Source organism: Miniopterus schreibersii (genome assembly GCF_964146895.1).
Source record: "Miniopterus schreibersii genome assembly, chromosome: 2".
NCBI lineage: Eukaryota > Metazoa > Chordata > Mammalia > Chiroptera > Miniopteridae > Miniopterus > Miniopterus schreibersii.
In genome coordinates this window covers 176,195,862-176,328,389 of record NC_138102.1, presented here as the reverse complement: position 1 = coordinate 176,328,389, position 132,528 = coordinate 176,195,862, and the positions used below count along the sequence as shown (strand labels likewise).

The window sequence follows — 132,528 nt, the reverse complement described above, 5'->3', positions numbered from 1 at the left end:
CCAAGGGACCTGAATAGGCATTTCTCCAAAGAAAACATCTAAGTGGCCAATAAACATAGGAGAAGATGCTCAACATCACTAATCATTAGGAAAATGCAAATCAAACTCACAGTATCACCTCCCATCCATTAAGATTGCTATTATTAAAAAATCCAGAAAATAGTGTTAGTGAGAATGTGGAAAAAATGGATCCCTTGTGCACTGCTGATGCGAATGTAAAATGTTGCAGCCACTGTGGAAAACAGTATGACAGTCCCTCAAAAAATTAAACATAGAATTAATATATGATCCAGCAATTCCATTTCTGAGTACATACTGAAAAGAAACGAGAGCAGGAACGTGATGAGGTATTTGTACACTCATGCTTGTAGTAACATTATTCGCAGTAGCCAAAGTGGAAGCAGCCCAGTGTCCATGGGTGGCTGCTGGCTGAACACAGTGTGTATACTATGTTTGACCTATGTATCTTTGTAGATCATTAGGAAGCCCTATAGAGGACTGATGTTCTGACAAAAGCTATAACAGGGATGAGCCTTGAAGACATCATGTAAGTGAAATAAGCCAGTCAAGATCGTAAAAGTAGAATGGAGGTTGCCAGGGGCTTTGGGGAGAGGGGAGTTAGTGTTTAATGGGTACAGCGTTCCAGTTGGGGAAGATGAAGATATTCCGGAGCTTGGGTGCAGAACAATGTGAATGTACTTAATACCACTGGACTGAACACTTAAAAATGATTAAAACTGTAAATTTTATATTATGTATATTTTGTCACACAAAAGTAACAAAACAAAATGGAACTGAGGAAGCTGTAATAACCACACTATTATTAACCACAATTACTATTATCTTCCTGAAAGTGGATTCTGTTTATTTTCTTAACACTCTTTCCTTCTCAAATCTAAGCTGTCAATACATGAAAGCTTCACAGAAGACAAACCCAAAAATCACTAAGTGGAGAAACAAAACCCAGGCCAGTTATCAGAACTCTTCCTCTTTGTCTTCTCTTCCATCTTCTTCCTCAGGAAGGCAGGTCCCGTGTCTTTGCACCATTTTATTTCCAGGGCCTAGCATGGTTCCAGCTTACCAGAAGTTTTTTCAATGACTAAATGACAAAGGCTATTCCTAGGAAAAGCTTGTCTCTGTCTCTCCTAGAAATGCAGCTTGAGGCCTTTGACTTGGGTACATTAAGGCAGCAGGGCAATTAAGAAGCTCCCCTCTCCTAGGAGGGATCAGGTTTATTGAGATAGAGCCCATCAGGTGAAAGTCGACAGCTTTGGGGCAGAGGAGCCAGGCCTTGGTGAGAGATCAGCAAGGTTCTCATCCCTCTCTAGAAATGCTGAGTCTTTATTCGCTAACCAGAAAAACAGACAAGTGTCCTCTCTGAGATCCAAGTCACTTCCAAAGGGACTGATTTCATTTCCTTTGAGTTGCATAAGAGGCTTTCCTGGCACTTTGTTTTATTCATCGAACATTCCTTTGAAATGCTCTAATTCTGGGATACACAATACTCACTTCTTGGTAGAGCAAGATTTATGTCAGGGCTTGAGAGCTGGTATGTTAAAACCCTTGGGGACTGGAATGAAAGACCTGATTGCCTGTTTGGCTTATTTTCAGAGTATTTGGAACCACCATGGTTCTTTCTCATTTGGCAGACCATGCGACTTGTCTTTAGAGTGAGAGCAAAAAGGAAGAGGCACAACTTTGGTCTCTGACCTAATTGACCAGGGCAGCAGGTAGGCTGGTTGTTGCCTAACTTCATCCTTAAGAAGGTCTGTGCACAGTCACTGCAACTCTCACTACCATCCTGTGCACGCCAGGATTGCCAGTTGTATTAGTTAGCTTTTGCTGTGTAACAAATGACTCCAAAAATTGGTGGCTTAAAACAACAGCAATTTATTTAGCTCTTGAGACTCTGTCTGACTGGCTATTTCTCTTATCTGGGCCAGGTGGGATTTATGGCTGCTGGTTTCATGCATCTGTGGTCAGCGGCTAGACGGCATGGGGGCTGGCTGGTCTAGGATGGCCTCAGCTGAGTTGGCTCACCTCTGTTCTGTGTGGCCTCCCATCCTCCAACAAGCTGGCCCCAGTTTAGGCTTTTTCCTGTGGCAGGGACCTAAGGCCTTGAGAGAGTAGAAGGGCTTTTGAGGTCCAGGCTTGGAACTGGCCAGACATCACTTCCACTGCATTTTATTGGCCAAGCAAGTCATAAAAGCAGCCTAGATTCAAGGGGCGGGGTAACTGATTCAAGGAAAGACTGTGGGACTCACATTGCTCATCTGTAAACTGGACACAATAATGCAATAGCATGACTCTTCTAGACGTTGTCAGACAGAATAAAGCATGCTGCTCTCGCACTTCTCAGTTCATTCGTTCGCTCATTAATTTACCATTAGTGAGTGAGTCTTGGCAGTTCTGATCCGAGGGATAAAGGCCTACCAAAATGCCGAAGGAGAAATTGCTGCCCCAACAGTAAAAAAAAAAAAAAAAAAATCCCCTTTTAATTGAGCCCTTATATGCGACAGATACAAAGCTACTTTAATATAATCCTCACCAAATTGTATTTGTTAGGTATGAGGCCATCCTAGACCAGCCAGCCCCCAAGCCGTCCAGCAGTTGACCACAGATGCATGAACCCAGCAGCCATAAATCCCACAGAAACTGAGGCTCAGAGAAAGTTAGCAATTTGTCCAACGTCACACAGCTAGCAGTGGTGGGAGTGGGATTTGACCCAGAAAAGGCTTCGGAGCTTCCATCCTCAATTCCCACGGCCTCACCTATATAGGACTCCCTCTGTGCTTTCTTTCTTTCAACTTTGGCCGGGCTTGTTCCAGGGAGACGCGGCCCCTGCAAAGGGACTCCACAGCCAGATGGAGACCCGAAGCAGCAGGTGGGCCCATGGCCCGAGCAACACGGTGAGAGCTGCTGGGACATTTTAGGTAAAGGTAATGGGGGCCCAGACTGTGGATAAAGGCTGTGTCTTGCTGTGGCCGGACGCAGGCAGAGTGGGCTAACCATCGTCTCCTGCCTCAGCAGCAGATTCTTGCCTCTCTTCACCCACTGCCTGGGTGACTGTTCCAGTCCATTCTTTGTCAGCGAAGGGATCTAGTCCCTCAGCCAGAACCCACTCATCACCTGTCGTCTGCCCGATTAGGAGAAAGCCAGACAGTAACCTGAGAAGGCCAGAGGAGTGCAGGGCTGGAAGGGGACTGCTGGGTGGAAATACCCCAAGGACACATTAATTTCCCTAAATGTCCTCCTGGCATAATGAAGGTGCCCAGAATCCAATCAGCTGCCCTTTCAAAGAACATTGAGGCGGCTGCTCTTTTTGAAAGAGCAGGACGCCAAGCCAAAGCCAGGCTGGGGCTCTTTGTCCGGTCCTTTCTCTGGCTCTTCGTTTTCGCCCCCAGCACCCTTCTAAGCTGGGGGCTGAAAACACTACGTATTCCATTGTAAAAAGGGGACCTGGACCCTGCAACCAACTATGTGCAAAGATTTTACAAGTGGCTTTCACATACATGCCCTTTTAAAAAATTTTGTCAGTATCCCTATGATGAAGGGTACCATTATCCCCATTGCACAGATGGGGATACAGAGGCCCAGAGAGACTATATGATGGGAGGGGGTGGCAAGGGAGAGAGTAGGACCCTTAGATCAGTTTTCCAATCTGTAAAAAGGGAAGGGTTGGCAGGGGAGAAGTGTCAGGGGACTGGGTGAAAAAGGTGAAGGGATTGAGAAGGACTGATTGGTGGTTACCAAAGAGTCACAGGGATATAAAGTACAGCATAGGGAATATAGTCAGTAATTGTAATAACTATGTATGGGGCCAGGTGGGTAGAGGAAAATATGTCTAACCACTATGCTGTATACCTGAAACTAATACAAAATAATATTGAATGTAAACTACAATTGAAAAAAATTTTTTTTTTTTTAAAGGGAAGGATTGGCCACTTGCAGCCCTAATAGTCAATGAATTTCTGCCAAATTGCTTCTTGATAAACAGATTTGGCTGCTTGCCTTCTGCCTGTCCACACCTCCTAAATCTCCCCTGAATTTCTCCATCCCACCTCCACTTTGCCAAGTTCTTTTTCTTGGTATTTTGTGCCTTGGCTCGCCCTGAAGGGAACTAGACTTCTTTGGATTCTGTTTCCTGGCGTTTTAAGCGGGCAGAGATTCAGCCACTTGGTGGTGCTGTGGGAAGATATTTGCTCTCAAAAAGCCACCTGGAAGTTTCTCCCAGGAGAGCTTCAGGTTTAAAGGTAGGGACGCCAGAAATGGTGTTTCAGGGAGAAAGGGGTGTGGTTCAGACCTGTGCGTGTGTTTCCAGCATTTGCCCACATCCTGCTCATTTGGGCAGTCAGGGCTCTGAGTTCAGAGGTTTCAGGAATCCCGAGTGAGGTGCTCGTATTGGAGGGGCTGAGGAGAGACACCTGGCCCGGTGTCCCACTCATTCAAAGTCCTGGAAGTTTCTATCCTGCTGGGGGGAGAGTCCATCTCTCTCCTCCCCGTGTATAACACACAGTTTCTTTTTGGAGCCATTAGGTACACCTTTATCCTTCAGGGAGCTGACTTCCTGTGACTTTTAAAGAACAGCTGTTTGAGAGGTGGTGCTACTTGGATATAAGCTGTGGTGTAGCCAAAAAACCTGCATTTGAGTCTTGGCTCCCCACTTGTGAGCTGCAAGACCTTAGGTAAGGTACTCAGTCCCTTAGCACATCGAGTGAAATGTGGGGAACTTAAAAAAATATCTAATCCCAAGTAAGATTTCATTGAGAAGGAAAAGAGACCCCTTCGGGTGAAAGCGTTTTAGAAACTGTAGAGCATGATACTGATGGAGGGTGTGGGAAACTTCCTGAGGGCAGAGGACTGGCTTACATCTCTCTTTATCCATCCCCAGTCCTTGCCCAATAACTGCATCTCATAGATGCTCAAGTAACATTTGTTGGATGAATGAATGAATAGGTGGATGCAGAGATCATTAGGTGAAGGGCAGATTGAAAATGTGTCTGTTAAATGAAGCGTTTCCAAGGATAAGGCTGGAGAGGGAGCAGAAGCAGGCCCTAGAGAGGAATTTGGAACACGTTCCTCATCTGCCAGGAGGGCAGCTCGCTGTCCCTCACCAGCTGGCTGCCCGGGCAGCCTGGCTCCACTTGTGCCCAGCTGCCAGGCCCTGGGCCATTTAAGGCCCATGTGACTGCTCCAGAGCAGGTGGGCCAAGAGCTCCACCGTCAAGCACAGGCTGGTGACGCGCCTGGAATGCTCACTCTCTCGTGCCTGCTTTTGGAGCCTAAGTCCCTGGTGACAGTAAACATAGCGGATGCAGGGCCTGACACTGAGCTGTCCTGGGTTTTGGCAGGGCAGGGAGGAGGGACCTGTATCCCATGGTTAGAAATACAAATAAAAGCAGGACAGGGAAATATAGGCGATTATGTAGGAAATCTAGATCTTAAGACTAGTTTTCCCTGACCTAGTTTTTTTGTTTGGGACAGAATAACTAAGAGAATTGTATTTGCTTTATATGATTATCGACCTGATATTGTTTACATGTCATAGACCTGATAGATTAAATTTAATAATATTATCATTTAAACAGTGTCCATATTGTCCCCCATATATCCAGATTGTACACTTCCTTGGGGCTTCTGCTCAAATGCCACCTTATCATCAAGTCTTCTCCTTGCCGCCATCATCATTCCCTGCCTCCTTAACCCTGACTTGCACTTCCTACCAGCCCTTACTGTCACCTGACATTTAATATTTGTCCATGGAAAATTGTCTGCCTGTGCACCTAACGGAGGCAGGGACTGCGTTTTTTGTCCTTTCTGGATCCCCAGTACCTAGATTCATGATGGGCCCACGGTAAGCCCTTAGCTAATGTGGCTGAATGCACCCGCCCACCAGGTATCAAAATGTAGAGGGGAGCTCTTTACATCTCCCGCCCTGCCCAGAAGCCCCCACTGAACCTCAGTGCAACCCGAGGACCCTTCCATTGTAGCCAACCTGAGGTGTTTTCCCACCTGACCCTAGCACGTCCCTGCATGTGACACATTTACTCTCCGGGCTTTCTGGCGGCTGCTCCTTCCAGGGTGGCATGGTGTCATTTTCTGCCTCTGGAGCGCTTTCACTGTTGACAGGGAATTTCTCACATTTCAGCTTCTTTTCTGCATAACAGAACCTTCCAACGAATCCCCGCTGTTTCTTTCCCCTCTGGAAGAAGCTGTCTTATTTTTCAGTATAAAGTTCAGGACGGAGGAAACCAAGCGAGGGGAAGTGTTGCCAGTTGTCCTCTTGCCCCATGCTCTGCACACGTGCAGGGACAGGGGAGGGGAGTGAGGAATGTGCCAGGGGTGTGCAACCGAAATCTGCAAAGGTCAAAGCTGTCAGCACGGGAGGGTCATCGTGAGTCATCTCGCCTGATGACATCATTCCACAGGCAGGCAAAGGCACCTACCCGAGGTAGCATCGCTGGGCACAGCAGGGACTAGAAGCCCTGTCCTTGTCCCCAGACTACGGCGGCTACTGAAATTGGTGCTTTTCCCAAACAGGGGCCTTCTGCCCTCTTAATCACCAAGTAGATGAGAAAAACGGAAAGATCTCAGTCTGGGTTATTTCAGTTGAATCCTTGTAATATCTGCAGGTTCTATTAATAATTCTGTTTCCTGATGTCATCTGTCAACCCCCATGAAAAGGCCTTGCCTTGTATCCTTTTAAACACAAAATATAATAACCAGTGGGAAGGTGGCAAATATTAACAGCAACATTTATTGGGTTCTCATGCCCATCTCATGTTGTTTTTAGTATTTATTTATTTATTTTTGCATTAACTCCATTGGTCCTCAACAAAACCCCTTTGAGCTAGGTATTATTAATGTCCCCATTTTAAAGATGAGGAAACTGAGAAAAAAAAGAGGAAGCTGCCCGAGATTGTTGCAGCTTAAAAATGGCCGAGCCAGGATTTGAACTCAGTGATTTTGATTCTGGAATCTATGCTCTTAACTACCACCATTCTTGTTTCTCTAGCCACTTAGCAGAGGAAGAAGCATAGCTTTGTGTGTTGATTTGTGAGTAAATTTTAGTTTTTATTTTAGGTATCTATTTTGCATTCAAATAGCCTCGGTGCTTCCAAGAAGTTTGGTGGCCAGGGGTCAGTTGAATGCTGTAAACCGTGTTTAATACCCACAGACTGGAAGCTTCATGAAGATGAGACCATTCCTGTCTTGTCCCAGCACATCCTCAGCCCAGATACCTGACATGTAGTAAGAGAATAAGAAATATCGTTGACTGAGTAAATTTGTTTCTTACTGTTTTATGACCATTTGGTCTCTGATACACATAACTGAGGAAGAAATTAAAGGAAAAACTCTGGCTCCAAATAACCTGCTTTCTCCTTAAATAAGCAAGTAGAGAATATTAAAGTGGCTTTTGGTTTTAACTACTCAGATGGTTGTTATAATCTTCAATTTTGCTTTTTATATGTAAATATGACTTAGTATAAGCATTATATATTAGTGATGGCAGTACTTGCTGCTGTAACAAAAACACTAATTTCTGAGGCTTAACACAAGTTTCTTTCTTTCTCACTCATGTACCAGTCCAATGTCCTGAGCAGAGGGTGGCTTCATTTCTCAAGGTAAAGCAGGGAACCAGGCTTCTTTCATTTAGTGAGTCCACCAGTTACTGGGGTCTTGGAATCCTCTACCTCCAGTGAGGCAAAGTGGGGACGGCAAACCCAATTTTTGAACATCCTGACCTGGAAGTACTGACCATCATTTTTGGTCATATTTCATTTGAGAAAACTAATCATGTGGCCATGCTTAGATGCAAGGGAGGCTGGGAAATGTAGCCCCAGCTGAGCAGCTGTCCATCAGCTCCTGAATTTTTGGTGGGCAGCTAGCAATCTTCAGCCACAGTGAAGGATGAGCATCTTCTTAGGTTGCTCTTTAATGCAAGCTGCCTACCAGACAACATACTGAAATTAGAAATGTCGCAATCTTCGTTAGCTTTCCAAAACCTCATCTAGAAATTTGGAAGACTAGTGTCAGCAAAGCATAGGCATTCATTGATATGAGCTGGGATGTCAGGAGGCCTGGAATAGGGGTCTGAGCAAAACCTTAGAGTAGGAGGCTTGGGTTCAAGTCCTGATTCAGGCAGTTACTAGCTGTCTGATCACAAGCAACTTAATTTCTTTGAGGCTCAGTGTTCTGAACAGTCAGATGAGGATCATAACACCCAAATGGCAGTTTAATGATGATTAGAGGTAATACATATAAAAGTCCTGGAAGACAGTAGAGCAGATAAATGGTAAGTGGTATTATTATGTTTCCTGAACAAAGATTTCTCAAGAAAGCAAACATGCCTTCTTTCCTTTAAATTGCTTTGGAAATAGAAAGTGTAATAAAAAACAAGTAATGAACCTTATGTAAATATAAGTTGTAGGACCGTGTGGATGTCATGCTTCCAACTGCAGATGTTACAACAACTGTCCTGTGTCCAGAATGATGCCAGAAATCAGTCTAAACAAGCAGTATGATTAAACTGCTTGTAATTGTCTGAATTCTAGTAGGAGCCATGGAAGATGAAAAATAAGTATATCAATAGTCATGATTTACTGTGTATATATTATATCCCTTAATCCTCACATCAACCCCATGGGACATATTATTGTTAGCACCGCCAACATGGCCTATGTTATTACCATCACCATTCTGCAGAGACAACTGAGGCATAGAGAGGGTAAATAATTGCCCAAGATTGTCAGTTACTCGTGGTGGAACAGGGATTTGAACCCAGGCAGTCTGACTCCAGAATGTAAACTTCGTTTAAATCCAGGAGGGTGGGATCTTGTTGGAGGAAAAGCTTTATCTATGGAAAACACTTGAATACAATGCATGATAACATTGTGCTGAAGTGTGGTTCAAATTATAAATGCTATAGGAATTCAGTCTGGAGAGGAACTCCCAGTGCCTGGGCAGGACTGTGTGCCAGGCATTGTACTGGGTGTGTTTCCATCCTTCCATTTAAGGAGAGGCAGCACAGTGTCTGTGGAAGAGGAAGAGCACAGGGTTTGGGGCTGGACAGGTAGGATTTAAATTCAGGCTCTGCTATTTACAACCTGTGTAACCTCAGGCAAATTACTTAACTTTGCTGGTATGGTTTCCTTGATTGAAAACAGGGATTACAACAACCACAGTAAAGGGTTTACTGTCGTGAAATGGTACCAGCCTATGGTAGGTGCTATTCACTCAGCAAATACTGATGAAGTCCCAGGCACTTGGAGCAACACTATTAGCCAGAATAAGCTGGGTTATGCTGCTGTAACAAACAACCCCCTGAATCTCACTCACACTACTTTTCCAATGCAGTTTAGCTGGGAATGCTCTGCCATCTTTACAGAGACCCAGGATGCCTGCTGGAGGCTCTATCTCTGTACTTCCATGGTTGTCAAGATAGGCTTGCCAAGACTGTACTTAAAGAATTGTCAAGACATGGGGATTTGCCCATTGGATCTTAAAAGTTTCTACTTGAAAGCAATGCTCTCATTCCATTGCCCTAAGCAAGGCATGTGGCCACATCTAATTTCAAGAGTTGGGGTAGTGGATTCCTACCACATCCCCAGGAAGGGAAAGAACCAGAAAATATCTGGTGAACAATTTTAATTACCACCACAGACACAATATGTTTACCTGTAAAACAAGATTGGTCATCCATATTTTAAGAAGGGGAAACTGAAGCTCTGAGAGGTTAAGTCATTTGACCAAGGTCACACAGCCTATTCACTGCAGAGCCAGGCTCAACCCTTATGCTACTCACTCTGACTCTTTATTCTACATGCACAGTGTCTACAGACTTTGTATCAAAGCAGAAAACAGTTTTAGGATGGGGGCAGGGAGGCACTGCAAGTGTGGAGAACAGATTAGGAATGGAATAAACATGGCCTTTATGTTTGTATTATGCAATAATTACCGTGCTCCTGGCTAAGGCAGGAAGGGGCAAAGGGGCTCCTGTGAAGCTTCAGTGGAAAAGGGTGAGCAGATGGGAAAACCAAGCACTGGACTGTGGCAGAGGGGCAGGCACGGAGGATGGGTGACTGCCGTGTTTTAGGCCATAGCGAGGGCAGCAGGGAGGGGACCGCTGGAGAGGCCATGCCATTGCAGGAGTCCGGGGTAAGGTGATAGGGGCAGACAGGAGTGAGGACAGCAGGAGTGCAGAAGGGATGAACCTGAGACCTGCGAGGAAGGTCGCGGGGAGCCGGCGCGCGTGAAAAATGTAAAGAAGCGCCCGGATCCGCAGAGCGCACCAGGCATTCTCCGTACCTCGCTCCTCCTACCCCGGCTGGAAAACCGCACCAGTTAGAAAAAATTCCCCTCGGGCCTCCTTTTCTCTCGCCTTCTTCCTTATTTTTCCGTGACTCTTCAAGAGAAGGGGGAGGGGGCCGCTTCGCAGCAGTCGGAGGCCCCCCTGCCCGGCCCTCGGCGCGAGGGGTTCGGTCGCCGTCACCGTCTCCAGGTCCGGCCCTTCCAGCGAAAGGCTCGAGTCCCAAGGCCCAAGGGGCGCGGAGGCCTGAGCGGCCCAGCAGCCCGGGCCCTGCTCCCGCCGAGGCCCCGGCGGGCCCGCCTCCGTCCCAAGGCGGCCTCGGCGGGCAGCGCGGGCGCCCAGCTCCCTCCGGCCGCCAGCGCCCCTTCTCCTCCGCGTCCCCAACTCCCCTGCTCTCCCGGGCGGCTGCGGGGCCGAGGTCCTGGCCGGCGACGGAGCGGCAGGCGGTCGGCAGCGGGCCCCGGGTGCAGCCCCCGAGTCTCGGGGAGGGCGCGGGCCCGGGTCAAGGCGCTCCTTTTGGGGCGCTCTGGGTCGCGCGGGCGGCCATCCCCCCGGCCCGCGGGGCGGGAGGGGTGCGCATGCGGCGGGAGGGGGCGGTGAGTCACCGCCTGTAACCCAACACCCGCCTGCCTCCCCTCCCTCCCCGCCCTCCCCTCCCCCAGCCTCTCCCCCAGCTCCGGCTGGGCGGCCGCGGCGACACCTAAAAGAATGAAGGGGCGCCCGCGCCCGAGGCGCCCCCGGCCGGATCGCGAGCGGGCCCCGGCGGCCCCCGGCTCGGAGCGCTCCCGGGTGCCCGGGGCTCGGCGGGCAGCTGCAGCCGCCGCCCGGGCGCGAGCCAGGAGGGAGGCCGAGCGGCCGGAGCAGGAGGCGGCGGCGGAGGGCCCGCGGTAGCTGCGGCGGGCGAGCCCGGGGAGGGGGCGCCCGGGCTTGGAACCCCCGGTCCCCGTCCCGGCCGAGCGAGGACAAAGCCCCCGGCCGCTGCTGCGGCCTACACCGCGCGGCACAAAGGGCGAGTCGCGACACGCACCCATCCCCCTCCCAGCTCGGGGTGTCCCCGGGCCCCGGGTGGCGGCTGGGAGGTGGGGGAAGCCCCGGCCGCCCCGCCCCTCGGCCCCCCTCCCCCGGGACCCGAGGAGCGCGCCGCCCCGCCCCCGCCCCGTCTGCCCGTCCTCCGGGGGAGGGGTCGGGGGCCGCGGCGCCCACATAACACTCCCCCTCCTGCGCTCGGAGCCACCCCTCTCCCCTCCCTCCTGCGAACACCACCGCCTCTCCTGCCACCGCCGCCACCTCGCCCGCCGCTCCGCAGTTCGCCGCGGCCGGGGGGCGGTGCGCGGACCGTGCGCGCCGGGGCGCCAGATGTGCAGTCCCCGCCGCCGCCCGTGACCCAGCCGCAGCCCGAGCGGGGTCCCGCCGCCTCCCCAATGCTGCGGGGGCGACCTTGAGCGCACCCCGACTTCCCTCGGCGGGGTCCCTGACGCCCCGAGCGCTGTGCCGGGTCCTGCCCTTTCCATCCCACTCGCCCCGGGTTTGGACATGGAGGGGGCCGCTGCGCCCGCGGCCCGGGACCGCCCGGACTTGGGGCCGGGGGCGCCGGGCTCTCCCCCCGAGGCGGGGGCGGGGGCGACCGCAGCCCCCGCAGCGGCGGTCCCGGAGCCCAGAAAGCCGCACGGCGTGAAGCGGCATCACCACAAACACAACTTGAAGCACCGCTACGAGCTGCAGGAGACCCTGGGCAAAGGCACCTACGGCAAAGTCAAGAGGGCCACCGAGAGGTTCTCCGGCCGAGTGGTGAGTGGGGGAAGTACCTGGGGGGGCGGGCTGGACGCGCCTGGGGACCCAGGGCGCCGGGGGCGGGGGCGTCTTGGGTGCTGAGTCTCTGTCGTCCGAGAGGGGGCTTCCCGGGAACCCCCAGACAGCTCCACTCTCCCCCCAGCTCCCCGTGACTCAGGCGTGTTTCTCTCCCGAAACACTTGTTACATCCTGTCTGCGCATATTTTGGGGGGTTTTTATCCCAGCAGCAAAGTAGTGTTTATGATTTGCAAACACTTTGCAACGTTGGGACCGCCGGGGTCTCCCTCGCAGGCTCGCATTCAGACCATGCCCTGGGATGCCTTATTGCTCCAACTCCAAACCAGACCCCGTCCTCAGCTCAGAGCTGGCCCCCAAGTCCCGTGTCCTGCCCACGAACGCAGCCCCCTCCCTGTCACCTTGATGCTGCTGTCACTCCAAGGGAGGGCTGACTTCTGCCTGCCTTTCAGAGAGAAGGTTAGGGAGCAAAAGTAAAGGCTGCTGCAGGCATGAGGATTATGACAGTTTGGCCTGGCTTCTGGGAGGACTGAAATGCCCAGGGCATGAGTAGCCGCACAGAACAGATGCTGAGTCGCAGCCGGTTCAATTACGTTTCAGGTCCTGGCTGCAGGGCTCCTAAATTGCTTTAGGGGTCTGGACAAGCCGCCCCGCTCTTTGTGACAGCTGAAACCCTGCCTGGGTCCCAGCACCATTTGCACAGCCCCGGAGAGCCCCTTGAGTGCCCTGGGGTCTCTAGATTGTCACCAACTTGGTTCGTTGTCATTTTCCTTTCTGCAGAACAGGCCCCAGAAATCCACACTGCTTGTGGCTACCGGATTGGGTTCAAAGGGACTGACTGTTGCAGAAAGATTCTGTGTGGTGTGTGGCAGAAAATTAACAGGCTTCTTCGACTTGAAGCATATCAGATGGATGTTAATTGATTTAGCACCAAAATCAGGAACTCATTTTGGGACTTCTTGTGTGCACTTTTGGGGGTGTTTCGTGGCCCAGGGTTGGTTATAAACTTAACAAATGACCAGAGGGGAAAAAGCAAAATGAATTGTTGAATGAATTGGTAGGTTGATGTTGGTATTTTTTTGTTGCATATGTGCAGAAACTCTTCTGTGAAAAAAAGGGGGGTACCAATCAAAAAGTTTAGCCCCCCCCAATTCTCAAATATTTGGATACCTGGAAAACTCCCTGTGGTAGCTTCACTGTTTGGGTTGATACAACTTTCTCCTATAGCTTTTAAAAAAAAGTCTGTTGTAGGTTAATTGGAAATTTGAGACATTGTACATTATGTATTTTAAGCTGTGTCCAATTAAAAAATTCTATAGCAAGCAAAAGTAGTGGAGAATTCACTCTGGGCAGGTGCCATTTTTGAAGGCTGAAAAATGTAAAGTTGTAAAGATGTCCCTTGCGGAGCACACTCCCAGGTTTGTGGGAGACGAGGCCGGGAAACGTGCGCTTCATTCATGCTTTTCTTCTGAGGTGATACTCCCCAGGCTGGATGTTGAATAAGCAAAAACTAGGCTTAGCTTCTTGCTCGTGTTGTCTTAATAGCTGTTGAAGAATCGCGCTGGGAAGCTGGAAAGTGGAATAATGAAAAACAGACGCGGCTGGAGCTGCAGGTTGAGGATGGGAGCTTGCGACCGGCTGAGTAAGGGTGTGTCTGGGGGCATCAAGGAGGGGACACAGCAGCCTGAATTCTGGGGAGCTGCCGAAAATGGAACGCATGAGACCTTGTGTTGTGGCAGACACCTTTCTGAGCCTCACTGGAGCCTCCTGTCAGGCGTTCACGTCGCTGTCTGAGCCGCAGCGCGAGTGAAAGGGATTGCATCAGTAGAGGGGAGCCTGCCGGTCCCTTTCCGTGGGTGTCACCCTTTATTTCCAGAAACTCTGAACATTCCGGCGGGAATTAGTGGAATGTCCACTAGGGGGCGCCCTGAGAACGGAAGAGGCTCATGGCTCCGCGGCAAGACTTGAGTCCCGCTCTTATTGTCCAGCCCTAGTTCAGTTCCCCATTGTGCTATTTATTTCAGCTCAGTCTCTTGCTTTACTCAAAAACTAATGCAAAGATTTTGAATCTGGTAGCAGATCCAGACCCAGAAACTGGCAGTCTCCAAACTGCTTTCAACTGGATGGATAAGCTTACAATGTTAGCAGAGTCATCTGGTGAATACCTTGCATTAAATAGGTGGGAAAACTATTGGGTGAGGTTGGGTGAATGGAAGGCGTCCTTGGCCTTGAGTCCTCCCCCTGCTGAGCACACTGCTCACAGATGGTGTAAGAACTTAAGCGAGAAGCAGGAATTGTCAGGTGGAAAATTCCCTGTGCCTGGCTGAACAGAAAATAAAACAAACATACAAAAAAATTGGTCAGCAAGTTGTTCTTGCCATACAGTGCTTGGTGACTCAGAATCTGTCAAGAGCAGCAAGAAATTTTCATCTAAACTGGCAGTTTTCTTCTGGTTCCAAGGATGCACTTAACAGCCACAACTTGCTTTTAAGGTGCAATTGAGGAGAATTGACGAGCCTGTCTCAGTTCTGCCGTTTTGATCTTCAGGGAGAATTCCACAGTGATTTATTTTCATTTGTAGCCTCGCCTTCTAGAGCACTTCTCAAGAGGTGCAGTGGCTTTAAGCTTCTTTGCCAATGGGAGTGGCTGGAGCGGGTGCTGGGTGTCAGGCTGCATGAGATGCCCTCTGCAATCAGTACTCTTGAGGCAGAGAAGTGTTTTAAAACAAGAATGTTGTGGCTTTTAATTGCATGTCTGGAGGGCCTTCTGAATCAAACAAAACACCGCATAGCTATGATTCTATGATCAGTGAAAGGCAGCTCCAAAAAGAGCTGCAGAATCAGAAAGTTGGATCAGCTGGTCCAACCCTCCGCATGGTCCAGGCATCCTCCCCTCTTCAATCCCAAGTGTGGTCTTGTGGCTATTGCCTGTGCCTGTCCAGAAAACAGGGTCTCAAAGTGGCTTCTTCCAACAACAAGCCACTTAACAAGCCCAACAACAAGGCACTCTTGCAGAAGCGCTAAGAGCCCTGGCTTACATTCAAATCCTGACCCATCCCTTGCTAGCTTTGTGACCTTGTGCAAGAAATCTCAGCTTTCTCATCTGTAAAATGGGCAACTAATAATACCAGGTTCACAGGCTTGTTGTGAGAATTGAGTAAAATTATCTATAGAAAGCTTCAAAAGGGGAAATAAGCCAATTTTTGTTCCCTCTTCTAGTAGATTTATTTTTTCTCAGCTCACTTGGACTTTCATTTAGATTTTAAGGCCATCAGAAAGGCATGATGCTTTGGACAGTTAGCCTTGTATTGTTCAGAGAGAGGTAGAAGAAACAATCATCTTTCCATGTTAATTAGGGAATGCTAGGGAAGCGCTCCCACAGGAAGCCAAGGCAGTCGGATTCCAGTAGGCTCTGAATGTATTTCTAAAGCCTTGGATTTAGGCTTTATTTATTGCAGAACTCTTGTTTTGCTACAACTTGGAGCAGGGCTGTCGAGCGGGCGCCTGTGTCATAACATGGCATGCATTTTCTTTGAGCCAAACTCCCTGGACCTTGGGGCTGCACAAAATATTGACAAAAATACCAAAACCAAAAACAACATTTTGGGGAGAGGTGTCATGTGATCACCTCGCTGCCAAGAGCCAAATTCAACTTTCCCTGTGTACCAGGTTATCTCTGGTATGTGGTGTTATATAAGCAGGAGGAAAGGTCTGTGGGAGGGACCTGGCATGGGGGTGACAGGACTGGTGGGCAGAGTGTGCCCCCAGGTCCCAGAGCTTTAGCTTGAGTGACAGACCATCCTCACTTGGCAAAGCTACTGATTTGACCCAAAATGGGTGTTTTAAGCGTTGGCCCTGTTATTCATAGCCTGGTGGTAGAACGTTGCAGATCAGGGAGTGAGTTAGCAGGCTCGGCTGCTGAGCCTGGGCGTGTGTGGCTGTCATATGCATGGTGGCCGAGGTGCCACTTTGCAGCTAAGACCCAACCCAGTTTCAGGGAGCAAGGGACCTCGGCAAACATGTGGTCCAAACTTCACATCCTGGAGGTGGGAAAAGTAAGGCACAGAAGCGTTAGGTGACTTTTCTGAGGCTGCACAGCTCATAAGTGACCAAGCTGGGTCCAAGAAACCTGGGTCTTGGTTTGGTGTATTTCCATCATTCATTTAATAAATCTTTCCTAGAGCAAGACATGATCCTCATTCTTAAAGAGCTTATGATCTAGTAGCAAAGATGAAATGTACTTACAAATATTGAACTAATTCTGCTCAGTTCAACAAAGATTTATTACCATCTGCCATATGCTTCTCACCATGTTAAATGCTGGGATGTAGACAAAGGACTTACCGTCTGGAAGAGACAGAATTAAGCAGTTGCTAGGCAAGTGCTATATAGGACTTGATGGTTTCAGGTGATTTTCAAGTCAGAATGTAGTTCATTGAAGCTTAGCTCTTTCCATTGAGTTCGATCCTGCATAGGAACACCCCTTCCCCATTTTAGCCCTGCTGTTATTACTACCAGCTGATATCTGGGTGAGCTTGCGGTCTGTCTACTTCACAGACATTTTTTCTGATCCTCTCAACAATGCTAAGAGGTATGCACTCTGGTTAGACCCATTTAACAGATGGGGAAAGTGATGCTGTAGGAGGTTTAGTAACTTGCCGAGGGTCATACCGTTAGACAGTGTCCAACAGGTCTACCTGTTTTGGAACCCATTGCCGCTAGAGAAATGGAGAACATTCCTTATGTTGTCCAGCTGGGGACCTCTGGATCTGGGCATGGTGCTCCACTCATGGTGCCAGGAGATCAGCCATGGGATGATTCTTTTCCAGGGGGAGTGTTTCTCATTCTTGTTCAGCGGGGGACCTAGAGAAGGGACCATGGAACACTGTAGGATTAGGGATGACAAGTGCTGTTGAAGATGACCTTTGATTTGAGTTTCAGAAGACTGAAATATGGGGCATTTCAGCAAAGGGCAGATTCTAGGGGAGCTGGCCAGGCTGCTTGCAATGTGGGGGTTTGTGCTGGGACCCAGTGGGAGGCACGGTGGGTAAAATAGGATGAGGGTAATAATAACATATAACAACAACAGCTAATACTTCTTGGGTGGTTATAACATGCCAGGTACATATACACTGATTTAATCCCCCTAACAATTTTGTAATGGTCTCATTTTCCAGACAAAGAAACTGAGTCACAGAGAGGTTCCCTAGCCTGCCCAAGGTCACATGCAGCAGCAGAACCGGGGCTTGGACCCAGGTAGCGCTAATGCAGAGACCTTGACCATCTGCCCTCCTCTAGGGGGCTAGGCTGGGTTCTGATCCCTGGGGCCCTGAACCCATCATCTGGTGGGGTGGCTCGGAGCAGGGAGGCCGCCCCGGAGGTTTTTGCAAGAGTTGAGGTATGAGAAGATAAGCATCGGGCTGCACCCGGGGAGAGAGAGATGTTTGCTTCTGGCGAACTATCTGCTTGTTGAGCCACAAGTATATTTTAATGAATCAGTTCAGAGAGCTTGCCACCTGGACACACGCTGAGTGTTTTGTTGCTTAAGTAGCCTCAGATTCTAGAAACCCTTGGGGGCCTCGGGAGGGCAGCCCGTTCAATTCTTTGCTTGTAGACAGAAATGCATGCACACCACAGGCCAGGTCTTCGCGGGATCGTTTCGGCCCGGGAAGCAGCAGGAGATAAGGGTTGAGTCAGGTATCTTGTCTGTTGGGTTGTAAGCCCTGTCTTACTGCCTTGAACTTACTGTCAATGCCTCACATAGAGAGTGCCAAGCACATAATAGGTCCTCAACAAAGGCTTGTAGAATGGAACTGAAATGAATACGTTGAGCCAGGGGATATTTTAGGAGATGTAGAGGCTGTAGGTCATCGTCTCTGACCTCAAGGAGCTTTTTGATGTTTTGGGAAGAAAAGACAATGGCTAGAAATGAATGGCGGATTACGTGGCAAAGTCTGCAAAGCCAGGCAGACCCTCCCCTGCACAAATCCCTTTCTGTTACATGTGCTCATGCACTCGTTGAGAGAAAGAGAGAGACAGAGAGAGAGAGAGAGAGACATCTATCCAGGGCTTGTCAGCTTCCTGGCCATGGCTTCCTGTCCTCAGTGGCTCCGGAGTCAGACAGCATAAGTCTCATTTGTCTTTCCCACATGAAAGTCCTGGAGCATCTGTAAGTTATGATTTGTGAAGTATCTGCTTTAAAGCAGAATGCATTTATCATCGCGCTGGCCCAGACGACACTGTGCAGTACAGGAATGAGAAGATCCCAGGCCCCAGAAGAGGAGGGGCTGGGCCAGATGACCCACCCCGTGAGTGGTGTCTGGCTGTATTGATAAAATTCTCTGGAAACGGCCCAGGAGCAGCCAGATGTTGACTTCACGGCGAGCCTCTTTGGTAAACCTTCCACTGCATGCTGTACCGGGGCTGGGTAATTCCAGGTCTGCCCAGGAGAAGTGCAAACACATGTCCACACAGAAACTTGCACACAATTGTCCACAGCAGCAGCATTCACAAGAGCCTCAAAGTAGAAGCAATCCAGATATCCACCGGCTGATGAATGGGTCTGTGTGTGTTCATTTTATGTATATTATTTATGATCAATTCCATACTTTTATTTCTGGAATATTGTTCAGGAATAAATGAAACGAAGTACTGATACATGGATGAACTCGAAAGCATTATGCTAAGTGAAAGAAGCCAGTCACAAAAGATCATGTATAACGTATGGCTCTGTTTCTCTGAAATACCTGAAGTAGGCAAATCCATAGGGACAGAAAGTGGATTAGTGGTTGCCTAGGGCTGGGTGTGTTGGAAGTAAATGGGAGAGGCTGCTAATGGGCATGGGGTTTCTTTTTGGGAATTCAAGTGTTGTAAAGTTGGTTGGGATGATGATTGCACCACTCCGAATACACTAAAAGCTCTGACTTACATGTTTTAAATAGGTGAATTGATGATATGTGAGTTAGATCTCAATAAACCTATTATAAAAAACAACTGTAGCTCAGGGAGGTGGTTGGGAAGTGGGCATGGGGGTAGAAGCCCTTACGTATCAGGCCCCCAAGATTCCAACCTGCGGGTCCAGGGAACGTGCATGTGCATGTTGTGTGAGTGGAAAGCATTGTCCTGTGTAGTTGAGAGAGAGTGCCCTGCAACCAGATGCCCGGGTCCACATTCCTCCCACCCCTTGACAGTCGTGTGACCTTGGGCTAGTCCCCAATCTCCTTAAAACCTGCTTTTTATTTGGGGCTCATAGTAGTTCTTATTTTATGGAGTGTTGAGAGGATTCAAGTGCTATAGCCAGCTAAGCCTTTAGCCCTATGCCCGGCACATAGGAGGTGGTCAGTAAATGCAGTCAGGGCCACTGCTAGTCTAAAAGGTACATTTGCACAAATTAGAAAAAGCCTTTCTCTGGGTGGATGAATTTGAAAAAGCTCCCCCACTGGCCTGAAGCAGCCCCCGGACTGGTGGCTGGGTGAGAACAGTGTGGGCTGGAGGCCTGTCACTTGCCCCTCCAAGTGACTTTCATCGTTCTTATCAGCTGCTATGCATCACTACTCTGCCTGAAGAGTCCCCGCAAGGAAGACACAACATACTTTGGGGGCTGGCACACCATTTCCTGTCACTCTAGCAATAAACCCGACGCATTTAATGAGCATTTAAAGTGCCCAGGACTGGGGGAAATTTCAGAGACTATGACAAGCCCTGCCGTCAAGATACCGAGAAGTTAGTGGGGGTGTGTAATGAACACATCTGGAATAATCTGAGGACGATGCAAGGTAGTACATAAATGCGGGGGGAGGAAGAAGTCACGGCTGTGGGATCGGGCGGATTTGAGGTCCGAGTCCTCCCCGCCACTCGGCAGCCCAGTGATCTGGGCAGGCTGCCTGTTCCCTCCGAGCTCCTGCATTCTCCTCTAGAAAAATGCGGCTACCGAGTGGGATTGCCATGAGAAGTGGGGTTTGGAAGCGTCCAGACTAGAGCCAGCATTATTGTTTTGGTGAGAAGTGCGAGCATAGAGTACTCGGTGACCTTTTTATCTTAGAGCATGGCTCTTCCTGCTTAAAACCCTCTCATGGTTGCAAGGGGACTAAGCTCTGAATTTTCCGTGTCCCTTCGAGGCTTCTGCCTGGGTATCCGGACTCCCACTTCGTTATTCCTCTGCCTTGGACCTGGGTCTGTTCCCTTCAGAGCACGTAGACCGTGCGGGTTTGATGATTTGTGTGTATACACTCTGCCCTTGTCTCCCATTAGAAGGGAAACGGGGGCACTGTCTTACCACTGCAGCCTGGCATGTAGCCTGGTGCCAGGCATATAGTAGGTGCTCAGTAAGAATGAATGAATGAATGAATGAATGAGTGAATGAATGAATGAGTGGACAACTGCATGAAGAGTACTCCAGCAATCCTGAGACAGGGGAGTTCTGTGAAGGGGGAGGCAGTGGGGAAGGCCCTATGGGACCTTCCTCCTCTTTTCCTGGGTCACCCTCTTATCATGACCATGAGGACATCCATGGAGAGCCCAGCATTGCCAGGGGCCTCTTGATTGCACTGTGGGCCTGGAGAGGAAGAGGGACCGTGTTCCTAACCCTTGGAGGCTGCTTCCTAAAGCTCTGCATCCTTGGGCTGCTTTCATACTTCCCGGAGACTCCAGCCTCCCATCTGAGAAACCCTGGTAATCAGCTCTGCAGAGTAGGCAGGCTTTAGATGCAAAATGCGTTTGCAAGCTTTTCAAAACATTTTATCCCAGGGTTGTAAATCAAGTACTTAAAGAACTGTAAACTGGCTGGAGTGCAGAGGTAATGTATGTCTGGAAGAAACACCATCATGATTTGCTCTTTAAACTCAAGAAAAGAATCCCACTTGTTTACTTCCATTAGAGATATTGAGAAGCAGCATGAGATTTCCAGGGGGAAGGTGCTAAGAGGCCTCTGCATAGGTTCCCCTCCTTCCCTGGAAGGGGAGGGGACTGGTGGCAGTTCAAGTGGCTTGAGGTGAGCAACTTGAATCTATTTGGCCCAGGGGCAATTTCCCAGTAAAGAATGGGGGCTGCTTCTCCGTCTGAGTGTTTCCCAAAGGCCATTCCCTCCCCATTTCTTCCAGCTGACTCAAAAGCCACAATGGCATCTGATCTTGGCAGATAGAAGGATTCCTTGCCTGGCTGTTGTTATTTCACCTATGATTCACCCCAAGTGCCTAAGGACACTCAGGTCCCAGTCTTGTACAAGGTAGTGGAAGGGAAGTGGACCATCCAGTCTAGGAATCTACAAGGGTGCATGGAGGTGGCCTGGAACCAGGCTGCCTGGGTTTGAGGGACCCCCCTTCAAACCCCCTGTGTAGCGTTGAGACGGTGAGCTTGGCTCAGTTTCCTCATCTGTGAAATGGGAGTGGCTGTGACAACAGCGGAGCCTGGCTCCTAGGTTGTCTTACGGATTCAGGGAGGGTGCTGAGAACAGTGCCTGACCTGTAGCCAGGTCTCAAAACATGTGAACTGTTATTATTCGGGGTTGAGAGGAGGGCAAGCTCCCATTCTGCTGGGTTGCCTGGGAGGATCTTGTCTCATTCTTTAAAAACTTAGAATTTAGGGGGCTTTGCTTTTGGTCCCAATGAAGCCAGAGCCCCGTGGCTGCCTCTGCTCTCAGTTGTGCCTTTGGGTCTTCCTGGAGACACCGTGTCTCTCCCAGTGGCTTTGGCAGTGTGTGTGTGGGGACATTCAGCATCCAGTCAGCCTGGATCCTTCCTCCTGGTGACAGGTGGGTTGGAGGCAAGACTCAGGATGAAGAAAGACTTAGGAGGGGTCCTGTCCCTAAGGCAAGAGATGTTTTTGGCAGCGTCTGTTAAAAGGAAGAATTGACTCACTAACATGTTTATGTGTATTGCATCCTTGAAGATGAAATCAGTCCATCAATCAATCCAGCTCACCTTTAAGGAGCACTTTATAGTTGCCAGGCCTGGGGGCGAGCACATTGCATCATCTCAATGACTTTCTTCTTGGCCTTAGATCGGCCTATGAGAGGAGAGAGCTGCTGTTGCCATCCCCACTTTACCACAGGGGCCCCACTGTGTGTAACCTGGGGATGAAGGCAGGAAGGAGACGCACATCTGCCTGAGCTCTCACCTAGGACCCTAGACAGCTTCCCAGGAAGGAGTAGAAATAGCTGTCATTTTTTTCTTGTGGCAGGTGTTCCTTCTGTTTCTCCTAGGCAGCACATTTAAAAATAAGCATTCCGGTATTTGCTGAGCTCCTCCTCAATGCCAGGCACCGTGTAGGCACTGGGGGGAACCAGGAGCAAGATAGGACCTCTGTCCCAAAGGGGCTCAACCGCCTCTTGCTTCTAGAATGTGTACCTACCCCTTTCATTTCCAGACCCCCAGCTTTGCGGTTCACACTTACCCCTCCTTGCTGGCTCATTTAAGGAGACTGATTCCCTGGAGTGTTTTTGTGTTTTTTTAAATCAGAATTCATCCCTTTGCATCCAGCACATCCATTATGCAGCCTTGACTTCACAGCATCAATTAAAAAAGATGCCAACACCCTTTGAGAAACTCTCAGCAGCCCTTGATGCAATGTAATTACTTTGTATGGTTCTTAGTAGATTAGAAAGTGAACTCTTTCTCTAAGCAGCAGAAGTGGGTTGGGGGGGAGGCGGGGATAATCTGTGGATCTGCTGAGCTCAGAGCCCAGCAGGAGGACTGGGATGGGCAGGCAGGGCAGTGATGTGCTCACCGCAGGGAGAATAACCCTTCACAGCTTCCTCAAGGTTAGTGGATATCTTTTCCTGGGCAGAATCAAGTGGAATGCTCAGGGAGGGACTCCGTGTGTGGGTGTGCAAGCAGCTGGTGGCAGAAATCCTGGAGAGGGGAGGAAGTAAGTGGAAATCTCCGCTAATCGGAGCCACCTTCTTGAGTGTACAGGCAGGTCCAGAGCGGAGGATCCTTCCCCGCACAGTCCTAATAGCAGGAAAGATTTAGTGAGTGAGCACTATGTGCCAGGCACTGTTCTAGCTACTTTACATGCCTTCTGTCCTTTGAGCCTCTATTATTAGTGCATTCATTTTGCAGACGAGGAAGGAGAGACTTAGAGAGATCAAGTGACTTGCCCAAAGTCACAGAGCCGGATTCTGGGCTGGGCCGTCTAACGTCAGGGTCATGGTTGTAACCACTGGGCTCCAGGGCCTCTCAGGGAATGGAGCGCTGTGAGCCTCTGCAGCTTCCTGCTTCGGGTCATTGAACCCGGACGTAAAGCTCAGAGAAAGTTCTCTTCAGGCTTGTGAAATAGCAATTTGAGAAACTTGGTTCCGTAATGTCGATTTTTCTGTGTCTTACTCATTTCTGTCCTTCTAGTGTTAGTTCAGTGCCAGGCACACAGTAAGAACGCAATAAAATTTTGTTAAGTGGCTGGGTTATGAGTCTGGGGATGTTGTCAGGAGGCTTGGGAGCTGGTCCCAGCATTGCCACAACTTCAGCTATGTGACCTTGGGCAAGATATGTCCCTTCTGTGACTTCAGCTAACTTATCAGTGAGATGAGAGCTCTGGGCCGGATTTTTGTTTTAGGATTCATTCTTCATTCAACAAATATTTGTTGAATGCCTGCTATGTGTCAGATACCATTCTGCTCTGGGCGACAGGGAGAGAGTGACGATGACAATGAGACAGATGATGTTCCTGCTCTCTCAGAGCTTACATTCCAGCCCCTTCCAGATTCTGCATCTGGTGCGTCCTCATGTCGCATGGAAAGCGGCAGACGCTGAATCCTTCCTTGTTTGCCTTTCCTTGCTGGAAGGCGTGTCCCACCAGTGCCAGATGCTCATTGGTTCTGCTCACTGATACATCCCCGGTGCCTAGCACAGTGCCTGGCAAGTACATATCGGTGACATGCGGCAGGCATGCCTGAATGAATGATTGCAATGTTTCTCTTGCTAACAAAATCTCAGATATGAAAATTCTAGGATTAAAGTGCAAGAAGAAAATTAAGGCCACAAGGTGTCATTTTCCAGGAAAACCAGTGTTTTTTTTCTGCTTGTTAAGTTTTTATTGATTTCAGAGAGAGGAAAGGAGAGGGAGAGAGAGATAGAAACATCAATGATGAGAGAGAGACATTGATCGCCTGTCTCCTGCACGCCTCCTATTGGGGATCAAGCCTGAAACCCGGGCATGTGCCCTGACCGGAATTGAATCTCGACCTCCTGGTTCATAGGTCAATAGTCAACCACTGAGCCACGCCAGCTGAGCAAAAACAGTGTTTTTTTAAAGGCAAGATGCAGCTGAGATTGGGAAGGTTTGTTATCTCTGCTAGCTGAGGGATTAGCAAGTTAGGCATGATCCCTTAATTTTTTCATCTGGTGATGCTTTTTGCAAACCAGAGGAAAAAAAAAACACCTCTCCCATTCCCCCAACTCCCTTTGCTCCAAGTAGAAAAAGCACTTGCTTCTTAAAACAGCTCATGCAGGGAAAAATTATGACAAATATTTTGCATTTCTCTGGTGGCGGCACAGTCTGAATTCCTTTCAGCCCCACAATGAGTTCTAATTTTATGAAATGTTTGGATTAGCCCCCAATTTTCCGGTGGAATTTGGGAGGCTTGTATTTGTACTTATCCTTGAAGTGAAGAAATCTCATAAAACCCGTGCAGTGTCTCAGGCCCAGTGGGACGTTCTAGCCAAGGACAAAGTGACCATCAACAGAATGACGGGGAAGAAAGAGATCCCTCTGGCAGCTGTGGGCAGGCTTTTCGGACCGTGGTGTGTTCTGGAACCGCAGTCTCTGGGGCTTGGCTGGGCTGCATACCACTTCCAACTGATCACGGGCTATAAAAATTCCAGCCCAAGTACAATGCCTTGTACCTGACCTTGTTTCTTCAGTTCCTGGAGCCTGAGAACATTAGGGCATCTGGTAAGTAATAGGGTGAGAGGCATTTGATAACACATGGTGCTGTATTCCCATGCCCCCCGCCCTGCTCCTAGCACATATTACCTTGTGTTATAATTTCCAGTTTACTTATCTGTTTCTGCCTCTAGCCCTGCCCTGTTATATATGGACGCACGTGGCTGTTCAAATGAAAATTAAGTACAATTAAATAAAGTGAAAACTTCAGTCCCTTGGTCATACTGGCCACTCATTAAGTGCTTAATAACCCTTTGTGGCTAGTGGTTACCGTTGGACAGTGCAGAGGTCATTTCTGTCATAGAAAGTTCTGAAGGACAGCACTGCTCTCGGTGCTGAGTTTAATCATTGCCATGACACACTCCACTCCTTACTTTGCTTTATTAGCTCCATACGTAGCACTTGTCACCATTGGTAATTATCTCTAAGCAACCTAATTTATCTTTTCTGTGTCTTCAGTGGCTAGGACAGTGCCTAGTGTGTAGTAAGCGCCCAGTAAAGACTTTTAGAATGAATGAATGAATGAAGTTGTCTGATTCAGCATTGATTTCCATGTGCCTCACATGCCGTGGGCCTTCAAAACATTGAACGAATCCTTCTGGAGTTGTAACCATTGAATGGATTCATTTGATATTTGTTGAGCACATACTATGTGTCAGTCATTGAACGAGGCCCCGGAGGTATGGGATGAACAAACAGACACGATCCTCTAGTGAAGGAGCTTATCCAGTCCAATGGTTCTTAAATTTGTGGGAATGTGGATCTCCTGGGTGTGCCTGTTAAAATGCACCATCCTCGGCACCCACCCCCGAGAATCTGATCCAGCAGGTCCAGGGTGGGACTCAGGGTGGCCTGAGAATCTTGTGTTTTAACCAGGCAACTCAAGAGAGTAGGAAGGGTTGGTCCATGGTCTGTACTTGGAGGAACACAGCAGTGGGCAGCTAGTTGTTGTATTCATCTGGGGATAGACCACTCCGCTTTCCTCAGTCTACATCTTCTCTTGTGCTAACCAGAGGGCCTAAGACCCTGCGTCCTTATTTTGGCCTGAAGCTTTAGGTCTCTTTGCTATTATCCTTCCATGGAGTAGTAATAATAACTGCAAACAGTTGCATCCCATCCTCATGGTAACCTTAAAAGATGCACACCATTATTACCCCATTTTACAGTGGGTAAACTGAGGCACAGAAAATTAAGTCACTTGCTCATGTTTGCACTACTCAGACCCTGAAGTGCTGCTCACTCACTGGGCCTTGAGCAGCTGCCTCCCAAATGCCAAATGGGCCTTTATCTCCTTTTCTGCCAGTTGCTCAGAATCAAAGTTCAGGTATATTTACGAAATGCCCGTTTAGGGGATTAGCACAGTTGGGCATTATGAGCTCTGTTGTTCTGCACATACCTTTCCTGGCCTCAGGGAGCATAACTCGCTCACTCAGTGGACGTCCCCTTGCTCCTGCTCTGTGCCAGGCCTGTGGTGCTCCCAGGTGTGAGGGCCTTGCCCCTGGCCTCATGGAGGACAGACACAGGCAGGGACTTTCCCAGAAAGCGTCACACCCAAGAGGGGACTAATATCCACATGGGAAAAGCAAAGCAAATCTTAAAAACTAGGAGTTCGCTCATTTTGCTGTTTGTGACTTGGTTTTTACATAGTTTTGCCATAAAGGCAAACGTAAGGAACGACGTGTCTGCCTTCTGCCCTTCTTTAACCACTTAGCAAGGCAGGGAACCCCGTAGCCTTGGGAGTGCCCCCAATGCCTGACCCGCTTGAAAGAACCCTGACAGAAGACAGAGAAAGGGAGAGGAGTGAACATTTACGGAGCACTTGGTGTGTGCCTTCTGCAAGGCACCGGAGGAGGCAGGACACGCATTCGGCGCCCAAGGCCCTCTCATTTCACCGCAGCTCGCTGACCGCAGTGGCTGTTCATCCGCACTTTGCAGCTGAAGGAATTGGTGCTCAGAAGTAACTGACCTGCTCCTGTCATCACGGTAGCACCTGGTTCAAAACTCAGGCCCGCCTGGCCCCACGTGCCTCTTCCCGCTACCCCACTGGCTCCCAGCCCGGCTGAGCATTAGAATAACCTGGGGACCTTTTAAAAGCTCTCTGGGGATGAGCCCAAGCATCAGTATCCCCCCCCTCCCATTGCTTTTTAGAGAGAGTGGAAGGGGGGGAGAGAAAGAGAGAGAAACACTGATGTGAGAGAGAGACATCGATTGGTTGCCTCCCACACTCGCCCTGACCAAGGTCCGGGATCGAACCTGCAACCCAGGTACATGCCCCTGACTGGGAATCGAACCTGAGGCCCTTCGGTGTGCAGGCCGATGCTCCAACCACTGGGCAACACCAGCCAAGGCCCAAGCAACAATATTTTAAAACCGTCCCCCAGGTTGCTGTAATGCACTGTTGGAGTTGAGAGCCGCTGGCTGAAGCATGCTGACTGTGGAAGCCCAAGGGTCTGGACTCCTGAAGGTGTCCCCATCCATGACTGGTCACACTGGGGCCTGGTCCACAGGAAGGTGAATCTCCTCCCCCACTCTTGCCCTCAGGGAGGATTGGTGTGTCCAAAGCCATCCCCCCGGACCCGGGCCATGACCTTTGGCTCTGTTGCATCAGAGGCTGCCCGTAAACCGTCAGCCCGCTTGTTTTCTTTTTAGGCCCCAGTTGTAGCGACCTTTGTGTGTCTGTTTATTTCAGGGAAATAACTCCATCCTGCAAACTTGATTCCCCGGGGGCTACAGAAGGGATTCTTATAGTGGGGTGACCTTAAATGTCCTCTTAAAAGAGGCTACAGCTGTTCCCTTTCTCCCAACCCCTGTCTCACTTTGCCCTCTGACATCGCACTCTCAACCTCATATTTTGAGGCTCTCCCTGTAGTGTTCTTATGCACATCTCTGCATAAGGTCTCTTTGTTTTTTTGTTTTAATTTTTATTTATTTAAATCCTTAGAAGAGGATATTTTTTCCATTGCTTTTCAGAGAGAGTGGAAAGGAGAGAGAGAGAAACATCAATGTGACGGAGACGCACCGATTGGTTGCCTCCCGCAGGCGCCTAGACAGGGGCCGGGGATTGAGCCTGCAACTGAGGTATGTGCCCTTAGCCAGAATCGAACCCGGGACCCTTTAGTCCACAGGCCTATGCTCTAACCACTGAGCCAAACCAGCCAGGGCAGGTCTCTGTTGATAATGGTAATTTAAAAAGCAGTTTTGGAGCATATGCTTTAAGTTGGGCACATGACTGGGCATTTTCTATATGTCATCTCATTGCATTTTGCCTTTTCTTGGCAGTAACGAGCGTAAGCACAAGTCTGAACTCTGGGGATTTCTACTCTTCTTTAGGATGGAGGAAGTTACAGTCGTGCCACGATTTGCTGGCCTTGTTGGAGGGTGAGGTGCTCCAGGGACTGTAGAGGCTGCCATATGGGAGCATGAGTTTGGCCGGCATGGCGGTGGGTGGTTGGCTGATTGAGCAGAAGGGTCTGGGGAAAGCAGAGAGGGGCCCCCAAACCAGCACTGTCCTACCTGGCATGAGCCTCGGCCAGGGAAATGGAGCATACTGGTTAGTCGGACGCCTTGCTAAGATGCACACTCTCTTGCCTTCTTAAAACAAAGTGCCTTGAAGGTAGTTGAACCTTCTTGATGCCTTGATGTCTTTGGGGAGCTTCTAAGTAGTCCTCAGCGCTGTGTTTTGGCGTTCTGATGTCTGCTATTTATAGTTTGTCTATCTTCTCCCTCATCAACTTTCATTCCTTTGTGTGACCTTTTTAAACAGTAAAATTCTTCTTTTCCCTACAGCAAAAATAATGCATGCTCAATGCTGAAAACTCACAGGACAAGATTAAAGGTGACGTTAGCTGTCCTGCTTGATTCTGTCAGCGAGGCCGTGTCTCGTGGCTTTTTGGGTCTGTTTGCCCACGTTCCCACAGATTGGCTGTGACCGCGCTTGTTAGAATTGTTAGTAGGAGAGCTATGAGTGACCGTCTGTGGGGGCTCAGTGCATGGATTGGATGACATTTCTTGGCTTTTCTAAGGGTTAGGTGCAGTTATTCCTACAGTCTTCACAGCCGAACTGTCCCTGGCAGTGAATCTAGTGAAGTTTCGTCTTCTCGTGTAATAGGATGAGGCACTGTGGGGGAGTAGGGCTGGCCAGGGTCACCCAGTAAGTATGTGGCCAAGCTGGGTCCCTTGACTCAAGCAAGGTCCAATGCATTTCCCATTTTGCCACTTCTTGTTTAAAAAATTTCTTTTATTGGGATTACATTGTTTAATAAAATTATGTAGGTTTCAAGTGCACAATTCTATAACACATCATCTGTATATTGTATTATGTGTTCACCACCCCAAGTCAAGTCTCCTTCCGTCACCATATTTCCCCGTCTACCCTCTTCTACCTCCCCCCACAGCCCTTTCCCTCTGGTAGTCACCACACTGCTGTCTGTGTCTATGAGATTTTTTATTAATCTCTTCACCTTTCTCACCCAGCTCCCCAGCTCCCCTCACTCTGACATCTGTCAGTCTGTTCTCTTTATCTATGAGTCTGTTTCTATTTTGTTTATTTGTTCATTAGATTCCACATATAAGTGAAATCACATGGTATTTGCCTTTCTCTGACTGGCTTATTTCACTTAGCATAGTACCCTCTAGGTCCATCTGTGCTGTTGTGAAAGGTAAGATTTCTTTCTTTTTTATGGCTGAGTAGTATTCCATAGTGTAAATGTACTGCAGTTTTTTTATCCACTCATCTACTGATGGGCACTTGGGCTGCTTCCAGATCTTTTGCCACCTCTTACCTGTGTTCTTGACTGTGGGTGAAGAGATAATGGGCTTTGGAATAAAGGAACTGTTGCTATATTTGGATAATTAAATCCAGGAAAAACCTACCTTTACCTCAGTCATCTACATTGCTCAAGTGACAGATTTTTTTAACTCCTTTTTCTGAGGGTGTAGAAAGAGAATGTAGCCTCCTCTTCAGCATGCCAGACCCACTCTCTGAACATCAGTCTTGGATTAACAAGGGGATGGACTCAGAAACACACTTGAAAGCAACATGCATTGCTATCCACACATAGCTTACATTTTATGACCTGCTTAAAAGATGCAGGGAGCATAAATCTTGAGGAGATTTGTCTTATTTACTTGTTTGTCTTTTCTGCAGATGGGATGCTTGCATCAGAGCCGGGCTGGCTTCAGATGTCTGCTCCAGGATATTTTAGCTGAACTGTATGAGTCCATTAAACAAATGTAAGAGTTTTTGGGAAAGAAGGGCTGTGTCTCAAACCAAATGTTTTACATGGAGAACATCTGGGGAATATTGGTATTTGTGTGTACAGTACATCAGAAAGCAGCTTGGCGGGGTTCAGCTGGGATGTTTCTGGCCTGTGGTTGCTGGATTTGACAGTTTCGTTGTAAGAGAATGGTTCTTATGAAGTGTTGCCATAAAGGCGATGCTGGATCCAGGAAGGGGTGTCCTTGTTTCGCTGCACTCCCAAATTGTTCTGATTAGCTCCCTGGCCAGGTCGCCCACGACATTTGAACAGTCCGATCTCTGAGCTCGTTTTCTCCCCGAGGCTTGAGCTCCAGAGAAAGGAAGCAGCACAATGCCAGGACTCCGAGTGTTTCTTCTTTACCCCGTGTTTCCACAGATTTGACGAAATGTGGAAACAGCTGTGGTCCAGCGGAAGCAGCATTGGCCACAGAATCCAAGTACCTGGGTTGATACTTGGGTGTTGACTTTATGACCTGCTGGGACTTGGGGAATTCTTTTCCTGTTTCAGTTTCCCTCTCCTCCCTATTTCATGGGGTAGCGGGTTAGAGTAAAATAAAGTGGGGTGGCATTGTGTACATAGGAGTTGGTCATTTACACCATGGTATTGCACCCATGGATTTGTGGTCTTACCCACAAGTACAGGAGCAGCTTGGACCTGAGTGGAATCCTGTATATCATCTGGGTAGGTTGTCTGACTTCAGCAACTTGTAGACACTGGGCCAGGCTGGTGGTAGTGGGTGGATGGGTGAGAAAGGAATCATCCTGATGAAAATTAAGACTTTTGCTATGTATCATGTTTGATTCAATTCAACTCAACAGTTATTTATTGAGTGTCTGCTGTGGTACCAGACTCTCCTAGATGTCCTAGGAGACACAGGGGCTCTTGTTCCCCATTCTCTGCTTGCTATGCCTGGTATGGACCATGAATGGCCCTCCCTTTTGTTAGTTTACATGTCGACTGTGTTTTAGGGAGCATGGACAATGACTGCTGTATTAGTCTGCTCAAGCTGCCATAACAATACCACAGACTGAGTGGCTTAAACAACAGAAATTTATTTATTTTTACAATTCTGGAGGCTGGTAGTCCAATATCAAGGTGCCAGCAGGGTTGGTTTCTGGCAAGGCCTCTCTCCATGGCTTGTAGACAGCAGCCTCCTCGCTGTGTCCTCACATGGTCTTTCCTTGGTGTGCATATGCTCCTGGTGTCTCTTCTTCTTCTTATAAAGACACCAGCCCTATTGGATCAGCACCCCACCCTTATGACCTTACTTAACCTTAATTACCTTTTTAAAAGGTCCTATCCTCAGATAGTCATGCCAGGTGTTAGGGCTTCAACAAATGAACTTGTGTGTATGTGTGTGTGCAGGGTGACACACACACAATTTGGTAAATAACAACCGGTCAGTATTTTATTGGTGTGAACATTATTTGGCAGAAAATATGGCTAGACTTCCTGCACCTTTCTTCAAGTTGGGTCAAAATGATCCTTACTGAACCCCTAGTCAGCATATCCTACAGGACCAAACTTGGGAAAAGAGAGAACTAAGGAAGCCCTGCGGAACTATGTAGGAGAAACTACTAATAGATGCTCTCTTCTGAGACTGTTGTCGGTATGAGTGTCCCAGCCGTTTTGAGACCCCTGAAAATTCAATTCTGAGGAAAGAGAATCTCCTTAGTCAAACTCTAGGATTGTGGGTCCACCCATTGACATGAATTATCTGGACCGACAGTCTCTTTAGAACTGCATCCAATAGGGTAGAGCTCGTCCCCAGAGTAAAGTCAGGGCGTTTCTACTAGTAGAGGGGTGAATGGGTGCAGGGCAGGGAGGATCCCCCATGTCCACTACCCTTTCCAATTGGATTGTAAGCAACTTAAAGGGTAGGCCTGGGTCATGTTCTACAGCACCTGTATCAATGCCTTATTCAGAGTATATTTCCCAAAATTACTTGCTGGAGAACTGACTCATTATTGCATCATTTTAGGGACACACCTCCCAGGCCCTGCTGTTGGATTCTGCCAACTGCATTGGCTGGCCTCACAGGGAGCAGCAAGGAACACCAGTGGGTATGCTTTTGAAGATAGAAGTGGTTTAAATTTTAGCTTAAAAAAAGACTTAGGGTGGGGACAAGGCAGTGTGGCTTTGGTGGGGCCTTCATCTCCGGAGACTATTATTCATCAGACACCAACCATGTGCTAGGTGCGGCGTGCTTTGTCAGTGGTTGAGAGGTTAAGAGTATGGGCCTTGGGTGTTGTTTTTTTTTAGCGAGACCCAACTCTCCTACTTATTAGTTGTGTGCTCCAGGGCATGTTACTTAACTTCCCTCAGACTCAGCTTATATTCATCGAGAAAGCAGAAATGATAATGTTTCTGCAAGAATTTAATGAGCGAGAGGTTGAGGCTCTTAACGGGATGGTGCCCAGTTCCTGGCATATACTAAGGGCTTGATGACTGGTGGTTATTATGATTGCTGTTAGCTATTAGTGGGAATTATCTCCCAGCTTGGCTCCATTTTAAAGATGAGCAAGTTCAGGCGAAGTGATTTTGGGACAGTGATGGATTGGGTTCAACGCTTGAGTAATTAGGAAGTAAAAGGAGACTCAGGGGCAGGTGCCTGTGGAAGGATAAGATGTCCTGCTATGGTTTTATGGTTTTTAAGGGTCCTTTTCCCCTGGCTTTATTGACATATAACTTATTTGAGTTTAAGATGTACAGGTGATGATTTGATGCACATATATAAAACGGTTATCACAATAAGGTTAGTTAATACCTCCATCCCCTCACATAACTATGTGTGTGTGTGTGTGTGTGGTAACATTTAAGATCTCTCTTAAAACTTTCAGGTATTACAATAATGTTAACTAGACTCACCATCCTGTACATTAAATCCCCAGAACTTACTCATCTTATAGCTGAAAGTTTGTACCCTTTTACCAGCATCTCCCCAGCCCTCCCACCCCCAAGCCTCTGTCTTCCACCCACCTACTCTCTATTTCTATGAGTTTGGAACTTACATATTCCACATGTAAGTGAAATCTCCTACAGTATTTGTCTTTCTCTGTCTGACTTCACTTGGCATAATGTTAAGGGTCCTTTTCAGTGGCTGGGTCTGTCTCAGCAATAGCTTTTTGGCATTTCCTCTACACCAGGCACCTGCTAGGCACTGGAGCTGCACGGAAGAAAACAGAAGCGGTCTCTATGGGAATGAAACCTAGACGTAATGGTGATCGAGGTTATAAAAGGCGACCTATACAAATTTGACCGGGCTCATGGCAGGGATGGGTGTGGGGGAGGGGGCCAGCTGAAGGAGTGAGGTGCAGAGGATAGAGATCCTGGGGAGCTCCTGAAATGCCTGCCTGGAACTGAGCATGCTCCTTGGGGGCCCAGGCTGTCACCGCCTGGGGGGCTGTGCATTTGTAGCTGGAGGTGCTGCCATGACTAGCATCCCGGGCAGGTTTGCAGGGCAGTAATTAGCGGGTTGATAAGCATCCAGATGCATTTGGCAGTGGGACTGTGGAGCAGGAACCAGCCTGTTAACTCTCTGGGTGATGGACAAGGAGAGCTTCCCTTGGAAGGAAAAGAAGCTTCTGCTAGTGAGGGGATGATGAATGAGGCCTCCAGGGGGACAGACTGCAGCCGGTCTATTGTTCCTTCCTTGTCTGATACGTCTTTGCACACTCTAATTGCCATAAATCAGTTTTCCGAATAAGAGGGAGTCTGTCGGGATAAAAATACCTTCTAAAGAATCTTCTCTTTCACTTAGCTGTAAAATCACCCATGGTTAAAATATGAAATTTAAAGCCATGGGTGTTTTGTTTGGTTTTGCATGTTATATGTATTTTACCATCTTAAGAGATTAAAAACCTCTTCTTTGTTCCGCTCACCTGGATCACCTGAATTCAATGGACTAATTTCTTTTCCTTTTGGAAAACTAATTTTGTTCCTTAGCTGTTTTGTGTTCCTTGTTGCTCCCAAGGTCAATGATTCCGTAGCAACCCGAAGTTAATATTTAAAAGCAGTGTTTTCAGGGAATTAGGAAATAATGGGATGAAAACCTCCCAACTATGCCTATTCATGTGTGCTATCAAATCAGCCTTCAGAAATTGGAACAAGGTTGGGACTGAATTGGACTGGAAACGGTGTCCCTGGCGTGTCTGTGTGAGGACAGCGCCCTGGCATTAGGTGGAGCTGAAATAATGCATCGTGCTGCAAAACGGGTCATCATTTGCCAGCGTGCTTAGGAGTGTCTGTCACTCCTCATCCTGGCTCATTAATAATGCAGCCTTTCTGGGGACTTTGCCGCGCAGGAGCCCGCCTCCCATGTCACTGTTGAACTTTTCTGTGGCGGTTTCTGGCCTGCTGCTGGCTGTGCCTTGGAACTTAGGACTCCTTGCCCAGCGTAGTAATCCAGGACAGGAGTGGGACTCAAGACTCAGCTGCAGTTCCAGTGCTGCTGTTAACTTGGGGGCCTGTGCTTTAGCCTCCCTGGGACTCAGTTTTCTCATCTGTAAAATGGAGGGGAGGCGGCATAGAACATTCTGAGGTCCTTCTAGCTCTAACAGCTGCTGTTGATAGTGGCACTCGTTGTGCCTCTGCCATGGTGACTCCTGGCCTTCTCTGCCCTCCGTCATGTGCACAAGCCGATGCGATTCCCACATTTACCAGTTCGTGGGTTGGTATGCTTGTCATCCTCATTGTGGGTGAGGAAGCTGGGCCTATGATGTGCTTTCCTGAGCACCTCTGTGTGCAGGGGCGCCCTGGCCAAGTGGCTGTGACTGATGACAAGGCCGAGGTGCTGATGCTGGGTTTCTTAGCATTTCTGGCTGGGGCTTGGCTGGGCTTGGAGACTGATAAATAAAAGTTGCACAATCCTAAGCTTACCTAAGCCATGTTATAAACAGAGTCAGCGTGATCGGACGCTGCCAGTCGAGGCTGAACAACTTGTGAGTAACCTCAGCCCCCTGGTCTAGTCCTTCCTCTGCCTCCCCAGGGCACTTGTAACCTGCAAAGAGAGAGTGGCATGTGAGAATTCGGAGTTGCCGTTGCATTTGGCTTTTGGTGACGTGAAAGTCCGTAAACAGCTGCTTGGCCACTTGAGTCCCAGCTACACAGCCTTCATTTTCAGTCCTTCTGCGACTCCAGTTGCCTGTGTGGCATCTTGTGCTACTGGAGCCTTTTCATGCAGGCGGCCTTGGGGGGGTTTATTAGAGCAGAGCCCCGAGAGACTTCTAGGGGATCCTGGTCAGAGAAGGCTCACGGCCACAGCCAGACCACCTCTCACCCAGCAGGCAGAGCCTCACGTTCTCCCTCCTCCTTTGGACACATCCACTTTTACCAGGCGTGGGAGCCCAGGTTGCATGCTGCGGATGAAGTCATCCATCAGCAGCCAGCTTCTGGCCCTTATGGGGGCCACAGGCCGGCCTCGGGCTAGGACGAGAGGAAGCAGCTTTCCAGGTGCCAGGGGTAAATTAATTCAGGTCACCAAGCCCCCTCCAGGAAGCAACTTGTTTATAATTCCCCTCTAGATAGATGGGCAGCTCATCAATTTTCTCTAATCACGTAATGTTTAGTATTTAAGGTACGGAATAACAAGGGCCAGGCTGGCCACATTGATTGCAGTTTGAGATGGCATTTCTTAAACTTCACAGTGCAGCAGAATCCCTGGGGAAACTCATAAAAAATGCTGACAGGAGCTGGCCCCCACCCTCAAAATTCGGTAGATCCGGGATAGGCTCTGAAATCTGCATTTTGACAGTTTTCCCTCTCCCCCCTGAACCAGGGGGTCTGACTCGGGGGCTGCTCACCACTCTTTTGCAAATTGCTTTCTCTGAGAATCTAACTGTTCTCTGAGCTGGTTTGTTGCTTGCTTTTGGCATTGCTACTGGTGTTAACTTTCCCTTGGCCTTCTTTTCGCTGCTCAGTCAGCCATGGCCACTATCTCGTGTTTACAAACCTCAGCGCCCGTTGTACAGGGGAGTGTAAATCTGCCTGAGATTTCTTAGTCATTAATTCAATTTCCCTTGTGGCATCACCACGTGCAATAACGACAGTCTTAGCTCAGTCTTTTTATTTTTTTATTTTTATTTATGTATTTATTTTTTATTTTTTAAACATATCTTTATTGATTTCAGACAGAGGAAGGGAGAGGGAGAGAGAGAGAAACATCGATGATGAGAGAGTCATTGATCGGCTGCAGCCCACAACCCGGGCATGTGCCCTGACCAGGAATCGAACCCTGATCGCTTGGATCCTAGGTCAATGCTCAACCGCTGAGCCACGCCCGGCTGGGTTTAGCTCAGTCATTGAAGGGGGAGGGGAGTGATGGAGATTCTACTCTACGTGTAGAAAAAAGTCCCAGGCCTCTCCGAGGTCCGCCAAAGCAGGCCCTGGCGCCGTCAAATAAAAATCTGATTTGCTGCTTAAATTCTGGAACTAGAACACATTTTTCATAGCAGGAGAAAAATCAGTATCATCCAAGGAAACAACATCTCTGATGGAGTTTTGAGAAATAGAAGATTGAGAAGTGAGTTGCAGAGGGTTATATTTTTAGAACCTCTTACAAGATTAAAGGGCTGGTGGTGGTGAATGGTGGGATGCCATTCTTAGAAGAAGAGGCTCTTTTTTACACATGCCGTGCTCCCTGGCATCAGGGTGCCTCTTTTCAGAGCCTGTTGATACAACTCTTGGCTTCCAACCTGCTTCTGTCTGAAAAAACATCCATGTAACAACATGAATCAACAGGCCGGAGAGGAAGAGGGCTGTGGGTCCCGCGGCAGAGCTGGCTTGGGTCCCTGTGGGGCCGATTGCCTCATTGCAACTTGTTGGAGTGTTTTCCTGAGTTGGCCAGAGCTGTGGGTCATTTAATTAATTAGGGGCTTTGGCTGCAAGATGGTCTCCTGGGTGGCATCCCTGGGGTGATGGCTGGGCACAGGCTTTCTGAGTGAAAGCCAGTGGGTGATCCTGTGGGGCTTGGGACCCATGTGGCCCGACTTCTGACCAGACAAGAATGGGAACCTGTGCACTGGCCTCCAACTTGGCTTCCCAGAGGCCACTTGCATCGGTCCCCTTGGTAAGAAAAGGTCCCTGAGCTGCCTCTGATACAGTGCCCTGCAGCTCCCGTGGAATGTGGAACATGGCTGGGCGTGAGATCACACCTTGTGAATGGCGGGGAAGCTGCCAGCTCCTCCTGCCAGATAACTGCAAACTTGTTTTCACTAAGTGATGCTAATGCCGTGTTTATGGCGTGTGTCTTCCCTGCTGCTCACTCCCCAGGCCTGCCTCCTGGCACTTGACATGGGACCCTCTAAAACTTCATCTGCTTGGAGAGGGCTCATCACACTGGGCTTGGGAGACTGTTTGGGATCTTATGAGAGATTCTGTCACCTGCTACATTTGCTGTCCATCCTAACTTTAAACACAACCTCAAGAATTAGCAGCCTCTGAGCTCAGCCTGCCTGGGTTTGAGTCTTAGCTCCACTGTTCGCAAGCTGTGTGACTCTGGGTAATATTTATGTCCTCTGTGCCTCAGTTCCTTCCCCTCGAAAATGGGGTTGTAGTTAGGATTAAATGAGCTAAGGTCCACTGCACATGGTTCACAGGTAATGAATGTTAGTCACTGCTGTTAAGAATGTTGTCACTGATTAAAAATGTTGATATGTCAGGGCCAAAGGCAGAGCACTAAGATCTTGCTACTCACAGTGGATCCTTGAACCTGCATTGCTGGCATCACCTGGGAGCTTGCTAGAAATGCAGACTCCCAGGCCCCCTCCTTAGAACTTTGGGTTCAGAGTCTGCATTTTAAGTAACAAGATGCTCATGTCCCCTGTAGGAGAGGCACTGCTCTAGAGCACTCCTCGCAGGCTGACGTATGGGAGTGAATGAGCATCCATGAGGGATGGCTGTGGTGGGACGAAGGCAGCGATTTTCTTGGCTAGAGCCTCAAATACACACAACTTGCCCAGAACATGCCCCCCTCCCCAGAGCAGGCCAGGAAGACAGCTGGCTGCCTGCTGAATGTGGGCATGCAGGCTGGCTCTGAATGTTAACCTGCTCTCCCACCAGTATAAATGTGGGGAGAAGATGTGTGGGGAAACAGGGAGGGGAGAGGTCTGTGAGATGATTTGCTTTGGGTTCATCACCCCTATAACATGGTCCAGGACCCCGTATCTGATAGGCCTCTTTTATAGTTACCCCCATTCAGTGAACACCTACTGTGTGCCAGGCACTAACCCCATTTTACAGATCAGGAAACTGAGGCCTACCAGGTTGGGGCTTGCCTGAGGCCGGCCAGCCAGTACAGGCCTGAACTTTTGTCATTCTGCTCTGCTTGCCCATAACCCTGCCGAGATCACCAAGCTCCTTCATTCGCGGCCGCGGCGGGCTATAGAGCAGGTGGTGCGGCGGGCTGCAGAGCAGGTGGTTTGGGGTTATTATTCACAAAAAGAGAAACTGCCTCGGCAGAAGAGGAGGCCGGGCCCATTACATTTAACAAGGGATGGGAATTGGCTGCGCCGAGTTTGCCTCTTAAGCAGGCAGGCACTGCAGGGCAGCATTGGCAGGTCCCCGGCCAGACCTGCGGCTGCATACGGTTTAAACATTAAACCACGGGGTGGCCTTATTTAAAAGCAGACCGTTTTATAAGAGACGCGGTGCCGTCTAGACGTGGGGACATTTATGAAAGTTGCTGTGCTGCGTGCTGGGCTCAGACACCTGACTTCCCGGCCCCAGTTATTTCCAAGGCGGAGTGAAATCTGACTCGTGCAAGAACAAATTGGATTTTTTTTTTTGAGGGTGTATGGTTTCAGACATTCGGTAATCTCTTCCTGCTGGGCCCTTTCCTTATCTCGGTCTTTCCTTGTAGATGTGGTGAGGAGGGAGGAAAACGAGAGGAGCTTTTTCCATAATGCTGGCCTCTGTGCGTGTCTTCGGTGGCCTTTGGGCATGAGGGAAATTCTGTAATCATTTGGGCGATTTTTCCGTCTTGTCCTTTGTGCCCCCCCCCCATCTTGAGGGCTGGGGCAGGATCATGTTGGCTGCCTTTTGTATTGTCTCAGCACCGTGCCTGGCACCTGGTAGGCACTCAAAGGAATAAGTGGATAAACAGATCCAGAAAAGCTGAGCTGGAGAGCGTGAGTCAGACTTTTGACTGCAAGGAGGAAGAGTTTATTCCCTTGTTCACCTGGATGGGCAACCACAAGGAGATGGGGAAGACGGTCCTAGGTTCAAATTGTCCATCTTCCTTCTGGTCTCAGACTCAGGTGCCATGATGACCATGGTGGGCCCCAGCCGCTCTGAGCTTCCTGATATTTCAGACCAGGGTACAATTTAGAGACCCAGGAGAGAGGTGCTCTAGCCCTTGGTGTTCTTTGGGAACAAATGTGGTTTCCATTCCCTCCCTCATTCACTGCTCCCTGAGTAACCAGGAGGAATTCAAGTTTGCTCTGAGGATGAAAAGAGGACCCGATTTCTGGGGCACCCTCTCCGAGTTAAACACGGTTGACATTTATTGAACACCTGCCCTGGGCCAGGCACATCCTAAGCACCTAACATGTAATCCTCACAGGGAGGGACCCATGAAGGTAACACTGCTGTTTCTATACAGATGAGGAAACTGGAGCACAGAGAGGTTATGTAACCTGCCCAAGGTCACACAGCTAGTGAGGAGTTTTAGCTAGGACTTAAAGCCACATTGCTAACCATTATGCAATACTGTTTCACTGTGCCCTGGCTCGGTGTATCCTTTAACTTCATGAAGCAGGCGCTGCCTTCTGTTACAGAAGCTACACTTACAGGTCTCCTCCTCCTCCTTCTTAAACAACTATTTAAAAATGCGACCGCCATTCTTAGCTCTCTAGGCCCTGCAGAAACAGACCTCGAGCTGGATTCGGCCCATGAGCTGAATGACTATGCAGCAGACAGAGAAGCAAGATAACTTCAGATAGTTTGAAATGGCCCCAAAGAGATAAAATGGGGAAGGGTATAGAGGGGGTGGCCAGGGGTGGCCTTATCAACCAGCGGGGTCAGAGAGGGCTCCCTAAGGGGGTGGCATGAAGCTGAAGCTTGAGCAGCGAGAGTGATGTCAAGATCTGAGGGGTGTAAAGCACTTAGCGCAGCGTCTGTGCCGTAAATTAAGTGCTGCATGAATGTCTGCTATTATTACTCCCGTTATTGCTTTTGTGGTTTGCCACTAACTGGCTCTGTGACCTTGGGTAGTCACCTCGCTGCTCGTGGGAGCTGAACTGAGAGCCTTCCCTCTGGCCTTGGCAGTTGCACAGTTCTAAGTGATTTCTAGCATCTGTCTCCTCCCGACTTCCCACCACCCCTTTGAAATAGGGGATAGAATGAACCCTCTTTTACATTTTCAATAGAAGACTCATTGTTGGAAGAGGGAGGCTTTTGTGGAGGGACAACCACCATGCTTATTAACATTTATGGAGCCCTTTTAGTTTCCTCAGTGCTGAGTGGGGTTTTATTAGAATGTGAACACTCCCCTTTTCGCACTGGGCTGGAAGCATCCCCCTGGCAAACGCACCATGGGGCCCTCAGCGGCCCCCAGCTTCTGTTGGGGGAATTGACCAGTGGGCTTATTTTCTTACCCCCCAGAATGCCACTACCCTCCCCTGACCCTGGATGGTGAAAGAATGTATTTCTATTGTCACTTGACAATAGGACCTCCTCAAGGCCAAGTTCAGCCTGCTGCATAATCAAAGGGGTGGTTTCTCCCCTCCTCCCCTTCAGTCCATGGAGGAATGTAGGAGTTGGTCCAGCAGCCACCCACATCCTCCAGGCCTGTGTGTGTTCACTGTCTGCTTCCTCTAAGAACCAGCTCTCAGGATCGCCGGCCCTGCTCAGATAAAATAAAGCCTTCCAGTCATATCCTTACATTTGACGTAAGCACATGTAGGCTTTTCTTGCTATGTACTGAATGGGGCTGTGCTGAAGACCCGGGGTAGCTCTGAGCCTGGCCCCTGGTGAAAGGGGGCCTTGTAGCTGGGAGCTCATTCAGGTCTGCGTAGCCGCCTTTTATCCGGCAGGGTGTCTCGGGTTTCCTATCTGCTTTCTTCTTTCCTCGATTGCCCATGGGGGAGGATGTCCTAGAAATCCTAAGTTGTCCTCCTTTGGTGCCTGTCTCCGCGGTGGTTGGCAGGAGCGCTCCCTTCATTTTCGCTCCCGGTCCACTGTCACTTCTCTAGCCTGCGCTCTCCTCACCTAATAGCAGCCACCCTTGCCTCTCCCTCCCCTCCTTCCTTGCCCGCTTCTCTCCTCTCCTTCCCATCCTACCAGTCTGCCCGCCTGCCCGCCTGCCCACACCGAGTGTTTTCTCAGGCCTGCCACGTGCCAGGCGTGGCGCTAAGCACTGAGATAAAGCAGTGAGTAAGGTCTCCACTAGTGGAGAGTCAAGTAACGACACAAATGCTGATTTAATTACAACTGGGGAAGGCTCTGCAAAGGAGAAGAACAGGGAGCTGCTAGTTAACCTGTTGCGGGGAGATCAGTAAATAGCAAAAACACTGATAAAAATACCTTTCTTATTCTTGAGTTACTAGGAAAGTGTCGGACAGGTAAGTGAAGGCACAGACGCACCAGGATGGAGGTGACTAGGCAGGCTTTCGGAGCTGGCAGCAAATTGGTTGGCAGGCTTCCTTGTTACCCATGGATACCTCCCCCACCTAAGTAGCTTTTATCCCCCTTAGAGCCAAGGAGAATTAAATTACCAACCAACTTGTTCATGAGCAAAGATGAATCCATTGGCAAATGTGTCTTTCCTTATTAGATTCCCATTGTCATTTAATGCCTTTTTATTTATGGATTTCTTTTGAGTAATGGCTCTGTGTCATGGCCTGGCACTTCTCAACAGTTTGGATTTGCAGGAGACATTGGTACAGAGCTTTTGGAATCAACTGGGGCTGGGCAGGGAGTGTAGCTGTCACTCCCTTGGTTTTACCCCGATTTTCCTCTAGCAGAGCCTTTTTGTCACATCGTGTGCTGTGACGGTGCCTTGGGAAAGAGGAAGGATGTAAGAAGGATTTGGCTTCTGAGCAAGTGCATAAACAAGGCATAACCCCGAGTCTTAAAACCCAGGGTTTGAGCAGAAGTGGCCTCCCGACGGGATGTGCAATAAAGCTTTTTGTAGCCTTCGCCCTGGCAGCTGCTGGAGGAGCTGAGTGATACTAATTTCACCTAGCCCTGTTTAATCATCGGTACCCTGTAAACTGAGCTCTCCGTTTTTCTTGTTTCAAAGGATCCGGATTCCTAGAGTAAATGGATCCGGCCACGTGAAGCAGCCTCCGCTTTATGAAAAAAAATTCACCGCCCCAAACCCCAGGCTGTTAAAACCTGATGTTTTCTGTTGTCCGGAGAAGGGTGTTTCTGCTATAAATGAAAGACGTGACAGGGGGTATTTCGAAGCTTTGTTTTGGTTATTGTCGATTCTGCCAACAAGTAACATCTGTATTTATTTTCCAAACTCCCCCAAATGGCTGATTTGCATCTGTTTAGTTCTCGGAGTAACATTTCATTTCCTGACTTTACAGGTTGCTATAAAATCCATCCGTAAGGACAAAATTAAGGATGAACAGGACATGGTTCACATCAGACGAGAGATTGAGATTATGTCATCCCTCAGCCATCCTCATATCATCAGTATTTATGAAGGTCAGTGATTTTTTTTTTTTCCATCCTCATATCAGTTACCATTCCTCATACCATGGGGCCTGCCAAGATTTTTAGGTAATTGCCCTTCTGGGCAGGAGCCAAGTATTTTTCCTCATGATGCAAAAATAGCCGGGTGTTATCTCCTATTTGGTTACCTTGAATGCAAGCAGACAGGCGTAGCGCAGCTCACTTTGGTCATAAAATATCTCCGGTGGGTGCCTCCTTCCGCTTCCCAGTTCCTTGGCGGTTGCTAAGCAACCCACCCTATTGAAAGCCAGCCTGGGCGACAGCCCTGGTTTCTGAAAAATGGCAGTTTTGTTGGGCGACCAAGTAAGGGTGGATACATTACACTGTAAACATCATTCCCCAAAGCCGATGCTCAGGGGCGGTGTCATGAGTTACCCAAAGTTAGGCTCTTTGATGGAGCAATTACCATTGAGCAGGTGCAGGTCCAGTTCATTTTGAGAAAGAAGAGGAATCTGTGGGTGCAGATGGAGTTCAAGTTGGGGCAAAGCTTATAGAAGTGCTCGTGCTTCAACCTCCTTGCTCCCTCGTGGGAAGAGATGGAGAGAATCCATTTCCCGAATCTTATCATTTTTTTAAAATATCCTGGAAAAATATTACACAAGCGATATGTGTTTATTGCAGAAATGATTAAAAGACTAACGTTAAAATTAAAAAATAATTTCTGTTCTAACTCTGATAAAAAGCTCTCTATCAAGATTTACATTTTTATGTACATCTCTATGTCTGTGTCTTTATCCAAAGTTAGATCATACAGTTTATACTGTTTTGTAGCTGGATTGTTTTCCAGTTTTTATATTATGCATCTCTTCCTGTGTCAATAAATATTCCCCCACGAGGACATTTTAAGCCGCTTTATAGTACTCCATTTATGGAAATACCATCATTTATTGAATCTAATTCCTTTTGTCAAACATTTAAGTTATTTCAAGTTTCTGGTTGTTATAAACAGGGCTTTAGTGACCCTCCTTGGACATCATTTTTATGTTCATTTTTTATTATTTTCTTATGAAAAATTCCTAGTCTTGGACTTTCTGAGTCAGAGTGTTTCTTGAGAATGTATATTTTTTACTTTCTACATTATTTATTCCATAGATTTATTTTTATAAAATTGAGACATGATTACAGTAAAAATAAGTTCACATACTACACAGAGTTATAAAAGTTGGAAAGCTTAGGTGAAGTCTCAACATCCTTAAATAAGCATTACTAGTGAACATATTTTCAGGTATTTCTTTCTGCATCTACAAACATACAGAGAATATTTTTTAATAAATGGTTGAGTCAGAAAAATGACCTATTTTTCATTTCTGGTCTGATCACGAGAAGTTATACAGTAAGAGCTAAGAGGACACAAAATGGTAACCCTGAAGTTCTTCTGATATTTAAAATTCTTCTTCTGGTTCCCTGTTGTTTTTTGCCCCTCACCTAGAAGTCCATGCTGGTAATATTATTTATCTTGATTTTAAGGGAACTTTTCATTCATTCAGTCATCTATTCATTCCACAGACATCTCTTGCAGTGATTCTCAAAATGCGGTCCCTGGACCAAAAGCATCAGTATAAACTGGGATTGTTAGAAATGCAGTTTCCTGGGCCGCACCCGGGACCTGCCGAATCAGCAGCTGTAGGTGGGGCCGAGCCGTCTTTGTTTTAACAGCTTGGGAACCACGTGTCTGCTGAGTGTCTACTTCTTGTGACACTGAAACGTGGTTAGAAATTTAAAGAGGAACATGGCATGAGTGCTCCAAGAGTGATGCAAGGCGTGACAGTAAAAGTGTTCTGAGATGTGTGAGCACCACGTTCGGGGACTGTGTAGGCAACATATTCTGGGACCACGGAGGCCTGTGGGTGGGAAGTGTTCGTGGAGATGTGCGGCATCCCAGCTGGGCCTGGGGGAGTGTTTCTGAGGAAGAACTGTCGAAAGTGGAATTTCAGGCTGATAAAACATCTGCATCTGCCTGGTGAAGGAGGGCACTTTCTAGAAGTTAGAAGTGAGTAGAGATACAAAATGTAGAATGAGAGTCAGTTTTATTAAGTTCTGAGTGTTCTTGCTCCCTGTGGCCTGGTTACTATGGAAACCGGAGGCAGTAGCGAAGGAGGACCTGCATGGTGGGGCTGGGGTGGGTCACATGCTCTGGGGGCACTTATGTGTCTGGGATTTCATGACCCAGAGTAGGAGCCTCTTCATCAGAAGGCGGAGAGAGAGCTGTGTCAGCAGGAAGGTCTCAGGTTCTTTATTGGGAGGCATCTGCGGTAGCCCAAGTCCTACATGGAGAAACCTAACTTCCTCGCTAGTAGTGTGCCCTCTTTGACCTTGGGAATCCTAGAGGCCAAATGGGGAGCAGGTATCTGTCTGCCTCCCAAGGGAAGGCCAGAGATGAACCTCAATGGAAGAACTTCCTATTATCAAGGTCAAGCTGGCTTCAGTCCAGCCCCTGCTGGGGGCTTCAAGAAGAGGAGAAGCCCTTGCTCAGATGAGTGCCAGTGTGAATTCAAGTTCTTTCGGTGACCCAAAAGAATTTCCCTCAATTCATATTGAGAAGGCCTCAGTTCACCTCAGTTCATAAAACCCTCCGATCTGGTTTTGGGGGGTCAGTTCTTACACCACACAGTCCGCAGTGGCCTAGACACGAGACTGTGGGCGAAATGCAGGCCTCTCGGTGCCTCAGTAACCACACCCACAAATTGAGGATAGTGTCCTGCCTCTCTCCTAGGGATGTTGGAAGGATTAAGTGTGATGACGCATGTACTGGTAAGCTCAAAAAGTTGATTATTTTGAAGACAGTGTAATCATCCTAAGTGGTTCTTAACCTGGGGTCCACTGATAAGGGCATTTCATGGGGGAGCTGCAGGGGGTCTATAAACACTCTGGAATAGTCTGTCACTACATTGGACAGTACAAAAACCGCGATCCAGACGTGGATATTTAAATTAAAAAATAATTGAAATGAAAAGATTTAAAAATGCAATTCTTCAGTCGCACTAGCCACATTTCAAGTGCTCGCTGGCCACCTGTGTCCAGTGGCTGCCCTGTTGGACAGTATAGATACAGAACCCTCTCATCATTGCAGGATAGGGCCATGCTGGTGTAGATATACTCTTCTGTGGTAAGTGTGTAGGTTTTTTATTTTTTAAAAATTTATCTTATTGTTGTAAGTATTACAGATGTCCCCTTTCCCCCTCATTGATCCTCTCCATCCCACCCCACCCCATTAGGTTATTTTTTATGGGGGATGCATAGCTTTCCTCAGACTCTCAGAGGGATTCCTGACTTCAAATGGGTTAAAAAAACACCCATGGCCATCAATTGTTTTGTGACCTGCAGAGAACCGTATAAATAAAAGGTATGGTTTTTATCCAGAAATCTCTAAGGGGCTTAAGTGGGATCCTTTTTTCTTTTTAATTTCTTAGAGATCTCCAGTTTCTGTTCTGTGCTCTTTCCCTTCTCCCACGCAAGTTCCGTTTCTCCCACATCCACTAAATAACTGTGGAGGGGGCAGCCCCCCTCCCTCCCTGGGGGTTAGGAGCGGAGATGGCCAAGGCGCTGTTCTGGCTCTCACACCTCTATATGGCACCCCGACGTCTTCAGGTCTATGACTGTTTCTGCTTTGCTGCCCAGGACCCCAAGACATGAATTCAGACGCCCTGATGTCAGCAGGCCAGGTGTTCCCATTGGGCAGTTGTGGAAACTGAGGCTCTGAATGATTAATGACTCTCTGGGTGTATTAGTTTGCCAGGGCAACCACGACCAAGTACCACAGGCTAGGTGGCTTAAATGATAGAAATTTACTGTCTCACAATTCTGGAGGCCAGAAATGCAAGGTCAAGGTACCAGCAGGGTTGGTCTCTTCTGAGTCCCCTCTCCTTGGCTTGTAGATGACGGTCTTCTCCCTGTGTCTTCACATCTTCCTCCCTCTGTGTGTGTCTGCATCCAAATTGCCTCCTTCTCTAAGGACACCAGTCACATTGGATTAACACCCCCCTAATGACCTCATTTAATCTGTTATCTCTTTAAAGCCCCTGCATCCGTGCAGGGTCACATTCCGAGGTACTGGGAGTTAGGACTTCAACATGTGAACTTCGGAGGACACAATTCAGCTCATAACACTGGTGTCACAGTGAGCCTGTGAGTTAATAGGCTGGTTTCTCTGCCCCTCACAGAGTGAAAGGAACCTTCTCTCTGGAAGCTGATTGATTGGTTGACAGGCCAGTCAAGAGCCTTAGCTGAGTGGAGAGATGCATTAATATGTTTAATGAAAAATCAGTGCCAGGGCATCTAAGTGGCTGTCTGGATATTAGCCAAGTGAATAGAAGCTATTGAAGAACTTTGCAATTTTTTCCCTTCCCTTGCCTGCCTTCCCTCGCCTGCCTCCCCTCCCCTCCCCTCCCCTCCCCTCCCCTCCCCTCCCCTCCCCTCCCCTCCCCTCCCCTCCCCTCCCCTCCCCTCCCCTCCCCTCCCCTCCCCTCTCCTCCCTTTTCTTTTCTTTTCTTTCTTTTCTTTTCTTTTTTCTTTCTTGAGAGAGAGAAACACCGATTTGTTGTTCCATTTATTTATACATTCATTGGTTGATTCCGGTATGTGCCCTGACCAGGATCGAACCTACAACCTTGGTGTATCGGGATGATGCTCTAACCAACTGAGCTACGCCAGGGTGAACTTCTTTTTGTAACTTCTTTTTCAACAAGGACCTTTATGATTAAACACACACACACGCACACACACACACACAGTGGCAGCAGCAATAACGGCCACATGACAAAGCAACACCTCCCTGTAGGTTTAGGAACTCGGGGCCTTCATGAGGGGAAGGCACCACCTTGGTTGTATTATCTGGTGATATTGAAATACTAGTTCCAGAGAAAAAGTAATTCATTCGTGAAAAATATCAAGTAAGTGCTTAATATGTCAGGCACTGTTCTAGGCACTAGGAATACAGATGAGTGACTTTTGAACTGAGACCTGAATGGAGCAGGGAGTGAGCCCTTCGAAGAGCTGGGCATTCCAGGCAAAGGGAACAGCATGTGCGGGTGCTTAGAGGACGGGAGGAGCTTGTGTTGGTAGAAGTGACAGAGGGGCTGTGAGGCTCTGAGGCTGAGGGGGTGAATGAGTAGGATGGTGGCAGGAGAGAGGTGGCTGGAGAGGGCCAGATCTTGGTCACATTGGCTAAAGGAGGGAGTGTGGATTTTACACCAGGAATGAGGGCAAACTATTGATTTTGATGAGGGAAATAGCATTTTTTCCATTTACACTTTAAAATAATACTAATAATAGCTAGGAGTTGCTGAGTGTTTACCCTGTGCTAGGATGTGTACATGTATTATCTCATTTAACCCTTACATGATATGTGAACTGTTGACATCCCTACTTTATGGTAAGGAAAATTTAGTTTTTCCATGCTTACCCAACTAACAAGGGGGAGGGGGTCTGAGAGTCAAACCCAGTCAGGGACATCCTGGAGCTGCTCCTCATAAAATTAACCAGGTCGCTTGGTGGCCTGCAGTGACCTCTGATTGGGGGCATTATCCTAGACCCTGTGATAAGGAGAATTTCTGGCTTCCCAGAGATGGCTGTCTTAAATACGAGAGAGCATTAAATCTCAGCTTTGTGGGTATCTTAGAAAATATGAAGAAGATTGGGCCCATATCCAGGACACTCCTAGGGCAGGCGTTTTCTGCACAGCAGTCCATGGCAATGTAAGTTATTTATATATTATTCATAATACCTGCAGGCTCATTAAATCTGCAGCCTCGCTGAATCAACTCCGCTGTTCACCAAATCTCAAAAATAATTCCTTTCAAATGCTTCTATCTCAAACCAGCCCCTGGGGTTACTCTCCTGCTGACCCATGGGGGAAGGTGATTAAGCCGCGAATCTGTCAACTGTGCCAACACAGTCAAATAAAGAGCACGGAAATACCCCTTCCAGTGTGGGACAGAAGGGTAACCTAATCGACAGAGAAAAGGAAGGGATCTCTGGCACCATCTCCGAGCTGGACCCATGTTTCCAGTCAAAGGAATTCCATTCTCTCAGCAGGGAGGTAATGACAATATGGAAAGAGCAGCTGAAAAGGAAGTGCCCACCAGCGCTTTCAACTTGGTTGCCTAGGATGGAAGAGATAAAAACAGTTTTTGCCTGAGGTTCTGATTTCAGGATCCGAGTTCAAACATCAAAGGCCCGTTGTCTCACCCCTCTTTCCCCTTTGAAAACCTAGGAGACCCCATGAGACTGAACATCTTGTGGTACTTTAGGGAACCTTTGTACCCCACCTGGTAACAGTCCTGCAGGTAAAGGGGAAAGGGCGGGGGGGTGGGGGTGGGGGTGGAGACTGGGCTTGTGCCTTCCCTTTTATGCCCCAGGTTTTTGTTCCTGGAAATCTCGCTTCCTGGCCCTGCACGATTAGATCTCTGTATTGGCCCCTGGCATTGTGATCTGCCAGAACTGGCCAACCCTTTCATCACAGCTCCTGTCTTAGGTGAGGGTGATCCTGGCTTTCTGGGACGAAGTAGGTAGCCTATGTGGCACTTGTCATCTGTGATCTTTCGCCTTGGGAAGAATTCTCAAACTTAAAATAACAGAACAAAATAGACAAACGAGCATGCCATCTTTGATAAGCATGTGAATCTTATGCCCTTGCCCTATGAGTCTCAAACCTGCTGTATGCGAGAAGATGTAAAAGAGTCTGTGTTCTAGAAAATTCTCCAAATTCCTACCATTAAGACACTTTGGATGTGTTTACTATCAGCTAAACACTCCTCCCATCTCCCTAGAAGGACACATTGCAATATGCTTTTTCAAACTACCTGTGCCTCTTGAGGTTCTGATTGACTTTCTGGGAGGAGATATTGTTCTTGCCCTTCGGTGAAAATCACTGCTCAAAACATCCAGCTAGAGATGCAGAGGAGAAAACGAGATGGGATCTGTGGACAAGCCCACAGCTTTTGTCCCGTGTTGTTTACTGCAGGCTTGTGTGACAGGGCATTCCACCTCCTGCCTCCCCCCCCCCCCCCCCCCCCCCCCCCGCCTTCTCTGTGGCCAGGGGCAGTGAGGCTGATCTTTCCACAGGAGCCAGCAGAGGTCCTGGAGTCAGAAACGTAGCTGCCTCCCCCCCCCCCAAAAAAAAACCCCTGAGAATGTCAGGACCCTGATAAACTGCCTAACAATGCATCTGAGCAGCTGTTCTCAGAGGGTGGTCCAGGACCAGCTGTGTCAGCATCACCTGGTCCCACCCAAATCTACATAATCCAAAACCCTGGGGGTGGGGCCCAGGGTTCCCACGCACTCTTAAGTTTGAGAACCCTGCTCAGGAGGTCAGAAACCAAAGCAGGGCTGCATTGCTAGCATCAATTATTTGGAAATACCCACAGTGGAAGCCGTTTACATGTGTCTTCTCAGGCTCAGGTGTTCTAATTCAGGTTTCTCAGGTAGCAAGCAAATCCTGATTCTGGCCCTTTAAAAGGCAGGGATCAGCTGAACTGATCTAGCAAGGTCTGTTCTCATTCACTCATTCACCTATTTAGTCATGTATTTAGTCATTCATTTCTTTTACAAAAATTTGTTGAGCACTTATGTTCTAGGTGCTGTTCTAGTAGGGTGAGTATATATTTATTGTCCAAAGAGGCTTAGATTTGAATGAGCCAGTTGCTCTACCAGTTGTTACTGTGTGATCTTAGGCGAGTGACTTAACCTCTCTGAGGCTCAGTTCTGTTATCTATAAGATAGGGCCAATAACTAGCTATTTTATAGATAAGGTTGTGAAGATTAACTCAGATAATACATAAAATTCTTAAGCATAGTGCTGGGTACATGCTCAATAAATGATATTGATTCTTCCCAATGTGATTGATCTTTAGGGCTCTGAGAGGTCCTTTCTGGCTGGAATAGAAACTTCTATTGGGAGGTACTGGAAGAGAAGCTTGGGACCAGCTTGCCTAGATGTGTATCTGGATGCTGGATACACATTAGAATCTCATGGGGTGTTTATAAAAAATGCCGATGGCTCTGCCTCACCCCCGAGGATTTAGATTTAATTGACCAGGCTGAGAAATATGGACTTCATCCTGCAACTAAGGGGAAATGAGAGCCCTGCTCTAGAAACTCATCTTAGTCGGATCATTTGTCATCAGTGAATTCCAGAGGAGAACGTGTGTCTGGCAGCAGTCACCAGTGAGCAGTGAGCGATACCTTTGGGCTTGGGTTTACTTACTTAGCCATTTGGTTGCTACCCTCATCAGGGACTCAGAGCCCCATGAAACAGTTTGTTGAACTTGGCAAAGCGGTGTATTATGCTTGTGTTTACTCTTTTGAACCCATGGCGAATTGCTGAGCCTTGTAACACACTGCCTTTGCTGCCAGATCCACAAGTTGCACATGAAGTCTCTGCAGACTGGATCCGAAGGAAGGACTCGCCCTGGTTAATAACACAGCACCAGAGAGTTGTCCTCACTGTTAATCATATGAACCAGCTCTTCAGCTGTGAGTCTGTCCAGCCACGTTTCTAATGAGTTTCCTATTAAGTTAGCTATTTGACCTTCAAGTGTATTATTTTCATTGTTTTCTTTTGATTACACCCAAGTCATTTTTCTGAAGGCTGGAGATTAGAAATAAAACAACCAAAAACGAATGCTACTCCCTGGTTGTCCTGCCTCACCCTCTTGGGTTTCCTGGAATTCAGTATTTTCTAGGGCCTCAAATAATACCACTTGTACTTGAAGCTAATTTTTAAGGAAAAAAGTTAGAACTGTGTGGTCATTTAATATGGGGTCTTTGGGAATTAACTGGGATGGCTTTGTTAATTTGCCCTGGGCAGTCACAGCCTGCATTTAGGAAGGCTCATAGAGTGTAGAAGAGGTCCAACCGGCCTCCAGGATTTCTGACAATAGGTTCGTCTGGTCGGTATGGCTCTGAGATTGAGATCCATGCTTTGGAGCACCACTGGGGATTGAGGAAGGGACCCTAGTTAGGAGATCAGGCTTCCCTCCACCTCAGGCTTTGCTGTCTTTGAGTATTAGTTTACTGTTTCCTCCATTCTCTCACCTCCCCCCATCCCTCAATGGCACATGTATAATCTCAGGTGTGGCTTCTGCCAATACATATCCTTATTAATTTTGGATTTAATCCAGGCTTGTCTTCATATGTTCTTTCTTAAACTAATACTTGCCACTTAATAATAGCAGGTTAACACTTGTAAGTTTGCTTACTATTGCATGCTGTGATAATCTTTACAATAAGGATAGTCTTCACTTCAACAATGAGGAAACTGAGGCACAGAAAGGTTAGGTAACTTGCTAACGTTACTCAGCTGGTAAATGACAGAGTGTGGATTTGAACCCAGGTAGCCTGGCTCTGGGAGTCAGGCTCTTAACCACTGCGCTATCTTGCCCAATGAGGTGGACTAGAATTTAGAATTGACAAGATGAGCCATACATGGTGGGTCAAGCAGTGGCTAGAAGCAGAGGTGTGATAACTATAGGCCCGGCTTTTCCACTCTGACTGGTAGTAAGGGTGGGAGAAGTCCCTGTAGTAAAGCCCTCTGTGGGGAGGGGAAGACTAAGGCTGTTTTCCCACAGGGAGGGGTTTCTACCCCTTTCATTGCCTGAATTAGGGGAGCATGCTTTTTTTTAGAAGCTCACTGTGTCAAGTAAAAAAGCCTTAGCTTCAGTCTGGGGTGATTCTGAGATGTTCTGATCAATTGTCACTGCTCTCTCAGATTCAGGATTGTGTGTGTGTGCGTGCGTGCGCGCATGTGTGTGACAGAAAGGCTGAGACAGAGAACAGAGAAAATGATCTGGGAGACTGTGGGTGTGGCTGATGAGTGTGTGATGATGGTTGACCAAGCCCGTCTCATCAAAGCCCTGTTGGTTTCCATGGAAACGCCGCCAGGGATGGTTGTGGAAGGAGGGTGGAGTCCAGTGGCTGTTCCAACATGGTGCCTTTGATCTCTCCCATGCAACTACTCTTTTATCCTGGCCATGTCTGTCCCCTGTCTCCTAGGATTTGATATTGGGCCCCCAAGAGCACTGATGATCTTAGCAGGAGTGAATGGTTCTTGGCAGGCCTTCTCCATCCCTGTCTTCTGCAGGTCACTTATATACTTTCTTACCATTTCTTCTGCCTTCGGTGGAATCCACTGCTGGTGGTGGGTGGCCTGGTTGGCTGTGGTTCTCCTTGGACACACCAACCAACATCTAGAAAGTATTCTGATTTAAGAAAAGACAGTTAGTGAACTAAAGAGCCTTTCATTGTCCAAACCAGGAAACCCATTGACTCAACCCTGACCAACTCATTGACAGTGGGGAGCTGCCAGTCCATTTTAATTTTCTCACTCTCACTGCCCTGGGCTTTTGGACTTAAGGGATCAGAAGACCATTTTGTAAGCCATGAGCCCGTGAGATGTTTGAAATTTAGTTTTGGGGAGGAAACTGTTGACGAGGGAATCTTGTATTGACTAAAGATGTAATCAGGTTGGATGATTCTTGCAAAGGAAAGATGGCTCCATTTCTGATGAAAAATAAGCGATTTTCTGTGGATTCTACTGACCTTTAAGAAAAGAGCATCCGTGAGGAATGGAATGGTTCTTCTGTCTGAGGTTTTAAGAAAGTAATAAAAATGCTGCCATGTGGGGAGACAGGGCCATGGAAGGAATGGCAGTTCCCTGGAACTAATTTGGGATATGAAGTTGTTTGAAGGCAAAGGCAGGAAGAGAATTCAGACTGGTCCACTCTAGGCCCTTGGCCTTTTTGCTTAAAACCAACAAACTAGTCTTCCTTTCTTGAGGCTACATGTCAGCCAGAAAGATAGCCTTCATTTTTTATAACCTGCTCTCCACCAAGTATCCTGGAAATCGATTCCCACCCTCTCCCCTCCCAAGCTCATTATCTCCCTAAGTGGCCTCCTGCATTTGGCTTTCAAATGGCTGGTGGATGGTTAAAAATCCCAAGATCTCACTCATCAGCATTTCTCCCAGGCCAGAGTATTGTTTTGATAATACGCATATTCTCAAGTTATACAGTTGTGTTACTAACCCCGAGGGCAACAGGAGGGAATGGTTAGGAGTTGGGTAATTAGCGTGGTTGTGAAAGCCAGACAGATCGGGAGGCAGAACTGGACTGTCAAACTGAACATCTGATGAAATTCAGAATTAATTTGGAGAAGTCGCTGTTGCTATAGCGACCAATCCCCATTCTCTTTTGAAATGGAAAATAAACAGAAAACAAGAAAAACAATTCAAGTTGGTGTCTGGGAAGAAGGCCCTTCTGTGGAGCAGGAGAAGAGAATGAAGAGAGTTTGGATCTTTTAGGGTAAGCTGCAACAATGGTAAAACCCTCTCCCTCCAACAAAGCCCAGGTTATTTGCCACGGGTCATTTCTGCCTACTTTCTCTAGGAATCTTTTCGGGCCCATTCAAGTTACCTCACCCCTCTTTCTGATCATCTAGGTTCTTGAAGCCTGTATGGTGCAGATGAGCCCTTGCTTTATTTTTTTAAGGACTAGTTTTATTCAACCGGATAGCAACTCTGGAGGACAGACTGTGTCTTATGCTACATTTGCATTCTTTCTAACACACAGCAAAATGCTCAGATAAATGCTTTGGACAGGCTGATAAAAGAGCACTTTTAGAAAAGATAGTGATGTGGGTTCTCTTTAACGAAGGAGAATCTTTATTGAGTGTTACGGAAGGAGAGTCCGTGGATGGTGGCGGACGGTGGTGTGGAGTTGTGGCAAGAACATAAGCTTTGGAGTCCCGCAGATTTGGGATCTGATCCGGGAAGGATCTGCCCAGCAGAAATCCGTACGGGTGAGCATCGAAAGTCATGCATGCGAATGTTTGCAGCAACACTGCTCATCTCGACCCTCAGCTGGGGCAACGCAAGCGTCTGTCAGCGGTAGAATGGATACTAACCGGTGATACAGTCGCTCGTGGAGAGCTCGACGGCAGCGAGGGTGCGCAGTCTGACTGCAGGAACAGCACGGATTAGTCTTACAAATACGCTGAGTTAGTGAAGCCAGACACGAAAGAATATGTACTGGGTGTTTCATTTTTAGAAAAACTTGAAATGCCAGACGAACCTCCGATACCGGCTTATTTGAGATAGTCATGATCTTGGTATAGATATGTGTACACACACAAGCACACGCACGTCCGGGGAGATGGGGAGTGGCAGAAAGAGGACCTGGGGGTGCTCGCAGGGTGCTGGCCACATTGTTTCTTGATCTGAATGCTGGTTCCCTATTCATGGAGTAGGGAGAATATTACTGCCTATCTCACAGGAGTGTTTGTGTTAAATGTGAGAATCCAGGGCAGGCAGTAATGGTTCAGTTAATGTTAACTGTTGTTGTTATGAAGAAGCCTTCCAGGGAAGGAGCAGTCACTGTCTGGGGAGGCTGCTGGGGAGAAGGGAGCTCTGGACTATTTCATAGGTCCAGGATCCTGGATCCTGCCCTGTCCTTTGTCCCCTGTACTTGGCGACTCCTGGTCGCTTGTCTGACTCCTCCGCAGAGCTCCCTGTGGGCATTCAAGGCCTCGGTGTTACATTCAAGGCCTGCGTCTTCTTTCTCTTCTCGTGACCCCTGGCACCTGCCCGCTGCCGGTAGTTCTGCTTAGGTGCTCCTGCTTCTGCCCTCGCTCACGTCCCCTTCTCCTGGGCCAGCCTTCCCTCTCCTTCTTAACCTTGTAAAAACTTCCTTTACTATCCCCAGGGCCATCCGCATAGTGGGTGCTTCATAAAAATGTGTTGTGCTCAGAGCCCAGATCTGCAGCACGTGGGCATGGCCCAGTGCTGGGGCTGAGTCCGGCTGAGCTAAGTTTCTATTCAGGGCTCTCATTTTCCTGGTGGGCCTGGCATGTCAAGGGCCATAGTTTCCTTACCACTCTGGAGCCACCGGGCTGCTGGGTAAAACCGTCTGGCCAAGAGACACAGGCTTTCATTTTTCAGAAAGGAAACCCTTCCCAACTGGTGGAAAATAAGCTTTTGCTTAGTGACTAATAACATAAACACAGACAAGATTTCTGGGCTTATAAATAACCAGTTGTAAAAGTGCCCAAGGGAAGCAGCCCTTTTTGCCATAAGAATGGCCGAGAGCATTCCTGTCACCTTGTTGATAGTGGCCTGACTATGGGCAAGGAGCCTTGGGCCGAGCGTGCGGAAGCCGGTCATTCTTTAGAACAGATTCCCAAGGCCCTGCTCTCATGCATTACAAATCCCGGGCTTCTTTGGAAAAATAATACTTGATCTCTAAGGTTCTCTCTGCTTGAAAATCCTGTGGTTCTGCGGCAGCCACAACATGTTTGAAAGAGCGATGCTGGCGGAGAGAGGCAAGCCTGAGAGTTTTGTTTTGCCAGAGCTGCCTAAGAGGCAGACAAAGTAAGTATGAGAATAGCTTCCATTTATCCAGCACTGGCCGTGGCACTGTGTGTGTGGAGGATGCTGGACCCAGGAGCTCACTAAGTCCCCTGTGGCTGTGAGGAAATTGTGTAGCCTCATTTGATGATGAGGAGACTGAGGTCCTGGGGGGCTAATGCATGTGGCTAAGAGCATGGAGTGTGTAGTCAGACCATGCGCTCAGGCCTGGCTCTGCCTCGTACGAGCTCTGCAGCCATGGCAGTTATTAACCTCGCCGGACCCAGGCCTTCTCATCTGTTGAGTGGGGATACTCATAGGACCAAAGCCATAGGACGTAATTCATGCAAAATGCTATTAACATAGTGCCTGCACATAGCAGACCTTCAATAAGTGATGCTTTTATTAGCAAAGGATCAAGCTTCACGTATGGACACCACATGGCCTTCTCGATGAATCATTGATGCTTCAAGCCTAGAACTGTTGTTTGCCTTTAGCTAATCTAGAGTTATAACCAGGACCTTGACCTTGAGACTCCAGCTGCTTCCTGTGGGATGGGCGAGGCAGAGGTTCTAGAGCCAGGCCTGGCCACTTGGACACTTCTTTCACCTGGCTGCCCACCAGCCCTGCCTGCAACAGTGAGGGCCTGATTTTATCACTTGGATTTCATCTCATTCATGCAGTGTTTCCCGCACTGGCTCCTGGTTAGTTCCTCTGGATTTCAGTAGGTATATTGAAATGAACATATCAACCTGCAAAACTTGAGTTAAAGAAACCAGACTCTCCAAGGGCCATCAAGTATTAGCATTTCCCAAACATGTTACCCGTCTTTGACCATGGAACCCCTTTTTCCTCTAGAATAGCTTGCAGGGATAGTGCTCCATGGAACATGCATTTGGAACTGTTCCCCGCCCCCTCCAAATGCATCCAGCAGAGGGGCAAGAGCAAAAGATGGGAAATCAGAGAGGATGGGGATTTGGAGTAAGGGGTGGCTGGGGATGTGGAACAGGTAGACAGAATCTGGATATACTTCAGAGGGAGGACCAGCAGGACTTACTGATCGGAGCTGCTTAGTAAAATATTTGGTGTTTGAGGTCTGTTGAACTGAATATGTCTCCTTGATAACATGTCAGCCAGTTGGGAAGGGAAGAAGCTGGTTGCTGAAGCTGTCCTTTGGTTTGCATGGGGCGCTGACCCACACCTTCTGATAGTCACTGAAGGGACTGCTGGCTTTGACCTTTAGTCTTGGGCATTAGACTTTTTGGGGTGTGAGGCTCCTGTGTCTTTCCCTGTTGAACTCCTTTCCTTCTTTCCTCCCACCCCTTTTAAAATGAGAAAACCCTCTGCCCCCTTTCGGGGATATCACTCTGTCATCAATGGAGTCTGAGCCATGCATCCTGAGACAGCTTTTCCAGTTTGCAAAGTTTATTGTTAATGAAAAGTGCACACCAGGCTGAAATCCCTGGCAGGAGCCGGAGCTGCAGGGTACACCGAGGCCAGCAGCCGCAGGAGCAGCCAGTTTTATCTGGCTGTTCTCTCTCTCTCTCCTCCTCCCTGCCCTCCCCCTTCCCCTTCGTTTTATCAGAGAGGTTTGGCTGGACTTGAAGGAGCCAGAAAGGAACTGGAACTGGATGGGGCCTGTGCTTCTAGCTGCCAGTGACAAGGTGTGGGAGGATCGTGGACCCAGGTCTAGGGCACATTCCAGTTTAACTCAGTCCTGTGTGTGTGTGTGTGTGTGTTTCAGTAGTAGGCCCTGGGGTCCAATAATATTGATACCAACAATAATAGCTAACATAGAGTGCATGCCATAGGTGCAGGCCTTGTTCTAAGCATTTAACATACCTAATACCAATAAATTCTCCCAGCAGTTCTAAGAAGTACTAATAGTGTGCACATTTTACAGTTGACTAAACTTAGGCACAGAGAGGGCAAGCAACTTCCCCAGAGTTACACAGCAAGTAAGAGGCAGATCCAAGAATTCTACTTAGTAGAGTCTGATTCCAAAACTATAGTTTTTACTTCTCAAAGTCCAGGCAGAGGAACTGGATATGTAAACCAGCAAATAAATTCATATAGTTTGAAAGTCCTATGATGCAAGTATGGATTAGTATAGTGAGAGGCAGAAGGAATGCAGAGTGGAAGCCGTATTTGTGTTCATTCTTGACTGATGAGTTGGAGTTTCCCTGGCAGGGAAGACAGGTAGGAAGGAGTAAAGGGAGAGGGAAGAGCATAGCGGTGGGAAACAGCAGTGTGTGTGTGTGTGTGTGTGTGAGATTGTGAGAAACAGCAAACAGTCCTGCATTGGTCGGCATAGCAGGCCGGTCAGGAATTGGTAGAAGCTGACGAGATTATGGAGGAAGGTAGGCAGAGGTCCTTCAGGGAGAGAGGGTCTTAGGTAGCCTACAAGGGTTTTTTAAATTTATTTTTTATTTTTTTACAACTTATCGCTTGGGAGTGATGGATTTAAAAAAAATTTTTTTTCATTTTGTCTTTGCTCAAAGGACATTTTATGTGAAAGCCCAAGATATGAAACATAGCAATGGAGTACCTTTGGCTGAGGCTGTGCTGAGGACCAAGAGCCTGTCCTTTGAGGTCTCCCCTAGCCCAGCCCCCCAGGCATCTTCCTGGAGCTCCAGGGACTCAGATGAGCAGAGCTTTGAACATCACTGCTTGAGAATATCAGGGTTGGAAGAGAAGAGCACTTAGTGATATGTAATTATTTAGTGTAATTGTCCTCAATGCATTTAGGAAGTTTTGAATTCACTCATTTAGTAAACATTAATTGAGCCCTTATGCCAACTAGCATGCTGCGTGCTGGGGACACATCAGTGAATGAACTAGAACAACCCTCATATTCTAATGGAGGAGACAAAATAAACAAATACATAGAAGAGATGTGTAATGCAGCTAAAAAAGGTCCACAGGATCATGTAGGACCTGGTGGGCCACATTTGGAACTTTGGGCTTTATTTTGAGTGAGATGGAAAGTCTGGAACACTTTGAGCAGAGAGGTGACAAGATCAGCCACCCACTTTGGGTCAGAGTAGCTTATGAGGTCTGGGTAGCTGGTCCATATCAAATGGTTAATAAATAGTAGTTGTGTTTATTACCCATTTTCCCTTCTATAGGGGTGCTGTTCTAGCGGGAGGGGATTGTGAGAATGACCCCGGTAAAGGGAGTGGAGTCCTCAGAAAAGCAAGGCATGCTCCCTTAATTCGACAGTGGTGTGTCCAATAACAATAGTGATGATGTCACTGTCCACCTGGCTGGAAAGCTGGCCCGACTCCTCGTGATGTTGAATGGCCCAACTTGTGTCCTGCCCTGTAGCTGTTTGCCCCGCCCCTCACTCAGTGACATCTCTGCTGTCCCGGTCATGAGTGAGATTGTTGGATAAACAGGGTGTTTGTGTATTGCTGTTCCCCCCCAGTGTTTGAGAACAAAGATAAGATTGTGATCATCATGGAGTACGCCAGCAAAGGGGAGCTGTACGACTACATCAGCGAGCGGAGGCGCCTCAGCGAGAGGGAGACCAGACACTTCTTCCGGCAGATCGTCTCGGCCGTCCACTATTGTCACAAGGTACCGGCCGGGCCAGAGCTTTGGCCACAGATGGTTTTTATGGCATCACATGGTTTTGGGTTTTTTTTTCACATTATGAGGGTGGTGTCTGTTCACTGTAGTACTTATGGAGAAATTATAAAATGGAAAGATGGAAATTATCCAGTGATAACCCGTCGTTGACATTTTTATTTGTTTCTTTCCAATCTCCTTCCTCCTCCTCTTAACATTTGTTTTTTATTTTAACTTTTTATTTTGAATAATTTTATATTTACAGCAGTTTCCCAATAGTACAGGGAGTTCCCATATACCCGACTCAGCTGACCCTATGGTAACATCTTACCATGATAAATTACTGTAGTAGGAATGTATCAACATTCGTACGTTGCATTAACAAAACTTCAGATTTTATGTGGGCTTTGCCAGTTTTTCCACCAGTGGCCTTTCTCTGTTCCGGGACTGCATGATTTTTACATAGTTTGTGTCTTGCTTTTTCACTGAGTATTTTAATCTAAACATTTTCCTATGTTCCTGAAAATTCCATATAATTATTGTGAGTTTTGGACATTTAGGCTGGTTCCAATATTATAAATAATGATCAATATCTTTAGACATGAACCTTTTCCTCTCATTTGAATGATTTCCTTAAGAGAAATTCTAGAGGTGGACTTATTGGGCCGTGGGTTCTGAACCTTTCTCTGCTCTTGGTATCTTCTGTTGCATCGATCACACCCACTTGGGTTACCTGTAGATGCTCATATCCATCCTCTCGCAACACACCTAATGACATGTGCTCATAATACAGTTTCACCACTGTTGGTCTCTGGAGTAGGACATTAAGTCCTCAGATAATCCCAAGCCACGGTCTAGCCATTATAGTTATTAATCATCTTATTTATACTTTCCCCCAGAATTATTATAATCATTCACTCTGAGGACAGCAGTGACTTGAATCCAACATGGCATGCAGAACATCCTCGGCTTCTTCATACAATGACTGCACCATGGGGTCTCCTGGGTTGTCAGTTTATTGACTGGACTAATTAGAAAAATTTCACTCAGATGTCAAACCCGTAACCCATGTGAACATTACTTGACTTCTTCTTGCTGACTAAAGGCCCTAATGACTCAGATCATACAACATTTTGTATTTCATGATCCAGCATCATCAAAAAGCATTGCAGATGGTATTTTTTAAAAATTATTTGAAGTGTCTGAATACTGTGGGTCTTTATTAGACTAATTTCATCTTATGAAAACCCGGAATGCAACAGTGTCAACCAAACTACTCCCAATATTTAAAAGAAAGCAGAACCAGGTACCTTGTATTTCGTATCTTTCCTCTAGGAGCCTGGGTTTGTACATGGCCTTTTCATCTCTCCTGTCAGTGCTCTTGTAGATGTTAGGAACTGACAAATGGCAAGGAGAGTAATAAAGCACCAACTGGAAACAGGCAGATCTAAACTAAGGAAATCTTGACCGAAAGACAAAGAATTTCTAGCCAGTTCATTTGCTTAAAAGAGTAGCTTAGCTTGTAAATGTCCTTTATACTGAATAATGTCACAACTTTCTCCCTGCTAATTACCTGCCCAGCCCCAAATAGTTGCTCCTTTCAGTTCCACTCTTCTTCCCATGCCCACCCACCCCCTTAAAAGATCATTGGGTTTTAGAAGAGCACTGAGCAGGCCAGTTGTTACTGCTGCATAAACCAACAGCCTGTTGGCTGATGACCCCTTTTCACCTTTCACCTTGGCTGCTTGTCACTGCAGCTCAGCTTTCAGCCCTCCTGGCGTTTGCCTGAATGGAAAGGTCACCCAGTATGGCAGTGACCTGCTCTGGTCAGCCCAGTGGCTACGGTCTCCCCAGCCTCTCCCACCTTCACCTTCACCTTCACCTACACTGAGTCCTGCCAAGCAGAGAGGGACTTGAAAATCTTCCCTCCAGGCTGCTTTGGAAACACCCGTGGTAGCACCTTTGTCATCCCCAGAACCGATTGAACCAGGCTTCTTTCCAGCACTGAGGAGGCAGGCAGACAGGCAGACAGACAAGCAAGGTCTGTGGGCCCTGCATTCTGAGTCCCCAGCAGAGAAATCTGCTTCTTCCCTGGGAATCACATCACAGACAGACATTGTTCGCCGCCGCCTGGGACTGGGTTGCTTTCACACAGTGGAATGACATTCCGACAAAGGATCCCCCTGCTGTTTTACAGGCTCTGGGGGAGAATGGATTCCAGTCATTTTTCCCTTAACCACACAGCAAGTGACTAATGCTCTGCTGTCCCCGGTCTCTGGGTCTCTGGCGGGAGCTTCATGACAGTGAGAGCAGCCCTGAAGGATGGAGGCGAAGACCACCGGGCGGGTGCATCCTTCATCTGTCAGATGCTTCCCTTTGCTCAGCCTCCGCCTTCCTCTTTCTCTCATCCCCTCCTCTCCCATTCAACCCCTGCCTGTCTTCTCATTTCAGAACGGTGTGGTCCACCGGGACCTGAAGCTGGAAAATATACTGCTCGATGACAACTGCAATATTAAGGTAAACCTCTTGCCTCGATGATTGATATGCAGGGCCTGGGGATGGCATCCGGTGGGGGTTTAAGCTGCTCTAACTAGAGCCTAGAAAGAAGGTGGCCACTTCCTTCCCTGGCAGGCGGGTGGGGAGCGTCACTGGGCTTGAGTCCTCAGTTCAGTTCAAACAATTAAATTCAGTTAAGCCATTTACCCGTGTTCAAGAATGCCAGACATGCTTCTTCATGCTGGGATAATTAGGTGACTAAAATACAGTCCCCATCCTCAGCAAGTTCACGGTCTACAATCATTACAATCATTGCCATAAAAATACTCATAACAGTAACGCTTTCCATATGTATTTCAAGTCATATTTGTCTGATAGCACTTAAATTCGATCTTTACAAGAACCCTAGGAGACAGGTACTCTTATTTACATCATTTCACTGATAGGGAAACTGTGGCACAGAGAAGTCAAGTAACTTACCCAAGGTCACACAGTGGTAGGTAGTGGAGTTGGGGTTTGAACCCAGGTCTGTCTAACTTATAAGCCCAAGTTTGAACCACTCTGTGTGACTTGCCAGCAGGGTCCCAAGTTACTTTAGAGCTGGGACTCTTTCCCTGCCACTTCCTATCACTCCCACTCTGTGTCTCCTGCTTCTCCCTCCCACCCCTGAGACCTGCCGAGGAACTGGGAAGCTGAGTGAAATGGTGGTGTTTGCTGCTGGGAAAGAGCATCCCGTCAAGTGATGGAGTTTACTTTTATGGAGAATATTATTGCTGGCTGCTGCTGGAGCTGGAGAAAGTGCTCCTGGCCAATAGGGTTCAAGTGCCTCCTGCAGAGCGCTCCGAACGTCCTTTTGATCATGTCCGCAAAATAAGCAAACACGGTTTCAAAATAAACGGAGCTCGCTGCATGGGTTTCATTATGAAATGGCCTTAGTACTCCCGGCATCAGGGGATCCCTCTCATTAGCCGCTGGTGACGTTAGTGCCTCCTCCCCGGTCCCCAGACAAAGCCTGGGAATGACCTTGCATCACCCTCTCTTGTTGTTGTTGTTGCTCTAAGTTGAGGGATACATCACCGGGTGACCATCTCCTTGCTTAGAAGGACGGCGTCGCTTTGGCATTTCACCACCATTAGTCACCATCGTCCTTCGAGAGGCCTCTGGAAGCCATGTCCAGTGACATCTTGTGCTGGTGGGTGGGTGACCGTGGTCACATATTTCTCTGCGGTCCTTAGACTAAGGAGGAAACAGTTGGTCAAGGCAGTTTTCTCCAGGAACAGGACAGGAAATCTCAGGGCCCCTGCAGTCTGGCAAAGTGGCTGGAGTGTTAGAGCAGGAGACTAGATGCAGGGTTAGAAAATTCCATCCTGTGTGGCTTGCTGGTTCCTTGACCTCGGGCAATCCGCTTCACCCTGTCTCCTCAACTATAAAACGGGGTAACAGCAATGCCCACAGGCTTGTTTTGAGGAGTAAACGAGAGACTCTGTGTTTAGCTTTAGAAACCGCCGAGCACTGTGCAGTGAGTCAAGGTTAAGAGCAGTGGCTTTGGATTTGGATAGCCTGGCTTTGAATCGCAGCCCTGCCTGTTACTAATCGCGGTATTTGGGATAAGTTACTTGCCTGTTTGTCTCAGTTTCCTCATTTGTCCAGTAGGGTTGCCAGGCCCTGTCTTTGACCATTGTTGTTGATTTGCTCATTTTATCAATGACTATTCCCCGAGCAGTTACTGTGTGCTATGCACTCTTCCCAGTCCCGGGGTGTCAGTGACCAACATGAGGACTAGATAATACCTAGTCAAAGCACTTAGCATTTAACTCTTCATGTGCAAGGTGCCTGCTTAAATGCCTGGCCACCAGAGAGGAAGCTGAACAGGAAGTCAGTTGCTCTGAAGGGACCTGGTGGTCAGCCTGTGGCTAGAGAATTGGGTTCTAGTTTGAAGGACACAATCTAAGGGTTTGTGTCATCCACCCTGATAACTTCCTCTGCAGGTTCTTCCTCCCACCTGCCCCCAGAGCTCTCCAAACCAAATGTAGTCTTACAAGGCCTGGAATGTGATCCTGTCACTTGGGGATTGGGTTCTGTAGTACAGTGTGACCTCTTGCTCCCATGATGTAGTCCCAGAAGTGATAAGGCACATAGCTTCCTAGGGAGTCATAGAATTGCCCAGAGGAAAAGAATGGTTAGAATCTGGAAAGCAATTGTGCTGGGAACAATAGGCAGGAGCCCAGGAGAATGGCTCACTGGCATAAGCAATAGTGCCATGCTGTTGGTTCTCGCAGCTCCCAGGACCAAGTCCTTCCATCTAGGATCCCTGTCCATTAGGTAGGGAAATAGCAGACACAGAGCATATTATAGAAACTAAGGTTTTGGTCATCTCTTTTTCTTTACGATTCTTAATCCTTAAGGTTCTCTATTTCTGGCATTTACCAAGGGAAAATACACACGCCTCCCCAATAGAAACCAAACCTTCCCAATCTCGGACACTAATCCTTCCTTCTGCTTATTCAAGGAATGCTGCTGGGATCTGAGACTCCCACGGCTTGAAAGGACCTTGAGGGTCATTTTCAAACTTTTTGTTTTAATGATTATGGTCTGGAAAGTCTAAGTGATGTGCCCAGGATCACTCACAGTGAATCGGTATAGACTAAATGATTGTCTTTGTTTCCCTGGAGTGCGGCATGGTGCTTGTCACACAGTAGGTGCTCCTAAGCTCTTTGATTTGGAGTGAAGGGATGACAGCCTGGATTAGAGCTCACATGTTTGACTCCAGACAGATTCTCTCTTCATCATCTCACACCCACTCCCAAGGTTTTTAAAAATGTGTTTCAGCTGGTGTTGATTTGTCTTCCGGCTGGATGTGCTCAGCTCTTCCCGAGTCAGCATTTTGTTGAAAACAATACTTATAAAGGGCACTTCTGATAAAGGCAGGCAGGCACAGACACATGGCCACAAGCTGGCTGCCTCCAAGTTCAAGAGAGTCCATGTCATCCATGTCTGGACTGGGGGACCACTGACACCGATGGCCTATTACCAACCAGTGGGACATGAGCAGTGAGGCGCCTCTTGGAGCTCCCTCCTGTGTCTCTGCAAATGTGGGTGCATCTTCCGTATTCCAAGGGTCGAGGGCTATTGCCCAGGAAGCCTGTAAAAATGCTACGGTTGAAACTCGTCACGTGTCGCTGCAGCTTTGGTGTGAGCCATGCAGCTGTCCCTCATCCCTTCCCTGCCTGATGTTGATCTGCAAAGAGCACATCTGGCACTGGGAGTTACTTATCTGGCCACTGCCAGAGGGTGTGGCTTCTAAAAATATTCACGCAGTCGGTCAGCAGAAAGAATGAGAGCAATGTGCTGCTTTGGGTTGCATTCCGTACTCCGAGGAGAAACACGTCTACCAAAATAGACACCCAGTGTAGCATTAATTCCCAATTAATAAAAACGGGCCAGATTCACATCCCATTCTCTGGGAGAACGGAATGCCGCCCATTCCCATGGGAGGCTCCTGTGGAAACGCCTTAGAGTGAGCAGAGGTCCAGGCACCAGGGTCAGCTGAGCTCCTCAAAGAGGGCTGAGAATTTGGTGAGCCCCCAGCACTGGGAGTAGAGGGGCGTCGGGGAAGTGGCCTGCTGCCCCTGATGACAATGGAAACCCAGCTGCTGGGGATGAGAAGAGAAACTTGAATGGCTTTTATGGGGCCGGATAGAGGCCTTGGAGGCTTAACAAGACCAAGGAGGCAGCTAAGGATCCGCGCCTCAGGGCTTTGTGAGAATGTGCATTGAGGCGTGAATGAATCCATTCATTTGTCTGTCCATTTATTGAGTGTACACATATATATCCACGCGTGCTTGCATTCACTCATCCATTCCTGCACTTATTCATTCAGCAAATTGAGTTTCTTCTGTGGGCAACGTTCACTCAATCACAAATATTTACTAAGTTCCTACCTGGTACCTGGCCCTGTGTTGGCTGCTGGGGATTTACTAGTGGACCCGATGGCTGGGTTCCTGTTGTCTTGGAGCTCAGAATCTGGCACATAAACCATTGGTCATGATGAGTCATGAGAAGGACACCGAGGTGAATGAGGGCGGTAAGGTACCTGCCCTAATGGACCTGGAATTTCAGTTCAGGACGCGAGCAATTCACAAAGAAATGTAAAATGTAATTGCCTGGCAGTGAAGAAATTCTTCCTGCAGGGTTGAGTTAGAGAATAGCAGGTTACTATTTTAGCTTGGGTGGGCAGAGAAGGCCCCTTGCATAGGACTCGAACCCCTTAAATCTACAAGCTTTCTCTGGATTCCTGGGCTTTGCACACATGGTTCCGTCTGCCTAGAATGCCCTTCCCACAGCTCTTTGCCTGTCTGTTCTTTGAGCACCTTCTTCTAGGAAGCCTTTTCTGATCCTGTCCCTTCGCAGGACCGGGTGGCCTTGCTGTGTGCCTCCTAATGCCTCCTGTGATATGCTGTGGGAGTGCTGAGCAGGGAGTGGTGGGTCTATCAACTGGATGGACCAGGAAGCCTTTGCTGAGGAAGTGTTGATTGAACTGGGTTTTGAAGGCTAGGTAGGAGGTCAACAGAAAGGAATGTGATGGTCTTTTAAGGGGAAGGAGCAGCAAGCACAGGAACAGGGCATGGAGGCCAGGAAAAAAAGTAACCTTTATTGAGCCCTTGCTAGAAGCCAGAGCCCAGAGCCAGGCCTTCCATGTGCCTCTTTCGTTTGGTTCTTAGAAAGCCTCCACTGGGATGGGTCTGATTACTCCCATTTTACAGACAAGGAGGCTCCTGCAGCTAGGTGATGGGACTGGCCACAGCTAAGGCTCTTTGACTCTGAAGACCAGGCACCTGATAGTTTCTACCCTTCACTGCTCCAACCCAGATTTCTTAAATTCACAAAAGCATCACAAGGACACCTTTTGGTCCTTGCCTCAGTTGACCTCACCTCGTCTGTAGCAGCTCGTGTCCAGCTGTCCCTGGGAGAGGCCCTCCAAGCACAGGGACAGCAGAGTCAAATGTGTAGTGAGCTAGGGGAGGTTGCTCAGCAGCGTCCTGAGAGGCTGCTTTGGAGGCGCCCTCGGTTAAGAGCGTCCCCAGGTCGCATGGAGTCGGTCCTTTCCAGTCTCTCCTGTGAGGCAGTGTGAGCTTAGATGTTTCGAAGATGAAAGCCGACCCCTTCCCTGCTGCTCAGGGTTCCACTGCTCACCTCCACTTCCTGACAGCTCGGGAACGAGGCTGTCGTGGGGAAAGCCACGGCCATTAACTCCACGCCGGAAAGGAGCTGGGGAGCGTGTCTTCCTCGACGGGGCTGGGGAAAGCTGTTTCCTCCACAGCCACCTGAGAGCAATGACTCCTCTTTACGTGGACCTCTAAGCAAAGGCTGCTCTTCCTCTGCCTCTCAGGCCAGCCACGTCCCCGCCCTGGGTCTCAGTTTCCTCATCTACAAAATGGGGATAATGATGGCGCCCTCGTCATAGTGTGGTGAGGATCCCACACATTAACACATGTTGCGCTCACAGAACGGCGGCATCAAGCTCACGTGGTCAGTGCCATTGCATCCCATTTCCCAGCGCAGGAAACTGAGACTCAGGGAGGTACAAGGAGTAATTGCTAACGTTTACTGAAGGCCCTGTATGAAGGCGGCATGCTTTCCATCAATCATGTGTTTGATTTTGCATCAGCCCTGTGGAGTCGGTTGCCTTATCACCTCCCCTGTTATACAGATGGAGTGGCTAATGTTTGGCATATCTCCTGGGGATCTTGTTAAAATGCAACCTGACTCAGTAGCCTGGGCTGGGTGGGGCCTGCAGTTTTGTTCTGAGCTGCTCCCAGTCAGTGCCGGTGCTGCTGGTCCCCAGGCCTCCGTGGAGGAGGGAGAGGTTGACTAATGTGCCTAAGGTTAGAGCTGGGAAGAGTTGAGGCCGGGATTTGAACTCAGACACTCAAGCTCTACATCCCTTACTTTTTCCCTCACGCAGCGCGGCCTCTCATGCTTATTTCAGGAATGAATGATGACTATTCTTTGGCTCTTTCATGGGCAGTGGCATAGTGCTTTCAGTCCTGTGTCTTGCCTGGCAAACAATGTTAAATAAACCGAGTCAGCAGCATTATTGTCACTGCTGTAATTTAGAGTCGCTGGGACCAGGATTATTTCAGAGCTTTACATGTGTGTTCTCTGATCCTCACAACGCCTGCATGCGGTGGGGCCTGTTATTGTTCCCATTTTGCAGATGAGGAAATTGAGTACCTTGGCAGGTCCCACCAATCACCTAAACCTCTGATCTGTTCAGTCCGCTGCATTTCCTCTTAGACACAGCAAGTGGCTGTCAGACCGTCGTCCCTTGTATTGTCATTGTCATCAGCATCCTTTCAGCAGTTAATCATCAGTGAGCTGATACTTCCTTCTTCGTCGGGTGAGCTCACAGTCATTATTCATCTGATTGCGGGTAATCCTTTTTTCAAGTGATAAAATATATGTAGCATAAAGTTTACCATTTTCAGGTGTCCAGTTCAGTAGCATTAAGTACATTCACATTGTCCTGCATCCATCACCACCACCCATCTCCAGAACTTTTGTGCCCTCCCCAACTGAAACTCCGTACCCTTAAAAAAAAAATTCCCCATTCCTTCCTCCCCCAGCCCCTGGAAACCACCATTTCACTTTCTGCCTCTGTGACTTTGACTACTCTGTGTCACATATAAATGGAACCATATACTATTTATCCTTTGGTGCCTGGCTTGTCTCACTTAGCGCAGTGTCTTCAAGCTTCATCCACGTTGTAGGGCGGTGAATTCTTTTGAAATGTGAATAGTCATTTCCTAGTTTATCTTTCTAACTCTGACTTTCATCTGGCAGGGCACACTTCTAGAAAAGCTTGATAGCAACAAAACTCCAAAAGTTAAAGACATGGGTGTTGACTTCCCAGTTTCCTTTTCAGAGTCCAGGCTGAACTGAACCCAGTGTGGGGACAGAGGGTGGTTCTGAACCAGTACGGGGCAGGGGAACCGTCCGTCACCAGGAAAAAAACACAAAGTAGTTACCTTTCTCCGAAGGAGACCAGTGTGTCAGCAAAATACCACTGTAAAAGCAAAGCCTAGATGCCTCCTTGGTAGAATCACCCTCCGTACACAACTGACGCTCTGATGCAGGGAAAGCACACAGATTGGGAAGAACCTGACGCTCGTGGGGTTGCCTGTCTCTGTGACCTTCAGCAAAGCTTTCAGTCGTCTGACCTCCACTTGCTTCGCTTACAGAACGAGGGGTAGAATTAGCTCACCTCTTAAGGCTCTTTCAGGTTGAAACCATTTTGGAGATTGGGTTACTTTTGCTTTATTATGTTCAAAATCATTATTCCCCATGTTATAGCTTTTCCCAACCTCTTTCCTTTCACTTTCTTCTTTTTTGCCTTTTCCTAGTATCTCCTGTGCTGTTTTACTTAACATTTTTATTTCAATTCATTTTTTAAAATTGTATTTATTTGAACGAGGAGCCTTATGGAATTCCCTTAAATGGAAAACCAGTGTCCTGTTGAGTATCGCGAAGTTATTAAAGTTACCTAGATGGGTGAGAGTGGGAAGCAAATACTGATTGAGCTTCAACTCTGTGCCAGTTACTGTTCTAAGCCCTTTACATACTTCATGTTATTTCATTTTTACCATGACCCTGTGGGGATAGATCCTGTTTCTACCTCCATTTTACAGATTAGAAAACTGAGGCTTCGAGGAGTTTCAGAGCCAGTGGCCACTTCCTGTAAGCTCCCCGGGGCATGGCATCTTAGGGCCACAGCCCAAGTTTAAGTGGCTCAGGGTTTGAGAACTGTGTGTGTGTGTGTGTGTTGGTTAATTTCGCTTTTCCGCTGAAGTGCCAAGAACATGGACTAATCTAGATTTCTATTAATCTTCTGTCAGCGGCCCTGACAGTTTTACTGGGAGAGGCTGATAAACATCAGTCTGTGAGGATGGGAGTGAGTACAACATAAACACACTCTCAGAGGGCTGCAAACAAAGCAAGGATGCCCAGACTTGGAGAACTCCAGTGTGGGTGTGTGTGCACGGGGATTTGCACATGGAGCTGGTGGGTGCCTCTCGTGTGTGTGTGGGGAGGTGGTGGAAGCTCGTAGGCGCCCCAGATGCCGCCGACATTGCGGGGTAAAAAGGAACGTATTTTCTGCAGGACGCGCACTTGCTGTGACAGTTCCTGCCGTAGTGGCAGACAGCGAGGACACAGCCTGCGACTTCTCCGTATGTCCCAGGGCTGTAGCCATTTCATCTCTCTTCTGATTGACAGGGCACACTTCGTAGAGCTTCCAACCAACTTCCTGCAACCAAGCCAGGCCGGGGCCTTGATAAAAAAGTGGAATTCAGGGCAATTAAGTGCAATCCGAACCCCAAGAATGCGTTCTCTGAGGGCAGTTTTTCACCAGCTACTTTCAATGGCATTCCATTCATTCGGGGCTGACTTCTACAAAATAGGCTTATTCTGGGGGCTGTGTTCAAAAGAGAGCCCCAGCGCGTTTTTGCGGTCAGGCCGGGCTGCTCTCTGGGCATGTGAATCGCTCTGCCTGTTTATAAGCCCCCAGTGGAGACCAACTTGGGGAGCGGCAGAAGCCTGCAGTGGGTTCAGCTTGTGAGGCTGGAGGGAAAGGCTGAGAATGGAGGGAAATTTTCTTTTACCTGGGGACAGAGCAACACAGAGGTTGAAAACTTTAGACACTGGTTTACATTGACACTGACTAGTTAGCTTGCCTGAGATGAACCACTGCATCTCTCTAAACCTCAGTTTCCTCATCTGTTAAGTAGTGTTTTGTTTTTGTTTTTAAATGTGGTAAAATATCCGTACCACAAAATTCACCATCTTAATCATTTTTAGATGTACAGTTCAGTGGCATGAAGAACATTCACATTGTTGTGTAAGTGGGATTTTGGGTAGATTAGATTAGAGAGCGTAAAGTGCTTAGATCAGTGCCTGATACTTGGAGTTTGTTCGGTAAGTGGTAACTAAGTCTATTATGATTACTTTGTATTATCTACTAATTATCCTGTGCTTTTCAAAATATAATGCTTATTCTACTGACAAGTATTTCTTGGGTGAGACCTGCCACCTGCCTCAGGGGACTTGGAGTCTAATAGGCAAGGTGCATTTGTATATATATTTATGTAAACATAAATGTACTAAGGAAAAGAGTGGCTTCGAGGGGGGTGCGATCCAAGAACAGCAAGATTAGGTAGAGCACTTGTGTGGGACTTGAAGACTTGAAGGTTATAAAGCACTTTTGTATTCACGGTCTCATCTGGATGGATTTTTTTTTTTTGTCATTCTCATAATAATCTTGTGAGCTAGAACAAGATAGGGATCATGGATTCCCATTTTCTGGCAGGTAAACTGAGGCTTAGAGTAGCTAAGAGACCTGCTACACGTCACACAAGTGGCTGAAATATGACTCCAAGCCCAGTGCCCTGAGTCTGTTTCATCTAGGGTCACAAGGTGGGCAAACTGCAGCTCTGATCAGAGTGTGGGTGGATCAGGTGGTGGTGTCAGGTGCACAGGTGAGGGTTTTCCAAAGCGTGATATGCACACCGCGGCACAGTGTGGTTTTAGGTAGGTTGCAGATGAACACTTTTCACATTAACAGGTAGGCGCTTCAGTATTCATCAGAAACATCAAGCCTGTGATTTTGTGGCTATTTCTCAGGCAAGTCTAAATTGAAGTGAAAATAGTCCACGTAAGGAATCATTTTAATTAAGCAATAGAGCAGGTAGTGTGCAGATGTGGCAGGACTTGTGCTGGATGCCAAGGACCACATTTGGGAGTCACTAGCCCGCCGTGCTGACTGGTCCTTTCATGAAGACCCAGGACTGGAGAGAACAGGGTGATTCAGCCGGCACACCCACCAGGTGCCCTCAGCTGCTCTAGTGCTGGGTGGTGCGAGTTGATCCAATGCAGACACTAACTGCAACGCTAACAAGCCGCCTGGATCTTGCTTGTTTTTGTAGATTGCTGACTTTGGGCTTTCCAACCTGTACCAGAAGGACAAGTTCTTGCAAACATTTTGTGGAAGCCCACTCTATGCATCTCCTGAAATTGTCAATGGGAGGCCTTACCGAGGGCCAGAGGTGAGCAGGTTGCCTATTGTGTATGGTGGGGTGGGTGGGTTTGGTGGGGAGAAAAGGCCAGAGGGCAAGAGCTTGATCCAGGAAATACTTTTTAAAAAACCCCAAAACCAAGCAAAGAAAACATTTCCTTATATGATTATAAAAGCCATAATATACACACCTGGGAGGAAAATGGAAAAATCCAGAAAAACCTAAAGGAGAAAATAAAGTTACCTGCAATCTACCCACAAAAGATAACCAGTTAATATTTTTGTGATTTTTTAAAAGACTTTTTTTCCAGTGTAAATCTTTGCATTTCAAAAATAACTGAGCCCTGGCCTATGTGGCTCGGTTGGTTAGACATTGTCCTGTGCACTGAAAGGTTGCTGGCCAGGGCATATGCCTGGGTTGCAGGCTCGATCCCCAGTAGGGGGTGTGCAGGAGACTACTGAGTGATGTTCTGCTCTCACATCGATGTCTCTCTCTCTCTTCCTCTCTCTCTCCCTCCCTCTCCCTTCCTCTCTTTCAAAAAAATTAAAAAAAAAAATCTTAAAAAAAATTAAGGTCCTTGAATATGTATATATGTGTGTATATATATATATATATATCTTGCCTTTTATTAACTTAACATTATATTGTGACATTTTCTGAATTTGTTATTAAAAACATAGTTTTTAATGACGACACAAAGTTTTATTGTATGAATAAACAACCATAATTTAATCACTCCCCAAGATTTAGGCTGTCAGATTATTTTCAGTTTTTCCTCATTATAACAAAACAGATAAAACAAACATCAAACCAAAAACCCCCTCCCTGACTCTGGGAGTGACTGTCTTTTTGCAAATAATTTTGACAGCCTGTATTTTTTGATGAAGGAAATACATTTTAATGGTATCTTCTAATTCATGAGAAATGCATTTCTCTACATGCCTAAAGCTTTCAGGGCCATGTGTTATGTGGAAATGTTATTTTAAAAGCGGGTGATTTGTGAGTGACTATTTTCTTTAAAAAAAGATGGTCCTCTTTACAGAGAGATTTCATCCACTCAGTATTCTTTAAATAGCAGCTGTTCACTGGGTTGAAATGTTTCCTTCCAAATATTTATCTGTTTGAGAGTGTTTGGGGGCAGGGCTGGAGGCTGAAGAGAAGGGTGCCAGGAGCCTCTGCCAATTACAGTGAAGAGAAAGTCTTTCTGAAGTAGGAATGTAAGGGAGGAGCATAGGATTCCATTTACAAAACTGTAGAAACTCGACACTGTAAATTTATCACAGATAATGAATGCTGCTTTGATCTTCCAGGATCTGTTTCCGAGGTTACAAGCTGGCAGCCTGTGAACTGGCCAGCAGGCATGCTTTATTTGGCCACGTTAGTTTTTCTAAAAAAAAATTTGAACAAACATTTAATAACTGGGAGATTTCACATAAAAGTCTGGTTTCTGACTTCTCTTGAAAAACCAAAGGATCGAGCAGTGTGGGGTCCGTGTCACTTTGAGGCAGCAATTAGCTGAGGGGAGGCTGCCTGCTTAAGACGGGTGAATGGACCCTACTGTTTGTCTCTGTCCCCAACACTCTGCATTGTACCCCAGATTCTCTCCTGCTTTGTTCGTGTTTGTTGTGTGCCTGGCTCCTGTAAGCGTTTGGGTTTGCTGCCTGATCCATTTGAAAAGGAACAGGAAGGAACTGATTCCTGGATTAGGAGCCAAGAGCCCCGCGTCCCAGTCTTAACCTCCTTCACTGGGGCGAGGCCTCTCGAGAAACCATTCGGTCCTCGTGCCTCAGTATTCTCATCTGTCAATAGGGGGGGAGAGTCATCCAGATCCTACCTATTTAACAAAATTATAGTGAAGATCAAAGGAGACAGTCTGTTTGAGAAAGGCCTCATGTAGGTTGGGACCTTGGGTCTTGGTTTGAAGTGGAAATGCCCAGCTGCACTGCATATCGGTTGTCAGGCTGCCGTGGGAACCTGTCTGCCAGGTGCCAAATTCAGTTCCTGGGGTCCCGGGGGTGGCTGCTCACGCACGGAGATGCTAATGCTTTAGAAGGCCTCCGGAACCTGCTTCCCAGCCCCTGTGTGTCCTGTCTCCGCTCCAGGTGGACAGCTGGGCCCTGGGCGTGCTGCTTTACACTCTTGTTTATGGAACAATGCCCTTCGATGGCTTCGACCACAAGAACCTCATTCGGCAGATCAGCAGCGGAGAGTACCGGGAGCCCACGCAGCCCTCAGGTGCGTCTCGGGCAGGGTCGGAGGTTGAGCGCGAGCTGTCGGCTTGCCTGCCCGGGCTCACGCCTTCTGCTTCTGTTTTGGTGTCTGTAAGGAGTCTCCTGCTTTCCCATTTTCTTCCCTCCAGGTGTTTGCTTTCTAGCAAAGCTGGCTTCTTAGCTGCTTTACCCAAACTTTCCCCAATGAAAATTTCAGAATAAGCTTCTACATGGCAGGAAGGCCAGGAGTCCCGTTCTCTTGCTGTGTGAACTTGGGGCAAATCCCTGACCTTGTTTGGATTCAGTTTCTCCACTAAAAATTAAAATCTGGGGAAAGGTATTACATGAAGTCCCTTCCGGTCCATGTAGACATACAGAACACCTTCACTAGACTATAAGTGCCACAAGGGTGACAACTGTCCTTTTTTAGCACTGTGCCTTGGACAGGGGTATGGCACATGGCGCTGTTTCAATATCTGTTGCTGCATGACAGCTCTGTCCCAGCCCCCCAAACAACCATGTGACCATATCTCTGGTTCCCTGGGTTGCTAGAGCTCTTCTGGCCTTGCCTGAAGGGATTTCTCCTGCAGCTGCAATCAGATGGCAGCAGGGCCTGGGGCTGATCTCAGGACACCTCCGTGTGGGCTCTCTATCCATGAGGTGCCTCCCCAGGCCTCTCAGTCCAGGAGGGAGCCTGGACTTCTTACGTGGCAGCTCAGGGCTCTAAGAAGGAGGAAGCAGCTGCCAGGCCTTTTTAACGTCTGTATTTAGAAGCCAAATAAGTCACTTCCACCATGTTCCATTGGTTAAAGCAATGGAGGCCATAAACTCTACCTCTTGATGGGAAAGAGCTGTGTGTGCATGGAAGGGGTCTGTACAGGAGGCCGTTTTTGGAATATAATTAACACAGATGCTTCATATGTCTACATATATGTACACACACAGACACACATAGGCGATTCTCATTAATCATACAGTTACATTCTATAAGGTCGCCATGAACACTTGTTAGTGAAGACTAAAGCATTGCTCTTCAGGGAGATACAGGACTCAGTTCCTGTGAGCCTCTGGTCACAATGCTTTTGTCAACTGAACGGTACAGACCTTGTTTTATGTATGTTTCTGTTTAAAGATACCTCGCTTGAAATATATTGTTCATCCTTTGACATGGAACTCATGGCCAGCAGCACTGTGACGCATGCCTGAAGGAAGCTTATCTAACACACATCACACAGCCTTCCTGCCCTTAGGAACTCTAGATGGCACTTCAGCACTACCCCTGGGGGCATTTTAAATAGCAAACCAGCAACAGAAGGCACAAACATGTGAAAAACATGGACTGAATAGACTGAAAAGGACACTTGGCAAGTCATGAGAGCAGAAACAAGGCAGAGTGTTGTCCTCTTGCTGGACCTCAGCTGGGAACGCACGTGTGTCTTGGGGCAATGCAGATTTTTTGCCGCTCTATAAATGTACTCAAATGACCAGGAAAGCAGCCCAAGTACTGATTTTGAGGTTACAAATACATTTTAGTGAGTAGGTGAATTTACAAGTACAGAATCTGTGAATAATGAGGATTGGCCATTGTATGTGTGTAGATAGATAGATTCATATCTTTTTATGTATATTTTTTCAATAAGCCAACCTGTTTTTTTGTTTGTTTTGTTTGTTTGAGATATTTCAGGGTCACCTCTGTGGTGTGGTCTTATTTGCCTCACCAGCTAACAGGAGCTCCTGGCACACTACAGGGGTTCAGAAAATATTTGTTGAATGACTGAGTGAACATCATCCTGTCTGTCACTTTTCAGGGGTGCAGCTCACCCCTCGCCCCCTTGCCAGGCCCTTGCCAGCTACTCCTTAGCCCGCATTAGTGGCGCCTTCCCAGGATGTAATTCAGCCCCGCTGGGGAAGCGCAGTTCGAGCTTCAAAGCCAGCTTGTAAGCGGTGAGAGTCCGTTGGTTCCTGTGGCCTCCTCGACATCCCTTTGGGGCTTTCCCCTGACTCTCTGGCAGCTGACATTTGCAAATGAAATTTGTCAGACAGGCGCTGAGCTGATAGCAGACAGATCAGCTCTGTGATCTGACAGCTCCGCGTGCCGTGGCTTATGTCAGAGAGGGAAAGGAGGCGAGCCCACGGGGCGTGGCCCTCAGAGCCTGGCCGAGGCTGGCCGTGGGCATGGCCGCTTTCACTGCCCAGGTGTGCCAGGTCTGAGCTCCTCGCCATCCTTTTCTGCCTTTCCTTCTCTCATGAGGAGCCTTTTTCTCGCCATCTCAGCCCCAAATTTCCTTTTCCTCCCTGCACACTTTCCCCGTGACCCCGAGCACTGCGTGCTTCTACGAGCCTACCTTTGGAAGATTACAGAGCCAGAGTAATCTATCCCTGCTTTCCATTTTGGTGAAGTGATACCCACCAAAGGAATAGTAAGCCCTGCGGGGGCTGGGGCTGGATTCTGTCCCGGCACCTGGCCTTGCCCATTTTATAAAGACTGGAGTTGACGGACAGCTCAGTAGTTCACGACAGTCCTTCACGCACATGCGAGCACATGCCAGGCTGTGCTGGCACACTGCCTGTGGCTTTAGGTTCTGATGAGGCTCTTGAGGTACAGTCTGTAAGGCTTTGGCTGAACTGGGACTCCACTTGGAGTTTTCTGAAAGCGAGTGTGTCTCCTTAGCCATTCCTGGAGTGTCATCCCTGTCACAGAGCCAAGGGCCCCCATTAAGGCCTCTTCTTTCTTGACCCCTAGATGCTCGAGGACTCATTCGGTGGATGCTGATGGTGAACCCCGATCGTCGGGCCACCATCGAGGACATCGCCAACCACTGGTGGGTGAACTGGGGCTACAAGAGCAGCGTCTGTGACTGCGATGCCCTTCACAACTCCGAGTCCCCGCTCCTGGCTCGGATTATCGACTGGCACCACCGGTCCACGGGGCTGCAGGCTGAGGCCGAAGCCAAAATGAAGAACCTGGCGAAGCCCGGGGCCTCTGAGGTCATGCTGGAGCGGCAGCGGTCGCTGAAGAAGTCCAAGAAAGAGAACGACTTTGCCCAGTCTGGCCAGGACTCGGTGCCCGAAAGCCCATCCAAGCTGAGTTCCAAGAGACCCAAAGGGATCCTGAAGAAACGAAGCAACAGCGAGCATCGCTCTCACAGCACCGGCTTCATCGAAGGCGTCGTCAGCCCTGCCTTACCCTCTGCTTTCAAGATGGAGCAGGACCCGTGCCGGACTGGCGTGCCCCTGCCAAGCTCCCCCGAGGCCGAGGTGCCAGGGAAACTCAGCCCTAAGCAGTCGGCCACCATGCCCAAGAAAGGCATCTTGAAAAAGACACAGCAGAGAGAATCGGGTTACTACTCCTCCCCGGAGCGCAGCGAGTCTTCAGAGCTGTTGGACGGTAACGACGGGATGGGCAGTGGTGTCCTGTCCCCCAGCCCCCCGGACCCAGCCAGGGTGACTGGCCACAGCCTCTCCTGCCGCAGGAAGGGCATCTTGAAACACAGCAGCAAGTACTCCGCAGGCACCATGGACCCGGCCCTCGCCAGCCCCGAAATGCCCACACTGGAATCCCTGCTGGAGCCCAGCGTACCCGCCGAGGGCCTCTCCCGGAGCTACAGCCGGCCTTCCAGCATCATCAGCGACGACAGTGTCCTGTCCAGTGACTCCTTTGACTTGCTGGATTTGCAGGAAAATCGCCCCATCCGACAGCGCATCCGCAGCTGTGTCTCTGCCGAAAACTTCCTCCAGATCCAAGACTTTGAGGGGCTCCAGAATCGGCCCCGGCCCCAGTACCTGAAGCGGTACCGGAACCGGCTGGGAGACAGCAGCTTCTCCCTCCTCACGGACATGGATGACGTGACTCAGGTCTACAAGAAAGCTCTGGAGATCTGCAACAAACTCAACTAGCTCCCGGGGTGCAGGGGCGGGCTGGGGGTGGGTACGAGGGAGGAAGGGAAGCAGTGACTTGTGCTAACACGCTGGTTACCTCTTTGCTGGCCATAATGATAGACTGAAAAGGGATTGGTGCCATCTCACTTGGCCAAGGTTGCAGCCTTGAGCCAGCACCTAGAAGGGAGAAATGAGCTCTCTGCCAGTCCTGTCACCTGCCAGTCAGAATTTGGGTCCTAATCGGCATTGGCTTTATGGCACCCCTTAGAGGCCCAGCTGTTCAAGGAAGGTGGTGTTGGCCAGCATTTAGAGGGTGGGAGAAGGCATATGGGAGAGGGAACATTTCCCTAGAAGTCCAAATACTTCTGGAGGAGGGCGGGAGAGCCTGGGGCCATCTGCTTTGGGTGAGCTCAGAGCTCGCTCCTTCTCACGTGAGCAAGCTTGGTCTGACCGCGTGGGGTTGGCAAGTAGATTTCAGAAACCTGAGCTTGAATGGGCGATCGATTGGTAGTGGCCGCTGGCTGTGCTGGTGTGAGTAGCCCAGGCTCATGGGAAGGAGCAGTAGCACTCATGCCACATAGGTGCCCTCCTTGACCTGGCTAAGCCCTGGGAGTTAGGTTAAGGCATCCTGCGGGATCCGTGTTCTCTCTCAATGCTACCGGTGTGGCGTGGGTTCATTTGCTACTCTACCTTGAATGGAAGACAGGGCCTTGGTCAGAGAGAATGTCTGGACTCGGCTAAGGACTTAAGAGTCAGACCATGGTGATTTTTTGCTGCCTTTTCTGATGCCTGCCTTGCTCTTCAGCACAACTTCCCAAGAGTGGATGGGAAAAGGATGTGGTGTCAGAGGTCAAAACTGGTGGAGAACAGAGCTTGGGCCCCTCTGTGGTCCGTGCACAATGCATGGAAATTGACCCACACCAGCAAGGGGGCAACTTGTCATTTCTTTAACATCTCAATATTAACTGGAATGCCGCCTTTTGGGTTCATTCTCACCTGCACGAATGCTCTGAATCGGATGTGATACTGTCCCTAGCCTCCAAAGGAGTCACTGGCTCACCCGCTGACCCTGTTTAGTGATAGCAGACAGTCTCCCCATCCACCACATGTGGAATCCTCAGAGGTAGGCGAGTTTGCTTCTAGGTAGTTAGTGTGTAGGTGGGATATTTGGATGAGGGAGAGGAAAGTCAGGCAGAAGGCGCTTTTTCCCCAAATCTAGGTATTCTGTGTCATGGGTTTGAACCCCTAGGCTTTTGGGGAAAGAAAGTTTCATCCTTTCGAATGAGTAAGGTGTTGGAAGAGCAGAGTGGGTTGGGAGGAAGCATATGGAAGAGGAGACATTTCCCTAGAAGTCATCCAGATGGCTCTGGAGGAGGCAGAGATGAGGTGTGATAGGACTCTTATCCTTAAAAGCAACCTAAATAAGTATTTAACTTCTGGCACCCAGATTGCAGGTGACAAGACGTCATTCCCACAATGGGACATCTTCAGATACTGGGTTTGGAATTAATGGTGTCATTTGTGAATTTGGGATGACTTCAGATTCCACTGGCCTGGGGAAATTGAAACCCTTGTCTCAAGTTGGCCAACTTCTGGTAGCCACCTAGAGAAAAAAGAAGACTAGTCTGGGAGGTATTTTTGGGAAAACCAACAGGCAATAGCTCATAGGGAGCTGAGGAAGAATTCACCTTAAGGCACTAAGAACATTAATGAGAACAAAACTGCCCTTTCCCTAAGGAGATGGCTGCCTTTCTGCCACCAGCTCTGGAGTTTTGTCATGTGCATTCCTTCAGGTCGAGCTGAGTAATGTATTGTGGGAAGCTTCTCAGTTTCCTTTCATTCAATTCCACCTCCTTCCTGAGCTCCAGTGTAGGTTCAAAGGGAAAGAAATCTGTAGGTGGCAAATTGTGTGTGGAGGGTGTGTGGGTGCAAGGAGGGCATTGTGCACCCTCTGAGCTCTCGGCTCCTTTTCTCGTTCTGTGCAGCACCCCATAGTGCCACACCGCCGGTCCTCATGCATGGCAGCCGGCCTAGCTGGTAGCTGTCGGTGTGACTTAGGTATAACACCTACCTGCTGGTTGATGTGTTGTTTTTTTCCTTTTGCCGAGTGCTTGCCTCTGTTTGGTATTTTCCAGCCTTCTAATCTTTAAATAAAAATGACACTATTAAGAAAAACCATCCCCCCCCCCAAAAAAAAACCACAACAACACACACACGCACACATGTATGTTCTCTTTTGTCAATAAACCCAGACTCGATTGTGGCAAAGACAGTCCTCCACTCAGAGGCCGAGATTCTAAGCTGAGTCCTGGTGCGCTGCTAACTAGCTGGTGGCGTTAGGCACCTGCAGAGTTTTGGGGACTAAATTTCCCCTTCAGTAAGAGCTGGAGGGGTGGGTTAGCTGGTCTCTTAGGCCCTGCCTAGTCCTGACATTCTACTAAATCCTCTGATTCTAGATGTGATGTTGACTCTGTCTTTTCGAGGAAAACCTTGGAATAGAGGGAAAAGCCCAGAAAAGCAACTTTCTCTGCTTCCTGATTAAGCCCTACCACCCCTACCTGCCAATCCCCAGCCAGGGAGGTTGTTGCTTGATTCATTTCCACGGAATCACAAGTGAGAGACACTTTTATGACCCAGTGGACCAGGCAGGAGATTCGATGTCAGCTCTCCTGGTCCTTTCCTTGCCTCTTGGGCCTCTCAGTGTCTTAGTTTACACATCTGCCAAAGGAGTGGAATGATACTCCTTTTTACAGGTAAATTTCAAAGGCATGATCAGTTTTCAGGAAGTGCTTCAAGACCCCAGGCGAAATGAAAATGCTATGAACTCACTGAATTTCCATTCCTGCTATAAAGTGCTGCTGCTTCAGATGACAGGGAGCACTTTTAAGGGTGGGATTCAGGTGAGGGTTGCCCAGGCCTGCTGTCTTGAGTACAATGTGAATGATCGACTGACTGCTTATTGCCAAACTGGAAATGTTCTGTAGGGATTAACTGGCATGGTATCATTCCTAGAAGAGAAAAAAGAGAGAGAGAGAAACTTGACTGCACATTTTTTTTTTAAAAGGAAAATCCAAGTTGTGACTTTTATTTAATTTTTTTTTTTTTTTTTTTGGTAATAAAAAGTTGACTTTTTTATTTGAATTTGTCTTTTCTTATTTATTGGTCTGAAAGGCATTTCAAAGGTATTATAATAATATATTGGTGTAATTTAATTGGTGCAACATGCTCTATGGCTCCAGTCAAAATTGGTTTTCACTCATTTGATTGGTTTGAGCCCAGAACAGCCTACAGGGGAAAAAAAAAAGCTGGATAACCACCCAAAGTGTTTGTATTTTCATTGGAAACTGATTTTTGTTTTGTTTTCTGTTTTTGTTTCTGTTTTTATTTTTAAATTAAATAAATTGCAATGAACTGAACTGACACCTTGCTGCTTTATTTGGATGTTTTTCTTCTAGTTAAGTAAGTGACAGAATGGGTGTAAGTGACAGAAACCCACTCAGGCTGGCTTCAGCACACAAGGGGAACTTACTCGAAGTTCTCAGAAGATGGAGAGCAGTTGGCAGAGAAGCGGGAGCTGGAGATGTGGGATCGTAGAACCACGGGCCCTCTTTCTGCTCCTCTTAGCACGTCAGCTTTTTTATGCTTTCGTAGCCTGGCTTCTCCTCCCTGATTTTAAGACCCACTTTGGGTTATCAGATAACTTTCAAATTTGCATGTTCTCAGTTCTGGTTTCCCAAGCGGACTACTGACCGGTTCCTTCAACCTGGCCCAGAGATAGCAGCAGAGGGTAAAGCCACGCTCTGTGCCCAGCTCCGCTTCCCCTCCTGCCCTGTCCTCGGCGCGTCCTTTTCTCCCGAGGGCAGACAAGTCTGTGATCTGATTGCTCAGAGTCCAGGATCCACGGGCCATGTTTCCTAGTGGGAAAGGCCACTGCTCTGCCTGGAATAAAGTGGCACCTGGGTCCCATTGTGCCATCGTTCCTTCTGCGCACAGACCCTCCAGGAAGCTCTTGGAAGAGGGACGGGTAATGGGGGAGACTGAGGGTTTTGGGATCCCAGCCACAATAGCAAATGACATCAAACCCGACCCTAGAATCAAACCTCAGAGAGTCACGCTCTGTACTGAAGAGCAGTGGCAGGAGATCCACGCAAGGAAAGTCTGACTTTCCAAAGAAGTAACTTTCACGCCTTATCTGGTCTATGCCTGCTGCAGCGTTGTCACATTTAGCAAATAAAACTACAGGACAGCCAATTAAACAAAAGATTATTTTTCTTTAATATTTGGGTTAGGCTTATGCTGAAGAAAAAAAAAGGCATTCTATATTTTATCTGGCAATCTGATGGGGCTTAATTGGCTAAACTGGGTACTGGCTGTGGTAGAGGGCTGAGGAATGGACACACACCATTGTGGCCTGCCAAATTAGGACATGTCCATGCCTCTCAGGTTGGGCTGAGGTGGGAAGACTTCCAATCCCAGCTTGAACTTGATTGCTATGAAGTCAAATTGCTTCACGTCTTTGGCCTCAGGTTTCTCATCTGTCTTATGGGTGTATTAATTGCTGCCTTACCCAACTCTTAACAGGGCTGCGAAGGATTGAGAGAATTTCCATGAAGTTTCCTTGAGTATAAAACTCAACGTGAATGGGAAAGCATAGTCCTGTCTTTACAGGGCAATATTCATTGACTGTGGACATTTTAATGGCAATCTGCCTGGCTTGGAGGCTCTTAATTGTTGTTATGGCCCCTGCGGCTATTAGCAAATGGGCTTGCCAGTCATTTCCAAGGTAAGGGATTAAGGGGAAATCTACTAAAAGGTGAGTCCCTTTGGAAAGACATCATTCTGCAGCCAGATAGAAGGAATAGCACGTGCATGGCCTACAGGCTGGACCAAATGTGACATGTAAGGGGCAGGGAGGAAAATAGGGGTCGCTGGAGTAGCACAGATGACATGTTTTCACCTAATAGGTTGGTGAGGTTAATGAGTGGTCACCTTAAGGAGGAAAATCGAGAGAACCTATATTCATTGAGCTTCTGCATGGTGCTCACATTATCCTTAGCTAGGGCAAGTGGTGGAAACCCAATTCAGACCATGTTAGGTAACAAGATGAATTTACTGCTTCAGGCACAGCTGGATCCAGGGGTTCAAGAGATGTCACTGGCCTCTTTTTCACTTGCTCTCACTAAATGTGGATTTCATTCTCAGGTGCTCTCTGCATGACAGCAAGATCGTTTCTGGTTACAGGTCCTGTTAGTGTGTGAGCCTAGAGTCAGAGAGAGTCTTACTATCCCAGCATTTATGTGCCAAGGAAGCATTGTGGTTGGCTCTGCTGGGATCCTGTGCCTCCCTTCGGCCAGTCTCAGGGTCCAGGTGGAAGGACGCCCTGATTGGCCAGCCTGGACCCTGTGCCCACCCTTGTATACTTGAGTGACAGCTCCTTCTGAATCACACAGTGGGGGAGGGAAGCTCTCCCAACAGAAGGGATACAGAGTCAACAAAAGAAGTTATACCTTTTGGGCCTCATCTGTAAAATAGCATTAAATCATCCCTAACTTTCAGAGTTGCTGTGAAGATTAAATGTCATAAAGTACCTTAGGGCCTGACACATAGAAGATTTTAAATTTATACAGCTAGTATCAGGAAGACAATATATGTAATGCTATAAAGAGGAAATATTTTTGTAAAATCAGCTATAATGTGAGAAAACCCAGCTGAAACTTGTTAAAACACTACCAGGGCTTTATTAGCTCGTATATCTGGAATTCTAGACATAGGATGGATTTCATGGTTACTTAGGTCTAGTGGGAGAAACATAATAAACATGTAAACAAAACCCCCTCAAATTACAGATTGTAATAAGTGCTATGCAGGAAATGTATAGAGTGCAGAGATAAAGAATTAAGGGGAGGGGTACCTCTTGTAGGAAGAGTAGTCTGGGAAGGCATCTCTGAAGAGGTGACTTTTGGGCAGAGGTCTGAAGATGAAGAACCAGCTATAAGAAGAGTGAGTATTTCAGGCAACAGGAACAGTATATGCAAAGGCCCTTGGGTCTTCAAAACAGAGCTTTACAGGGTTAAATTCTGGTCCATTGGCTTAGGACAACCATGGTCAGGGAGTGTGGTGTTTTGCGAAACAGATGTGGCCACGTTCTGATGTGGACTGGCTGTAATCATGTATGACTTGGTGTGCCCTTGATTACCAATGGCTGCTTCCTTCGACAGGTGGTCCCCAGACGAGACATACTATGACGTGCATATTTAATGAGAATATGTTTCCACTGCAGAAATTCACTGCCAATTTATTGAAATTTATGGAGAGGATGTTTTTAATCCACAGAATCATGCAAAGTTTGGGACATGGAATGGAGCAGTGGCGACGCTCTGTAAAGATCAGAAAGTGCAGACTAAGGTTTCCATGTCACAAAACCTGCCCCATGCTACCCCAGCTGTCTGGTTCTAGTAGGGAATTGTGTGGAAAATTTGCAATCAATTGTGTTTTTAAATTTTGACAATTATTTTTCTGCTGATGAAAAATTGACTGTCCATTTCTACCTGACTGGGAATATCCACTGTTTTTTGATCACCTGGTCCCCCTTCTGTCTACTCTCTGTGCTAGTTTTCGTTTGTGAATTCGTCTGGGTAGACTATGTTATGTTAAAGTGACAAATAAGCCCTGAAATGTCAGTGGCTCAATATGATCAACAATTATTTCTTGCTCTCACCAAGTTCAATGCAGTTTGGGTGGCTTTCCTTACCATGTTGTCTCCATGCAGACACTTGGAGATCTGAGCTTCTTCCATCCTGTGGTTCTGCCATCATCAGGTCTTCATTTCTAGCTGTGCAGATGAGGGAGAGAGAAAGCACAAGTCAAGGTCTTTTAAGAATCAGGCCTGGCCCGGCCGGGCTTGGCTCAGCAGTTGAGCGTAGACCTAGGATCCAGGCGATCGGGGTTCGATTCCCGGTCAGGGCACATGCCCGGGTTGTAGGCTAGCCGATCAGTGACTCTCATCATTGATGTTTCCATCTCTGTCTCGCCCTCTCCTTTCCTCTCTCTCTGAAATCAATAAAGATATATTTAAAAAAAAAAAAAGAAAAAAAAAAAAAGAATCAGGCCTGGACGTCATATGCATCATTTGTGCCCACATCCCATGTCAGAACTTGGTCACCTGACCCAAGCTAACTTCCTGGATAGAATCAGGTGGACACATAGCAGTGTCTCTGTCACGACTTATGTCTGCTTCCCATGGGAAGGACCCAACATAAATAAAAATCATTACTGCTCATTTTAACCCAGTTCTTATTGAGCTTCAGGCAGGTGTCTACCCTTTATATACATCATCTCTTTTAATGTTCCTCATGTTCCCTTATCTCTATTTCTACAGATGAGGAAACTGAGGGTTGGGAATGCACAGTAACTTGCCCAAGTTGCCCGGCTGTTAAATGTGGAACTGGATTCAAATACAGGCCCAGATGACATCCTTCTGAGCCCAAGCTCTTAATTGCTCTGTTGTGCCCCTCAGATGATCCTGCTTCAAGTCAGGCTCCTTGTTTATAAGCCCCATCCTACCACCTCCCTGCTCATGTAAATGGTATTTTCCTGCAGGAGCTAAACAGATACCATCAGGAATGAAGACCCGGGTCCAAGTCAATTGCTCTTCAAAATACGGAAAGAGCAACTGTCCCCCAGTACCCCATCGGTTTTATGTTCTAGAAAATCTGGGTTCAGCAGATGGATTAATAGAGTCGATTCAGGTTTCTTAGTTCCTCTAGAGTGGAATGGGACAGAGGAGTGAGTCTTTCTCCATTCTGAGAACCTGCTGTGGCTCAGAACTCAGTAGAGGGACAGTAGGCCTTGAGGGGCTGGATTCCTTCTGTGCAAAGCTGTGTATTCACACTCATGCCCCAATTGTGCCACATGCTATTCCCTGTGCTGTTGGGCCTCAGGGGACCCCTCTTCTAGAGGGCTGATTGTTCAAAGCCACTGCTTGGAGCCATATGGAAGCACAGGATGCCAGGCCAGGCTGCATGAACCTGCCTGGGTCAGGCATCGCAACAGTAACTTCAATCACAAAGAAAGGAGAGTATTGCCACACCTTTGAAGCCCAGAGCAGGGTGATGACACAGGCATGGTCCCAAACTGGACTTCCGGGAGAGCACCTCACAGTCAAGAGAAACTGAGGATGGGCGACAGTTCATTTTGGAGGCAGCTGGAGCAAAGGGACTCCAAAAATATAGCTATTCTGAGAAAGTTCTGCAAATTGGAATTTGTGAATCACCGAGGCTGAAAAACATCAGATTCAGCAGCGCAGAGGGCATTCCAGAAGCTTCAGCCATCAGGCCTTGGAGCCCAGACAAAACGATGTGTGCAAAGCAGAAAGTCAGCGGCAGGCCTCAGAGCCAGGCTGCTGGTCAGCTCCAAAGAGGCCGTGACCGTGGGTTCCGTCCCTGTGGAGTACACAGACCGTCCCTGGCAGCAGTTGCTGCGTGGACTGGCTCCTCATAAACACATGTGTCTGGGCGTCATGATGAAGTGAAGAGACATGGGGCTGGGGGGAAACTGCCTCCCCTGTTACAGAAACAACTATAATCACATGCTCAAGTCCGTTGGGGATCCAGAGTAGTGGGATCATGTTGCCCCTGAGGTTCAGTGGGACTTAAAGGGTGTCCTTGTTGAGAAGAGAATTCCAAAGTGAAGCAACCGAGTGAAAGAGACAAGTCCTCCTCCAAGGTTCCAGTGCAGTCGCACATTGGTGTTTTGACTGGTGTTGTTCCTGAGGCCTTTCCTGTCCTTGCAGTTTTCCTTCTGGTCAGTCTACTCATGATTCTGCCACTACAGCCAGTGCCAGCCATGGTGCTCAGAGCCAGTGTCCTGACCCTCAGTGCTTTGCTCTTTCCTTCGCCTCACCTCCTGAACCGTGCCTGCCTTCTCCTGCCCTTAGAGCCTTGCTTGTCTTTTGTTTTTCTCCTCACACCCATTCCTTAAATGTGAGCATTGACGTGACATCATAGCATGGACCCCTGAATCAGCCTTCACCCTTTACCTGCACTAGGTGACCTTGTTGTCTGACCCAGTGCCTAATAAAGAATTGGGAATTGTCCTTTTAAGCCAAAAGAAGTCAGGGGTCTTAGTTCAGCACAGATGCCAATGCCAAGTTGGGAGATCTTAGGCTTGATGCTTGTGATCTTGATCCAGTTGCATTTTCGCTCTAGACTTCACTTTTCTCATCTGCAAAGGAAGGCATTGGATTAGAGCAGTGGTTTTCAAATTGGGTTCTTGGGAACATTTTAGGGTGTACTCACCTGGGTAAAGGAGAGTGGCGGGAAAGAAACCTGAGCTGCTGGGATTAAAAAAACACACCAACCCACAGTTTAGGTTGCTAAACTGTTCCATTTTATCAGTGTATTGTGACTTTTGAAAGTTGTCTGTTTGAAGAGGGAAATTCGATACAGCTTTAGCCAGTGGTGTGCTGGTAAATACTTAACAACTGGCTCTCTGGGGTCAGGTAGTGGGGGAAGGGGAGGTATGAGGAGATACATTGATTTGTAGAGTTTGCCCATTTCCATAGTGTAAATTCTCCCACCAAGATTAGTTTCAAGATACCGATGTGATATCAGTGAGCTAGCAAAATTCCTGGAAATTTAACAATTGGCTCTTATGAGCCTGTATGTGTCTCCCCTAGCACCCTGCTGGTCTCAGTGGTCTCTCCTAAGGTCACACAAATGGAAATATCTACTCCAAAGCACTTCACAGTTTTTTCACTGCATGAAGTGGATATATATTGGTTATTTTTACAGCATTGCTCCCTAATTTCTTTTGGGAGCAGAAACCCTCTATCCCTTTTTATGGGATATGTTTCTTGCCCCACTTTTAAAATTGATTTAATCTACATATATTTATTGCATACGCTGTTGCAGGTGCAGGGGATCCAGCAGTGAAAAGATAGAGATGGTTCTTAATTTTATGGAGATAACCTCCAGTGGTTGGGGGAGGAGACAGACAATACACAAACAGCTGCTTTATCTGTATTATTAGCTGGATTCTCCTATCTGCTTCTGCACTCAATATCATGTTATATGTTGGTTAGCTTGAAGTATATGAAGAAAATCTGATTTGTAGTTGCAGAGGGTCTTGGGGATTTTCATCAAGGAAAAATAAATGATGAGAAAAAAGAAAAACAACTCTCTCTGTTCCACATTGGGTTTTGTGGCTTGGGATGTCCCAGGCTGCCCCGTTGACATCACCTCCAGCCGTTCTTCCTATTATTTCCTGTCCCAGCCGCCCTGTGCCTCGCTGTTTCTTGAACCCCTCAAGTGTGTTCCTTACTCAAGGACTTGGCCCTTGCTGCTTCCTTTCGCTGCAGACTTTTTCAACACACTATAGGGCTAACTGCTTAAGTGTCACCTAATCAGTGTTCCCTGAACACTCTACAAAAATACTATCCCCCCATTTCCCTTGTCTTGCTTTATTTCTTCCACTGTCTTATTACCATCGGATATTGTTATTTTTGTAACAACGAGGCTCTGCTGATATATATAATTTTAATCTTTTTTTCACCCCTCTGTGCTTCTTATGGGTGTTTGTTTTTTGTCTTCAAGTTAACTGATCTTTTCTTGGTAGTGTTTAATCTGTTCTAAATTCCATCTAGTAAAATTTTATTTCAGATATTGTGTTTTTCATTCCTGAAAGTCCCTTTTGGGGTGTGTGTGTGTGTGTGTGTGTGTGTGTGTGTGTGTGTGTATTTTTTCCTAGCAATGTTTCTGTACTCTGGCTGGTGGGAACTTGACATTTCCAGTTCTTGGTTTGGTCTGAAAATTGTTTGTCTTGCAGCTCCCCATGGACTTTTGTTTTGTTGTTGGAGTTGTTTTGTATTGTTATTTTTCTTTGCTCAGTTTCATAGACTTCCTCCCGTATTAGCACATTAGCGTTTAGTTAGACACAGAGTGTCCCTGTGCAGCTCTGGAGCTCTTTCCTTATATAGTGGCCTCCTCCCCAGTCCTCTGTGCCCCAAATCTAGCTGCCTTGGCCTCCCTGGCCTCCTTGACCTCCATCACTTTCTCTGTTTGGGTTCCTTTCCTGGTGATTTTCACCAGAAACTTCCCCCAGGTTAAGCGGGGACAATTGTATGGTTTCCCTTGTTTTTCCCCCTTTTCACCGGGATCATAGTCCTATGTTGTTTGCTGTATAATGTCTGAAAATAATTGTTTAATATATTTTGTTCTGTCTTGTGGTTTGTTTTTTACAGCGGGGCAAGGGATATCCCATAAGAGTTTCTCCTGCATGGATAGAAGTAAAAGTTGAAGTTAATTAATTTGCACAATAACAGAAATAGTTGATGGCAAAACTGGGTCGTAAACTCAGATATGACCCACTTGGAAGCCTGTGCCTTTCACCGTGATCAAGATCCTGCTCTTCTCTCCTACCGCACCCCTTTTTAAAACAACACATTCCAGAAAAGAGGCAGGTAAAAATCCAAGGCAGGTAAAGAGCAGCTTGGTTATTCAGCTTGCAGGCGATTCCAGTAAAAAGGATTAGCCAGGGAGTGTGCTTATAGCTGCTTACTTCTCAGAGGAGCCCAGGCAAAGCGAGCTTTCACTTACCCCCTTCCTCCTGAGTGAGTGGAGAGTGCACGGGGCAGCCCCTCACTTATCCGCTCACTCATTTCATTAATCCTGCCATTTACTCATCCAGGCAAGATTCTTTATGGAACCCCTAAAGTACTCCAGCCTTTTCTTCGCGTCAGGGAGTGAGAAGAACTCCCAACAGCTTTGCTTCTGCTCTCTTCACCCTCTCCTTCCCCTCTCCCAAACCCTCATGTTCATGACCGTGTGGGAAAGGCCCATAGAGTGACATCACCAGGATGTCTCCCTGGACCCCAGTGGAGCTTCTGAGTGGTTCGGAGAGGGCTTAGGGTCTCCTTCGCTACTAAAACAAATGCCAATGCTCCCGGTAGGAATCACACAGTAAGCCATTATCAGCTCAATCTTAACCAGCCATTAATGTTTCAGGAGAGATTTATTAAGTGCTAACTGAGAGTAAGAGTGGAAACAACGCAGGCCCCTTGAAAAATGGGACAGGATGAGAAAGCAGGGGACTTCTCACAGGAAAGGGGGCAAGGACAGACTCTGAAATCCGGCCTCAAGCTGAGCCACTTAAGTATGTCTCTTGTCTTCTTTGGTCTGAGTGTCCTAATAACAACAAAGTTGAGTGATATTTTGTAGGTTCCAGCCCTCCCCCCCCAACTCACTTTCTCCTTGAAGCTGCGTCTCAATAGGCCCTGGAGGTAAACATTGATAGTGCTGAGGAAGTGGAAGCCTGGAGAAGGGAAGTCACGAGCTCAAGTCACCCAGCTGAGAAGTGGTGGCCTGAACCTGAACTTGGGCCACCTGACTCCAGGGCTTTCGATTCTAATTCTGCTCTGTCATCTAGCGTGCGAAGTGGATGGCTATGACCGAACAGCCTCTGTCTTCATTGCGCATGCCGTCCATGAAGCATTCGCATGTGCAGCCCTTCCACCGAGCACCGAGGTCATCTGGGCTCTGGCGTGTCATCCAGATGTTTGCTGCCAATCTTGGAGATGAGCTCTTCTTCGTGGAGGGTCGGTTGGAATGAAAGTGAAAAGCAAGTCTTTCCAACTACTGCCTGGAAGACCAAGAAATGACAAATAAAGGGACACACAGATGTTCTCATCTTAACGTTTTGCGCCACATCTGGGCAACGGAACTGGAAAGAAAGACCTTTTGAGGAGAAGCAGAAATTAAGTGGTATCCTATTGTCAGGTTTGGAAAACAGAATGCAATGTATTTGCAGGGTGAGGGAGCAAGGCTGTCCCTGAGAGAGGCACCGGCAGGCCTTGCATGAAGGCCTGATGGGTTAATGAAATAAACGCATTTCCTGCTTCTCCATGATTTATATTTCCAAGGCTGCACTACATAGTAATTCAATAAAGCTGAAATGGCAGGAATGTCTGGCAGATTTTTTGGGAACATGATACTTGGCTCATTGTGGTGGTTCCATTTTAGTATCTGGGTAAGAGCGAGAGGCAAAGGGACATCAGAAACAATCTCCCCCCCCCATTAGTCTCTCCTGCCTCAGCACACCCCACTCCTCCTTAACTTTATTCACGTCTACATAATAGGCTATTTAATGAGGGCTTCCCGCGGCTGCGGTCTATTCGAGAGCCATGAGGCATTTACTGCCCGCCAATTATGGGTCTCAATTAGGAAGTTTATGCTTCAGTTCACGGTTTTGCTTTTTCTCTGTGTAACAAGAGACCCTAGCTCTGTCCCCCTAGTAATACTGGGATAGACCCTCATGGCCATTTTCCTCTGTTAGGGCCCTAGGGACCATTTAAAGCCATTTTCTTGCGTGTGTGAGAGACAGAGAGACAGAAGGAGGAGGGACGGAAGGAGGGGGGGGAGACAGAAATGTATGAATTTTTGTGGGGGAGCTCCATACTCCTTACTCTAGCTTTCATTCTCGCAGCTTTTATTGATACATACTCTGTGCCACCGAGGATTCTGAAGTGGAAATCTATTCTTTTTGCCCCTTTGCAACACTTCCTTTGGGGCACTGCCCCTCCCAGTGGAAAGGGGCTCCAGAAGGGCATCACCCGGCTGGAATTACCTGGCGCGAGATCTCCACCCACTCTAACCAGCTGGATTTCTCTTTCTCCCAGACCCAATGTCCTGGTGTCACTCCAAAACCCAAACGGGGTCCATCAGTCCCATTTGGGTGGTCATGTGTGGATGTTGGGGGAGAGGGGTCTGTGTCCTTTCTTTTCTTTCTGGAATTACCAGGAGAAAGCTGCAGACCTAGAGACACTGATGGTGGCCTTTCTTATCACCAAGTGATAGGAAAGCTGGCCCGAGAAGGAAGCCAAGAGAGAGGAAAACAGAGCTAAGGAAGGAAATGAAGTGTGTACTGTGGCGTCATTTGAACTCCTGGGCCCAGCCGTCCTAAAGCAAAAACCAACCCAAGACTTCACTGTTATGAGAGTTAATACATTGTGTGGGGGTTTAACTAGTTTGATTTGGGTTTCTGTCACTTGCAACTGAAGGAGTCCTGACGGATACAGTTTCTGAGAGTAACATGGGATAAAAACCAGCAGAAACTCTTTGTGGTTACAGTGGAGATCAAGACGAACTTGGACTCTGCCCTCACCTGGTTCATGGTCCAAGGGGCTGTCATTTCAGTGGCTACATCAGTTCAGAGTTCTTACTTCCAACACCAGAAACAGGTTCTGGCTCTTTTATGCAGATGTAGAAATGATTGAAGGCCATCCTGTGAACACAGAACCTTCAGGTGGGCCACACTTTGAGATCCAGGTGCAGAAACAGAATTCTGTTGTAGCACTTATCAGGTGGAGACACAATCACGCCAGCCCCAGTGGTCACAGACGTCGCCTGTGAACTGCCAACATCTGACAGGGTGATGCTGGGGACAGGCCACTAATGATACTTTCTTCTTCTTTTTTTTTTTTTTGTAAGAGCTGCCTCTGATAATTGGAGGTATCTGCCACCACATTTCCTAGCATAGACTCCACGTGGGGTCTGCATCTGGGTCAAGCTAGGCATGGGTTTATCTAATTGGTGGGGACTGGGTCACAGCCTGGGCCCTGGTGACAAGGGAAGTGACGCTCTAGTTTCTATAGTAGCCTCTACCTTTAACTAAGCTTCATAAGACAGGGACTTTTGTGGACATAGGACGGGCCTTCAAAGATGTTAGGCATCCAGATAGGATGACAAATGTCCACAGTGTCCACATATTAGGGAAGGATGAATTTGAACATACAGCACCTGGGGGCCCAGCTCCAAGAACTGTGGAGTATGTTCCCCCCCCACTGGACAGGCCCTGCAAAGTAGGCTCACGTGGCCGTCTCCCCAGGAAGCCACCCAATGAATGCTGCTTCTCTCCTGCTTGAAGTTATCTTTTAGTAGAATAATAATAATAAAAATGATACAAAGTCAACTTCTAGTTTAGGATTCACAGGGTAACAAAGAATTTTACTTTTTCTGCTCCAGGTTTCGACGCTACTGAGAAAGCAACCCAGGTGCTAGCTTTCTATTAGCTTCATTCCTGACACAGGCCGATCAGAGGCGGCGGCTGGGCCCTAGGCCACAGCGGGCTTTGGCTGTTTCTCTCTTCCAGTGACGTTGTCTCGCAGTGAGAGGCAGATAAGCTGGACGAATAGAGCCTCCACCTGGGACCAAGAGAAGCACCTGGGACTCCTGAGGGCAAGAGATGGACCCCAGATGGCCTTGGGTGAGCTTGCCCTGTGCTCCTTTTTGGTCTCACCAGCCAGATAGTCACTCTGAGCCAAGGAGAGAGGGGTACAGAGGAAGAGGTGATGCGTCCCTCTTACAAATATTGCCTTCTGGTAAGTAGGAAAGGAGTTTCCCTCCCTTTGTTAAAACAGGGGGAATAAACGCTCTCCTAATACTGTCATCAACGGGGGTCTTCCTCAGTGTTGAATGCGCTACTGAGCGCTTTATAAAACTGAGCTCATTACACTTTCATCAAAACCCTACGAAACAGCCTAGTAAGAGCTAACGCTTATCTCGTGGTCATGCCAGGAGACTTTCTAAGCCCTCGGCATATATGAATTCGTTCACTCTTTACCAGCTTTAGGCAGGGGCCTGGCATGAAACTGGTAACTTGAGAGTTTCATCAAAGGACCATTTCCTCAGGCGTGGGCAGGGAGTGTGGGGGCCACAGGGGAGTGGCTCTGCCCGGGGAGCCAGCGAGGTGTGAGCAAGGGGCAGGTCCTGGGCTCTGGAAGGACCGAGGGAGCAGTGTGGAGAGGGCCTCCCAGACATGGGCTGTCACCAAGGGAGCTGCGCCCCAGGTGACCGTTGGGAAAGGCCGTCTCCTGCTTGGGGTCTTTCAACCTCCACGCTGCCAAGTAAGAACAGGTCCGTTGGGGCCTGGAGCACTTCTTACCAGGAGATAAAGAGCTTGCTGGCCTGTCACCTTGTGTGAGGATACCTTTCCCTGTTTCACATGGTGAGTGCTGTTTGGTCTCAGGTAAGTGTGTTGCACGGCACCTGTCCTATCTGTCCTCTGCGTGGAAGGGACAGGTTCCTTCCACTGCGGGCACAAGGTGCGCGTGTGCAGGCCGATTGCCCTGCCTCGGCTGCTGAGAGACACCGCCGGTCCTGAGGGACCCACCCCCACAATCGCAGCTGTTCTGGCTCGATTTCTTTTCTGTGTAAGCAAAGTGATGCTCCATCCGGTTCTTGATTGCGGTGTGTTTTCTTCTTGGCGACTCTGATACTAAAACTCTGAAGTGTTTAGAGTCCTCCCTTGGGGTTGGCAACTGGTGTATAGGCTCTGCTTGACAGTGACAGTGACCCTGCAGGGAGGGAACTCGCAGATGGGGACCTTGGTCTTCCTCTTCTCCCAGTGCTCCCCCTCTGCAGCCAGAGGGCAGGGGTATCCATCCACTGATGTAGTTGACACAGGTCACCTTCCCAGGACCCAGAGCAGGTGGAGGAAGGTGGAGAGTAAAACTGGAGGGGTCCATGGAGAGGTGTTCTCAGCACAGGCACATGCTTTTCTGTTCCTAGTTTCTAGATGAGGAGACCAAGGCTTGGAGAAGTTAGACAGGGGCCCAAGATGCTATCCATAAGAAGCGTCAAAGTCAGATGACCTCTCAGTCCCCCTTGCCATAAACCTTGGGCTCACCATAGTCATTCTGGCCTCAGGGCCTTTGGCTGCACCTTCTTGCCTCTGAAAAGTGATCTGCGGGCTTGTGTGCCAGGCTGGAGGATGGGGACCTGCACCGATTGAGTTTCTGCTTTATATGACAGGCACTGTACTAGGCAATTTACTCACAACAGACCCACTGCGACAGGAATTACTGATTCCATTCTGTGTGGGAGTCATCTGAGGCTCAGAGAGATTATGTAATGTGCTCGAGGCCACACAGCTGGCTAAGGTATGAAAACAGGTCTGTCAGATTCCAGGGCCATGATTTTTCCACTGGATCACGGGGCTGGGGCATGAGGAAGGACAGGCTGGGGGATGCAAGGGAGATAAAGAAGCGGCTGCTGTGTGGGCTGTTTGGAGATGGTAGGAATGGAAGAGAATTCAGGTGGCAGCAACCCTCTGGGAAGCATAAGGCACGTGGGCAGGAGTCCCAGAGTGCCATCTGGAGCTCCATAAAGTCCCAAAGCAGCTATATCTCTGCAAAACCAGGAGAGCAGGCCTGTGCTGGCTGCAGCCTCTCGGGGAGGCATAAAGCCTGGTGCTTTGGAAGCAGCGGCCGACACGTCTGATTATGCAGCAGATGGGAGGTAAAATCACATGGCGCAGTGGGCACATCGCAGCCAGCACCCTCTGTCCCCCACAGAGCTGTCAGGATGTCTGAGGAGCTTCTCGCTCGCCTGTACTTCCCACTCCTCTGAGTTCCTCCTCTCTCTCTTTCCTTTGCTGTCATCGTTTCTTGCTTTAGCTTTAGTTTCCTCAAGTTCTCTTTGCCTCCCCCAGGGCCTGGGGATGCATTTTCACTTTGATGATCTTCAGACCTCTCCAATGCAGTGCCTTCAAATCAAAATCACTTTCTTCCCACCCAGCCAACCGTTTCCCGTGTTGCTTAAGGGCACCAGGTGGGCAGGACGGCAACCCAGGGAGGGTCGGCCTCGCCTGCTGCCAACATCCCCTGGCCCTCCCTCTGCCTCCAGCTGGTTTCTCCGCTACTCTCAATGTCAAAGACAGGCACTGCCCTGGTTTTCACCCTCAGCGGCTCTCATGAGAGCTGATCTCCCTGACCGCTTTGTTTCTTTTTCCCTCTCTCCTCACACTGACACCTGAGTCTTTCTAAAATGCAGATGGACCTCCCTTTGAAACATTTTCTAGGTGACATCAACAATCTTAGCAAGGAGAGAAATTTGAGGCATTGCAGGGTGGCTTTGGGAAGAAGGCTGGGCACAATTATGGCCCCACAAGATTCCAGCCCTAAGGGCAAAAAGGACTTTGCAAGTGTAATTTAGGTTAGAATCAATTCACCTCAAGAGAGGTAAATTACCCTGGTAAATTACCCAGGTGGACGCGGTGTAATCACTGGAACCCTTAACAGCGGCAGAAGAAGGCAGAAGGGAAAGCCAGAGACTTGAAGTAGTAGAAGGATTCGACGGCCTTTGCTGGCTTGAAGACAAAGGGGCCACAGGTCAAGGAAATGGGAACCTCAGTCCTACAGCTGCAAGGAGCTGAATTCTGCCAACACTCTGAGCTGGGAAGTGAGTTCTTCTCCAGGGCTCCCAGAAAGGAACACAGCTCTGTTGGCACCTTGATTTCAGCCTCATGAGCCCCTGAGCAGAGTTCAACCATGTCAAGTCAACGTCTGAACTACAGAGTTGTGAGATAATAAATGGGTGTTGTTTCTTAAAATCTTACATTTGTGGTCATGTAGTGTCATCATTAAGCCCTGCAAAGACTGTCTCTCATTTTTATTTCCGCCCCCCTTTTTTCGAATACCCATGTCCATTCTCTCTCCCTACTATAGTTAGGCCCTCATCCTAATGTGAGGTATATGTCCTTAAATATGGCTGTGTCTTTGTAAAATATGGCTGATGTGTTTCTAATTTTCACAAATGGTATTGTGCCATAAAACTTATTCTTTCCTTATTTTCTCACTCAATACTATTTAAAAAAAGAAAGAAAGAAAGAAAACACAAATATTACTAACAATAAAGCTGCTGAGGGAAGTTTGAGACTTCTCTGCAAAATTCTTGTGTTCTTGTTGTGGTTCTCAGACTATATCCCACTAAGGATAAATAGTTAGGATATTGTGTTCAAAAGTTTGTTTTCAATTTTGAGGTTTGTCTTTTCTGCCGTCTTTTTGGTTTAATTTATCTTTTGAGTATGTAACACACATAGTTCAAGAGATGAAACTAAATGAAAAGTTCCACTCCGAGATACGGCCCTTCCATCCCTTTTCCTCCACCCCGTTTCTGACCCCCTGATCCATAAGAGTTATCATTATTATTAATTTTTGGTTTTCCTTTGAAGTGATTTTTTTTTGTGGGGGAATAAGCACATATACATATATATACACATATATTCTTCTTTCTCTTTCTCATTATGTGAAACGTAGTACACGTATAAACAGCATTCTATACCTTGTCTTTCTTTCATTTAACAATATACCCTGGAGCGATCCCCAATCGGTGCCTAGAGATCGTCTTCATTGTCTCACAGGGGTACAGTACCACACTGAGAAATGTCCAATCATATCCTCAGCCACCTCCTACTGTTGGAAATTTAGGGTTCTTCCATTCTTTTATTATTCCAGACAGTGCCACCGTGACTCACCCTGCACATGTGTTGTATTTACAGAGATCCATTTCCAGTGTCGACTCCTAGAAATGGACTTAAAGGATCTAAGGACAAATGCTACATCCCTTCATGAGGAATTGTTTAATTCCCCGCCATAGGAGTGGAGCACTGATACATTGATGGGATGGGATGTACAAGATGCCAGTTAATCCGCAGTCCCACCGAGAGGGAAGTCAAACTTTTATATTTTCAACAATCTGATAGATGAGAAATGATATCTCAGTATAGATGTCATTTGCATTGTTTCTTATTCTGAGTTATGTTTTAGGTCTTTTCATGTGTTTCTGGCCGCCTGCTCATTTTGTGTGTTAACGCTGCACCCTTGGAATCCATCCACGATGCTCTAGGGATGTCTAGCTTGTTGCTTCTGCCACATTGCGTCCCAGAGACTGCATTCATCCCCAATTAACTTTGTCACTTCTCCCGGTGTCACCCTTTACCATAAACTGTTACCGTAAACCTGGGGTATGTGTACCCAGGAGGACACATACACGTTTAAATTCACTCAGGGCTGACAGATTGCTTTCTGAAACGCCTGGAACCATTCACCTTTCCACCAACGTAGCATAGACTTTTTACTCTCGAACTTACTCAGTTTACACCTAAGGTAAGGAAGCCTAGGTAGGGTCATAAAGTTTGCCAGTAAGAGCCAGGATTTGAAACCCTGGTCCTTTAAATCCATATTAATCATTGTCGACTAATGTCTTAGCCCATAAAATGAATTAATTCCAACAACCATGTATTGAGTGCTTACTGCATGGCAAGAAATGTACTGGGCGCCGGAGATACAAAGAGGAGGCTCTGGCCTCGGAGGGGAGATCAGTACCTCCGCACACGGCCGCGGTCAGCACTGACCTGTCTCCATCTGCAGTGTGCACGGGTCACTCGGCGGCCTGTGTGACCTGGCCCAGCTGGCCTCTCTCCTCTTGCCCAAGTCTGAGCAGGAAGAATGAGCCTGGTGGTTCTGTTCTGCTTTCTGCACATCTCCCTGCTGGTCACATGCTTGTGAATGTTTCCATATCTAGAAAGGTTGGCCAGCTAGTCTGCCACAGTAAGAAATACTTTAGCAAGTTCCACCCACACACAGTTAGGAAAAAGAACTACATTTTTGCGGGCACATCTTCTGACAGCACCCTCAGGACTATGACTTGAGGAAGTTTTCTCTTGCAGTTTTGTCCCACTTGGCTTCCTTGGTTTCCCACTTTCATTAAGAGCAACTAGATCCTGCTGGAGCAGGTCTCACATTTTTCAATGCCTGGGGCCTCTTTTCTCATTTTTTTTCTTCCCATGTTTTGAAAGATATTGTCTTCTCAACAAATGATTTGTTAAATAGTAACCAATATTTTTTTCCTGCTACTTATGATTCAGACATATATTTCTGATTATGTAATAAAATCGCCTTTTAGGAATTCTATCAAAGGCTCTGACAGTCAATTACAGATTCTAATCAGCATCTGGTAAGCAGTGTTGGTGGACTTGGTCTCTGGGATGGACCTCAATAGTATCTTAGACCTTTTCTGGTTCCATATTTCTAATTCTGTCTATCTATTTATCTATCTATCTATCTATCTATCTATCTATCTATCTATCTATCTATCTATCAATCATCTATCTATCTATCTATCTATCTATCTATCTATCTATCATCTATCTATCTATCATCTATCTATCTATCTATCTATCTATCTATCTATCTATCTATCTATCTATCATCTATCTATCTATCATCTATCTATCATCTATCTATCTATCTATCTATCTATCTATCTATCTATCTATCATCTATCTATCTATCTATCTATCTATCATCTATCTATCTATCTATCTATCTATCTATCTATCTATCTATCTATCTATCTATCTATCATCTATCTATCTATCTATCTATCTGTCTATCTATCTATATCTATCTATCATCTATCTATCTATCTATCTATCTATCTATCTATCTATCTATCTATCTATCTATCTATCATCTATCTATCTATCTATCTATCTATCTATCTATCTATCTATCTATATCTATCTATCATCTATCTATCCATCTATATCCATACATCCATTTATCAATCTATTCATCTCTCTCTCTCTCTATCTATCATCATCTATCTATCAATCTGCCATCATCTATCTATCTATCCATCCATCCAACCATCCATCCATGCATCTATCACCTATTATCTATCTATCTATCTATCTATCTATCTATCTATCTATCTATCTATCATCTATCTATCTATCTATCTATCTATCTATCTATCTATCTATCTATCTATCTATCATCTATCTATCTATCATCTATCTTCTATCTATCTATCTATCTATCTATCTATCTATCTATCTATCTATCTCTCTATCTATCTATCTATCATCTATCTATCTATCATCTATCTATCTATCTATCTATCTATCTATCTATCTATCATCTATCATCTATCTATCTATCTATCTATCTATCTATCTATCTATCTATCTATCTATCATCTATCATCTATCTATCTATCTATCTATCTATCTATCTATCTATCTATCTATCTATCTATCTATCTATCACCTATCTGTCTATTCAGGAATTCCTTCGATGTCACCTATGGTTATTATAAAATAAATTTAGCACTCAGTTAATGGGATCTCATACAAAGTCACTATGACATCATGGCTAAAAGTCTGGGCCTTGAAGTCAAACTACCTATGTTTTAATCCCAGACATTCCCCTTGCCTCTTGCTGGCTGTGACCTTGGGCAGGCTACTTAACTTCTCTAGACCTCTGTTTTCCCACCTGTGATTTATCTCTGATATTGGTTCCTCTTATGGGGCTGTTGTGAGGCTTAAGAGATAATAAGTGAAAAGCACGCAACATACATGCTACCTTGTGATGGTGATGATGATGGTGGTGGTGATATGATGATGGTGATGGTGATGAAAATGCCTTTAGAAGCTGTTTTATTTTTTATCTATGTTGCTGCTCTTGCCATGATCGTGTAATTTGTCTTTTCCAGCTGTCCATTAAATTCTCCAAACTTCATACTTCTTGTGTCCTTGCAAATTTCAGAGTCTTTGGGTTTCACATTTTACCACCAAGATTATTCAGTGGGTTGGACATTCATGGCTTTTGTCTAGATCAGCGGTTTACAACTGGGGTGATCCTCTCCCCTCAACCCAGGGGACATCTGTCAAGGTCTGGAGACATTTTGGGAACCGCTAGTCCATTCCCTGCAGATTACCTGGGGAAGGGCCCGACAAAGGGGAGATGGATGCATGCACAATGAAGTCGAGGTGACATAGGGAAGGTGCCTGTCAGTCTAACCTGGAACAGAAGGTCATTAGCCAGAGAGGGTGGGGCCACTGCAAGTGAGTGAAATCTTAGAAAGTTAAAATCCGCAGACAGAGGGATTCTCCTTCTGGTTCCTCTCTTGTTCCTGTTGTTTCACTCCTGCCTCCTTACATTCGCCTGTGCTCCTTCCATAGCCATGTGGCCCTAGAAGTTGTACTGTTCATGGCCATGCAGACCCCACACACAATGGGCAGAGGGACTGCACCTGGGGACACACGCTAAGCTAGCCTGCTGCTGGACTGCACTGTGCAAACACAGAACGGACCCTTTGGGCAACAGCTTTAATCCTAGCTCTGCTAAGGACACAGCACCCCTCTTCCATGGCAACCTTGGAAACTCAGGGATTTAGTTCCACGCAAATAAATGCTGCCATTTTCCCATGCAAGTCTCAGAAAATTCCTTTTCTTGTGACTTCGCAAGAAGTCCACTTCCCCCAGCAGCAGGTGGGGACAGAGGGCTCCCCACCGATAACATCTGCCCCCCGTGTTTCTCCCATCCTGCCTCTGCCCTGTCCCTGTGGTTTACTGCACACGGTGCAAACACACAGACCCTCTTTAGGCTCCTCGAACATGCCAAGCTTGTTCCCAGCTCAGAGGCTTTGCGTGTGCTGTTCCCTCATGCTGTGTGGATAACTCTCCTCACAAATCTTCAGCCTCCTGGCTTCTTCTGCTTGCTAAGTTCTGCCCTCCAAGGGTGCCTCCTCTCAGCGCCTTCTCTAGGCTTTCTCTCCCTCATCCAAACTCCCCATTACCACATCACTCTGCTTTATAATATTTATCGTTACCTGGAATTTTCTGAAACGTTTTTTATTGCTTCTTTCCCAAGAGGATGAAAATGCCAAGAGGGCAGAAGCCTCTTCTGTGTTGCTCATGCTGTGGCCCTGGTAGCGTTGAGCATGTAGTCGGTGCTCAATAAAAATCTCCTGAGAGAATGACCACGGTGATGATGGCAGTGACAGTGTTGGGGAGAGGACTTGTTACTCTCGTCTTTCTGGGCTTCTTTTCTGACCTGTCGCAGCGTCAGAGCCCCTCCCGATCCAGAGGCAGGGCCCTTGGGAGATAGTGACAGGACATGAAGCAGCGCAGCTTTCCTGCCCTGCCGCAGGTTCTGGAGCCAGGCTACCAATGCTCTCCAGGTACAATCGCTCGCTGTGGCTCATTGACGTGTCTCTCAGCGCTGGACAGGACCTGTTGCAGTGCCTCTTGTTGAATTTGCAGAGAGCTTTTCAAATGTTTTTTTATCAGCTATGATGAAGCTGGCAGGCTGCCCTGCATGAAAAATGAAGTACTCGCCTTCTGTGGGACTGGGGTGCTTCCATTCTCAGATGTCTGGGTTTATCTCCTCCGCCGGTTGTATAAATGTCAAAGGATGACATTTCAAGGGCAATGTCTGACTCTTCCCCTGGACCGGGGCTACCAGGAGTTAGATGTGAGGTTGAAATCTCAGAACCAACCCAGCATGTGCTGAAGTTCTCAAGAGAACTCTGCCCGCAACTGCCGTGGCTCGGTGGGCCTTCCTCAGGGTCTTTGCATTCCTGTGTGTGTCATTGCTTTAGCTCTAGGTATTGTCACTGCTCATGATGTAGCAGCTGTCATCTCTCTTCAGCACTGGACTGTGAGCTTTCTGAGGGCAGAGACCACCTCTGAATCATCTGTTTGTCTTTAACACAGGACCTGTTGTCTTAATTGGTGTTCCTTGAATGCACAAACAGAATGAAAGTAAGTGAATCAATGAGATCTCCCTGCGTAGACATACACCACAGGCCGGATCACCCACTGGCAGGGCTTGCTTCTTCCCTCTGTCTGTGGGCTGTGGGCTGTGTGGGTCCTTCCCCTTTTTATCCACATGCCTCCCCATGCTAGCCTGGCCACAAACAGGATGGGGAGCTCAACCTGCCAATGGCAAACTTGTGGGTCTCTTCTTGACACCAAAGACCCCAGCCCAGGTCCCCGGGATAAAGACGTTCTTTTGTTAACTGGCTGTCAGTCAACTCCTTGTATGTTACTGTGTTGCAATATAATTCTAGGAATGTCAAAAGACACATTTCTAAAGTAATAGAAACATCTGTAAAGATGTGTTATGTCTATAACACATGCCTCTTATAGAATAGCTAATAAATATGAACAAAAAGAAGAAAATGGAAATCACCTGTAATTCCCCCATCCAGAACTAGTCACTGCTATTTATCTAGGATTTGAAAATATTTATAGATACAGATACATAAATATAAATTACATATAAGCTTGTAAGTGATTTTTACAAATATGGAATCGAACTACACTGCAAATTGTAATAGCTGATATTATTCTAATGGCTTGTACGTTTTCACTTAATTCTCATAATAGCACTATGAGCTAGGTATTAATATGGTCATGCCCAATTTAGAGATGAGTAAACTGAGTCACAGAGAGATTAAATAAGGTGGCCCTGCAGTGAGTGATGAAGCCAGTATTTGAACTAGGCTATTGACTCCAAACTTTTTTCATTTAGCATTAGATGGGAATAGCTTGCTATTCTAATATTTTTCTATAGCTTTAGCTGCAAAGTTTTCTATTTTGCCACAATTCATTTAACCCAGGGTAGTAGACAGGTTTCCAGCCATGTGCCAAATTAAAAAAATAAAAGGTAGAAAACGAAACTCGTAATCAGTTTCATTCCAAACTGTGAAAACGAGCTAAGATGTTCCTGTATGAGTTTGCTAAGGCTGCTACAGTGACACCACAAACCGAGTGGCTACATGACAGAGCTTTATTGTCTCACAGTTCTGGAGGCCAGAAGTCCAAAACCGAGGCTTCATCAGGGTTGGCTTCTTCTGAGGGCTCTGAACAAAGGATCTGCCCCAGGCCTCTCTCCTTGGCTTGGAGATGGCCATCTTCTCCAGGCCTCTTCATATCACCTTCTCTCCCTGTGTGTCTGTCTTTATGTCCTATTTTATAAAGACACTAGTCATATTGAATTAGGGCCCTCCCTGATGACCTCATTTTAACTTGAGTACCTCTATAAAGACTAGCTCCAAATAACATCACATTCTGAGGTTCTGGATGTTAGGCCTCCAACTTAATTTTTTGGGGGGAATGGCGTGATTCATTCCATAATAATTCCTAATCACCACCATAAGGACATTTGTCCATGTAATTTCTTTTTTATTTGTCTTGATGGCAGTACTGATGTTTTGCAATTGTAGCTTGCTGTGCAAAAAATTATGAAATATGTTAAAGACTTAGAAAATTAGCTAATATAGCCAAAAGTCATATGAATTTCTAGGTCAAAGAATTAGAATACTTCTAAGGCCTTTGATAGTCATTTCCAAATTTCCCCCTGAAGGATTGACCCCTGACCCAGAATGTTCTCCATTAGGGGGACAGTATTTCTCAAGGGCTGCGGTTCTGTTTTATCACTTTTGTTTACTAGGCCATGCCTGGCATCTATTAGGTGCAAAATACACGTTTCAATGTAAAACAGTTACTTCATTGTGCTTAATTTTTTAAAGCATAAATGTGTCTAAGATTTTGCACAAGACACATTTATACTGAAAAATTATTCATTGTTTGTCTGATATTAAAATTTAACTAAGCATCCTGTGTTTTTATTGCTAAGTGAGACAACCTACCCATTTGCCCAGTGAAAATAAGCAATCCCTCTGTCTTGATCATGATATGGTCACCATGACCACTCGTGATGGGCATCATCAGTCCAGTGGCTGGCATGGAGTAGGCCCTCTCCAAAGTTCATTAAAATAGCAATTGATTTTTCTCTATGATCGCCATTGCAGGCAGATATCATTTATTTGAGCATCTGTGAAATCTCAGACATCTTTGAGATGTTATTTCTAATTTTTACAACAACCAAGCCTGAGGACCCCCGGAACTCATTGCAGGAAATCTGATGATAGTTGGAGCTTCCTGACAGTGTGGGGAAAGAGCCAGAAAAATTCTGTCTGTTACTGGTACTGGGTAGAGGGGAAAATTGTGGCTAAAATGATAAATTCTCTTCTTTAAGGGAGGTGGGGTATGGTTCACTGGACTAAGGCAGGGAGAGCGGTGGAGAATGCTGATTTCAATCAGTTCTCCATGGTGGGGGAAAGCCGGGCCCCACAGGACATTCTTGTGGGCCAGTTGTAAGGGATGATCGTAAGTGGGACTTTGGATCTTATCATTCTCTGGCTGCGTCAGTGCCGGGAGCATTCGGGGTATGGGTGTTGGGTATGTGTTGTGGTGTGGGGAGGAGTCTTTATCCAGACCTGACCTTTAGCTCCTTCATTAATCTCAGTGTTAAAACTCCCTGATGCCAAGTATTTGAGAGGCAGTGTGGAGTGGTGGTTAGGGACATGGACTCTGAGGTCTGACTGCCCAGGGCCTGTCACTCACTAGCTTTGGGAACTTGGACAACTTGCATAATTTCTCGGTGCCTTAGTTTTCTCAGCTGGAAAATGGGGATAATACTCTAGTTGTTTGGGGGATTAAATAGGTAAATACAATCCATTTAATTTAGTGGAAGTCCTTAGAACAGTTCCTACTACATAATAAGCTCTTAAAAGCAGTTAGTTAATATTTGTGGGTATATTAGACTTCCCTGAACACTTAGGGCTCACAGAGAGAAATCAGACTGTGCCCTGCTGTTAACAATTCAAATATCTAATTAGCTATTCCGTTGATCGGCTGCCTCCTGCACGCCCCCTGCTGGGGAGCGAGCCCCAAACCCAGGTCTGCGCCCTGACCAGGAATGGAACCACGATCTCCTGGCTCATAGTTCGATGCTCAGCTGCTGAGCCATGCTGCCGGGCACTATTCCTGGTCTTCCACATCTGCTCAGCTTTTGCCACTGAAGGTTCTAATGAGCCCCTTGCTATATGTGGTATCTGTCCCCCATCCTCTCTTCCTCTCCTATCTTTGGCTGGGTCACGACAATGGGGGAGGGCCCAGCTGGCTGTAGCAGTGTGTGGGGGCGTTTGTTATACAAGTCCCTGATTGCTTTTCTACAAGGAGTTATTTTCAGTTCAGATTTATTACTCGTTGTGTGTCTATGCCAGTGACATTTCAGGCTAAAATAGCTGCCCTTATCTATTTCAGAGGAAGTGGGAGATGGTGCTTCCAGACACTGCCTGTGAGCAATCGGCTGTGGCCGTGAGTCAGTAATTCCTGGTCCCCTTTCTGCAGGGTCCGGGCTGGGGGCAGTGCTAGGGCTGCTCTAAGGTTTATTTTTGGGTCTTGCCTAAGCCCGGTGTGAGCACCACCCCTCTGAGAGAGAAAACCAAAAGACCTACAGTGCCAAACATGGGAGAGACCAGCATCGATCTTAGAGTGAAAAGATCCTGGTTTCCCCCTACCTCTGCTACTTACCTGCTGTGTGAACTTGGTCAAGTTACTTCACTTCTCTGGGCCTGGGATTCCTTACACTTAAAACACAATAATAGCTACTTTATGAGGCTGCTACTACAGTTCAGCATGATAGTGTATTTGAAAGGCAATAGTGCACTTGAAAAGCCTGGTATATGGTAGGTGCTCAATAAACAGTAGTTATAACTTAATCTTATTCAGTGCTCGTCACTTTGGTGCTCAGAACTATGTAGGCGTTAATGCTCCATTTTGACTCAGCGAATTGCCACAGGTCACAAAGCTAATATACACCAGAGCCAAGATGACAGCCTGTCTGATTCCAAATGTGACGATTTCCTTTGTTTCACATGTTATACAAATAAAATGCACAAATGCATTCTTTTTGTTAAAAACCCAACAATTCAGAAGCTTATAGAGTGAAAAGTGAAATTCACCCCTTATCTACTGATCACATTCTCTCCCTCAGAGGTAAGTTCAGAGATAACCATGGTTAACAGCTCATCGTGGATGAGTGTAGTCCGCTTTTATGAAGTTTCATCACAATTTTCACACAAGCTTTAAAAACAGGAATGGGATCTATCTATCTAGTCAGTTCTATGACTCAGTTTTGACACTGAGCTCTATGTCTTGAAAATTTTTTCACACCCGTGTAGATATATATATAACTTTGCATCATTTTATGTAACCACTGCTAAGATTCCATAAAATGGCTGTATGATGAATTATGTAATCAAATTTGTAAATGATTTCTCTATTGAAAATTGTTTGGGTTGTTTGGAACGTTTTATCTTTTTTTTTTTTTAAAGAATATGTTTTATTGATTTTAGAGAGAGAGAGGAAGGGAGAGAGAGAGAGAGATGGAAACATCGATGAGAGAGAAACATGGATCAGCTGCCTCCTGTACGCCCCCTACTGGGGATCGGGCCCACAACCCAGGCATTTGCCCTGACCAGGGATCGAACCAGGGACCTCTTGGTTCATGTGTCGATGCTCAACCACTAAGCAACACTGGCCGGGCAGGAGTGCTTTATCTTTGAACTTCACTTGTTGATGTTAATTTGACAGGGCTTTGAATTCTGATGTAGTCACATCTGTCAGCTTTTTTTTTTTTGCAGTTTCTGCGTTTTGTGTCTCACTTAGAAAGGTCTTTCCCCCATATCCGGGTTGTAAAAATCTTCTCCTATGCTCTCCTCTGGTATAGCCCTAGCATAATGCTAGAATGGGGCCCAAAATATTGCCACTTAAAAGGTGGGGTCAGTGTTGTTGTGCTGAAGATAAGAATTAACTGCCATTCTCTGGTCATGTTATATCTGAATCCATCTGTTACGGGGCATACTTGGCAGTTTTGGTTTTTGTTATTAAAGTCTAATGCATCTGGCTCTATTATTTTGAATGGCATCAAGTGCGACCTAGGTTTTTGTTTTTTTTCCATTGTAAGTGAATAGTCCTGTCAATACCATGTATTGGATGGTCTTTCCTTTCGCTTTCTTATTTAAATTGCCACCTTTATCACTAGAGTATGTCCTATATATGGGTTTATCTCTGGAATCTCCTATTCCATCAACATGCTCGTAGGCTGAATTACCCATCTATTTTGCTCTAATACTCTGTCCTTGAACCAATAATACACTGGCAAAGAGTAAGTGTTCAAATAATACAATAAATATTTTCAAATGAGTTAATGTAAGTGAATTACAATAATAGATGTCTTACTTTATGATTTTCGTATTTCTTTTGCCGTAGTGCTAAGTCTGACCTGTGACTATTTATTTGGGATTTATCCTCAATCTTAGTGAATATGAACTATGGCTTTTTATCTGTGTGCTCTGCTTCTCCTGGCACAAGTGAATGAGTCCCTGGGCTTTTCCATGGGATCCCACCTCTTCTCTGCTGCATTTCCACATATATCCTTGACAGATTTTATTCCAGCCGTCATGACAGAATAGCCCTGGCACATCAGTGAGAGGCTGTAAGTGAAGAAAGCTCAGATCTGGATTCTGGATGAAATCGCTGGGATAGGGAGCGTGGGGGGGACGAATTTGCAGGATGGATGACTCGGCTCAGCGGGGGAAGGCAGGCATCAGTTCTGGGGGGTTGCTGTATTGTGAGTTTGCCTAAGGAGGGTACCGGGGACTAACTTCTACACAGGTGAATGTGTGTGTGTCTTTCTGTTATGTATCTGCATGTGTGTTTGGGATAAACCTATATGCATGAATGTATAGTGTATATGTACATGCATGTGAACATGTGAATAAGTGTCTGCCTGTGTGTGTGTGTGTGTGTGTGTGTGTGTGTGTGTGTGTGTAGGATGTGTGTGTGTGATGGGGGGGATGTTTGACTGTGAACTAGAGAAATTTCTGCCTCAATCCAGGGCCGGGCCGGACAGGAAGCATTATTGGTTCTGTGACTCAGGATCCACTTGGTAAGCAGCTGCACACCTCTGAGTGATCAGGAGGATAGAGATCATCTGCCTGCATGTCACCTTGGGGTCCCTTTCAGCTCTAAGCAGAGTCACAGCCAGCAGGCCCCGAGCAAATGCCTGACTTAGGAGCCTCTCGGGAATGAGCCTATTATTCATTAACAAGCCTAGTTATTTTATGGGCTGATTACCTTGGGAGGCTGCGGACGGGGAATTCCAACATTGTACAAGGCTACATCTCCCCCTCCTTGTCTCTCTTCTCTCCCCACTCTAGTTTGGGTCTTTGCCACTGTTTAAATTTAAGCCGATTTGCTATCCCAGCATCTGCAGTTTGATTATTTGACTATTGCCTGGCTCTTGGTCAAACCACTGGGGAGCCCACTAGCCAGTGATTAAATCTGGGCCATGATTATAATGGTTTTATTTAAGTTGGGCCTCTGTTTATGGGCCCACTGGTATCAGAGTGCAGTGTTATTATAATGAGGTATTAGCCTCATAGAAATAATCATATAAAGCAAGTGGGCTAAGGAATGTCAGACAAATGGAGTTGAGTACTTGGCCAATGAATCTTTTTAAAAAAAATATTTATTATTGAGGGTATTACAGATGTCTCCCTTTTCCCCCACAGCCCCCCTCCAACTGGCTCCCACCCCACCCCAGTCCTTAACCACCCTACCAGTTCCAAGAATATATCCTAAGAAGCCTGAAACACCAACCAGAAAGAATATATGCACCCCTATGTTCATAGCAGCATTATTTGCAATAGTTAATATCTGTATTAACTATCAGTAGATGAGTGGATAAAAAAAGCTGTGGTACATCTACACAGTGGAATACTATGCACTTGTACAAAAGGATATATTACCCACTGAGACAGCATGGAGGGACCTGGAGATTATTATGCTAAGCAAAATAAGCCAAACAGAGAAATACAAATATCACATGATCTCACTCATATGTGGCCAATACATCTTTATTTGGTCTTTCTGTTGTGAAAAAGAGAGTGCGAGGGAAGACAGAAGAGACCAGCCATTACTGAGCACCTACTGTGTGTCAGGCATGCCCTAGGTACTTTTCCATGTTACCCGCTTTATTTTGCAGTGATCCAGCAAGGTAGCATTGTGAGCATACCTGTATTTACAGAGGAGGCCCAGAGAAGTTAAGAAACCTGCCCTTAGTCACACAGCTAGCAAACGGTGGAGGTGCATGCTCACAGAGTCTGTTTGACTTTAAGCGCTCTGCTTCTTCCCCTTTAAGCTGACAGATGGCAGGTGCTGCTTGGTGGGAGGAAGCTGTGAAAAGTAAAAATTCAGGTGAGGTCATTTGCAGGAAGAATCACCAAGATTGTTGGGAGGCAATTTTAAGTTTTGATTTTGTTTCCTGACTTCTCAGTGAGTGTGATGCAGCCTAATGAGACGGATCGATCTGTCATACCAGGAGCAGGCTCGAATTCCAGCTGTGCCCCTAACTTCCACGTGTTCTTAGGCAAGTCCCGCCTCTCCGTCTCTCTGGTCTCTGTCTACTCCTCCAGCGTTGTCACTTACCATTCTCTGTCTTGCGTGTGCTGCTTTAACTTCACAGAATGCGAGCAGTTTCTTTGGTAAGGGTTCCAAGAAACGCCGATAAGGGAGAGGCGGCGTGAGACAGGATGGGAAGAGAGGCAATGAAGGGCGAGTTATTAAGTATGATCTCTTCGGGGCCCCCGGAGCTTAATCCTGCTGGGGGACTGCGGGAGCCAGTGTAGAACACAGGCATTGGTTTCACGGCCAAGGGTGGAGTGGCCCTCTGTGACTTTGGAGCAAACCCTCTAAGAGGTGCCAGTTTGTACAGCTGGGAGACTGGCCGGGGTGCACAGTGTCCAGTGTCAAGCGTCATGGACAAGATTCTGATACAAAGAGAATAAAGCACAGCTGGTTTAAGCCACCGGAGTAGGGTTTTCCGTTATTTGCAGGTGAAGAGATTCCTGAACTAAGGACACCTTGTCTTCTTTCAGTCACCTGAACACATGACACACTCTCCTGCATTAGAAAGAGACCCCTCGTGTATTGCTTCCACCTGGCCCGCATTCCCCTCACTCCTCCCCGTGGCCTCTCTTCCTTCTTTCAATGTGGTGCAGTTCCCGAGACGGGGGGTGTCTCAGCAACCCACCCAAAGTGGATTCCCCTCCGCTCTTTGAACCCAGGTCCACCCAAATCCATATGCAACCCAAGTCCGTTTTAAAAAGATGGTTAGATGCCTTGAGCAAAAAAATTCCCCTGTCAAAAGCTCCCCAACAGTTACCCTCAGTACCCACACTGACTGGTAACACTGCTGGGCCCTAGGCTGAGGCCCACACTTGGAGGAGCACAGCTCCATGCAGCTCTGGCATTGTGCCCACTAAATGGGGCTCCTGGAAGCTATTGCTGCATAAAGCCTCCTAGCTTAAAACAACAATTACTTTATTATCTCTCATTTCTTCGGGTCAGGAATTTGGGAAGGGCTCGGCGGGTCGATTCTGGTTTGGGGTCTCCCATGTGGTTGCAGCCAGTTGGTGGCTAGAGATGGAATAGTCAGGGCTGGAGCCGCTGGGGGCTGGTCAGGTGTCTCTCTTTAGCTGGTGGCTTCAGGGCCATGCCAGGTGCTCTCTCTCTGCGGGCGAGTTCGGGCTTCCTCCCAGCATGGAGGGCTCAAGCATTTGACGGCTGACATGGAGGCGCAGATGGCAACTGAAGGTGTCAAGAGTGAGTGTCAGTGGGCAAAGTGGTACATGCACCGCCTTTTAGGAACTAGCCTTTAGGAACTAGACTTCTAAAGTCATGTAGCATCACTTCGACATACTCTAGTGATTGAAATAGTCTCCCAAATGCACCCATAATGAGAAAAGGGGGATCAGGCCCCACCTCTTGATGGAATAGTGGCAAGATGCCAGAAGGACACGTGCGATGGGAGGTATTGTAACCACCTTTGGAGCCCGCAGTCTGCCTGCTGTGGGGTGGCAGATACAGGGCGGGGCCTCAGGATGAAGGCAGAAAGCCCCGTTCGTAAGGTGACCCGGCTGAAGGGTGGAACGGCCGTCATCTGGGCAGTGAGAAAGGAGAGGAGCGGCAGGTCTGTATTTCGTAGGAGGTAGAAATCACAGGAGATGGCGATGGGGAGACGAAGAGTGAGGGAGAAAGTGGAGCCAGAGTGCCAGCCATCCCTGGCCCTGCCGTTTGGCAGGTGGTGGGTCACTCGGAGTCTGAGGACCAGGAGGAGAGCAGGAGCGGGACGCCGATGGGTTCGGCTTTAGCCCTGCTGAGTTGAACTCATGTTGTCTGAGCCAGAAACATTCTTCCAAACGTAAGGCCTGGCGGCAGTGCGGAGCTTGGAGAAGACGCTCTCCGGGCTTCGAAGCCCTGCTCAGGGACGTGCCAGGGCCCCGCAGACACTGGGCAGCGGAGGCGGGCGTGTGGCAGACGACAGGCCTGGTGAGGAGCTCGGTAAGGTCAGCACAGCGCATTGTTTGCCAGCCTGGCCTGATCGTTGGAATCCCCGGGGGGCTTGTTAAAAAGAAAAGTTCCCAGGCCCCACCCCAAACGTACTGCATAAGAATCTCCAGGGGAAGGGCCTGAGAATCCCGATTTTTAAAAAACGCCCCAGGGGATTCCGATGATTAGGTAAATTTGGGCAACTCGGGGGACTTGATCGCAGGGCCGCGCATTGCACAAGGGCAGGAGTGTTGTTCATGTGAAGGGTGTCCCCTGGCCTTGTGCTAAACTGTCACCCTGCATTCAGAGCTCAGGCTGTGGAGATAAGCAAGTCTGAGTGTCAGTTGGGGCTCCCTCGCTTCCTGCTAGCGCTGTTGGCATGATTATTTGAGTGCGTCCTGACACCAATTCTCTGATGACAATGGAACGTCCTACAATTCGTTTCAATTCTGATACCACCTGGAGTTACTATCGGGTCCCACAAGTTAAGGGGCGAGCCCCCAGCCAGGCTGCCCTTACTTCACACGCCAGATGCCAGTGAGGGTCCCCAGTCTGTCCACACTCTGTCTGACCTGGCTACAAATTCAGGGTTTGATAAGTCACTAGAATGACCTACCAGGACTCAGGAAAGCTCTACACTGAGGTTACCATTTTCTTGTAAAGGGTGCAAATGAACAGCCAGACGAAGTGGTGCACAGGGTGAAATCTGCAAGGGGCCCAAGTGCCCAGTTGACAGTGACACCTGCTTAAATTAGAGAGCCACTGCCCTGGCTCTGTGTGAAATCAGGTGTCTGAGCTGTGAGAGAGGGCAGGAGACACGGGGCCGGGGTGTGGCAGACAGCACTGGTCTCTGACCCAGCAGACATCCTTTCCCTTTTGTGCTTGCTACCAGGACAGTTCGGTTTTAGGTCGTGGGTGACTGCGCTGTTCTGGAGCGCCCGGGGAGGAATCGCGATGGGTGAAACCAGTCAAGGTTCTCTCCTTCCACTGGCCTGGGGTTTGGGTGTGGCCAGGCGATGCAGGGCTGGCGGGGAGACAGGAGGCGAAGCAGGCCGGGGTTCGGGAATGGCTATCCCGTGGAGCCTCCATACTGTTTTCCACAGCGGTTGCACCATTGGACAATCTCACCAGCAGTGCTGTTTGTTTTGCTTTAAGGAAGCATGGGTGCTTATTTTTATGAGTGAAAACATTTTTTTTAACTCTTTCCTCCCCACCCAACTCCCTCTGATCTAACTAATCTTAGATCTGATCATCCTTCAGATGTAAGATTTTCCTTGATCTGGGCAGAGTAAGTTGGCTCCCCTTCTACACGTCCCCCCACAACACCCTGTCCCTCTCTCTCTGTACCACTCTCTAAGCTTTGGTTAGCAGCCCCCACTTCTTTGCCCCAGAGCAAGCTCTGTGGGGGCAGATCAGGCTTGCCTCCTTCCCTGTTGGGGCCCTGGCCTGGTAGGCAGCACATAGTAGGTGCTCACTAAATGAATGGTTGCTGGCTGAACGACCTGCAGCCTCCCCTGTAGCCCTTGCCCTTCCTCCCTCCACTCTCCGCTCCTGTTTTAAAGTGGCCTATTGGAGAAAAGGGCATGGATGATGGAGGTGCGGATGGAAAGGGGCTGAGGAATTTTGCACAGATGAGCCACATTCAGCAACAGCATATTCACCGCATTCCTTGGAAGCCTGTGACAGTCTGGCAGACAGAAAAGGGTTTTGTGAGTGGGTGTCGAAGGATGAATGCAACCATGGACAATTTTTAGGAGTGGGGGCAGGGTGAGGACTTGCTATATCCTCTTGGACAAGAAAGATGTCTTCTAATTTAAAAATGTCTTTCTTTTTTATATAAAGGGCCCAGTGGGTGGCTTAGGAGTGTTTTCTCTCTTGGAAAAGCAAATCTACTGGGTTAACTCCAAGAAGGAGACTTCTCTGAAATGAAGCTGAGCCTACAGGTGACACTATGAGAAATTCTGCTCCATGCTCATTTACTCAGAGGTGATCATTGAGGGGGAAAATGTTGATTTTTGATGTTTCTTTTTTGAAAACAGTCTTATCTGAAGTCATTCCAGATCTATAGACAAGTTGCAACAATACAAAGAATTTTCGAATATTCTTCAGCTAGACTTCCCCACATTTTACCACATTTATTTTTATCATTTTCTGTCTCTCTACATGCATATTATCATTACTTTTCCTGAACTACTTGAGAGGAAGTTGCAGACATGATGTCCCTTTACCTCTAAACACTTCAATGTGTCTTTCCCCAAGAAACAAGGACATTCTCCTTCCATGATCAAAAGCAGGCGATTTACATTGATGTAATTATATGTCTCACCCAGAGATCTTATCCATATTTTGCCAGTTGACCTAACAATGCCTTTTACAGCAAATGAAAAAATATTTTTCTGGTTCTGGACCCAATCCAGGATCATGTGTTGAATTTAATTAAGCCTCTTTAGTTTCCCTCAATATAAAACAGTCTTCAAGCTTGGTCTTTTGTGACCTTGACATTCTTCAAGACTACGGGCCAGTGACTTTTCTTTTTTTAGAATGGCCATCAATTTGTGTTTATCTGATGTGTCTTTATAGTAAGGTGCAGGTTGGCCATTTTGGCAGGAATAGCACAGGAGTAATACAGTGTCGTAAAGACTGATTTTGCAAAGGCGACGGTTTCAATGGGCTTGGCATTCAAGGAAGACTGGAAGCATCAGAGTGGCTGTGATTCCAGGCCTCAGATGCACTTGCTGGAGATGATTTTAGGTGTATGACCTGGAGAGAGTCTCTTCACCTCTCTGAGTTTCAGTTTCCTTATCTGTAAAATGGGAGTGTGGTACCGGCTTACACTTATTGGGTGCTTACTACAGCCAAAGGTTGTTCCCAATGCCTTACGTGTAGTGGCTCATTTAATCCTCGTGACAGCCTCATAACAGACATATTTTAAAATGTTATCATTCTCCTTTTACAGATGAAGAAACCAAGGCACAGAGAGGTTCAATAACTTGTCCAAAGCCACACAGCTGATGCGTGGTGGAGATGGGATTCCGACCAGGCTGCCCTGGCTCTAGAGGCTGCCCACTTGTTCCCTCCACCAAAGAGACTCCTTGAAATGAAATTTTAGAAGGTTGTTTATGAGGACAATAGGAGGATATGTAGGGCAAGCATCTGACCCCGTGCCTGGCACATAGTAAACATTATATAATAATTGTTAGTATCTTCCTTTATTCCATGTGTTTGTTATTTTATAAAGGACTGGATCAAAGAGACGTTCCAACTTGATGACATTGAAGTGACCAGGGACCTAAGGTTACCCTGAGTCCAGCTGACATTTATGAGGCCCCTGGGCCTCATGAAGCAATGAAGTCAACTATGGACTGTGTTAAGGAGCGAGGGAGAGGAGCGCAGCTCAGCATCTGCGCTTGGCCGCGGCTCTGGGGCATTCACAGATGGTCAACGCCCAGGAGTGGCTGGGCCTGGAGAGGAGACCACCAACGCCATTTGCACTGCGCTTTGGAAGGCTTTCAAGGTGCCTTATCTTAATGGCATTTTTCTCAGGCTGTCATAAAGTGTGTTTGCATTCCCCGAGTGCTGGCTGGCTGGAGGAATGCTGAGCGAGGCGGATCAGATCCTGCGGGGCAGGGGCTCCCATGCTCTGGGATTAGACTGTGTGACGTTGAGAGGGGTGGAGGTGATGGTCTGAAGTGAGCTGAGTTCATCCAGTTTCCCATGGCCATTTTTCCCCTTGCCTGGGCAAGAGAGAGATCACACTAATGGTGTGTTACCTGTGTGTAGGACAGAATTAGCCACTAAGTCCCATGGGAAGGTTTCAAAGTTCCATGAACAACTTGAATTGTATCTGCAGAATTGTGAGTGAGCCTGTGTTTGGGTGCATGTGTTTTCCTAGGGAGAGATTCTCAGTTTTTATCAAACCCTTGATGTATTTTGTTACTTAAAACAGAAAAAGGATCGTTGGTGGTCAGGGAGAGAATATGGGGGTAGAGAGAGAGAGGAAGAGAGAATATTATTTCACAATAAATATACAAAAATTACTAGGAAACCATTCATCGACTTTATGAATTATAAACATTTTCTTCTTAACCCAAAATAAACAGACCTCATATCAGCATTCCAATCATGAGAACACAGCTGCTTGTGTGTTGGGAAGGAGTGGGGTGGGATGTCATGTGTGTGGGGAGGGGAGTAGGGATGTGGGAGAAGGGAGGAAGGGAGGGTGGGTGGAGCAGGGCTCTCTGGGGAGTGTGGAGAGTGGGAAGTGGGATCCTTCCTGTCCTTAGGAAGGAGCACAGAGGGTCCTACAGCCTGCGCTCAGCCCATGTCCCAAGATTATGATCCTGGATGTTGGCAATGATGGTGGCCACAGGGTGACAGAACCTGGCCTTACTTACCCAATGGATGCTTGGGGGTTTCTGCTTCTCTTCAGATTTACGAATCTCACATATGATTCATGTCCCCTGAAAGGAACAATGAAAGTGAAATAAGCTGTTTAGCTATTTAACCTCTGCTTCTGCAGTGGAGCCCTCTGCACTTCTGGGGTCGCATTCTGGGCTTGGCTTTGGTCTGCTATTTCTGGGCTACTGATTCTTTAAGGCTTTGCTCAAATGCCTTTTTTTTCCTTTTTTTTTTTTTCCCCCTGGAAGCCCCTTGTGAGCTTTTCAGTCAACATTTAATCATTATTTTTTTAACAGATATTTATTAGGTGCCCCCTCAGTGTGAGGTGCTGCGATGGGAGCTGGAGAGTGAAATGGAGAGGTGAGCAGAGCTGGTCCAGCTCGTGGTCTAGTGACTAGAAACGGATGGTACCCGTTTATTTGTTAAATGGGGGTGGGGTTGAGGGGGAACTCTTCCCCGTTGCTTCCCACGGGGGAGAATCCTGGCCTTTCGAACTCTGAGTGGTGAGTCTGGGCTAAGGAACTGGGAAGGGGGTCTCGACCCTTCCTTTCCCCTTTCTCTGCTATGTATCCACTATGCAGGACGCACGCATTCTCCTTGGCGTCTTCAAAAAGTGCGTTTGACTGGCCGGGCCCCAGTGTGGGTGCAGGTGGGTTGTGTGAAATCAATACCGAGCCCTGCCCGCAGCTGACCGGGTGGGTAAATTGGTCCGATTCTGGGGTTTGGTATGAAGAGTCCTCCTTGCCCATTGACCTAAAGTCACATCCTCTAATAGCAGCTTATTTCTAAATTCTGTCTCATTTGGTTCAGGGGTAGGAGAAAGTACACCATTTGTTGGGTTCTCTCAAGCCTCAATGATAGTATTGAAAGTAAACTTTGAACTGAACTAGTTTATCTCTTACCGTGCCTTTCTCAAATCTCTTTGTTAGTGTTCATTCCATTGCAGCAAGAATCCATTTATACACGTCCTCTCTGCCAGACTGTCTTTGCCTCTAGCTCTGCCATTTGTACACTGGACAAAGGTCTGGCCTGGGGGACAAATAGGCGCCTGAATCAGCCAGTGCTGTGCTGGGCAGTCACGGTGTCTTCACCTGCGGCCACATGCTCTGAGGGTGAAGCACCTTTTGGTAACTCGCACAAACTCTCCTATGTGCCAGCAAGCCCTATGTCCTTGTACGTCATGAATGAATAAACGCATACTCCTCAGATGGGCAGCGCTATTGCCTTATCCGACTCTAATCACCCAGAAGGGAGGAACTACATTCCTTTCACTCATCTTTAGTTATCTTTTGTAAAATGCAAGACGCCAATACACCAGGAGAGGCCAAGGCAGACTTGTGAAGTAGGGGAGTCTATCTGCTTTCCTAAGCCATTCCCTTAATTTTCTATACTAGGAGTAGTAATATAGAAAATTAAGGGAATGGCTTAGGAAAAAACAGTGGATTTGAATTCAGGAAACTCAAGATCCGAACCTTAATTTTCTGTATCTAAATGGAAATCCTGTGGATCTCAGTGGGTTGTGGTAAGGACAAAGCAATACAGCATATGGGAAAAAGTGTCGCACACCTGAATTCATACCGATGTTAGGGGTTATTACTGTCATTCCTTGGCTATTTGCATTGTGCTCAGGAGCATTTGCCAGCTCAATGACTGTGTCAGACTCGCTCTGACAATGTGGATTCTAACGATGACAGCGTGGCATGCTTCTTTCTGGAAAACACTTGGAGCCGTGCTGTTGGATTGTTCATTTTCCAACGAGTTTTCATAGGTTTGCAGTATAATTTGAAGGGGTTTGGGCCTATACGGCAAAGGGAATTCCAGCATCTGCACGGCCGGCTCCGCATGTCTCCTTCTTTCTGGGGCTCTAGCTGTTGGTTAAAGGGACATTTTAAATAGATCTGCTTGAGGAGGCCATTCTGCTCGTTCATGAGAACACGCTGCGCCGCACACTGTTTCTTGACAAAGGTGTTGTAAGTGGAGCAGGAGCGTCCTCCCAGTGTCCCCCCATTATAAAGTCCCTGTGAGAGCGTAACCATGATGATTTGTAGAAAAGAGCAAAAAACCAAGGCTACCCCTGATAGGTACAATAGAAGGCAGGAGGGAGAAGCATCAACATTAATTCTTTCTATTTCTCTGTCATCTTCCCGATGGCAGTTTCCAAGAAATATATAGGACAAGGCCCATAGAGGAGAAGCGGTACACAGTGCAATCTCAAAGGGCCAGCACAGGAACATCAGAAAGTTTCATGGTTAAGGACACGGGTACTGGAAGGGGCTTGGAGGCATCCAAGTGTTGGGATTAGCCAGGCCTGGGTTCAGATCCCAGCTCTACCACCTGCTCCTTTGCATTAGCCTCAGTTTTCTTGCCAGTAAAATGTGGCTGATAGTATTCACCCCATAGTCCTGGCAGAAGGACCAAGTAAGAAATACACTCTTAGAACGATGCCTGGCAAACAGGAAGCTCCCACTACATGGTCACTGTGATTATAATTATTATGTCAATAGGATTGTCTTCACCGGTAGCTTCTGGACACTGTAAATGTAAAGCAGTCATGATGGTTAAGTTATGAGCTTGGGAAGACAGGTGACCTGTGTTCAAAACCCAACTCTGTCACTTACCAGTTGTGTGAACTTGGACATGTAACTCAACCTCCCTAAGCCTCAGTGCCTTCCTCCATAAATGGTAATAAAGTCAGTATCTGCTCCGCATGTTTCTGAGAGACCTAAATTACATAATGAAAGCAAAGAACTTGGATGTTGGGTATTGCATGTGAACCAAGCACCCTAACTCTCTGAGTTCTTACCTAAGCCTTGAAGTTGTTTCTAGAAAGGAGAGAACGTGGGGGATTCCTGGCACTGGGGAAGTCAGAAGCCCAAGCACCATCTTCTAGCTCTGCCATGTTCCTGAAGTTCTTTCCTGGCTTGTAAGGCTTAGAGATTCCCCAGGACCATCCTGTTGTCAGGACACAGTGCCTCTGCCACGAGGAGCTGACAGGGCAGGACTAAGTTTCAAGTCTAAACCTTTGGAGTTGAACAATTCAGTTCCTATTTCTATCCTTTATATCTATGCGGTCTTGGCAAATTACTTAAACTTTCGGAGCCTCAGTTTTTATATCTGTATAATGCAGATAATAACAGCTGCTCCATAGAGTTGATAGGAGAATTAAATGAGATGATAAGTGCAAAACAGTTAGTGCCTGGCTAGACAAATGAAATCTATTTCTATCAGACCAGCAAAAATCATTTAATCATGCAGTTTAGTTGCTAACTATTGAACACTCACTCTATGTCAGATACTGTGCCACTTACTGTGAGACCACCACTGACTGGTTTCTTCAACACATTTTCTGAGTATTTTTGTGTGCCAGACATCACACTGGGTGCTTATCCATCAAAACCTTCAAAAGCCTAGATAAAATATCCTCCCTCTGTGAAACCTCCAGTTATGAACCAGTTTTTCTTAATTCATGCAACAAGCATGATGCAAGAACTTTGGAAATAATTAAAAAATATAAAGAAGAATAGAAGTTGGCCCTACCAAGGACAAGGGTCTAGCCAGGGAGGGCCACGTTGATGCCTCTGCCTTCTTGCTTTCTTGAATGCCATCTGTGGTCGATTTCTCTTATGTATCTATGGTAATATTAATTAATTAATTGGATAGACATGTATTGTGTATTTGCTGTGTGTAGGTCATACTACTAGGTTCTGCTTGGACTATAATAAAGAAACAGATATAGTTTCTAACTGTAGGAAGTTCTAATTTGGAGACTTGAAATAAGTCAAATAATAATATAATAATGTTTTGCTGAACAAAATAAACATGGACCTTGAAAGGATTAAGAAAAAAGAAAAGAAAAGAAAAGAAAGAAAAGAAAAGAAAAAAAAAGAAAAGAAAAGCAATATCAACAAAACCTCATAAACACAGATAAGAGTATGGTGGTAACCAGAGAGAAAGGGGTGTGGGGGCAGGTAGAAAAGTGTGAACAGGGGATAAATGGTGATCGAAGGAGACTTACTTGCCTTGGGGTGGTGAACACACAATACAATATATAGATGGTGTATTATAGAATTATACACCTGAAATCTATATAATTTTATTAACCAGTGTCACCCCAATAAATTCAATTTAAAAAATACATGGACTTTATGGGCAGATGGATTTGACTTTAAGCCCAGCTCTGCTCTTAACTTAGTTTCGACTTTGCCAAGACACTTAATCTCTCTAAAGTTCTGTCATCTTTAAAGTAAGACAAGACGTTGTGAGTACTGACTAGGACGATGCTTGTAAACGATCTGCACAGTCCTCTGCCTAGAGGAGCATGACTTTTAGGGATTATTATCAGCATTAATATCATCATCGCCACGTTCCTCACAACCCCGCGCCGTGCCCTGTGTGTGGGTGTGCGTGCATGTCTGTCCCCGTGTGTCCGCACGGCTAGACATTGCACTTGTCATGTATGATCCACTCTGATCAGAGATTCACCTAACCATCCACTCATGGGAGAACTAGCCGCTGTGTGCCAGGCACTGTCCCTGGCACTGTGGATACAGTGGCGAACAGTCGGCCCTAGAAGCCAAGGTCTCTGCCCTCACAGTTTGTTTCCTAGCGGAGGCGCCAGCAGACACAGATCAAACATATACTATAGTGTCAGGCGGGGATCAAATGTTGCGTGACGAAGACAGAGGACTGAGCATCTCCTCTCTTGCTGTGACGCAGAGACAGTTTTATTTCTGGATGCATCCTCCCCTTTCTGGAGCAGAAAGCGACTGACCTCTTCAGCCACGTCACCACTGCCTTTCCCACTTTAATCTCTGAATCGACAGGACACTCCTCGGAGACTCCAGTCACCGGCAGCAGCGTCTCTGGGAAACAGGCTGGGAGATAAAAGGCAAAACTTGAGCGAGTAGCCAGACTTCGTAGCAACGTTAGAAGAAAATAATTACGGGTGCTCAAATTTGATCTAAATAGTGGTCAGAACCCACGGCTTGAGCGCCCAGTGGCCAGGGGGACAGCCGCTCTTGCTGCGATCGGCCCTCCAGCTAAAGCGGGAAGATGCCTCGCCAACGTGACCGAGGGAACTGTGCGACACTGCTAGTTAGTCTCGACTTTACCATGATTTATGACTTGCTGGGTGCTGGCAGTGAGCTCTGGATGAAATAAGGTGCGGGCGGCAGGCACGGCCTGGGCCTGATGAGGTTTCCCCGTAAGGAAGGGACCGAGACAGCTCGCAGAGCCCTTGTGAGCGCGTGGCTGAGAGGTGGCGGCTGAGAGGTGGTGGCTGAGAGCTGGTGGCGTCTCCGAGGCTGAGTCTAGCTCGCCCCTCGTCCCCTGGATGCCTTCCTTGCCTCCGATATGCTCCCCGCTCCTGCTCCGTCCCCCGGCCCTTCGGGGACATGTCTCCCGCCGCCAGGCCGCCCCCGGGCAGCCAGTGCACCGCCTGCCAAGCCTGCCCGGGGAGCTCGGGGCTGCTCCGCGAGCCCGGGCGCCGCATCGTGTCCATGGAGCGGGAGAGACAAGCGGAGGCTCGAGGGGAACCGGAGGAGCACACCTCCGGGCCCTTGACTCCCGTGAAGGGAAGCAGATGTGTCTCCTGCTAGATTTTCCACTTCGGCAGTGGCTGAGATGTGGGGGCATCATCCCCGGCGGCTCCCAGGGCTCGAGCTGGGGGGTCTGACCAGAAGCCTGAGATGGGCCGGCAGCTCCTCCTCTTAGCTTTAGTCACGCTCAGAGCCCGAGGAGACCATGCTCTGTTTACATTCCCTGCCAGGGATCCGCTGGGGAGAAGCTCCCTCATTGCCAAACTGCCTCACGTTGGCCCCAGAAGCCTCCTCCTGGATGGCCGTCCTGGTTGACTCCAGCCCAGCCCATGACTGACCCCAACGTGCAGGCTCCAGGCAGCCTTTTCCACCTTGGCGTCCTCACCTCCTGGGCCTCAGTGGCCCTGGGCTCAGCTGCTCCCCGAATGTGCTTCATTCCCAGACAGACGCCTTCGAGTGTTGGAAGCTCAGCTAGACCCTCCTGAGTCGTCGTGTGCACACAAAAGGCCACAGACTAAACACTGAGTCACCGCTCACTCGCTGCTCTCTCCGAAGCTCTGGTTTCAGAGGGAGGACCCCAGGGCTTTACCGAGAGGAGCAGTTTCCCCCCTTTCTTGCTGGGTGGTTTTAAGGTGCGGCAGCAGCAAGATTGCTGGGAAAGTTGTGGGTGGGCCAAGAGCCAAGTACAACGAAGGTATCCCTGGGTCAGCATTTTGTCTGAGCATCTACCCGGCCGCTCCCTCAGCCCCACCCCTCAGACTCCCACCGACGGCAGCCAGGAGCAGTGATTCATAACAGGACCATCACCTTGCTCTTCCAGGAGACGCAGAGGCAATCCTGCCACCTGACCTCCCCACAGCCCTGTTAGAGGCAAGGAAAGGTGCTCCCATTTTGCAGATGAAGGAGAGGAGCTCCAAGAGGACAGAGGGTTTGCAACTGCGTGATGGCCAGAGAGCGCTGGACATGGTCTTAGAGCAGGTCTCCCATCCCAGCAGGCAGCTGCAGAAAACAGCTGGGCTATGTAATGAGAAGAGAGGGACTTAGAAACTCAGTATTGGATTCTTAGGGAAAAAGGAAACTGACCTCCCACAGCGAGACAATCAAGGCATGGCCAACTGGGCATTTGTTCAGTGGCCTCTGCAGTGACCCAAATCTGCAATTTTCTGTGGGTGGGGAAGAGAATCTGTTGGCTCTTAGAATCTTGACCTAGTAGCTGGAACCTGGGAATTTGCTTAGCTTGCTGATCAGGGCCTGACTCACACCCTGAGCAACCTGGTGGAGATTGATGGTTCATGGATGGGAGGGAGGTCTGGTCATTTTGTATCTTAGAGAGATAGTTCAAGGGTCATGATCACTCATTGTTAAGGCCAGCAACCCAACCCCCACAGATCCCATCATCTCCCCTCAGTTCTACACTTGCAGCCAAGTCATGCTAAAGGGCAAAGGATGGTCTTACTGTAACCTTCCCAGAGTATGAGGGACCCTGTGGCCAATGTAAGAGTGCTGGGCCAGTCCTCAGTTCTGGGACTCATAGGAAGACTACATTTTCCAGCCTTCTTTGCACTTACATTGGGGCCACGTGACTGGGTTTTGGCCAATGGGATCTCAATAGCTGATCTAACGATGTTAGATGGAGACAATGATACCTGATGTTCTGGGCAGGAAAGTTAGACTTCACGCAATATTGTGCGAGCTAACCAGGCAGTTCTCCTCTAAGTGCTTCCTTGGGAGATACCAGGAAAGATGGGCTGTGGAGAGCAATAAATCCAGTGGGAACAAGATGGACATTCCATGGCACCTTTCTTAAGGGCAAACAAGGTATTTGTGGTAAATTGTTACAATAATGGCCCCAAATGAATTCTTCCTCCTGGTATCCATGGCCTTGTGTGGTTCCCTTCCATACTGGTGCTGGTCTTGCTGTGGCCAATGGACGCCAGCAATCGTGATGCAGGCAGACAATTGTCCCATGCCTGTGCTTGATCTCATGGAACACAGCTGTCCCAGCTGAGCGCAGTCCACAGCCAAGCCACCAGGTAACTGCAGCTGCATGAGTGGGCTCACGTGACACCAGTGGAAGAGCCACTGTCCACCCTACAGAGCTATGGGCAATAAAATTGTTGTTTTTTTAAATCACTAAGCTCTGGGGCAATTGAGAACTAATACAATATCTTGCTCGTGTTTGTTTCCCCAGAACCTACTGTGCTGCCTGGCATATTTCTGCCGTCCACACATTTTTATTGACATAACTTTATCCTCCCAACAATGCTGTCGGGTAAGTTTTTCTATCATTTCCTATTTATTTGTAATTGCAGGAGTCACAGCAACTTTTATTCACCCAACCCCAGACTCTGGGGGACCATCTGATGGTCTCATAGAAGGTGTAATCACAGTCCAGGGAGATGTGGGAATTTCAGTATTGACTAAACACAGTAATGCCATGTAGATATGTGTAGTATATTTCAGGGCTCTATCATGTTTTAAAATATGGCTTTCAACACAAGAATCACAATTTGGCAGTTTGGCTGGATGCGTACAAATTCCGTTCATTTTCTTCTGGGACTCAGAGAAAGACTCTGTTTCCTAGCCTTTTGCAGTTAAAGTGGGGCCATGTGTTCTGGCCAACAGAATGTGGGCAGGAGTGGTTTATGTCAGTTTTAGGGTTAGCTCTGAAATACTTCTGAAATACTTAGTCCAGGATTCAGCAAAATGTGGCTTGGAAGCCAATCTGGCCCATGGCCTGCTTTTGTCAATAAAGTTTTATTGGAATATGCCACACTCATTTGTTTACACATTGCCTCTGGCTGCTTTCACATTGCAACAGCAGAGATGAGTAGTTGTGACAGAGACCACATGGCCAGCAAAACTGAAAATATTTACCAAACTTTTGCCGACCCCTGCTCTGGTCCTCTCATGGGGATGCTGTGATGCGCAGTTTCCCCCTCTAGCAATGAAAATCTTAATTCCTTAGCTGCTAGGAGTGCTGCTGGAAGGCGGTCCTAGTCTGCATCTAATGATCAGTAAACACAGATTCAGCAGCATGACCACCTTGCCCCAACTCAGGATAGCTCCAAGAGGCCACCCAGCTCCAGAATTCTCCATTGGGCTGACGAAGACCTTTTTGGGGGCTGTACTGTGGCTCACCTTCTCCCTCTGCCCAATCTTGCATCCTTGCCTCATTTCCATGTGTGTTGATCCCAGAACTCACTCTAACAAATGTCCCACACTCGGATCTCCATCTCACAGTCTGACCCTGGGGAATCCATCGTGCATCAGCTTTTCTCCCCTTCCAGGTGCTCCATACGGCAGTGTCTCAGATGGAGGGCACTGAGTCCCTGCATCACTATGGAGAGGACAGTCACTCAGGAGCACCTCCAGACACACTTCACCTTGTGACAATGGGCAAACAATCTACCTCTATGCGTCATGTCTCTTACATTTGGTATTGTTTGTCACAGCAGCGAGCTCTATTTATTTTGACAAGTCCACTCAGCAAGGCAAGATGTTTATGCCATGAGAGGTCTACAGGAACTGAGACATACTGGGGGCCACAGATTACGTGCATCTTCTTATAGTTGCTACAGAGCATCTTCCTGTGAGTGGGATGAAAGGACAAGCCACTCACACCATTATATGGTTCTCTCTAGTCTCTTTTTTTGCTTTCTCTCACCAAGCACATATGCAGGCAGACCTCATTTTATTGAGTTTTACTTTATTGTCCTTCATTGATGTTGTATTTTTTACAAATCGAAGGCGAAAAGATTATGACTCATTTTATTGCGGTGATCTGCAAGGGAACCCGCAGTATCTCCGAGGTACACCTGCTGCAGAGTTCTTGCAAGTTAAACGTGGGCATGAGGCGACTATACCTCCACCCCCTTTGGAGGCTCCACCATCAGGACAGCTTTGAGCAGCTTGCATTCCGCAATTGTTGGAGAACGTAGCATGTGGATGGCTGAGAGATGGATAAGTGGGGGATCAAAATCAAGCCCAGATGTCAGTCAGTCTCCCCGGTCCAAGCCTTGGGTCGGGACAGGACGCAGAGGAAGAGCCCCCAGTGGGGGTTCCCTGGAGCTGAACACAAACAACCCCGATGCTGACTGCTCACCAGGCTTGGCTGCACTTGCGTCCCTTCCGCTGTTGGAGTGTCTGCAGAGGCAGCCGGGGCCCAGCTTGGTCTTTTGTCTCCCCTCTCTCTGAAGTCATCCCGGGACACAGGTGTGATCCCCCTCCGCCAGCCAGCCGACAGAGAAGATGAATCAGCTTCCCCGAAAGCCATGCCCCAGAGCAGTCTGTCAGCTGCAACTCATCTGAAGGAGCATGGTCCCCTCCTGACCACAGCTAATGAAAATGTGTGGCGTGCCCAGGGAGGAATCTGTGTTTCTGTAAAGGAACAACACTAACCACAGATGTGTAGCATCTGGCATGGCAGGGTTTTCCCTAAATGAGGGGATCAGTAACTGGACCAGCCAGTTCATGAGATGCCTTTGGGCCCAGGCATGTATTTTCCTACTTTCAGCTCTGCATTTTGGTTCTCAGAAGTCCAAAGGCCTTTTCCTATCACTTTGTATTTTTTATAAAATGCCCTCCCCCCCTTATTTATCATCTGTGGTTCTTATGAATGTGATTGAGACACCCCAAAGCCTATATCCCTGCATCTAGGGCTTTGCTCATGCCATCAACCATGTACTGCCATCGTTTTTAAAAAAATGACTATCTAATTTATTAGGATTCTTTGCACTGAAATTAAGAGAAACCCAATCCAACTTGCTTTATGCAAAAAACCCACATTCGTTGAGTAATGTATCTTAAAATCCAGGATCATTTGATTTCAAAATCAGGTATAGCTGAATGCAGGGGTCCAAATGATTTTTCCAGCACATGGTCTTAGTCCATTTCTCTGTGTCTAGACTATGTTTCCTTCTACATTTGGCTCCAATTTCAGGCAGGCCCTGGACGGGCTGCCGAAGCAGCTCTGGGCTTATATTGTACCAGGTAAACTGTTCTACAGGAAGAGATGCCCTTTTTCCCAATAATCCTGGGACAGGCCTGATGAGACCAGCTTGGGACATGCACATGTTCCCCATGAACTAATCACTATAACTAGCAGACGGGATTCCCATATTTGTCCAGGCCTGTGTCCCTTGTTCACCTTTAGGCCAGGGAGCAGGGTCTCTCCCCAAAAGAAATCAGGATCTTATCATGAGAAGAGAGTTGAATGGCTATAGGACAGGGAAAATCAACAGACACGATCAATAGCCTGATTCTCAAACTTAAATTCATTCTGGCCCAGAGCCCCTTCTCTCATCACTGTAGCACTTTACAGTTGGATGTGGGATTGTATAGACCTCCTATGTTTCTTCCACTGGGACTAGAGGGCTTCCTGGGTAATATAAGACATGGGGTGGGATGTGGTAGGATATGAGGGTAGAAATAACATTATATTTTCTTTCCTCATTTGAAACCCAGTGACGTAACATGGAAACAAGCAGCTTCGAATAAGGGGAAAATAGTTACAACCGTTAATGGTCAGTTTGAAACAGGGAGCAAATGGGCTTTAGTGGCAAAAACTGGGGACCAATTCTACCTGTGCGTGTGAGTGCCCCTCTATGGCATGGTCCCCAGGAGCTGCCTCCAAGTCAGGTAGGAGGCCCAGATGTGCCATACAGCTGAGCACTGGTTGAGTCTGCGTGAATCATTGAGCTCTTGGCGGTCAGGGCTCTATCCCTTATATTTCTCTTATCCTGCTCTTGCTCTGTGTAGCAAATATTGCTGAGCACCTAATTATCATTCGACAGGTTTTGGTTGGGTTAAATTGTGATGTAGTTATCAGTGTTCAAGCCTGGGAGTCAAGAGGTTTGGGTTGTAATCAAGTCTCTTGGCTTTGAGCAAGCTAAATAGCCAAACCAAGAGAGCACTGAGCGGTGGGTGTACCAGCTATTTCTGTCTAGTGCTTCTAGTCTGTGGCACTTACATTGCCCGCGCTAACTCACGATGACACTGTAAGAGAATCCAAATGTCAAGGGTAAGCTTCTCAAGGTTAAATTTAAGGCTAAAGTTAGGTATAATCAAAATTTCCCTGGACACTCCTATCTATAAAGTAGTTTAAAATGTTTTGTGATTACAACCAAAATTGGTAATACGTGTGAATTACATGAGATGGATATAGTAACATATTAGTGAGAGTCCATAGTCCAAAGTGCAAGGTTAAAGTACAGCCATTTATGCATTTAATGCAGCAAGATTTTCACAACCAACAAAGGGGAGAAGAGCAGTTCCACATTTTTTTTTTTTTTTAAATTTAGCTTTATTGATTTCAGAGAGAGGAAGGGAAGGGAGAGACAGAGATAGAAACATCAATGATGAGAGAGTCATTGATTGGCTGCCTCCTGCACCCCCCGACCGGGGATCGAGCCCACAACCCGGATGTGCCCTGACTGGGAATCAAACTGCAATCTCCTGGATCCTAGGTTGATGCTCAACCACTGAGCCACGCCTGGGCCACATTTTTGGTTTTAGGGCCATTCTGGGGCATAGGTGCGTTGAGTGGATTATCAAAGAAGAATCTGAACTATTTAAATTGTTGCTTTTATTTCTCTCTTGTCACTAAGCACAAATGGGTGGATTCGTGTCAATTAAATGTGTGATGTATTTTCCCAGTCTTATCCTATTAAACATGTTGATTAAAGACTGAAAGTGTTAGGCATTGGGCTCCGTTCAGGCAATTCAGTCGGCAATAAAATAGATGTGATTTCTGGCCTAAGATTGTTTTACACATGAAGGAACTGAAGCTCAGATAGGTGACTGCCAAAGATGGCTCAGCCAGTAAGGAGTGGAGCTGGGATTTGAACCTGAGTCTTCTGGTTTTAACCCTAAGCTTTTCCCAGCTACTCCCTGCTGGCTTTCTTGGTAACTAAAGTCACTTCCAAAGCCAAAGTCGGAGTCCTGGAGTTCATTACAGAAGAAATAGGCCCCTGGAACTGGCCACTTGCCTTGGCAGTTGGGACCTGGAACCGAGTTCATATCTGATGTTGAATCGTTGCCTCCAGAAGTGGAATGGGCTGGAATGGCATGGTAATGAGGGCTCTGCTTGCTCCAGAGGGCCCACTCCCTCTCCTGCCCACCAGCCATAATGGTTGACCACCCTCTTTAAGCCCCTTATTGATTACAAAGCGTTGCTTTCTTCTCATGCAAGTGGCTGAGCCAAGGGCAGTTAGAGCTGTGCCATGGCCCCTAAAATTACTGCCTTCCGGACGAAATATGTCAGGCAGCTTTCCCAGGAGCCCTTTTCAAGGACAAAGAGGCTGGTTCCAGGCTTGCATCTCCCTTCTCTGATATCTGATGGGTATATGTTCCTTCCCCATGTCTACTCCACATGGCCCGAGAAACTGGGTGCCCCGTCTCCCAGAGTCCCAGGCCCTCCAGGAGCCCCTCGGGCCCCATCCTAGGAGGAACCTTGAGGATGCTGCCAACAAGACCCATCCAAAGGCTGTGGTTTGCCCTGGCACTTGATGTGCTGACCCAGCCCACCACAGGGGTGGTGGCGCCAGACCTGGGGCTCCTCCTAAACTGGGCATAACCATTTGGGTTCATTGAAGAGCGATCTTCAATTGAGAACAGTGGTGACTCCCTTCCGCTCCCTAAGCCAGGGCTGATCTGGCCTCATTTTACTAAGGAGATGTTTAAAGTGAACAGACACTCAGGTTAGAATTGATTCCTTTCTCTTGCTCCTGTCAAAAAAGATCAAAATAAAGCATCCAGCCCAAGGAAAGTTGGCTTCTCACATAGGCCTGTGTATTTACCCTTTGGAGAAATGTCACTAATGATGTTTTAATAATGCTGGCTGTACCTAGAGACCGATAATAAGAAGAACTTATTATTTACCAAAGCAACTGCTAGCTCCTTAATGATGGGCTAAGCATCAGCTACTGGCAGGATCTGTAGTGGGGAAGTGCTGTGTAATTACCAGGCAAATTCATCATTATTTCTGTCTTATAAACCAGAATATGTGTTAAATAATACTTTGGGGCCACTGAAAGGAATTACTGAGCCCCATCCCTGTAAGAACATGTAATTATCCTACGGTTGCCCTGTGTTTACTAAGCAAACCTATGCAATTATTACCTAAAGCCCAAAGACTGCCCTCCGAGCCACAAAAGTGCACCCGAGGGCAGGTCTGTGCCTGGCGTAGAAGCAGCATGTACACAGGGTCACGAAGGACGGGGGCCTCTATTTTCCAAATTCCAGCTCTGCCCTCATTCCTGGCCCCTGAAAAGCCATGGGCAGGGCTTCGTGAAACAATTCCACTGTGTCTTCCCTTCTCCCCACACCACCCCACTCTATTCCGGCCCCTGCTCGGCCCCCCGCTGCTCCAACCTGCCGGCTTCTAGGGCAGGTCCTGCTGGGACCTAAGCATATGGCCGCAGAGGTTCAGTTCAGCAGGTCAAGGAAGCTCTCCCGAAGGCTCAGGAATTGTGATGGGAGCTGAGGACAGGAAGATCAATGAGCTAGGTCCCCTGCTTTGGAGGGCCCAGTGGGAGAGGCAGACAGGTTTCAGGGATGTTGGTCTGATCTACAGACGCTGCAGAGCATCAAGGTCAAGAGCATGGGCTCTGAAGCCACATTACCTGGCCTCAGATTTGCATTTGCCCAGTGGCAAAAACCAGAGGGCCTCCATTAAAGATCACCGGGTGAGTCACAGGGAAAGTGCTGGGAACAGTGCCTGACACACCCCTCGATGTTCCGCACCAGTTTGCTATATTTTAGCATGGTAAACGTGTGGGAATGCGCGTCTGAATCCTTAAACACTCACAGGTCCCCAGGAAAGTGTCCTTGCCAGCCTGGGGGCTCAGGCAGCCTTCCATCTGGGTGTCTCTTATGGCAACTAGCGTTTTCTACCAGGCACTGTGTTGACCGGTGTCGGCCTCCTGACCTCCCTTGCTGAGCATATTGAGTTCCGAGTTTGGGTTTTGTTCATTTTTGTGTCCCTAACACCGAGCACAGGGCCAGTATGTCATAGGCACTCTTTACATGTTTGTTGAATGAATAGCTGCTACTCAATAAACACTTGTTTAAAAAAAAAAAAAAAAGGAGCCCTTCTAAGTCTTATTTGACCACGTGGCCAAGGCAATGAGCCAAAACCACAGATTTTATTCTGTTTTCACTGATGTGGGTACATGTAGAGGAGTTGGATTTTGAAAAGATTGCAGAAGAGGTTTCTTTAGGACTCAGATGGGTTGAACAAAAGACTAATTAATGAAAAGGAAAGAAACAAAAGCCCCAAGCATTGGGCTCCTTTCTGCTCCCTTGGTATTGACATTTGACTGGGAGGCTGGGTCTCCAGGCAGGGCCCCAGCTCCTCCTTCCAGCAGCCCCAGGCCCAGGCTGGCCAGGGTGAGTGCACAGCTGAAAGCAGGATTGTTAACCACTTTTGTTCAGAAGGCCCCCCAGCTGGTCCCGGGTCACCGAGCTTCACTGTTTGCTTGCCTGTTCTTGAGCTGCGGCCTTTGGTATTAGCAAAAGATTAGATTTTTCTTTCTTCAGCACCAACTGTTCCTCTCCCACCGCATCCCCCATGTCCTCCACCCTTTCGTGCCTTCAGTGTCAGGGTCCTTTCTGGTGAATGTTAATTAGGCCCAACACAAGCTGGAGGGCCAGTGGCCTGTGTCTCCTCCGTAAGGCACCCTCCCTCTGGTGGATTCTTAAATGTGATAATAGGAACAATAACTACATTGGTGTACTTAACACTTCAAAGAACTTTCCCAGACATCATCTCTTTTATTCTGACCAACAAGACTATGGGGTGGGTGTTTTATTACTTGCATTTTATAGTTGAGAAAAGTGAGACTCAGAGATGGGGACTGATCTGTCTGTCTTCACGACCAGGAGACGGTAGAAGAGACCTCAAGGACACGTGCTCCACCTCCCAACTCTGCGCTTTCTAATACACTGCACTGTCCACGATGCTCTGAAAGACACAGAAAAGTCTGCCTACTATCTATTGAGCCTGGGACGTTTAAGATGAAATCTAGTTACAGTTGTAAGCACATAACACTCATTGTCATTGTGTTTTAGAACTTTCTGGGTGATGAAATCTGGTCATTTCTTGGGTTTGCCAATAGGATAGGTGCGGGTGAGCTGGAGGTCCGGGAGAAGGCTATTAAGATGAAAGCTAAATGTCGACCCAACTCCTGTCCACTCCACTCAACCAAAGAACACCCCAAGCCCAGTATATGCTCAT

The 132,528-nt window shown here is 47.5% G+C and overlaps 1 protein-coding gene across 2 annotated transcripts; it reads left to right on the top strand.

Annotated features, from left to right (window-relative positions):
• The first annotated feature begins 11,709 nt into the window (after positions 1-11,709).
• Positions 11,710-81,911, top strand: NUAK1 (NUAK family kinase 1). 2 transcript variants are annotated; one of them, XM_081128385.1, is made up of 7 exons: positions 11,710-12,096; positions 42,781-42,901; positions 59,692-59,843; positions 62,286-62,351; positions 72,311-72,430; positions 74,503-74,635; positions 77,354-81,911. In XM_081128385.1, exons 1-7 carry the CDS (start codon positions 11,842-11,844, stop codon positions 78,505-78,507), a joined length of 2,001 nt encoding a protein of 666 aa, XP_080984511.1. In that variant the 5' UTR covers positions 11,710-11,841; the 3' UTR covers positions 78,508-81,911. The 2 variants fall into 2 exon arrangements, with proteins under 2 accessions (XP_080984511.1, XP_080984510.1); XM_081128384.1 differs by lacking the exon at positions 11,710-12,096 and adding an exon at positions 30,140-30,224.
• Positions 81,912-132,528: the final 50,617 nt, after the last annotated feature.

Excerpts from the sequence above, each read along its gene's own strand:
- NUAK1 (XM_081128385.1), top strand. The coding sequence starts at position 11,842 with ATGGAGGGGGCCGCTGCGCCCGCGGCCCGGGACCGCCCGGACTTGGGG. Across the intron at positions 12,097-42,780 it reads AGAGGTTCTCCGGCCGAGTG|GTTGCTATAAAATCCATCCG; the intron begins GTGAGTGGGGGA and ends CTGACTTTACAG. Across the intron at positions 59,844-62,285 it reads CCGTCCACTATTGTCACAAG|AACGGTGTGGTCCACCGGGA; the intron begins GTACCGGCCGGG and ends TTCTCATTTCAG.